The sequence below is a fragment of the Pelecanus crispus genome, chromosome 13, assembly GCF_030463565.1.
Source record: "Pelecanus crispus isolate bPelCri1 chromosome 13, bPelCri1.pri, whole genome shotgun sequence".
Classification (NCBI taxonomy): domain Eukaryota; kingdom Metazoa; phylum Chordata; class Aves; order Pelecaniformes; family Pelecanidae; genus Pelecanus; species Pelecanus crispus.
Window position 1 is genome coordinate 24687023 of NC_134655.1, and position 127066 is coordinate 24814088.

Sequence of the window (127066 nt, forward strand, 5' to 3'; positions counted from 1 at the left end):
ATTCCATGATTCTATGATTCCATGATCCCAGACCCCGTCCGTGTCCCGCGCTGCCCCCGGTCCCCGCTCTGTTCAGCCGCCTCCCTCCCTGCGCTTCCAGACCGGCAGCAGCAACTGCAGGGCCCATCCCGGCCCCGGCTTCACTGCGGGCGTGCCGGAGCGTGGGCCGGGGGCTGGCGGCCCCGGGACAGGGACACGGAACAGCTGCAACCTCCCTGCCGGGCTGAGCACCCGCGAGGGTCCCTCGGGCTGTTCCCGCCCGGAGATGAGCCCCAGCACAGTTTCTGGACAGACACCCAGCTGTCCCTAGCTCTCCCTGCCCATCAAACCAAGCAGGTGACAAAAGCAGGGGTGCGAGCCACAGCAAGGTACCAGAGGAGCGGAGGGGCTGCTCCCGCGCAACTAGTTTCCCAAAAATCCCCCCCACGCTGCAGGGGATTTTCTTGCTCGATAGTTACTCCTCCGACAGCACAGGGCGAGGAAGATCCTTCCTACAGCACACACACGCCTCACAGCCTGGCTTCCGCATCCCAGACCCGTGTCACGTGCGATGGGACCAGCCACAGACTATTTGCAAGAGGGTGAAGAAGAAAATAGGGGATAGGGTCTGGAATAGAGGGGCTAAGAGGAAAAAAATAGTGTTTAAGGTGGACCTCAAGGAGGAATTTGTGGGAAAGAGGAGGCAGAAGGTCTGGAGGTCAGGAAGCACCAGCCTGAGCGTGGAAGGAGGAGAGAGGAGCAGAGGTGCGAGACGGAGACGACGGGACGCTGGGCAAGAGGCTTGGCAGCGAACACAGAGCACAGATGCAACACAAGGAGACAGGCGGTGACGTGATTTGGCGTGGGGATGGCCAGAAAAAGCAGGAGAGAGACCAGCTAGGGATGCCAGAAACCCGCTTTTCTCTTGAAATTACTGGTGGGGGTTGGAGGGTTGCCCAAGCACCCTAAGGTGTGAGGATCAGGGGAAAAAAAAAATCACATTTTTTCCCATTGTTTTCATAGTCTGAGAGGCTTTTGATGCACATCTCCTTCCCTTCTTCCCCAGCCCCAAGCTCCTGACCCTCCCACCACCCTCCAGACCGCCCCAGCCTCTGCTCCCCCGCTGCAGCCCCTCGAGGAGCCGCCCCTATGCCGCAGCCCTCGCCTCTGGAGGGAAGGGGCTCGCAGCAACTGCCCCCTCAATGGGGCTGTTGTTGCCCTGAAAGTCTTCACACAGCTTTGTGCCAGGGAGCCTCCGGCCAGCCAGGACCCGGGGGCGGGCAGGGGGGACCGGGGGCTCCTGCTGCTGAGGGCAAGCAGCCGGTGCCGCCCCCGCCGTCAGCCGCGGCGAAGGGAGCGGCTCTTGATCCACGCTGGTGGATATCGGCGGCAGGTCCCTAAAACCAGGAGTGATGGAGGCTGCGAGCGCCCCGCTGCAGAGCCGCGGGCAGACGACAGGTCAGAAGGGGGGGTCGGGGTAGCAGGAACCCCGCCGAGCCTTGACCCCCAGAAATACCAACATCCGCAGAGCACCGCTCCCCAGCTCCTGGGGAGGGTGACAGGGATGGAAGGGGAGCAAAACCTCCAGAAACACGATGGGTGCAAAGCCTCGGGGTGCCGACCGCCGAGCCAGCGCCCCAGGGGACAGCCGGGATGGATATTTCATTCCAGGCACATAAGCGGGAAAGGGGCAGAGCAGAAAGACGCGGCACTGCTCCCAGCACGGGGAGCACGGCCGGGCAAGGGCAGAGCTCTCAACGCTTTATGCTCGCCTGGGGCTCGCCCCTCGCCCGGCACCGCAGCGGGTCGGAGCCAGGCACCAGCGCCCGGTGACGGCCAGTGGAAAAAGCACTTGGCTCAGCGGAGGATTTCAAGCATTTTCCACTCATTTCCTCACACAAAGCGGGAACGGGGAGGGCGTGGGGACAGAGAGTCAGGAAATCTCCCGGAGACGCTGAGCTTCAAGCAGGCGGCAAAGAGGGCAGGACCGAAGCCGCTGGTCCCACGTGGACCCCGTGGGCGTGCGCTTGCCCCGCTCGCACCGGGAAAGCCGAGGCCGCGCTGCCGGGGCGGATGCCGGGAGGAACAGAAATCGCGCATACCACAAGCTCCCCCCGCGCCGCCCCGTGAATGGGCCGCATTCACGCCCGGCGATATTAATAGTTCCCAGCGTATTGCCGAGGAATGGCGGAGCGCCCGCGGGCTCGCCTTCGGGCCGCCCCGCCGCCGGCACAAGGCGCCCAGTGTGTGCGTGTGCACACGCGTGTGCTCACACCGGGCGCCCAGCAAAAGGGGTTAACGCTTTTTAGGAGCTGCCAAGCAGGGGGCTGAGGGATGGGACAGCCCGGAGCACGCTGCCCTCCCTGGCAGGGCAGGGAACCGGGGCTGCCAGCCAGAGCACAGCCGGGGGGGCCGGAGCGCCCTGCCCAGCCCCGACAGCCGCCACCAGCAAGGGGAGAGGGGCTGTTTGGGGTGGCCCAAAGGGCATCGCGGAGAAGGGAGAGGAAAAAAAATCCAACAAAGGCCCTTTTGGGCTGGCTGAATACTAGGAAAAAAATGTCAGGAAGGGTGAAGAGGCTGGGGAGCTGCCTCCTCCTCCTCCTCCTCCCAGCAGGGAGGGTGGGTGCCAGCCGGCTGCTCAGGACACCGCACCTAAATCCCGGAAAGCTCCAGTGACAGGCTCGAAGGAATAACGCTGGCCTGGCCCTTGCAGGGGACTGTAAACAGGACTTCAGAAGAGCTGCGTGCACCCCAGCTGAGTGGGGCTGAGCCAGCAGAGCCGGGCTGCATCCTGACCCTACCTGTGAAGAGCGGCACGCACGCACGACCCAGCCCAAGCCACAGACCTGAGCTCAAGGCATTTTCGGGTGAGGCGCCCGTGCCGCCCGCACTGCAGCCCGGCTTGTGCCGCCCGCGCTGCCTCCTCGCCTGCCAGCGCCCAAAGCCCTTCCCTCCTCTGGGCAAGGGCCAGCGGGAAAATGGGCTGGGCCGCGCCGCAGCTGCAGCTGGAGGCCCGTTTTGCGGGACAGGTTACAGCGGGAGGCGCGCGCTGAGCCCCCTGCCCGCGCTGGGAAGCACAGAGGGCGGCGGCGGCGCTGAAAAGGCCGATGATTTGGGCGCATCCCCAATCGAACGCGCCCCGGCACCCGAGGACAGAGCTCATCTAGATGTGAAGGGCACACCGACACATCTGGCTGATCCTGCCCAGCCGGGGGGGGGGGGGGGGGCAAGGACGTGCTTAGAATCATAGAATCACAGAATCGTTGAGGTTGGCAAAGCCCTTTAAGATCATCCAGTCCAACCATTAACCTACACTACCAAGCCCACACTAAACCAATCAAGGGTAGACCAGACTGAACCATGTCCCCAGTGCCACCTCTGCCCGTTTTTTGAACACTTCCAGGGATGGGGACTCCCCCACCTCTCTGGGCAGCCTGTTCCAATGCTTGACCACCCTTTCTGTAAAGAAATTTTTCCTAATTTCCAACCTAAACCTCCCCTGGCGCAGCTTGAGCCCATTTCCTCTCGTCCTATCACTAACTACTTGGGAGAAGAGCCCGACCCCCCTCCCTGCCCCTTCCTGCCAGGAGCTGCAGAGCGATCAGGTCTCCCCTCAGCCTCCTCTTCTCCAGACTGAACACTCCCAGCTCCCTCAGCCGCTCCCCACCAGCCCTGTGCTCCAGACCCTTCCCAGCTCCGCTGCCCTTCTCTGGACACGCTCCAGCACCCCAATGTCCTTCTTGTGCTGAGGGGCCCAAAACTGGACACAGCATTCCAGGTGTGGCCTCACCAGCGCCGAGCACAGGGGCACAATCACCTCCCTGCTCCTGCTGGCCACACTATGCCTGACACAAGCCAGGATGCTGTTGGCCGCCTTGGCCACCTGGGCACACTGCTGGCTCATGTTCAGCCGCTGTCGACCAACACCCCCAGGTCCTTTTCGGCCAGGCAGCTTTCCAGCCACTCTTCCCCAAGCCTGCAGCGCTGCATGGGGTTGTTGTGAGCCAAGTGCAGGCCCCGGCACTTGCCCTTGTTGAACCTCACACAGTTGGCCTCGGCCCATGGGTCCAGCCTGTCCAGGTCCCTCTGCAGGGCCATCCCACCCTCCAGCAGATCGACACTCCCACCCAGTTTGGTGTCATCTGCAAACTTACTGAGGGTGCACTCGATCCTCTCGTCCAGATCATCGATAAAGATATTAAGCAAGGCTGGCCCCAAAACAGAGCCCTGGGGAACACCGCTCGTGACCGGTGGTGCTTCCACCCACGGGGGGGCTTCCCCGGGCTCCAGCAGGAAACCCACTCTCCGTGGGGGACCCACTCGCGCAGGGACCCTCCCCACGCCGCGACAGCACCTGACCGGGGCCCGGCAGACCTGCAAACCCTGCCAGGAGCGGGCCCGGGGAGCCGCAGCGGTCGCCACGGAAGCGCCCGCAGTCGCCACGCGTGGCCACCCACGGCGGCGGGGCAGGGCGCCCTCTGCTGGCCTCGCCGCGCAGCACCCCCCGCCGGGAGAAAACGCCCTGGAAAAGACGAGAGACCCACACGGCTTAAAGAAGGGGGAAAAATTAGTAATAATACTAACATGAACCCATGGGAAAAGCATCTTCGCTCCAGCCGACCACCCACCGCGGAAGGAAAACCCACGTGCCACAGCGACGGCATCCTCAGCAGCGCCGACACGGTCATCGTCTGCTCCTCTCTCCAACCACCAAGATGAACGGGGGAGGAGGGGGAAGTGAACTTTTTCTTTCAGGTGTCTAAATAAAAACCGGCCACAGAAATGAACAGACCAGAAGCGGGTGTCCTGGGGTAAATTTATTCACAAGCTCGGGGAACTCTTACTCCGCTAACGCAAGTATTATTCATGTTTCATCATTTTCCACCGCCGCAGACGGAGAACAGGAGAAGCCCGCGAAATTTTCACATGAACCAGCTTCACCCGGGTCCAGCCCCACGCCAGAGCTGGGCCCAGCCTGCACTTGCCACCCTCTCCCACCTCGGGGTGCCCCATTTATTCACCCAGCGCAGAACGCTCGCTGGCTTTTCTCAGTCCCCAGCTACGAAAGCAGCCACCCACACCGCTGCCGCCGCAGCCCCTCAGGCCTCCGGGTCCCCAGTAAAACCCCCCCCGGGAGCCCCAGGCCCAGCAGAGCATCCCCAACACGCCTGCAAGCAGCAGCCCCCCCCGCGGGTCCTGCCGGGGGTCTCGCCGCGGCAGCGCAGGCGCGTTCGTGCCCTTGCAGAGCACACGGATCCGTGCGGGGTACCAGGGCGTTATTCATAAAGAAGGACGGCCAGGAACCCAACCTGGCATCGGGCATCCCGCTCGAGGCCCTAATGACACAAAGTGGGAGAGGAGCCACCTGCTCCTCCCCTCCTGCCCGCTTCAGGACCTCTCTGCAGCGCAGAAAACCCAGAAACCGCCTTGACCCCAGCTCAGCCCCACTGCCCCCCTCCTGCGAGGTCAGACTCAACCGCGGGAGGCCAAGGAGGAGGCAGGGGAGGCACATCCCAAGAGCCGGCACGTCCCAGGAGCCGGCCCTGGCCGCTCGCAGGATGGCTTTCGGGGGCCGCGGCGATGCCCCAGCGCCGGTCTGGGCACGGGGTCAGCACCAGTGTGAAGCGAGCAAGCTGGCTTCCAGCCGAGAGGAGGAGGAGGATGGCTTCAAAATCCTTCTTTATGAGAGGCAAATCAGGGGAAAGAAGTTAACTGGCACACGCGAAATGGCAGATGGAGCCGGTGTCGCCAGCTGCACGAGTACAGCCCGCAGGATTTCACCAATACTGAATTCCCCAGCTTCCAAGGGAGGAGGGCAAGAGGGAGGAAAAGAGGAACTCGGAGACATACGCACAACAGCATCATTCATGGGAGCTGAATTTGTGCAACAAGGGTCCTGTGTCTGGCCCGGAGCTCCAGGCAATTAAAACAGCAGCCACAGATCTCAGAGAAACAGCAGGAATTTATCTGAGGAATCCGGATTATGTGGCCACTGCTGAACCAGAGCAAAAAGCCTCCAGCTCCTGGAAGGTAAACACGTTGGCGAGCGATGAGAAGCAGCGACCAGCTCAATTACCCCGTTTCTGCTTCACCCACCCGTGCCAGAGCCTCCTCCCGTTACACCGAGGTGGGATGACTGCTGCTGGCCCTCCCTCCACGCAAACAGTGCCAGCGAGGGGATGGTGAAGAACCAGGCCCTCCGACCCACCCGTGGACTTTGCCCCAGCAGGCAGACAGAAGAGCAGCCCGGCAGAGGAGATGGCGTTGCGTTTGCAACCCGGGGGTCCCAAGCGACGCCGGCTACTGCAGGTCTGCTACGGGGGGGTGCAACAAACCAGAACGGTTTGCTGTTCCCGAGATAACGGGGGCGGTTTGCAAGTCTAAGACCGCGGTTTTCCATTCTGGTCCAGCCTCAGGAAGCACGTACAGGGTTTACCAAGACAAGTGAAAAGAGACAAGATGCCGATTAATCTCTTGGAAATTTTACTGGCGCGGCTGGCTCCTGGGAGCAACTACAGACCCTCTGGGAAATCCTCGGAGAGGATTTGTGGCTGTGCTCCCAGCTCTTGTGCAGATCATCCCGAAACAACCTCCTGCCCCCTCTGTCCCCTGCCCGGCCGGGCCGACAGCCCCTGGCTACCACTCACCCCAGCGTGCCGGCACCAAGGTGGGCAATGTCACCGCCACGGGCTCTGGCAGCGGGATCTCTTTGGAAAACGCCATTTTCCCCTTGCCTGCGACAAACTAAGCTGACCTCCCCATCCCTGAGCAATAACCCGTGTCCGCCCGGCGCGTTTTGGGCCATTCCCGAAGGGATCGTTTAACAGCAGGAGGAACGAGTCTCCCACACAAGTCTCTTTGCAGGTAGGAGATGTAATTCCTCACTGAGCATCGCAGCTGACCGAGAAACCCAGCCACAGCAGTTCCTCTTTCACACAACCCAAAACAAATCGCTTTCAAGATTGTTATCCACACACCGTCATCAGTCATCTTTAAAAGCCACATCAAACCCGTTTTAGCACCACCGTTCCAAAGAAAAACTCCTTAAGCATTTTAACAGTCTTAATAAAACAACTGATACGAGCACCATGAAGACAGTATCAATTGCAAAATAATGCCTTTTTTGTTTTGATGAAAAGGGTGGGGTGCGTCTCCTGATGGCCCCTCGGGCGGGTGACCTGCTTTACTGGCCAGCGCAGGCCAGACAGCGCTTGGCTTTGGGACCCCCAGCTCCTCACCCACCAGGGGATGGGCTCGACGTGAAGCCCCCCGCCGCTCCCAGCATCTTCATTCTCCCCCGGCGTTTGCAGCAGCGAAGAGAGAGACCGAGGGCTGCAGCAGCCCCGAGACGCCCGGCTCTGTCACACCCCGAACACAGAAAACCAGTCCCCGGTGCAGCTGGCCAGCGGAGCGGGGTTGGTACCCCCAGTATCACAGCGACAAGGCTGAAGGCTCTACCTCACACAAACATCCTCACCAGCCATTACAAACCCATCAAACGGCACCAGCGCTGCAGTTTTCCTCGGGGACATCAGCCAACGCGACCCATCCCTCCCGCCATACCAGCAACACCCTCACCCGCCCGCTCAGGCGCAGCGGGCGGCAGGGACAGCGGGCCGGAACGTCACCAAATTTGCACAATTTTAGATCGAAAGGAAAGGCAAAACCCCGGGCCTCTCTCAGCCCACGTTTTCAGGCCGCGCTCTGCCTTTTGCATGCCACCCGCGCTGACTGCCAAAGCCCACCTTCCACCGGCGGCCCCGTCTCAGAGCCCCCTGCCCTTCCCGATCCCAGCCGCATCCACCCCGACTCCTCTGCCCCCCGCAGCCCCCCAGCAGACAGCGGGGCTGCTCTCTCCCACCCCCTCCCACGGGCTGGGCTGCGGAGCGAGGAAGAGGAAGAGGAGCCGGGCGGGCTGGGGCTGTTTTCGCTAAGGGTGCCCCGGCTTGGCAGCCCCGGGGCTCGGCCGGGGGTCCCACTGCCCGTCCTCGCCCACCACCCGAGCCGGGGCAGAGCCGGGGGGGGCGGCTCAGGGGACCCGGCCCCTGCCCCTGCCTCTGCCCAGCTCCGGCCCCTGCTCGACCCCTGCCTCTGCCTCTGTCCCTGCTCCTGCCCGACCCTGGCCCCTGCCGCTGCCTGGTCCTGGTCCCTGCCCGACCCCGGCCCCTGCCCCTGCCCGGTCCTGGTCCCGGTCCCTGCCCTTGCCCTTGACCCTGCCCCTGCCCGACCCCGGCCCCTGCCCCTGCTCCTGCCCGACCCTGGCCCCTGCCTGGTCCTGGTCCCGGTCTCTGCCCTTGCCCTTGCCCTTGCCCTTGCCCCTGCCCGACCCCTGCCTCTGCCTCTGTCCCTGCTCCTGCCCAACCCCGACCCCTGCCCCTGCCCCTGCCCCTGCCCCAGTCTCGGTCCCTGCCCTGCCCCTGCCCGGCCCCTGCCCCTGCCCCTGCCCCTGCCCCTGCCCCGGTCCCTGCCCCTGCCCCGGTCCCTGCCCCTGCCCCAGTCCCGGCCCCTGCCCCTACCCCTGCCCCTACCCCTGCCCCTACCCCTACCCCTACCCCTACCCCTGCCCCTGCCCCTGCCCCTGCCCCTGCCCCCGCCCCGGCCCCTGCCCCTGCCCCTGCCCCTGCCCCCGCCCCGGCCCCTGCCCCTGCCCCCGCCCCGGCCCCTGCCCCTACCCCTGCCCCTACCCCTACCCCTGCCCCTACCCCTACCCCTGCCCCTGCCCCTGCCCCCGCCCCGGCCCCCGCCCCCGCCCCTGCCCCTGCCCCCGCCCCGGCCCCTGCCCTACCCCTGCCCCTACCCCTACCCCTGCCCCTACCCCTACCCCTACCCCTACCCCTGCCCCTGCCCCTGCCCCCGCCCCGGCCCCTGCCCTACCCCTGCCCCTACCCCTACCCCAGCCCCGCCCCGCCGGCCCCGCCGCTCACCTGCTGGCCCCCGCCGTCTCCCCCCGCAGGGAGCAGCGGCCGCGGCGCGGCGGAGCCTCAGCCCCAGGCACCGCCCGGAGCCCCAGCGCGGCGGCGGCCCGGCCCCGGCCCCGGCCCGGCGGCTGCCCAGCGCGGCGGAACGGGCGGGCGGCGGCGGCTCCTCCCCCGCCGGCGGCCGGGGTGCCCGGGGCCGGGCCCGCTCATCTCCTCCCCCCGCCGCGGCTCCTGCGGCAGAGGAAGCCGCTACCCCCCGGGGCAGGGCCCCCGCTCCCCCTGCCCCCCGCCCCGCTCCCCCTGCCCCCCCCGCTCCCCCTGCCCCCCCCGCCCCGTAGCACCCCCCGGCCCCGCAGCACCCCCCGCACGGAGCCGCTACCCGCGGGGCAGAGCCCCCGCTCCCCCTGCCCCCCCGCTCCCCCTGCCCCCCGGCCCCGCTCCCCCTGCCCCCCGCCCCGCAGCACCCCCCGCACGGAGCCGCTACCCCCCGGGGCAGAGCCCCCGCTCCCCCTGCCCCCCGCCCCGCTCCCCCCGCCCCGCAGCACCCCCCCGCCCCGCAGCACCCCCGCACGGAGCCGCTACCCCCGGGGCAGAGCCCCCGCTCCCCCTGCCCCCCGCCCCGCTCCCCCCGCCCCGCTCCCCCCGCACGGAGCCCGCGGCCGGGGCTGCCCCCGCCCGATCGCTCGCCGGCCAGCTCGGCCCCGGGCACCGCAGGCTGCCCGGCACGCGGGTGGGTGTCAGGGTGGGTGGGTGACGATTCCGGTGGTCTCGGTTCATCCGCATCCACCGCACACGCTCAGCGGCGCTCGGGTCCAGCGCGGCACCGCGTGCCTGGGAACGCTCCCTGCCCCGCTCCGGGGCCAGCCGGCCTCAAAGCGCCGCGGCCGTTCCAGGCAGGATTCGGAGTCTCTTCGTTAAGAGGAGAAGGAATTAACAAGATCAGACTGGCCTGCAAACCCCTCACACCTTTTTTTTTTCTTTTTTTCCATCTGACCTCTCACGCTTTGAAAAGAAAACCACACGAGCGTTACAAAGCACCCACAAAGGCCGTGTTTGCTTGCACGGCCCGGAGCCTCCTCCGTTTACAGCAAAGCTCTCTCCAGAAGCACAGACGGGTTATTTCAGACACAGGAAACATTACCTTTCTTTGCATTCTTAATGCAGCTTACATGTCAAAACTCTTACCAAATAAAAAAACATTGTCCGGCCAAACCTTTCCGTCAGTTTTCAGTGTGCTGTCTCATTTTAATTTCAGGGAAGTAACCACGCTCGAAACTTCCCTCTTGATCCTTTTGGCCTCATGCAAACTACCCAAAGGATGCAGACGGAAATGTACTTTCTTGCCTTGCAAATACACTTTCTTCCCAGTCTGTCTCAATCGCTCCTTGCTGCCACGGGAAAAACTTGGCGACGCGCTGGGCGCGGGGCGGCCCAAGGGGCCTTTTCCCAGCTCGGTCTCGGCGCTTCCCGAGCGCCTGCAGCCCAGGCGACGCGAGGGAAAACCCTCGCTCCAACCGAGGCTCTTCCTTTCTGGCCTTCAAAGAAAATCACCCCATTCGTGATAGGATCCTGCTGCTCAGGAGGGTGAATCTGCATTTTGTTAGCTACAGGAAACAGAAAAACTTCCAGACCCTGAAATTAAAGCCCCAGAAGGATGGAGGAGATGAGCTGGGGGATGGGGATCACTTACTGCAGCGGTCGCTGGGTTTCAGAGTTACAGAAATTTTTATAGGCAGAAAGGGAACAAGGACAAGAAATGGCTTCATTTCGTGGGCTGGAGGGGCCTCTTGCCTCTGACAAATAGTTTCCCCACGATCACTTATTGGAAAAACTGAAGTGTGGCCAAGTTGGTTTTGATTTTCTTTTAAAGTATTTTTTCTCATTTCACGTTTTCGGCTGGTTTCCCAGAGGCAGTCATGGCAGCACGAGCGCTCAGCAGCCTGCTCGTCCTTCTGGGGGGGAGAGGGGGTGGGAAAGGGGGGGCTGAGCCAGCAGCCTTCGCGTTTTTGCCGAAAGAGCAAAAAGGCGACACGAGAACAAACGAAAAGTGTTTAAAATTGCTGTAGGCCAGGATATTAACCCGAGTCCTTTGCATGGCCGTATCACTGCCACGGCGGTTCCTGCTAATTAACAAAAGATGTAATTATATGCACAGCTCCATGGGTTTACTCGGGACCTGCCTTTCCTGCAACCAGCTCTCCGCGGGGCTGCGGAGAAGCAGCGGCGCGAAGCAGCGGCTCCCGGAAAGCGGCTGGCTGTCACGGAGGCACCGACGGCGACGGGCAGCGCTGAGCACGGCACTGAGAGGTGTTTTACCGAAACACCGCGGAAGGCACCCACCCCTAAACATCCCAGCCAGCGACCCACGGGGGACGGGCAGGAAGCGTCAGAGCTCGCAACCCTGGCTCTGCCCAGAGGCTGTAGCACCAGCCTACCTCCCGGGGGAAATTAAACCAATATGGAGAAATGGGTATCAAAGGGCTCAGCGCTTCAAAAATAACCTCCAGGGCTCACTGAGGAGGCTGAAAAGGAAACGCTGGAGATTGTGTCTCAAGCCTCAGGAGACGCTGTCCCCAGCTCCCGAGAAAACATCTGACGGAAAGAAGCATAAACTCTTTATTTGCTCTGAAGCTGCCCTGGCAGGGTGATTTTTAGTGTATAAATTCTTGTGCAGGAATTATCTTTTGACTATTTTGGTTTTTTTAACTTTTTTACTACTTAGAGCTAATCACAAAGCGTTTTACACTAGCCAGGCAGGGGATCAATTCCCAGTGACAGGAGAGTGCCCAGAAGCAAGGCCACGGAGGCCGTAAGAGAAGGAAAATGAGAGCATTTGAGAAACAACTTGCTTCCTTCATGAAAAACAACCAAAGCAGCGGCAGAGCCCGTCCGAGCGCGGGTCGGGGGCCGCTGCTCCCAGGCCAGCACCAGCGGGACTCTGGGACGGGGGCTGCCGCCCGCCCGGCTCCCAGAGGCTCCGGGGAGGGACCCCAGGTTACTTTGGGATGGAGGTCGGCATTTCAGCGTGATTCACCAGCCGAGCCCGACTGACCCCGTGGGCGGGCGGAGAAGAGGAAGGCGCAGCGCAGGCTCCCTTTCATCACGTGTCGCACCAAAATCACTAATAATCACATTCAGTTCAGCTTTTCTACTTCCTACCTCCTCACGCGGGATCCAGACCCGTGACCACATTTTCCACCGCGTAGCAGGCGGCGATTTCTCAGGGAGTTTCAGAAGCCCCCGGGAACGGGTCCCTGCAGCCACGTCTGGCATCCCACCCCACCCCATGCCTTCAAGCCACGGGTCTCCTCCCGCCTCCTCCCTCGCACGGACGCCGCAGCCGGAGCCGGCCCCGGTGCCGAGGGCAGCGGTGCTGGTCCCCGCACGCCCGCGTGTCCCGGCGCAGCCGCACGCCCTCGCAGCAGCCACCCTGCCAGCCTCCCGGCTCTCTCTCCCTTTCAACCCATTCAGGCAACGAGAGAAAACCAGATCTCAATCCCCATCTTCTCCCCCAAAAACCAGGGCACCAAACACGCGGGAACACGCCGGGCGAGGAACGAAGGGCTCGTGCTCAGGCTACAAACCAACAGAACCAGCACAAGAGATTTTCGTGTAAAGAGAGAAGAACGACTCAGCTGTGACAACATATCAACAACAGCTAAATTTAGCAGGTTATTTTTGGAGATCCAGATGCTGGGTAAATACAACCTTATTATTTCACACAGGGCAAAAGTTCAGCAGAGTCGCTCATGCTTCGCTGCTCTATTATTTCACCACGTCCAGCCACAGCAGCCCACTTTTGAAATCCTGTAATATCATCGTTGCCTGGCCGCACTGAAAGAAGCCGAGAGCTCAGTGCCCGTCCCTCGGCAGTGAGAGGCCACTGCTTAATGACATTTGCAGAGCATGCTCCCGAGCCCACTTCTGGAGAGGCCCGATGCTGCTGTCGGCAGGAATTTATTCGGAGGATGCAGTTTTCGCGTGCACGGCCGGTGCGCGAGCCTTTCCTTTCTGCTTTGTCCAGAACAATACATGGGAAGTGAATCTCGGAGAGGAAGCGGAGGGTTAGGAAATCCATGGCTGGGGCTGCTCCAGCGGGACGGCTCGGGGCTGCGCAGCGGGCACTGTGCCCCGCGCAGCCTGGGGGTGCCCACATTTGGGGACCCCCCGGCAGCGCGAGCCAGGGTCCTGCCGCCGGGCAGGGTGGTGGGACGGCGGGGCCACGGGGCCGCCCGCTCACACCACGGGAAGGCAGGGCTCTCCCTCCGGGTTAGCACACTGCACGGTTTTGGCTGGTTTGTCTCAAAAATCAAAGTTGCGGGTTTTTTTCCTTCAATTAAATTGCCTGAGGGACAGGCTGTGACCCTGCCCGTGCAGGACGGGTACCGGCGGTGACCGCTCACCGGCTTCCTCGGCGCTCGCTGCCGGCACAGGCGTCGGGGACGCCCCGCTGGGCTGGCGGCAGCGCCCGGGAGGAGACCGAGTCCCCACGTGCTCCTGCTGCAGCGTTACCTCCAAGCAAGCAGAGGAAATCCAAGCTGTTTTCCAGCGTCAGTGCTGAGGGAGCCGAGCACGGCATACCCCGCTCGTTTAACGACAGCGGGAAGCAGCAGCCACTGCGTGCAGCTGGCGTTCAGGGAAGGGAACGTGGCAGCACAGCCCCTGCTCCTCGCAGGCAGGGACGGGGCCTGGGAGCTGGGAAGGGCTCCAGCTGCGCCCCGGGAAGCGGCTCAGGGAGTTCGCCGGGGGTGGTGGGAGAGGAGCGCTGCTGCGGGGGGGAATCAGGGGCGGGCTCCGGGAAGCGATGGAAGAGCCAGGAGAGGCGCGTTCCCAAGTTACCGGGATAAATGCAGAACCAATTCAAGCCTGCCTCATGCCGTTGTCTCGAGAGCTGACATCCTCTTGGCACCCACCCCAAAGAGCCTAAAAAAATCATCCAGGAAGGGAATGGTGTCTCCTGAGACCACTGTCTGAATGTTTCCTGAAATGACCCCCATTTGTCAGAGCACCTTCTGGGGGCCATCACCTAAAAGCACAGCAAGCAACTGCACCGGCCTCTTCTCAGAGCTTTAAACACCCCCGTGGAGGGTAGGAACCCGACCTTGGCTTGCTCCAAGCCCAGCGTAATTCACATGGAAGGGAGAGCTCCAACCACGCTCCGCCGGGCACCGTGCTGCTGCAGATCGCAGCGACGCCGAGCAGCCCGCTACGGCCCCAGCCGATGCGTCGAAGCACAGGCGACAAATCCGTTGGTGTAAAACCGCGCAGCTGCTCACGTACGCGAGGGCTCCCGCTCCTCCTGCCCTCAGAGCCCTACGCAAGCGTGACGCCGGGGCGGCCAAGCATCCCTCCAGCAGCGCGGAGCTCGTCAGGCGGGGACGAGGACGTGTGGCCGGGAAGGAGCGGGCTGGGATTGTTGTGAGTGTAGCTGAGCCTTCACCAGGAGAAACTTGGGTTTTACAGTTTTAACCAAGGGGGAAAAAAAACCCTATAAACATTCTTTCCCCAAAATCCAAGCCATGGATGTGACCTGTAGGAGTCTTCCCCGCCCCTTCCCTTGCACAGGGTTTTCTATCCCTTTTTAACAAGCTCTCGATATTCATGTTGCTAATCTAGCCCATGAAAGGGCAAGAGGGACCACCCAGGGTTACCTCTGGAGCTCTGTTCACAAAGCACCTTTTGTTGCCCAGAGCTTTCCTGTGCTCCTGGGCTCTTGTGCCGGCCGGGCTCAGAGCTCACCCAGCCCTTAGGTGGATGAAAACCAAGAGGCTGGGTCATTGCCCTCCAGTTAGGGGAACTGCTCGGAGATCCCCGGGCACATCCCGCGGGCACCCTGCAAGGCTCTGGCCGGCAGCGTGGGCAGCCCCGCTCCTCCCCGCCCTTGCTGCCATCATCTGCGGGAGCGGTTTTGACCTCTGCGCCGAAAGCAGAGGAGCCAACGCAGGGCGGAGGAGCGCTCCAGGGTCCCTCTGCCTCGAGCTGCTGAGAGCCAGCGACCACAGGCTGCCTGTAGGACCGGGCCACCTCTACTTCTGGAGGCGTCGCGGAGCACGGAGCCTCGATTAGACCAGCTGGTGAGATTATAAAATGCAGCAGCGCTACCCATCTTCCCCAGCAGGGCCATGCTTGCCCGCAGGGCTGTTTGTCTGGGGTTGCACATGAGGACAAAGCGAGATCCAGAACATTTCTTCCCACCCGGCAGAGCAGCAGCCAGGACCGGCAACGCCGTTTCAGCCAAATTCGTCAGCGGGGCCCTGCAGTGTTCTTAAAGCGAGCAGCTGGCTGCTGTGCCCCATCTGGGACCCCACAAGCCCTGTCGCTATCCCTGGTCCCCAGCCCGGCAGGCGCACACCTCCTTCTCCTCTTCCTCCTCCTCCTCCTCCTCCCACAGACCACCGCCAGCCGCCAGCCCCCCCGGCACCCACGGGCCCCCCGCAGCAGGGCAGCCCTGACCCCCAGCCTCTCCCGCCCAGTGGCAGAGGGATGGTTAAGGCAGAAGCAGCCCACGGACATGCGGACAACGAGCACGGATCAGCCGGGAGCTGCAACGCGCTTCCCTCCTGCCCGGCTGTCGCTGGCGAGACATCTCAATCACGCAAAGCGGAGGGGGCTCCGAGCCGGGGAGACCCTCCTTCCTCCGGCACGGCAGTTTCAAGGCTGTGGAGCTCCTAATGAGCTTATCTGCGGAGCATGAAGCTGTTCACCGCAAAGAAGAGAGGAATTGAAAAGGAAAGAGAAAGGAGCGGAGCCGCTGCTGGGCTGCCCTGGTTGAACGGCTCGGCGTGTCGGCGTGGCTACGGCGGCGCGCGCGTGCCAGCAAGGCGGCCCGCTCCTCTCTGCGGGACGACTCCGCACACGCAGCAGCCGGGGTTTCACACCGCAAGCCGGTGATGGGTGCGACGTGCGGGCAAGCTGCGTTTGCAGCCATGGTGGGGAAAGGATGGGGCGAAAGAGGGGCTGGACACATCTTGGGGTGCTGGCACCGGGGACATCCCTCCCCTTGGGGGGGCTGGCGCTGCCTCACGCTGGCTGCCTTTGCTGCCCCTTTGAAAAATACACAGTTTTGGGGAAAACGCACACTGCTGGCAGAAGAAACCAGAAGCCCAGCAAGAGGACGGTCCTTTTCTTGTAACCCCTGCCCACCCTGCAGCAAGGGCATTCCTGCCCCAAAAAAACATTGTCATAGCTTACCTGCATCTTTTTTATCTTCTAGCGATGTGAAACACTGTGAAAAGAAAGAAAAAAGAACAGAAATCATTTTGTTATCTTTTTGATTTTCACATTCATAGTCTCCTACCACTCGCATTTGGGCTCGGTCCCCGCTCCAGCCCCTTCAGCTGCTGGTGCACGCCTGGGTGCCACTGGAGTTTGGGGCGGGGGAGGCAGGCAATGGCAGGGTCCCCCGGGAAGTCCCACAGGGTTCCCTTGTCTGACTTTTGCTATAGAAAGGAAAAAAACACACACAAAATGCGAGCGCAGCCAGGACACGGCAGCAGGCAGGAGCGGGCGCGGGGCACAGGCAGCCCCAGGAGAGATGTGGGGCCGTGGGCTGGGGACCACCTCCCTCCCTGCTCCCTGGAGAGGAGCTGGGACCAGCAGTGCCTGCTCCGGCTCCGAGGATGAGCAGAGCTCCGGCAAAGGACGTGCCCAGCACGCGCCCACCACTGCGCTCCCTGCCTGCTGGACGCCATCGGAGTAGGAGCAGCAGCCGGGACCAGGGGCTCTGCACCCCTGGGGCAGGGGAGGGAGCCGGGGAGAGAGGGAGGGCTGGAGGGACGGACCTTTCTGCCCGACAGCTTGGAAAGGGCGCTGCAAAATTGCCAGAGAGGGAACAGGTAGGCAGGCAAGGGCCGTCAGATCTGCAGCAAGGAACCAAAACGAAGGTCGGGGGCACGCGGTCTGCTCCCCCGAGCGTGCAGACCGCCGTGCTCTGCTCTGTGCCGCCGTGCTGCAGGTGATGCCCGTGAGCTGCCTGCACACCACGCACCGTGCACTGTGCATCACACCCGGGCCTGCTCCCGCAGCCCCTGCGCAGCCCCCGCGCAGCCCCCTGGAAACAGGGCTCTGCCACAGGAAACCCCTGGGTCGCCTCCCGCTCCTCCTCCTCCTCCTCCTCCTCCTCCTCGCCCTGGGCTTGACAGCCAGGGGCTGGAGCGGGCAGAGCCGAAGGGCACGCTCCCTGCAGGCCAGCGCCCTTGGCTGTCCTGAGCCGTGTCCCGCTGGCCTCTCTCCAGCTCCAGTCCCTCACCCGCGCATCCCTCAGCTCCTCACAGCTGCTGCTCCACCTGCGGCAGGGCTGGCGGCTCCGGTGCCTTTCCACTGGAGAAGCCCCTGGGAGAGCACCCACGGCGGGACGGCAGCCGGAGAAGCCATTCCCAGGCTTTGCAGCCAGACCCCACGGCTGTCCTCCCGCTCCGGGCAGCCCTCCCACCTCACAGGACGCACCAGGACCCCGGTTCCACAATGTCCCAGGGATACGGGTGAAAAGCATTCTCATGGTGCATGAAGCACAACTGCTTTTCCAAGACAAATTTCAGAAGAATCCAGCCTCATCCCCAGGGCTCGGGGAGCATCTGCTTTAGGAGCGGCTGCTTCGGGTGCTTTCTCCAGCAGCAGAATGAAGAGGGAAGGGATGATCGGCCCGGGGGGAGGCTGCAGCAGCTCCTCTGCAGAAGGCCTCTGCTAACGGCATGGGAAACAGCCGGAGCAGAAGGAAGAGAGATCCCAGGACACTCGGACCCTGCCTCGGAGTGAACTGCTGAAGGAGCCCTTTTCCCTTTGAGCCTCCACAAGGGAATTTCAACGCAGGGACTTGCAGCCCAGCAAAGCCCTAACCGAGAGCTTGTGGGGCTTCTCCTCCCTCCTGCATCTATGCTCACTGGCTCTGCACCCCGTCTCCGCCTGCCCTCCAGTTCCCACAAGGAAGGAGAAGGCTGTCGTGCGCCGGCCACCAAGACAGACAAGGCGCAGGGTCGACCCCAAACCGGCACGGTTCTGCCCTCCAACCAGTGCCACGCCGGCCCGCGCTGGAGCTGGGTCTGGCTCTGGACGGCGCTGGGGGAGCCTCGGTGGGGCAGACCCCCTCCAGCGGAGGAAGCACGGCGCCGGGGTCCCCCCGCACGCGGCCCTCGGCACCCATGTGGCTGCACAGACGGCAGTGGAGATGTCCACGTTTTCATCACATTAGCAGGTCTGGGAGTAGAGCGTACAATGGTGACTGCAGGCACGGAAAGCCAACAATAAAGGAAGGAAATTAAAAAAAGAAAAGCTGAAAGCAGGCTGGGCTCCCGCTCCCCGAGCCTCTGCACGGGTGCAGCACCCAGGGTGGGGAAGGGGCCACCAGCACCACGCACAGGGGCTGCCCCTCGCCTGGGGCTGGACTTCTGCAGGGACAAAGCCACGGGAAACGGGATTTGCAGCTGGCAGAGCCTTGCCAGCACATGGGAGATGAGGGTGGTTTGCACGGAGGTGGAAGAGCAGGAGGGTCCCGGTGCTGCCCGGGTCCCGAGGCGAGCGCTGAGCCCTGGACTCTCCCCAGACCCCTCTCCGGGCACAAGCGAGCCCTCTCCAGCGCAGCCACGGCCCCGCCAAGCGAGGCCAGAGGTGCCGGCAGGGCGGCGGGGATCGCTGCCGGAATGCAGCGCACTGCTGAGCCGGCCTTTCCCACGGGCCACCCGGGACCCCTCTTCCTGCCGGGGCAGCAGGGCTGGGGATGACCCGGGGGGAGATGGGCTTAAGCATCGCCTCGCTGCCGGGCTTCTCGTGGCAGTGCCTGCCCGAGGGCTGCGTGCTCGGCTCCGAGCCCCCCCAGGAGACCCTGCGCGGATGCCCGGGCCCCGCTCTGGCAGCGTGCGGGCAACTGGAGAGCATCACCGAAAATGTTTGGACAGGGAGATGATTGCCCTATTGTGCCTGTTATCACAAGGTCTGCAAACATCAGCCTTGCAGCCAGCACGTGCAGTTGAGAGCCACGCAGCGGGGAGAGGTCCGGCGGGCAGCGAGGTCTGGCAGGCAGCGAGGTCCGTAGGGCTGCTCTCCCAGGCCGTAGTGAGGGCAGGGAAAGCCGGTCCCTGTGCTGAGGCAGCTTTGGGGAACCTCCTCTCCCCTGCCATCGTGTCCACGCCCTAACACCTTCTTCTCCCAAGTAGTTAGCGACTTCTCCCAAGTAGTTAGCGATAGGACGAGAGGAAATGGGCTCAAGCTGCACCAGGGGAGGTTTAGGTTGGAAATTAGGAAAAATTTCTTTACAGAAAGGGTGGTCAAGCATTGGAACAGGCTGCCCAGGGAGGTGGGGGAGTCCCCATCCCTGGAAGTGTTCAAAAAACGGGCAGAGGTGGCACTTGGGGACACGGTTCAGTCTGGTCTACCCTTGACTGGTTTAGTGTGGACTTGGTAATGTAGGTTAATGGTTGGACTGGATGATCTTAAAGGGCTTTGCCAACCTAAACGATTCTATGATTCTATGATTCTTCCCACAAAATCTTCCACCAGCTACAGCTCCACCTCACTGAACCGGGAAAGCTTTAATCCCACGAACACAGCCCTTCACGTTTGTTCCCCTTGAAGAAATTCCTCCGCTGTTCATAGCGAGTAGCTGAGCAACACCGGCACAGGGAGGAAAACTGGGAAGCAGGCTGAGGCAGAAGCCTCAGCCCCGCGCAAGGCCATCGGTGCTCGCCGAGGGAAATCAGGAGGGTTTTGTCCTCCGTCCCTTCGGCTTCCCGGGCGCCCGGCTGGCCCCAAAGCCCACCCAGCCACTTGGCCCTGGGAGCAGCTCTCGGCTCCGGCCGGGCAGAGCTGCTCCCCGGCTGCCCCTCTCCCGAAGCCTCGCATTCCGTGGGGACTTGTCCAGCACTTGTGGGACCCACCTGGGGGTCAGCCAGGTCTCGTTTGCTGGTGGCTGCTGTGGAACTGAAGTGGAAATATGGGAACGGCAGTATGCCGATGGAAGAAGAGAGAAACAAAGCGTCCACCAGAATACCTTGTGCTGCTGCAAGCAGAGCAATGGGAAGCTTAAAACCGGCAAAGGAAACTATGAAAAGAGCACAACCGCTCCTGAACTTGGGAACAAGGCACCTGTAGTCCCTGGCAGGGAGACCCTTATCGCCGTTCTGGGGCTTTGCAACGCCAAACTCAGCAAGAGCCTCACGGGCTGAGCTACTGAGGAAGCACCAAATGCAGAAACATCGTTTTGGCCCTCACCTCTGAGCATCGGGGAAGCTCCCATCGAGGCAGAGTCCCCTGCCCTTCGCTGCCGGGCCACCGCTCCGAGGGAAGCACCACTTCGCTTACACCTCCGGAAACCGATTTTCCTTTTCCCCCTGGCAGGTAGCCGGAGGCGGTGAGCCAAGGGATGCTCACCCCTGTTCTCCAGGGCTTGTTCTCCTCGGTCAGAGCCCATCCCTCCTGCGCGCAAAGCCCAGCTCTCTCCTGCCAAATATCTTCCGGAGCCTCCAATTGCCTGGAGCTTCCCTCATCACAGGCCCCTGCGCGGGTCCCTGGCCACGACACCTCAGTGCCCGGGGGTGACGGTGGGGAGGAAGAGCCCCAGAACCAAAGGAAATTTACTCCCAGACCCCCGAATGGCTTTTGCCCACGCTCAGTCCCCGCACGGCTCCAAGCATACTGCAAAAGCCTTCTCTAAGCAAGAAGCAGATACAAATATTGGCTTAATTAGTAAAACCGGAGGGTTCAGATGGGGAGCTATCCGTAGATGGGGGGAGGGGGCCGGGAAAATGGCCGGGGTGGGGAGAAGACCCATGCGCTGCCCGGGGCCGCGGCCAGAGGAGCAGCTGCAGCGGGGGGCCCGGGGATAGCGGGGGCAGGAGCCATCCCGTGGCTCCCAGCCGCTCGCTGCCTCCTCCCTGCCGCCCACGGCAGCTGGGCAACCGGACCCTTCCTCAGGCACGAGGCTACCCGCGGTCTGCCGGTTGCTTTCGACTTCGCTGCAGTGCGCGGGCACCGGGGAGCCCAGCGCGGGCCAGGCTGGAGCCCGCTGGGAGCTGCAGCTCTGCAAGGACCCCGCTCCCTGTCTCCCTGTCGCCACGAGCGCGGTGGCAATGGCACACGCAGCTCCCTGGGACGAGGAGGGTTAACAAGGACTTGCTAAGCTCTCTGGAGACAGCAGGGACAAGACAGCTACTAATATTATTAATGAATTTCACAAATGTCATTTTTAGACTCAACTATTTTAAGCTTTGCATTGAAACCCCGGGGGAACAGAGCGCATTCCACATTCATTTCACCACGGCAGATCCGCTCGCTTGACACAGCCCCGTGAACAGCACTGGCTGGAAAGGGATTTTAAGTGCTTTTTTCCACTCTGAAGCTCCTGAAATCCATACTCGCAATACCTCCAAAATCTACCCAGCACACCTACCACCGCGCCGCACGGGCTGTGACGCAAAAAATCCAACACAACAAACAGGGGCAGTCAGAGAGAGTTGCACGTTATTAAGGCGGCAGATGAGGAATTAAACCCAAATGAAAAATACCAGATGCCACGAGAACCACTGCTGCAGGAAATTAAAAACTCGGGGCCTCCGGTCTCACTGTTCCTTTGTCATCCGGCTCGCAGCCGCCCCGTCCCTCCAGGTCGGCGATGCCAGCCGCGGTCCCGCTGCCGGGAGCGACCCGAGCCTCCGGGCAAGCCCCCGTTTGCAGGGGTGCCCGCAGCCCAGCCCAGCCGCACCGCCCGCGCTGTGCACGGCAGGACCCGGCTCGGCGCGCGCAGACCGCCTCGGGGGGCCGGCAGCGCACACGCACACGCAGAGCCCACCGACGCCTGCGTTACAACCGCGGGCGCCGCATCCCCGGGCCCCGCGGGGCTGCTGGCTCCCAGGCGCGGGTGCCATCGCTGGCGGGCAGCGGGTGAGCGCAGGGCACGCTGACCAACGCATCCAAAATTAACCTTTCACGTGCGCGTGGGGCGCGGGCACGACGTCCCTCGGGGGCAGACGTCAGGCAGCGTGCGCAAACCCCAGCCCCGCTAGCGATGCCTCCCCCACCGTCCCTTCCGGCAGCTTCTGCTGAAATTAGGAGGGTGTCGAAAGACGGGCACCATTAAACAGACCGCTCCTTACCTTGGCTCTTTTGAAGCAAGCCCAGAAAAAATCCAGCAATGGCATGATGGGCCGGGCAGGGGGGCAGGCGCGGAGCCCCCCTAGACCGCGGCGCTGCCCCCGGCCCCGGGGAGAGCCCACCGGGGCACCCCCATGGCTGCTGCCTGCGGCACGCAGAGCCGGGCAGAGCCCCAGTGCGGGCAGCAGCTCGGCGCAGGCAGGAGGGAGGGAGGAGGCAGCGCTGCCTGCGGAGGCGGGCCAGCGATTCAAACCCTGCACCGTTATTCAGTTGGTTGCGAACAGGCTTGGACGGCGATTGAAATTCCCCGAAGACTGCGAGTTTTAAACAACTCCAGGCTTTCCTTCCTGCCTCGAGCGCACCGAGCAGCGCTCCCGTTCCCAGGCAGCGGGAAGGAGCGAGGGAAAAGAAACACCCCCAGAGCAAAAGAAATGGGAGTTTGGCCGTCAAAGGCACATGTAGGACGTTGGAAACCCAAAACCCAGATGGTTTAGGTTTTCACTCCGGCCCCTGCTCCAGCTCACCAGCAGCGGTCACAGATGCACCCGAGAGGGCTCCCGACGCTCTCCTCTCCCAGGGACAAGCCGTACCCACGCGGTCACGTTGTCGTCCCCGGATGCCCCCACCGCAACCTGCAGCCTCCTGCACGCTCCGGTGCGGCCAGGTTCACCGCAGGCACCGCGGGCAGGCAGCCTCACCGCAAGCGCCGCGGGCAGCCTCACCGCAAGCACCGCGGGCAGCCAGCCTCACCGCAAGCACCGCGGGCAGCCTCACCGCAAGCACCGCGGGCAGCTTCACCGCAAGCGCCGCGGGCAGCCTCACCGCAAGCACCGCGGGCAGCCAGCCTCACCGCAGGCACCGCGGGCAGCCAGCCTCACCGCAAGCACCGCGGGCAGCCTCACCGCAAGCACCGCGGGCAGCCAGCCTCACCGCAGGCACTGCGGGCAGCCTCACCGCAAGCACCGCGGGCAGCCAGCCTCACCGCAGGCACCGCGGGCAGCCTCACTGCAAGCACTGCGGGCAGCCTCACCGCAGGCACCGCAGGCAGGCAGCCTCACCGCAGGCACTGTGTGCAGCCTCACCGCAGGCACCGTGGGCAGCCTCACCGCAGGCACCGCAGGCAGCCAGCCTTGCCATGGGGCAGCGGGCACCGCTCGGCAAGCCTGCGGGTGTGACTCCAGCAGGGATTAAAAACGTAGGGGAAAAACCACCCCCAGCCATCCGACGTGGCCTAGCCATTCACTCCAACTCTATTCACAGCTCCTTATCTTCCTTCCGCAAACATTTGTGCAAGCTTCGCATTTGTTCACAAGAAGTACCATAATAAAAGGCAATGCCACAAACTTTTGTGCAAGCCATCCGGTGCACAGGCCCCCAGGCAAGAAGTCTTCTTGCAGGCACGTACGAAAACCTCACCAGCCAGGTGATTTAGGAGCTTATCTCCGAATAAGCAAGGCAAGTTGATCAGCAGCCATGCAGGGGCTGAGCCACGCTCCCACAGGACGCTCGGGGGATGCCCAGCGAGCCGGTGGCACCGCTCCTGCCCACCGCACACCTCCGGCTGGCGCCGGGCTCCACGCACCGCAGGGGATGATACTGCCCGCGCACAGCCCGGGGCCGCGCGCGCTGACGGCAGGCGTGCAGCACATGCCGGCGTGCAGGAGCACGGTGCCTCTCCCGACGGACCAGGCGCCGTTTGTAGCGCGATACGCCAGCAGTTGGTGCATGTGGCAGCTGAGCCCTCTGCCAAATGTCAGCGAGGGCGGACCAGGACCTGGCTCTGGGGCCCCCCGAAGCCGGACTGGCCCCTCGGCAGACGGCTCCTGCCTGTCCTGGGGCCATCTGCACTGCTTTGCCCATGCGGGGGGCACCGAGACAGCCTTGAGATGCTGGCGGAGGGGAAGACCATCAGGGAGAGGAACAGAGGAGCGAGCAAAGCACTAGCAGGCCATGGCTGGCAGGACCCAGGTCGGTGGCAGCAGAAGTGCAGGACATCCCATAGTGTGCAGCAGCTCCTCCCGGCCACGGCCACCGCTGAGAACAGCCACCGGCGGGAACAGTGCCAGCCTCCCCGGTGCTCTCTGCGGTGAAGCGGAGACAGCGGTCGCAGCTCCTGGGAAGCAGGAGCAGGGAGACAAGGCAAGGGCAGGAGCATGGAAGACCGTGATGCAGCGGAGCTGGAGAAGTTGCACCCCCCTGGAGAAGATGGCATCGGGTGCTGCCACCCCTGTAGCATCCCACAGACCTGACCCACACCCAGGCCCCCCGAATCCGCAGTTCTGCCCCCGCGGCACCGGCACGGCACCAGCATGGCCCCGGCGCCAGCACGCGGGTGGTGTCAGTCCCGGCACCGGCTCCAGCTGCCTCCTTCCATCTCCCCCTCGCTCATTCCTCAGCGGCATTTGGGCACCGCTCCCGGGCTTGGCACTGGCCACAGCTCCTCTGCCATGTCCCCTGCGTTACTGGGCCAGCACAGCAGGGCTGGGGGCACCGAGGCACAGCGTAAGCTTTGTGCATCTGCCTCTTTTCTCCTCCTTTAAATGCCTGGGGCTGGGACGACACTCTCACCTCTGTGGGACACCTGTCCAGGGTCACCTTTCCTGGCAAGCATTTTACCCGCAGGAGGGCACACGTAGGAATTAAAGCCAGACGCGCTGCCTGACAGTCAGCTGCCCTCTGTAACTCACTCACCGCTGACTCAAGGGCCACAGTTTTTATTCCGAGGACTTGCAAATACTTCCCTGCGGTGGATGAAGGCAGCTGGCACGAGCACCTGTTTCCAGACGTCCCCACCCAGCTCACCGGGTGCCGTTGCCATCGTGCTGGAGCTGCCAGGGGACCCGCCACCGCGGCAGAGCCGCTGGCATCGCCACCACGGGATCCTGCGGAAGGTGCTCCCGGCCGCGGTCACTCCAGGCAGCCCTGGGAAATGTCTCAACACTATTTACAGGCTTTCCCCTCGGAGCAGGGCAGGGCCGGGGGGCACGGGCAGAGCTGGCCACGGAGCACCGGGCTGTACGGGCAGGGCTCGCTGCCCGCAGAACGCCCTGCCAGCCCGGGGAGCGGGCAGGGGCACGCGCGTGGGCACGGGCCAGCGGGTACCCAGAGCTCCCGCCCTCGGTAAGGTTTCGGTACAGGAGACACGCTCCTGCGCTTCCATCTCTGCCAGGGCTGGGGCAGCTCCCACAGGAGGGACGGTCCCTGCAGCGACAGCCGCGCTGCCGGGCTCTGCCCCGCTGGGCTCCTCTTCCCGTCGGGGGCTCTGCTTCGGGGGGAGGACGGGAGACTGCCCCTTCCAGCCAGCACAGGCAGCACATCGGGCGGCAAATGCATCCGCGAGGCCATCGCGACAGCCCAACGGAGATGGCTCTGTCCTGCCAAAGCCAGGAAAGCCCTTGCGGGGAGCGGGGCGGCCAGGCACCGCTATACCAGCCCACGAGAAAGGCGCTGCCAGAGAAACGACCCCGCCAGCACCTCGCTTCACTGCTTGCTCTGGCGGCATTAAGTCCTTTTCCCACTTCCTCCAAAAGCAAAAAAAAAAACAAATTAGTGCAAACAGAAGAAAGCTGTCTCCTTCCCAGGACCTGGGAGACAAACGACAGAGGCTTCTGCATACTTGTGCAGCTTCTTCCTATCCAGTCATCCCAAAAGCATGCAAGTAATTTTAAATCTAGGAACCTTCTTCAGCATACCAGGACACCATCCTCAGTAGGAACAGGTCCTGGGGACCAGATCCCCTGCAAAGCGACTGAAGCCTGTACACACCAAAGCGGGTATTCCGGCCAGGACACAGGCTCTGCTGCCGCATTTGGCTCTTCCCAACATCTCTAATGTACCTGCTCCACGGACACCTACAGGAAAACAAACGCAATTTCTACTAGTTCTCTCTCTATATATATATTTATGTATCACTATCACCTCCAGACTTACGTGAGAGCCCATTTTAAACTCGAGTTAATTTTAAAAGGCTGATGCCAAGGAAAACTCCACACTGTACAGGCTCGTTAGGAGTTTTCCACCTGGTGAATGCCAGCCCTGCCCCGTCTGCTGCCCGCAGTGCCCAGAGCTGGGACGGGCACCGGGACGCTCACCGACCAGACCCAGCACTGCAGCAAACATCTTGCTTTCTCTGCGCAGTCATGGGACAGGGCCTGTATTCTGGAGGACAGGCACAGCCTCTTCTCACACCAGATCATCTCCCAGAGGATCCCATGTCGCCTCTGAACAGGCCTGCGGCCAGGAGCTATTCCTGTCCCATTGATGAGCTATTGCTGTCCCGGCTGTTGCTCACCAGCACCCAGGCACAGTATCAATATCAGCTGAAGGCTGGCAGCCTGCCGGGCAACGTCCTCGCTGCCGAGAGAAGCCACCATCGCTGCCGGTCCCGCTGCCGAGGGCTGGTCCCAGCTCTGCGGGAGAACGCGGGGCGTCTGAAGAGGTGTGAGCAGGGCAAGCTGCGCCTCGCCAGCGAGCAGCCCCAGCGAGCCGTTCGCATGCAGTGATTTTCCACTTGCTGCCGCGTGCAGGCATTTCCCCGAGGTCAGGAAGGGAGCAGCTACTCGCAGAGCAGGCGTTTGCCCTATTAGCATAGCGGGAACAGTGACTCTTTTCTTTTAATAACGCTGAATTGCTGGGCGGGCGCTGACGGGGCAGGGCTGGCAGGGGCTGCGGCACCGCTCGGGTGGCGAGAGAAGACGGGGTGGAGAAGGTGTAAAACCTGCTGCCCACGGGCAGCGTCACCCAGGAGGCTGCGGAGACCGTGCCCGTCCCAGGATGGGGCCGAAGCCCTCCTGCGCTGGACCAGCCCTCCCGTGCCCCCGGCGAGGGGCTCTGCCCGGGCAGCTCCGGCACACGGCACCCCACGGCCGGGGCTCGGGCCGCGATGCCGTCCCCAGCACGGAGCTCAGTGCCGGGCTCCAGCCGGAGAGGCCAACGCTGCCTGCTCGGCTCGCTGCCCCGCTTCTGAAGGGGCGCGGGCGCCGCAGCGGCTGGACCACGAGAAGCCTGCTGAGCTACGTGAGCGCTGAAGAGCAGCAGAAGATGTTCCCCAGCTTCACGCTGTCCCACGCCGCCGGTGAGGCAGCGAGCTCCCTGCCTGCCCACCACCGCTGCTTTTCCTTTAAAAGCTCCTCATTAAAAATAATCCCAACATGTGCGCTCCAGTCTCCAACAGTGCATTCAGGAACATGAGAAACCTGTTAAGATGCGGGGGTTTTTTAAACAGATGAGAGTCTAAACTGTTTGGTTTTGATTCTGAACACAAACCATTTGAACAGGAGCCATGTCGTCTCTTGGAACTGGTACCCGATTTTGCCGCTCACAACAGGGCTCCTGGCCTTGGCCGCTCCGTCGGACGTTGCCAGGTGTCCCGCCGGCGGCGGCCCCAGCCCAGGCAGGGAACCCCGGCTCTGCCGCCCGCGCACCCCGGGGAGCGGGCCAGCCCCCCGCGCCCGAAAGCAGCGCCTGGAAGGGGCACGCAGCACCAGGAGGGATGCCATGGGACATTTTGACCAAAGCAGGCTTGATTACGAAAGATCACCGTCCAACGTGATCAGCCCTGACACACGCACGCATGCAAAGAGCCCGCAACGATAAAGGCGAGTTATTTCCAGCGGAGCTGTTGCTGCTTCTACTTTGAGGAGCGACAGACAAGCTATGAATATACCGCCTGGGCTGGTGCCGTGACCAGGACAGGGGGAAACACCCCGGTCTTTGCCTGTTGGGCACTTGCCACCCTCCCGGCAAACCAGCCCCTTCTTGTGCTGCAGCTACTGCGCGCACCGCGCGCCCTGTGCCGGGGCTGGAGCAGGGCAAGCAGCCCGCCGGGCTGGGGGGCCACGCACCCAGGTCCCTCCTTGCCCGAGCGCACCGTGCCGGCACCTTTGGGGAGGTTTTCCTGCCCATAAGCGAGCCAGCGGCTGGGGCGTCCCCGGCCGGGGGTCCTGCCGGGACGCGCTGGGGCTGGGCGCTGCCTGCAAGGGACGGTGCATGCAGGCGCTGGGCTGCCGGGGAGCCACGCGCTGCCGCAGGCTGCACCGGAGACCCGGCACTGCGGGAAAGCCTCCCTCTCCGACGGACAATTAGGCAATTACTTAATCCCCACGCGCCAGCTCCTGCGGCAAAAGGAAAGAGTGCGGCGAGCAGGGCAGCACCCCGTCAGCACGGATCCCCATCCCACAACCAGAAAGCAGCTGCCTGGTCCCACGGCGGCCCCTCGGCACGCCCCTTCCCGAAGGCTGAGGCGCGGGAGCGGGACGTCACCCCCTCCCAGCGCTTGTGGCTCTTGCACCCTGCCGATGCTCCACCATCCCATGCCAGGTACGTTTTCCTAGCCCGGACACTTGCTGAACGCCCTCGGAGGATCCAAGGGCCCCTCGCCCTACCCACGGCTGCAAGAAGCCCCCCGCCCTCCCCAGTCCCCTCCAAGGGCCTGGCAAAGGCTGAACCTGTGCATTTCCCCGCAAAGGATGGTCCGGTTTGCAAACACCGGAGAATGTATTTACAAACACCGGAGAATGTATTTACAAACACCGGAGAATGTATTTACAAACACCGGAGAAGGTATTTACAAACACCGATTTATTTCGTATACACATAGAAGCCAAATAAACATTTCAGCTGACTAGGTCCTCCCAGACTCGCAAAACTCAGCAATTGCACTAAACGCGAGATGACGTCACTGAAATACGTAGGCAAGGATGTTTTTGTAGGATTTCTGGTGCACAGCCTGGGGAGCACTCCTGCCCCGATTCACTGGGATTCCATGGATCTGTAAGCCCGCAGCTGCCAGGCAGAAAGCTTGAAGACTTCCACGAGGGGAGGCTTGCAGCAGCAAATGCCATTAACATCAAGACGTTAGCCTTGCCAACAAGCGTCCCGGCTCTCCCCAGAAGCGGGGTGCCCTCCCGCCCCGCGCGCAGCTGCTGCACGCCGGGGGCTCGCCGGGACCCCCCACCTCCACGCTGCCGGGGCTGTGGGCGAGGACGGTGACACCACCAGCGAGAAATAACCTCCACGGCCCCGGCAGGCGAAGCAGAAATAACCCGCGGGCAGCACGGGCGCTGGGCTGGCGGCAGCGCCGGCGGGGGACGGGGCTCTGCCGCGCTCCGCGCAGCCTCGCCGGGGGCCGCGGCCACGGTGGGCGACCCCCGGGACCGTGCCGAGCCGCGTCATCGTGGAGGGTCCGGGCGCCTGGCTCCATCCCTCCTCCCGTCCTCTCCCTTTCCTCCTCCTTTATCCCCCCACGGTAGCTGCTATCCATAGGGGACACTCAGGCTCAGCCTTTATCATTCCCAAATCTGCAGACGAGCGCGGGTCAGCCGTCGCCACGCACCCCTCGCCTGACCCGCATTCCAGGCCGACTGCTTTAAGCTCGCGATGCTGCGGTGCCCGGGGCCTTCGGCCAGCGGGGGGGAAGCGCACTATTTAAATAATTATAATTATTATTATAATATTAATAAAATAAATAATAATTGTTATTATTATTCTATAATTGCAATTATTTAGAAGAGCATGACTGAGATGGTAACATTTTTGAGACACTATAGACAAGCTACACAAATTACAAATAGACCCAAGTGATACAGAAGGAAAATGGCTTTTTTGAGACCTGTACACCTAACCGATTTTAACTCTATTTACATTCAAGCACCTAGGAGTGTCTGGGAAGATTCCCAGGCAAGGCAGAACTCCAGCAAAAACCCGCGGCTATGCCACAGTTTTCATATAGGCATCTTGAAGATAAAAAGAAACATAACACAGGCTGCATTTTTACACACAAAAGAGCGGCATAAGCAGAATGCTCACGAGGCAGCTTTCCCTTCCCCATGGGAATATTTCCGAGCTGCTAGAGCCTGGCTGGGACATTAATCCTGTGCCCCCCAAGGCAGGCGCCAGACCAGCACAAGGAATTGCGAGCATCTCTTATTATTAGCAAGAGCAGGGCGGCTCCTCGGCAGATGTATAGGAAACGCGAAGGGCTGCGCTATTACCAGGCAGAGGACGGCCGGCGCACGGCCCCGCTCTGTCCCGGGAGCCGAGCGGGGAGGGACAGACCCGAGCGCCCGCGCCCCCCGCACGAGCTCGGGCCCAGAAATGCAGCACATTTAGCAGGGGCTGCCTGGGAGCCCTTCCCCGTCGCAGCCAGGCTCTCCCGCCCGCGAGCAGCTCGGGGATGGCTGGCGTCACGCGAGGGGCACCAGCACAGGCGTGCACACACGCGTGCACACACGCGTGCACACGCATGCACGGCCGGCAGCTGGCTGGGTGCAAGGGGCACACTCCTGCCAGCGCCCGGCTACCTGCCTCCGACAGCCAACACGCTCAGCAGCTAAAAAAAAAATAATCACAGGCAACAGAGACACTTCTGTCTTTCAGGCTTGCACAGTTAAATGCCATTTAATAAACTAAATTTGACCCACTTCATAGAATCATCGAATCGTTTAGGTTGGAAAAGCCCTTCGAGATCATCCAGTCCAACCATTAACCTACACTACCAAGCCTACTCTAAGCCAATCAAGGGTAGACCAGACTAAAACTAGACTAGACTTCTATATTTTCGCACATCATTCTAGCAGCAGCTGTTGTCTGGGGAAGATCCCAGCCTATTTCTGGCCGAAGTTTGGGATTAATTAACAAGACGGAGGAATGTGTCAGGCGCAGCCTCTGCTCCCTGCAAGCAGGGCAGGTCTTTGCAAGTTTAACCCCGGGTGACGAATTCACACGCAGCCCCCTCTCGCTTGCGCGGGGTTGGACCGTCCAGGTACCAAGTTTTCCACACCCCGAATTCAGAGGCGAGCCCTGTCCAGCGCAGCCTCTGGTGCGGAGCGCGGTGCCGGGGACACGGCAGTTCCACTCGCGGGATGCCGCTCCCTGGGCGCAGCACCGCTCCTGCCACCCGGCGCGGAGCCAGGAGTGAAATTCCCTGAGGGACCCAAGCATCGGTGTGCGCATCCCCGGGCACAGAAGCACAAAGACAAAATGTTTCTGCAAGCTGGCCCCTGCCCAGTTTGGCTTACTGGGCTCTGCCGTCACGCTCCGGGGTCCCTGGAAGATTGGCACCAGGAGCAAAGGGCTGCCTGGGCAAGCCAGCCTCCTCGCAAAAGCACGGAGGGCCACGGCGCACAGCCCGGAGACCGGGAACACTCACAGGTCGTCCTCAAGAGCCCGGGTTTGCTGCAGCGGCTGCAGTCAAACCCCCCCGCAGCTGAGCCGACCTCGCAGGCACCCCAACAGCAAAACACCCCAAAGCCGAGACGGGGGCCAGCGCAGCGGCAGCCGGGGCCGGCAAGCATGGAGCAGGCGGCAGCGGCAGGGGCACGCCGAACGTGGGGGCGGCTGCACGGCGCTCTTCCCAATTCAGGGGCACGCCGAACGTGCGGGGCGGCTGCACGGTGCTCTTCCCAATTCAGGGGCACGCCGAACGTGCGGGGCGGCTGCACGGTGCTCTTCCCAATTCAGGAGCATCGTGGAAGTCATTTAAAACAAAGCAGTGTCAGGCACAGCTTCTCCTGGCACCCTTTCAGTCAATCGCTACCACGACGCCCTTTATGCCATCGCTGCACGCGTAAGGAGAGATGCTTCTTGCTCCGGGCCAGCACGTACCCGTCCCGCGCCCACGGGCACTGCAGCCCCAGAGCGCGCCCAGGGCTGGATGGGAGCCACGCGCGCTGCTGCGAACATTCTTCGGGGATGCCGGGAAAACTCAGAGGCAGCTTCAGAAAACACTTTGTGTAAGCCCCTCATGCACACAAAAGCATTATTATTTAGCAGCAAATTCTTTTCTTCCCCCGGCCCCCGCGGCCGCAGGGGCTGCCAGGCTCGTCCGGAGGGCTGAGCTGGAGCAACGTGCTCTGGTTCCCCGCTCCAAAGCGAGTCAAGACCGAGAAGAGGAAAAGCGAAGGACGCAAAGATTAAACGAGCAGGATCTCTGTCCTGAGATCTTGCAGACTGAGCCCACCGCGCTGCTCCGGGCGGAAAGCGCCGACCCCGCAGCCAGCACGGCCGCCCGCCCTCCTGCCGGCCAGGGAGTGAGCACAGGGGCCGCGGCAACGCGGGCTTGTTTGCACCGGCTTGGAAACGTCCAAGCCCAAGCCTCCGCAGTCAGGTTCCAAGTCCCTTAACAAAACACAACATCGGAACAAAAGCACCTTTCCTTCCCAAATTACAAAGGCGCCTTGAGCAACCTCCTAGGAGCCAGCAGCCTCTGCCCCATCCCCGCACTCGCCCCGCTCCCCGTCCCAGCGCCCGTTTCTCCGGGACGCGTCCTGGCTGCAGGCTGGGTGCCAGACCACGCTGTCCCCGCGCCGAGTGCGGGGCTGCGCCGCCTCGGGCTTCTGTGAAGAATTCAGAAGCCCAGAGAAAGAAAGAGGCAGCTACCCCATGCCAGCTCTCAGCCACGTTTGTTTTGCTGAAGGAGGACTGAATTACGGGGAGAGGCAGGTTTTAAATAAGTGCATGGTATAAATAATTGCACCATCTGTTTGTGATCCTGAGACAGCAACACAAAACACCAGAATAAGACTTGAAAAGAACCAGAAAACACAATCCAAGTGAAATCCGGCAGTTCTTGCTGAGCTCTGAAATTTGCCCTCTGCCTTTTTCTAAGAGAGTGCGATGAGCCCATCGCAGACTCCTGCCTTGCGTCGCCCAGCATCGGCAGCAGCGGGAAAAGCGCGGAGGTCCTGCGCCCAGCCCGCCCTCCCCCCCAAACGCAGCCATCGACCACGGCGGTGCCAGCGCGCGGCGGGGGACGACGGCAAACTCCAAACCACCTTTGAAGGGAGACAGGACACGTGCTCTTGGCTGCTTCGCTCGATCCAAGCGTTCGGGGTTTGCAGGGAGAGGGCGGGCGGTTCTGCGCAACACGGGCGCACCAGAGCTCGTGGGAACAAGAATGATCGAGGCAGAGCGCTGCTGACAGCCCGGGTGCCTCCCTGAGCACAGCACGGATGCTTTGAGCACAAGGTACAAGCTTTGAGCCAGGAAACGCCAGCAGGAAGGCAACAGCGGTTGCTATATTTTAAGTTTCAGCCTGTGGGGGGGCTTAAGTAGCTTGTAGGGACCCCCGGGACCGTGCAAGGGACCACAGCCGGGGGCCCGTCAGCAGGTAGAGAAGCAGCAGCTCTAGGTAGGGATCTGTTAATTTTAAGTCTCATTGCCCTGTACATTTTCCTTTGCAGCACCTGTCTTGCTTAAGCAGAGAACGAAGCCGGGCATATATATACACACATATATATACACACACACACACTTATTTCAATGGCAGGAAACAGGGCCAGCTGCTAGAGAGGCTCAGCCTGGGTTTGGAAATTACTTTTCTGGAGATGGTTTAAGTCAGCCTAAGGGTGGCTCATACGAAGGCCACCGTATCTGTGCAAACAAAACGATGGAGTGCCACGCTGATCCCGGTGCCCGGTACAGCAGACCCAACACAGGGCAGAGCAGCAGACACCCAGACTCCTTTGGAAAAGCAGGGAAAAGTGGCCCCTGGCCGTATGCAAGGGAGGGGTGAGGCAGGATGCACAGCAGCTGCAGCTGCTGACATAGAATCACAGAATCGTCTACGTTGGAAAAGACCTTTAAGATCATTGAGTCCGACCATTACCCCAACTGCCTGGATAAAACCGCTTGACTCGGCACAGGAGCGGACACCTCTTACCAGAACGACACCAGGGAAGACGTGCTCCTGCCCGACAGTGAACCTGCGCAGGAGCAAAGCTGAAACAAGGCTGAGGCTGGGCAGGAAAACCGCACGGCACTCCAGCATCATCGTAGCCAGGGCAAAAATCTTATTAAGTCCTTCATTACTAGTCATTCTGCACTTGTGTTTAAGTTACACTCTTCTTTTTGCTAAGCGTCCTCCCCCTTGCACCAGTGACAGGAGAGCTCACACAGACTGCCGAGGAGGAGGAAGGAATGACCCATCTCAACAAGCATCAGCAATGGACCATGTGCAAACTGCTGACAAGCCAGGGTGGTCTCAGACCAGTTCTTGCAGATGCAACGATTTTGCTTCCAACAGCAAGGCTAAATAGATTGCAAAACACCGTTTCTGCAAAAAGGTCAAGTTTTTTGACACTTTTGATACCCTTGATAACATCTCTCTTACTAACACGCAAGGCAAGCTACTTGGATTACTCTAGCATGGCTCCAGAAGCAAGACTATCTTAAAATTTGCTATGCACTTATGTAAGACCAATTTTAGTATGTCAAGCATCTAATAAGCTCTGACTCTGACTGTACAAATTAGCGCTAAAATTTGCTCAGTTTTTCACCCACCGATGACTTGGGCAAGGGTAAAAGAAATTGCATTGAGCAATTGCTCTGCGATACGCAGAACTGCAAGAGGATGGTATGCTTTGGAGCATAAACACATTAATTGACTAATAGATGGAAATAATCCAGAAGGTCTTAGTGATTTCCTATGCACAGTTCTAAGCAAAGTTACTTTCATGCATATCTTGTTATTGTCCTGGGGGAAAAAATAGCCATGCTTAATCATCTCCCCACTGCCATAGTAAATGGGCTTTTTAAAAAAATGCCCCTTGTTAAATGAAAGTAATCTTCTTGCTCAAAATTGGATAAGTATTACAGGAAAGGCAGACCAGGCAGAGACGCCGTAGCATGATCGCGTCGGGCACAACAGCAGGAGCCTCTTCACACGCCAGTGACGGCCGAGGTTGGAAGCTCAGAACTCACCTCCCCGAGGCTGCTTGCAAGCAGAACAGAGGGCACGGAAAAATGGGCTGCTGCACCCTAAATCTCCTCTGATGGAACAGAAAAAGCCAAGGGTAGGAGAAAAAAAAAAAAAAAAAAAAGAAGAAAAAAAACAGTGAGAGAAAAAGCCAACCTCTAAGGGACTGCAAGGTCGTGCCGCCCTCTTGTGACCACCGGGACATTTTGGCATTCTCCATGGGAACAGCCGTGTCCCTGCTGCCACCACCTTCACGGGACGGCTCTTCAGCCAGGGTGCCAGGAGAGTCCCCGCTGTCACCCCACAGGCTGCATAAAACGCCTTTCTTTGGACCAAGTGTTGGCAGGATCCCTTTGGAGTGCCTCCGCGCGCCGAGGGTGCTGCCTCCCACCCACGCAGCCGAGCCCGGGATGCTCCTGCGGACAGGAGTACGGCGTACGCAGCGCTTCCAGTCCACACATCAGATTGCTCACGTGCCTTTCAGTGTGTTTTAATTTATAAAGTTAAAACAAACAAATTATTCTCATTGGTATTAAATAGATTCAATTCAGATTCAATTCAGATTCAATTCAGATTCAAACACATACAACAACTTCAGCTGGTAAACAGTATTAAAAAAAATCTTAGTAGGAAAGAAAGCCTGGTTTACGCATCAGAAAATCATCCACTTTCTCTACAGAAAAGTTAAAACACTTCATTAAAGGCAAGACATCTGCTTTTCTCCTTGCTACCTTTCCCTCAGCTGGCTTTAAACAAGAAGGAAGAGACTTTTTCCCCTTGGAAAGCACGACAACTGAGTTATCACATACATTGTCATAACAAATTAAAAATATATGTTGTGGTTATAGTGATTACTTACCCGCGTGCATTTTTGGAGGAATGGGCTCTATAACTGGCTGAACAAGATGAAGCGCCATTCCATGAACAGGTGCTCTCACCTCTCTCATGTAATACCATCATTTTAAAATGAGTATCAACATTAATTCTAGGCAGTCTGCGAATATCAAATAAGCTCGAGGTATTTCGCTTGCCTAAACCTGAAATTTTTCGATCATACTTTAATGTGCCCATATCTACTCCACTTTGGGAACCACCTGTTTGCTGAGGGGCAAGCTGGTTCAATAAAAGCAGTTTGGGTGAGGAACAAATTCCAATTTTGGCTTAATTTTCTGAAGTCACATAAGACTTCTTCAATCAATCAATCTGATGCTCATTTCCACCGGTGCTCATCGCTTGCTCTCTCCGCCCTTCTAAGCTATTCCATTCTTCTAATAAGAAGGGCTACGTTTTTCAATAGATTACCATCTTCAAGTTGAAAGGCCAAGCCACTCTTAGAGAAGCTCTTCCAGAACTGATTTTAACGTTGGGGGGGGGGGAAATTATTTTTGATGAGATACCCTGCGTGCTTTTAAGCATACTGGCATTAAGCACATCTCACACGACAGAAAGCCGAGAGAAGCAAGGCGAATTAGGCAATGAGCTACAGCAGCCAGAGCTCCTGGCCGAGGACATTAACGTCCTCTACTCTCTGCTGGAGGAAATAACGATTAAAAACCAGCATACATAAGACACGTAACTTTATTCAACTCGAGGCATGAAAACTCAGAAAGTCTAGTTTCCTACCTGCATCCTTCCAGCTAAAACCTTAGGGCAAAGTACATCTTTACGGATATAAATCCACTTAAAGATTTTACAGCTTTAGAAGATGATGGCTTCCATACTAAAGGAGGATTGCCACATGTCAAAAAACCAACAACCAAAAAAAAACCCCAAAAAACCCCCATACCTTCACCATATAACCAGTATATTTCTGCCTATTCTTTCCGATTAAAAACACCTCTTGACAAAAAACTTCAGCAATGAGTTGAAAAGTAAATCTAGTTAATATAAAAATAATTTTCTTCTGTCTTGTATAAGCCAAGAGCAATGTTACAGAACAAACCATCGTTAGACTTATGTCTAAGTCAAAAACAAGCAAGGAAAAAGCTGTGATTTTTTAATTCTTCTTAGAAATCATTTTCCTTCTTTTCAAAAAGATCCTGGATCAATTAAGTGTTACTCCAATTATCTTTCAGATCTAATATCAGCTTAAGTCACAAGACACTACAGAGATAGAATTCCAAGGATTTCTCTAAAAGTATGGTTAAATTCTTGTGCTGCAGTAGCAAAGAAAGATTTGGCTCAAAGAATCCCACTGTAGCCTTCAATAGCTTTACTATCTACTTCCCCTGAATATTTCTTTTCAGCTTCATAAAGCTAAACTAACGTTTAAACGAATGGAAAACTGCGCACTTAAAAGAAAAACCACATTCCATCCCAGTAATAATTTAATGGGAGTTTAGAAATTCCCCGTTTCCATTTTCTAGCCACGTATATGAAACGCTATGGCTCCTCTCGCAGCGCCTCGGGACAGCCGCGGCGGAAGGGCTAAGGGACGCAGCAGGAGCAGCCGGCAGCTTCACACGCACTCCCGGTAACAGCGACCGCTCTGCAGCAAAGCGGGCTCCCTGCAGAGAGCAGCAGTTTTCCTTCCCTCTTCTCCACGCTCCCAGAAATGCAAAAGTGTACTTTTAATCTGCACATCTAGAAATTTCCATCCCAACTATCAAATACTTATAGTGTTTATAGCAGAAACTGCGCTTTTATACATAAATATAAATTAGGCATATTTACACCTCAGCAGGACCCACTTACATCAATTTCAGGTCCATCTGCATTACTATAGCAAAAAGGAAACATGACGCTTATTTTCAGGAAAAGTGACATTTTAACAGCAGCTTTTTCACCCCCAGATGTTTCAAAGCTCTCCCTTTGCATTGCTTACTGAAAATAATGGGACAACATAAATAATTTCTGTACAGTTTTCAAAAAGTGATTCTCCAGGTCTCAATCCCTACACTGAAGCATCAATGGCACGCTTGTACACCTGCGTATGGTTCTCCAGGCAAGGTACGTAAGTGCACCTACAGGGAACTGGAGAAGAAAGCCTCCTCCCCTTTTATAAAAAGCATTAAGCAAAAAAAAACCCAACAAAAAACAACAACAAAAACAAACAAACAAAAAAACCCCAAAACCACCCAAACCCAAAAAACCCAAAACCCTATAGAAAAATTTCCTCACATCTCATTATAAGTGCAAAGAAACAATATGCAAATTTGTACACATTTATGTTGAAACGCTGTCCGTGTAAACAACCAAATGAAAAGTCACATACAAGCAGTTAAGACCGGAATTCATATCCTACTTCACAGCAGCCACCACCTTCATCACGATTTAGTCTCCTTCCTCCGACCCATTTTAAAACTTTCAGGCATAAGTCCTGGTGTGGTATGTTAGCACCCAAACATCTTACGTCTAAAAGCCTCGACTTACACCTCTCTTTCCTGACACATGAAGGGATGAAACAAAAATACACAATACAGGAATATGAGCAAAGGCAGTTCCTTTCTGCCCAGCTCCAATTATTTGCAAACATGGACCCAACTTCTTTTTTGCTGAAATCTGATTTCAAAGTGAAAGCTCACAGTCCTACGACGCACTTTATATACATTTCACCACTCTGTAAGTGAATGAAAAAGAACAGGAGTCAAACACATTTCTTCCCTACCCAACACATAACAGCAATGAAGTTCTATTATTTCATAAGGCATATTCATCTTCAGTGAGAATCCAAGCACAAGCAAGAATTCTGCCAAGTCGTGCAATCCTATAACTTCACCTTCATCTACCCAGCGTCCTGAAATTCCAGGATCTGCCACTCTATTCCTCAGGCGGAATAATCCCTGTCACAGTGGGTGGTTTTTATTTAACACAACTAAAGAGCAGGGCTAAATAAAAAAACCCCTCAGCAGTGGACCTCTGTATCTTTCAAAAAGAGGGACACACAAATGACCAATTTTTGCAGTTCTCTGGCTTTATCCCATAACCTGCCTTTTTACAATATCTGTATATATATAAATTAGAAAGAGATAAAGCCAATGATTAACTGCAGCGCTCATGAAAAGACTTCAGTCCGTATTACAGTCTCTTCTCTTCTGATCGAAGATCACTGGGGTGTAAAGGTGAGAATCATCCAGCTGATAACAAAGTAGAAGAGGAAGATGGGGTACACAACGAGAGCTTTGCGGTTTGGAGGCTGACTGTCTGCCAGGAAAGCCGTAGATGCTGGTGAAGAAGAAAAATACTTGAAAAGTGAGCAGCGTAAAACTGAAAGCCTGAGATCTACTGCAGATGTTAACAATTTTGAATTAGGCTCTGCATTACAATTATGTTGAAAGAGAAAAGAGCGTAATCCATGGCTCAATACCAACGACCTATAATCGCCAATTAAAACCTTATCATACAGAAAGATAAATGCTGATTAACATTCTGTAACAACAGCCAGACTCACAGATTAAGAACAGGAGAAATAATGCAAATGCATCTGTATGAAATTAGCATTTTGCAATAGTATTTATAACATAGATCACAGAACACAATACCCAGTAGTGTCACATGGGGTTTAATATTAAACGATCATCCTTCTGCCGAAGGCAACTTGCACGTGACTACGAAAATCAACAGGAGCGTAGGCAGAGGCTGGATCTCTGCCAACACAAGGATTGGAAGAACTGTTTCTACAATACTGAGCAGCCTAGGAAACACCTTAAACTACAACATTCATTGGCTTTACCCAACAGAATGCATGCAGATCTGCCTCCTTACGCATGGCACTACTCAGCGCACAAAACAGCGTTATCATGCGAAAAGATACTCACCTAACGTTGACCAGCCAAACATAGCTATTACTACAATAAGACGTATAATGAAGCTGACAGTCCCAGAACCTGCCAGCAGCATCAGCCTGCACACCAGCATTGCTACTGTCAGGGGCAGGACACAGTAACCCAGAACGCACAGGCTCTGAAAGAAAGATCTGGAAAGGAGAGACAGAAATGGGGAAAAAGTAGTCAAACCAAAGCATTGCAGATACTCCATGCACGGGAGCATTTTAGCTGCTACTGAGTAAACCAGCACTCACATAGTTCCTCCAAGAAGCTTTGAGTTTAGCGTGATGACAACTGCACCAAACCAGATGATGACAAAGACCTCGGCAAACTGGGGCCCTCCGTCGTCTTTACTATCTGCTGATCCACCCTGAAGCATCCTGTTGTAGGTAACAGATAACAGGAGTCATTTGCAATTGATGACTGAGTTTTTGTAGACTTGGAGTAGATGACAGAATAGAAGCCTGAAACATTGATCCCCAGATAGGCTGCAGACCAATTATTTTTCATCTGTCATTTTTAGTAGTATTCTCAGTTTTGTATAGAAAAGGAAAGTGGCTGTGGCTCAATTGAGGGCCTTTCAGTCCGTTTGTTTACTTCTTTTGAGGACTGTGCAAGCATATGGAGGAGAATAAAACCATAGACAGCTGGCTAAAAGATTAAAAGTAGTACCAAAAGTTTGGTAACCTCTCAAAGCAGGCAGTGTAGTGCATAATAGAACAGGAAAGCCTTAAGGAAAGCTCATACTACAGGACACAAACACCACAAAGCCTGGAAAAGCGAGCATGCGCCGATTTGAATATTTAAATTATACCGTGTACTTCTGCTGAAGCGTCACCAACTTTTTACTGAATGGCTTCTGTACACTGAGTACATCGGTGTGCCGCAATTAGTTGACAGACCTGACCAACGTTTCCATCCTACCCCAGGCACACCTGCATACCTATGCTCCAGTGGAGCACCAGAAGCTCCCGGGAGCCGCCATCGTCTCCCATCTATGAACTACTACAATAGCCTCTCTTTTTTGATCGCTTCTCCAGGATATGTGGCACGTACACTGCAGCTCTCAGACAAAGGTTTTGGCCTGCAGGTTAGGGTCAAAGTCAGCCAAACGCATCAGAATCAAGGACAACGTGAATCGGGATACCTTCCAGTGAAAGCATTCTTAAGACGGGACTAGGAAGAGTTCACCCTTAAATCCTAAGTTTAAAGAAGGGAGGTCCTAATGGGCTTGAAGTGTCAGAAATACATTTCATACAAAAGTCTAAACAGGCAAGTGTTTGCAGAAGACCAGAGAAGGATCAGATGATCTCAACACATGTAGTCAGAAATTTTTAACTTCCCATTTCTCCAGTGTAGAAGACTATAAAAACCCAAATCCACCCACTATAAGTACTTACAGTGCAAGTGAGACACAAAGCACCAAAGGGCCCCAAAGATCCCCTGTAGGTCAAGGAAAAAATAAAATCATAAATATCATAGAATGATGCTCAGTTTCCTTTTCCCCGAGAGTAAAAAAAGCACTCCTTTCTAACTCCCAATGTATCATTTTGCATATTATACTTCCTTCTCATTTTCTTATTTAGCATTTCATATGCCACATTCCATAATATAATCTATTCAAAGCCTGCCAACTGTTAAAGCTACCTGTTCAACGTATTCTGGCACGCGTTTCACTTTTAAAGAGCTTTGGTGACATTCTGATTTTTCACGGTTGCTATTCAGCATTCTACAACACCAGAAAGAACACAGAACAGACGCTTCCAAATCCCTGTTCCCCTGAACTCTTCCTTTTCCCATGTAGGCAAAGTCTGTTGGCAAAACATCCTTTCAAGATTTTGAAAATCTTCTTATACGTACAGTCTCTGAGGAGCGCGCTACTCTTTTTCGGATACATGACATGGACAAATTTCTTCCCAACAGCCTTCAGATCTCTCATCTGAAATAAAGAAGCACCACTTTAATTTATCTCTTCATAAGAATTACAGTTCACAGCTAAAAGCAGCAATATAGAAGCAAAGGCGTATTGATGGTAAATCAAGATAGGCCCCAACGCAAAAATCCCTGTAGCATCCTCTGCAACAAAGAACGCCTACTTTTTCTACATTCCTTTAACAATCACAATATCTCATCCTTTACTAACACCCAGCTAAAAGCAGTAATTTGTTTGCTCCTCCAGGAAAAGAAAATTAATGAAAAATCCTATTAGCAGGGACAGTTTTCTTCCAAGCTTCATCTGAGGCCTTTACCCTTGCAAAGATTTTGAGATCACAGAGAAACTTGGGGGCCATAATTCAGACATTTTTTGATCCACAAGAATCCATTTTACACAGCTAGTTCTAAAAAAACCTCCAAACTTACGATGAAGTACAAGTGAAGCAGAGCTATGCAAAAACACAGGTTTTGCATAACAGCTGGCCAAAGGTATCAGCAAAACACGAGTTTTACCACAGATACAGGCACAGACTCACAATGGTATCCCTAACAGGCTCATCCAGCGTGGAGTAGTCTTCATCAGGAGAGCGAGATCCGACAGGAACGGTAATCTCCCCTTCCACTGGAATATCTTCAGATATGGACACATCTGCGAGACCTGCAAACTAAATGTTTTTTAAGACCTTTAGAAAGAAGGAAGCGCAAACCAGCTCATACTCACTTCAGATGTTTTTCAGCTGGGTTTAGGATGAATACTGCTCAGAATTCAAAGGTACAACACTTGGTACCACGGTCAACAGCAGAGCCCAACCCTTGTCTGCTTGATTTAAACAGCTCACAGCCTAAAGAGCTGGCCAGGTATAAGCAAAGCATTTCTCTTTGCTTCAGTACCTCCCAGTACCCTGCTTTTTGTCCTCTATTTAGGCAGCAATAACTAATGTTAGTAAAAGGCCTGTTTGGGGTTTTTTAAGCAATGCAATGCCCGATAGCTGTACAGCTATCGAGTACACTGCCTTTCACAGACTCCGTGGGGAAACAGCTCATGAGAAACGGCAGAGACGCCGGCAGCCCGAGCACAAAGCCGGGCCCGTTAACAGAAGCCACCCGCTCCGCCCCGGCGGAAGGTTAAAGCGCCCGAGCTGCCAGACAGGGAGGCGGGAGAGGGGCAGCCCGGCCAGCCCTGCAGCAAACCCCGCGGCGGGGAGGCAGCGGCGGAGGCCGACGGCCCCGCGTCCCTGCCCTCCGTGCCGGCCGGCCGCCAAGGCCTCCCCGCTCCCCGCTCCGCAGCGGGAGGGCCGAGCGCCCCGGCCCCCGCACCCCCGCCCGCGGCCGCGCTCCGCCGCCCCGCCTGCGGCCCTCGGGGAGGCACCGGCCGGCCCCGCTCACCAGCGGCCCCCCGCCGCCGCCGCCGCCACCGCCGCCGCTCCCCTCCGCCGCCGCCATCTTGGCTGCCGGGGGCGACGTGGAGCCCGTCCCGTGCGTCATCACGGTGCGCGGCGACCGCTGCGCGCGTCACGCGCCGCCGGGGGGCGTCCGTGGCAACGCGGGCGGGACACGCCCCCCTCTCCCCCGCACCGCCCCGCCGGCAGGGGGCGCCCTCGCCCCGCGCGGCGACACCGCCCGCAGCCCCTGGGGCCGGGGCCGGGGCCGGGGCCGGGGCCGGGGGAGGCCTCAGGCCTCCCCCGGCCCCGGCCCCGGCCCCGGCCCCGCCGACCCACGCAGTCCCGGCAGCGGCGGGCAGGCCGCAAGCGGGGCTCGGGCGGGGCGGGGGTCGCCTCAGCCGAGCGGCCGGCGGCGGCGGGGGCCCGCGGGCCGGCGTAGGCCCCGCCCGCCCGAGCCTCCCGGGGCAGGGCAGGGCCGGGCCGGGCCGGGCCGGGGGCGGTGCCCGCCGGGGCGGCGGCATGGCCGCGGCGCGGGGCGCCCGGGGCGGAGGGAGGGCGCCGTAGCCGCGCCCGCCCGCCCCGCAACGCGGCGGTGCCGGCGGCGGGAGGAGCGGCCGCCGCGGAGCCATGGGGCACCCGCCGCTGGAGTTCAGCGACTGCTACCTGGACAGCCCCGACTTCCGAGAGCGGCTGAAGTGCTACGAGCAGGAGCTGGAGCGGACCAACAAGTTCATCAAGGAGGTGATCAAGGACGGCAACGCGCTCATCGCCGCCATACGGGGTGAGCGGGGCCGGGGGCGGCGGGGCCGGGGGCGGTGGGACCGGGGCCGGCGGCGGGGCCCGGCGGCCCGCAGCCCGGTTTCGCCGGGTTTCTCCTCCCGAAACGCGGCCCCGCAGACGCCTCTCCGGCCGCCCGCCTTCGGCTCGGCTCCGCGGAGCCTCCGGCTCCCGCACCCCGGCGCTCGGGGCGGGCTGCAGGCCGCGGGCAGCCGCCGCAGGCCGGGCTTCCCGGCGGAGCTGGCCCTGCCTGGGGCCAGCTTGGCCCCCGCCGCCCGGGCGAGCTGGGCTGGCACCGCCGGCATCGCGGGGCAGCGGCTGCCGAGCCCGCCGAGCTCTCCCCGGGCACCGCCTTCCTTTAGGGAGGACGATCCGGTGCCGGCGGACGAGGCTCCGTTATTCCCCTTCGCCAAGGACGTGCGGAGCGCGGCCGGGGCAGCGCCGGTCACCTCGTCGCCCAGGCCCGCTGCCAGGACGAGAGGGCCCCGTCCAGAAACAGTCTTTAGCCCTTCTTTTGTTGCGGGTGTTTTATTCCCTCTTTTAACGATAACGAGAATTTTCTACAATTAAATGTCCATTTCGGTGTTGACTTCAAAGGAAGTCCCTTGTTCAGAAGGACTCGGAGAGCATCAGAGGTACCTGGACCAGGTTGTGCCATCAGAAACCGCAGTCCTGTGTGTTTAACGCTTTACTGACCTGCCCTTCTGCTTAAATTTTTTTTTTCCCCCTCCAAGAGCTGTAGATACACTCTTCCTTTGTCATCTCCCACATCTTCCCCGCTTTTATAAACGTGCATAAAAATATGGCCACGAGCGTAGGACAGCACAGCAGCTACGAATGCTGCGCTTGCATCAGGCCAAGTGAAGACAAATTAAAAAATCAGCGGGCCAGACTCTGATCATACGCTGTTTTTCTTGCCAGCTGGTTGGCTTTTAGTTGGTATTAATAGGTTTAGCTGCTGCCCTTTTGTTAAGAATAATTCAGAGCTTCCTTGTTATCAGGGCCATGACTGGAATAGCCTGTGTTTGCCCATCTGGAAAACAGTGAAGACAAAAGCTAGTATGACTGAAACAGCAGACGTCACAGGGCTGTGAGATGCTAAAATGTACAGAAAAAACCCAAATCTCTGCTCAGCCCGGGGGAGAAGGGAAGAAAATCAGAGGGATTTTCATAAGCCTGTTGTTGATGTAAATACTTTGCTTTTTCTTGATCGCTTTGGTCAAAACCATTTCCGTTTTTAATGTTTGCGAGCCCTAATGCTGCGCTCGGAGTAGGGATGCGAGGGGATTTTGCTGGGCCAGCAGACCCGTCCCAGTGAGGCTGGCAAAGGAGGAAGGGGAGAAGTAGAAGGAAACTGAGTACACCTGGACAGCACACATACCCCGCCAGGCCCGAGGAAACCCCAGATTTCTTGCCTGAAATGCTATGGGGGTGTTTTTGCGCTGTTCTCTTTTTTTAAGAGTGCAGCTGAACCAGCGGGCAGGGGGGTGGCACGGCCGGGGAGGGTGCTGGGGCCATACCCGCCTGGGCTTCCGTCAGCTCCCGGGGATTCACCCCTTCCTGTTTAGTTAACAGATAACTTTAAAAAAATTCTAGGCCTTCCTCTCTGAATCCTGTCCCTATGGAACTGTGGATAGGATTTGGGGCTACTCGCTGTCCGTTGCCTAGACACCTTGGGCTGATGGCTGGTAAATCCCGCTTGCCGGTCGGCGGCAGCGATGGCTGGCGATTCGTTTCTGCCCTTGGCAGTGCCGTGGGATGGATGTGTCCCTCAGCAGCTGGGAAGCAAAGGTGATGAGAGTCTGACCGGGAGAGCGAGCGAGATTTCTTCATCAAGGGCAGAGGGTTAATTATAATGATTGTTCTGATTGGACCTGTTTTTTGTGCTGAGATCCTGTCCTCCGCCTTACCCTTTTAATGGGCGAGGCACCCTCTTGGTTAAACCTTTGGCCAAACTGTTCCAAGGTACTGACTCACCGCACCAAATACAGACCTGTGGTGACTTCACAGGCATATATATTGTCTGCGTGTTTGCCGATTAATTAATGAATAAACTCCAACCTAAGATTTAAAGCAAATCCATCCCCTGTTTTGCTCAGACTTGTAGAAACGTCAAACACCTGCTGTCTCCAGCTGGCGGGCTCTTCAGCCCGACGCGGTGGTGGAAACTGCCGAACAAAAGGCTCGGGTGCAGCACAGGCTGGATGCAAACACATGCAACCCGCGTGAATTGTGCAAGCACAGCAATGCTCGTGCAGACTACCAGGGAAAGAAATGCAGTTCCCCATCACGGGGAAGCAGGGTCTGCCGGGCTTTACGTGATCTGCCATAAGCACAGTCCACACTTAGACTCAAAATCCTGAGACTGCCCAAAGTTGTCTTTTATTTTCCGTTTGCCATGTAATAGGGGAAAAAAGTGAGCGTGGCTTTACGTGGAGCTCTGCAGGACCTTCCGTACCTGCGCTGGATGGTTTTGAGTTGTCTGCGATAGGAGGAGCGCGTCTGTTGTTCTTTTCTTGGTTGCTGGCAGTGTTCTTGTTGAAAGCATCCAGCCAGTTAAGGTTGCCTCAGCCTACCTGCTGGGTAGGAAAATATTAGGAGTGTTCTAGCAGAGTCTCTAGAAGCTACGAAAGAACAAACCTACTTGGTATCACTTTATTATGTCAGCAGCACAAGCTAGGCATCCACCATCTAATAAGTGCTATTCAGTGGCTTCTATTTGAGATTCTTTGATGTCTTTTGACATTTCTGTAGCCCTTTTACTGGTAGATTAATTCACCATAATCGTATTTGTAGCAAATTGATATGTGAACTTGAGCGCAGATTTTTTAAACAAGTCATTCAAGTACTATGGAATTGTAAATGCGTGATATTAAATGTGGTATATGTCTAGCTGGTAGGTGCGCTGATTTAATTCAATGGATTGCTTGTTTTACAAATGCACATACTCCTTCCATTTCCCGGTTTTAAGCCCGTCCGTGGCGATGGTCAGCGATGGCGAGCGGTGAATCACTGTGAGTGTGACCTAGCTGTGATGCGCCGTGGGGAGCAGTTTTAAGGCAGCCACATCTTTACTCCAGACTTACTTACTGGTGTTTATACTCAGCGGTCTCAAGGCTCGCTGTGATCCAGGCCCTTCCTCAGAGGAGAATTCCTGTTGAACTGGATGAAGTGTTGTTTAATCCCCTTCCCCAAGTCATTCCCACGCGTGGCACGTACGAGCGGTGCAGGCGCCCGGCGCTTTCTCAAGGAGACGAGTAAAGGCTTGGGGGGACCCTGCTCGTGGGTGCCCACCCGCTGTCCTGCAGAGGAGGAGAGGAGAGTCCCTGCTTCCCACAGGAGATGCCACGGCATGGAGATCTGCTGGGGCTTGTCCCTGCCAGGGAGTCCGTCTGTCAACACAGCACGGGAGCATTGCTCCCGCCGGCCACAGAGCCAAAACTGCCGCTCGTGAGCTCCCAGATGGGGAGGCAGGGGCAGCAGGAACCCACGGCGGGGGGATGTGGGCCTTGGTGAAGAAACTCATCCGCTTCCGAGCTGCCGCTCCTCTGCAGCAGTCTGCCGACTTCAGCTTCCCTTCACGTTTCTAATGAAAAGCTGAACTTCCCATTCCCTTCCTCAACCCGAGGAGAGGCTGGAAGCGCAGCCAGGGCCGCGGGGTAAGCGCTTTCCCAGGCAGCAGGGCTTCTCTGCAGGGAGGAGCAGGAGGGAGTGCTCTGCCCGGCGCAGTTGTTGAGGGGCCAGCGCTGGAAACCGTCCCTGGAAAGCCCTGCCTCTGCTGGGTTTGCCGTGGGGCAGAGCCAGGAGCAGCTCCCGCGCTGCTTAGCTCGGGGTGGGGAGCGGGCTGGAGGAGGCCTTGCAGCAGCAGCCATGGCTTGTGCTGCTCCGAAGCACGTGCATTGGAGGGGGCTTGCCTGGGGGCCGCAGAAAGTGCCTCCCCAGCTGCCCCGGCTCGCACGAACGGGAAGGCGTGCGCTCATGGTGGTGGTCGTGCCGTCCTGCTCCGCGGAGGAGGCAGGCAGTAAGGGGGAGAACTTCGGCTCCCCTTGGTCTGCTGCGTGCCTCGCTTTCCCCTTCTGCAGAGCGGGTAGTGCTTCAGGGCTGAAGTGGGGGGCTGTCACCCGAATGAGGGGTGCACTTCAGTGCCTTAAACTCCTCTTGCCTTTTGAGGGGTGAAGAGAAACTGGTTCCACCCCACCCACCCGACTGTGACATGTTACCAGCTGAAATAAATAAAATACTGCAGGTAAAGCCCTCCCGAGCGCCGTGCAGCTCCCCAGGTCCTGCTGTGGGTCCTCGTGCGATTACGGTCGTGCTGCTGCCTCTGTAAGTGGCTGACACTGAAAAGCCCCCGACAAGTTGGCTATACGGGGGGCACCACAAGATGACTAAGTATAAGGTTGAGCCGAATGAGAAATTAAACTGACAAAGCCTCTGCTTTAGTCGGAAAAATACTGTTCGTTTGTAATAATCTTGGGTGTGAAAGCGATAGCAAGCAAGTTACTTTGGGACAGAAATATGAGTTATTTTTGTGGTAACGTTGGCTGCATCCCTTCTTTTTCGCGCCAGGAGCACGCAGAGTCGCTGGCAGTGCCAAGTGCCGGTGCTGGTCCCATACGTTGCGCTGGCAGTGCTGAAGCCCGCCCGTGGCCTGGCCCTGGCCGGCGAGGGAGCGGGGCTGGGAGGTTAGCCTTCCTCCCCGGGGCTGGGGTGGCCGGCCGGCGTCTTCGCCTGCGTCTTCGCCCTCGGTGCTCCCTAGGCCAGGGCTGCGCCGGGGCTGCTTCGCTCGCCCCAAAAGCCGAGCTCGGTGCTCTTCGCTGGCCCCCGCAGAAACCACAAGGTCCACCTTGCTCAGAGCGTTCCGGGCTGGCATCCATCCGTCTGTCCTCTCAGGCTGGCATCCATCTGTCCATCCCCTCGGGCTGGCCAGGGCTCGGCGTGGGTACCGGGGATCCGTCCCCGGCAGCAGCTTGTTTTTGTCCCGGGGCTCGCAGCCCCGTGCCGTGGTGGCCAGCACTGGTGTCGCAGACAAGACTCGCTGCAGGCTGCGTGCTTGAGGCCGCGAGCGAGGATGTCAGGAGTAAGTGACTGTAGCATCGTAGTTGTTTTAAGAATGGTTTCTTTACATCGTTTTCTTTCTGTGGCTCAATACGTTGGTTTTCTTGGAATCCCCTGCTCGCTGCGCTCTGCTGCGTGTGTGGTAATGCAAAACCATCTATTTCCCGCGGTCTTTGATCTTCTCTCACAATTATATATCAAATGGAGTTTGAGAAATGTCAAGTTGAGGCTCTTTTTATTAATGTACGAGTGCTGCAATGGTGTAAACTGTCCTTTGAAGCTCGAAGAGCTTTGAATTCTCATGCAAATTTTGCATACATGGTTTCAAACTTGATTTCTGTACCGCATAAGGCTTTGCAGATTGCTTCTGACTTTGCACCTCAGTTAACCAGCCTCCCCAAGCAGTGCAAGTGTTTTATCCTGGAAGGATAACGTTATAAAGGAATGTGCAGAGGCATCTATGCCTGTGAAGCACACAGTCTGTCACAAAAGGGACCGGCTGGGCTTTTCCCCTAGCACGGGGGACCCGGGGAAGGTCCCACCGTCGTCCTCTTCCCCGCGGGTCTGGCACCGTGGCGCTGTGCGTGGGAACTTGCTTGTCGGCTCGGGGGACTCTGCGGTCTTCAGCGTGGCAGACCTGTTCTCGACAAGTTTCTGTGCTGTAGTTAGAGGTGGTGCTTGAGGGTTTAATGCTTTGGAGCGTAGAAAGCAGAGTGTCGACAGAATGCGGTATTTTAATGAGATTAAAGCAGCCCTGGAGTGGCCTGCCTGCCCGGTTACTGCAGAAACCCCATGTGCTGGTTCCTGCAAAGTCTGTAGAGACAAAGGCTTCAATCTGTTACTACAGTGTGTTAGAGCCAGATACTGGGTTTTGCCTACGTCCGAACAAACCTAAAGCTCCTCTGGAAAAGGGGGAAGAGGAACAAGTCTGTCCCACGCATGCTGTTCTGCTGGCGCAGGAAGGGCTGCAGCTCTCCAGGCAAACATTAGCTCTGCGCTCCTGGCAGGGCTTGGCATCGAGGCGCCTGCATTAAAAATATCCTGTCCCACAAAGGCAGCTTAGTTGTGAGCCAGCATATGGCACATTAATGAAGATGTGCACAGAAATCGTCCGTGTGGATACACAGAGGCCTTCTGTCTCATGGAAAGCCGCTCGTTAAACTGCCCGGTATACCCCGGGGAATCTGGAGTCCGAACAAGACTCGTAGAAGCAGTTTCTCTGATGCCACTGGCTAGGCGAGTGTGAAGGGGCAGCTCCTGAGCCCTGGGTCTGTAATGCAGCTGCTGCTGAGCGGATCTGACTTCTTGAAAATTGGCCTGTCCTCTTCTTTCTCCTCCGGTTGTATCCTTGCACTCTCCTGATGCTGCGCCCCAGCAACAGTCGGTGCCCGAGCCTTGGCTTGAACGATGCAGGATCAGACCCTGTACCAGTAGGCACGGCTCTCAAAACACCAGGCATAATCAGCTGAGTAAGGTCTCGGTGGTCTCGTTAGCTTGGCTGCTCTGCTGTCCCTGCATTTGGATGTGACGTTCGTTGATACACCAGCTTAGGGGTGTGTTAAGCGGGAAAAAATAAAAGTGGCTTCTTGGCTGTTTTCTCGGTATCTTTCTTGGCTGCAGAGCGCTACGGGGAACCCAAGGCCGGAGCTGCAGACGGAGCAAGCGACTGAACGCTCCTGCCCGGAGTGGGGCTGAGTTCAGCCGGGTATCAGCCCCGCTGCCTCCTCGCTCACCTTCCAAATGGAGGACGTTGGCTAAAGCATCGCAGCAGACACAGATCTGTGGCTTGTTCCCTGACGCTTTCCCCCTGAAGCATCCCTGAAGGCTTTTGTTTCACTGTGGACCTGGCTTTCCACCCGTGCTGGTGGCACTGGGAGGAGCTGCCTTGGGCTGACTCTCCGGACAGGGATGGCTCGCTGCTGCAGGGACACCTTCCCCCTTCCTCCCGGACCGCATTACGCCATAGCAGCTAGTGTTAAGCTGTTTCTGGACTTCAGCAGGGGAAAAATGACTTGCTGGAAAATACATCACTCCCCTCTAGCAATAATGTGTTCTCCTTGTACTTGTCCGCTCCTTGCTGGTCTCCTCCATCCTCACTGGGAGTTTCATCCAGTAAGGGCTCCAGTTACTGCTGGAAAATTTGAAAATTTTAAAATTTTCTCCTAACTTCTCAGCTCTAGAGAGGCATCAGACCTATATCCATCTTAAGAACAATCAAGTGCTTTAGGGTGATGTTGTGCGGACCTAGACACCTCCCAGACCTAAACCAATTACACTCAGTGAGTTAAAGACATCGAGGACACGCTAATTTAGCCAGGAACCAGGATCCTCTGCAAAAGAGAAGCGTGCAGTAATAGAATGTCTTCTTGAGGATTTGGAGACCTACGTGCTCCTGAGTATCACTGTGCTGCGGGCTGTGGTTTGCACCACCGCATGGCAAAGGTGACAGTGGGAACAGCTGGAAGCTGTTTGGACAGAGACCCTGGGAGGCCTTGGGTAGATAAACTCTGTGTGTGTGTGTCGGTAGTGGGAGAGACCACAGTATTCTGCAGTGCTGGTAACACACAATACCATTTACAGAAGTGATACTGGAAGTACTCTGGTGTCATTGACCTAACAGGGTGTGCATAAAGATATCCACCAAATGTGATTCCTTCCACTGAAAAAAATCACATCACCTTTTTTTCCTCTATGGGCCTCTGCCTTTGAGTGGAGTGGGAGTTCAAATTCCCCATCCCTTGCAGCAGCTCTGAAGTGGCGCTCAACTTGCAAAAAAGTTCGTGTCTGTACGTCAACGCGGTGGACTTCAGCTCACGTGCTGCTGGCAGCGCTCTCCCTGGCGAGCATCCGTGCTCTGCGGGGCGTCCTCGGGACAGGTAGGAAGAGGGGAGCCTCTCTGCAGCCGGCAGACGATGAAGCAGCTCGTTTTCCTGGGCTGTAGGCACTGTGCGCAGAATCTAGGGCCCCAAGTTGGTGTAAATCTAAACCAGACATGCTTTAACCAGAAACTAAAAAACAATAGCAAAAACAAAAGAACAAGAAAACCCTTCCAAAAAGCCAACCCTCCCCCCAACCGCCGAAGCCATATCTTCAGATGCAGGCAGGAAAGACGAGGAGCACGCACAGTATCTGCCTGTTCCAGTTGCGAGGCGCATCTAACCCCTTGTTTTGGGGCTCGCTGATGTGTGTGCGTTAGATTTTGCTCCAGGCCAGAGCAATTCGCTCGCCGTGCGCGTTGGTGCCGTCGTGTTTGCTTTGCCGCGTGGCTGACGCACCGGGCTCGGCGGCTGCGTGGTGCAGCGGTGGCTCCCACGGGAGCCGCGTGGCGCCGGGCTCCGCAGGGAGCGCCGGGGCGGCCTCGCTCCTCTCCCCGTGCGAGCCAGGTCTGCTCCGAAAGCAGGGACGGTGGCGTCCCCAGCCTCCTCCCCGGGAACTGCTGGGTTCAGCTGATTACAGCTGCTCCGTCCATGTCCTTGTCGCCCGCAGGAGGGGTGCCCAGGGCTTGGTTTGCTGATAGGAGGAAGCCCAGGGCAGGAATATCGGCTGGGGTCGCTTCCCTCCCCTCCCCAGCCCCTGCTGTGGCAGCACCACGCGCCAGCCCTCTCCTGCCAGCGCAGGGGCTGGTGAACGGGCTGTGGACCAGCCCTGGTCCGGCTGAAAACAAACCACTGAGCAGTATTTTGTGATGGCTTTTTCCAGCTCGATCAGCACCCCGATACGTTTCCCGAGAACTCGCCTGCATACGTTGGCACGAAGGGCCGGGACAAGAGGTTAAGTCGTTTTCACATGTTTTTTCACATGAAAAAAGTACATTTTTTTTTCTTCTGCCACGCATGAGACATGCAGAGAGCTTTTCATCCATCCTCTGTTGCCTTTCCTGGCTCCTTCCCTGGGAGGATGTGGGTGTTACCCATGTTTTGTAATGTGTCTGACAGCCCACGGGCTCGCAGCAGCGCTGATGCTGACCAAAGAGTTTCCTCTTGAGTCACCATGTGAAGACTCAGCTTTTCTGGCTTCTTTTCTTGAGAAATTTTTGGAATATTTTATTTATTAATTCTGTTGGTGGCACGCTGGTAACTACAGATGTGGCATCCTGCGTTCACCCACAAGCTTTTCATGGGTGGCTTCTGTCCTGCTGTGTGCCAGCCTGCCTTCGTGGAACGGCAACGGCAGCCCCAGTCGTTCCGCAGCCAGAAACCGTCCCACGGCACCGTGATGGCCGCGCGGCTCCTCGGCCCCGTGCCGCGTTGTGCCTGCCTAGACAACGTGGCTCTAGCACCTATCTCTGGCTGCCCAGCTGTGGATCTGGTCTGCAAGGAGGAGCCGAAGTGCCAAGATGGCCCGTTCCCCGCGGGGGAAAGGGGCGAGAGCGTGCTGTGGACACTGGGCTGCAGCGCCGGGCACTGCCGAAAGCGGTGCCTTTGCTGCCGAAAGCGGTGCCTTTGCTGCCGAAAGCGGTGCCTTTGCTGCCGAAAGTGGCGCCTTTGCTGCCGAAGCGGTACCTTTGCTTCTCACTGCCAGGTGCTGGCTGTCAGAAATACAGAGTTTCTGTGCAGTTTGAAGAACTGTGAGGTTTGTAGGAAAAAAAAAGACAAACTTCTTTCCTGCAAACAAGCGGTGGTATTTTACAGACATCGAACATGCCGGAATGAAAGCACCTTTGAAACTGCTGGTGAAATTCAGCAGGCAGCAATTGTTTTTCTTTGCATTGAACCAATGTTTCAAACTGCGTGAACCACCTTCTATTTGAGTTTCTGATAGGTGTGAAGAAAAAAGTGTTCAGAAACTTCTCATTTTTGTTTTGGTGATCACGTTTGCTTTTGTTTTGCCTTGCAGACCCCTCACCGCTGTCGGCCGAGCTGCTTCGGGAGCGGTGATCCCCAGGTCGTGCTGGCTGTTCCTTTTTGGGGCACGTTCAAACGCTGCCTTTGTGGCTGGTGTCCTTTTTTGTCCCCGAATTCTCCCTGCAGGTGAACGTGCAGTCACGAGTTGTTCAGATGATGATAAGAGCAGCTGAATAGCCTTCGATAAGCTTATAAATATAAGCAAAGCCCAGAATTCAGGTTGCTCTCTGCAGTCTGTTCTGCCTCCTTTTTTTTTATCCTGTTCCTCCAACCAAGACTGATTATGAGTACTGAGGCTAGATACTTTTAAAACAAAAGTAATTTTATTAATCTTACTAAACCTCGTGGCTGTGAATATGGAGAACAAGGAGCGTGGCCTGTTCCTGTGCCATCAAACGATGAACTGGGGACCTGCAGGGTATCGGGGGACCCTCTGTGGCGGAGGCACAGAGCCAGATTCCGAGTCCTCGTGGGATGCGGGGCTTGCAGAGGTGCCCAGAGGTGGGGTAGCTCTCGGCGAAGCCCACCTAATGGCGGTCCGCAGGGCGGGTGGGTCCGGGCCGTCCCGGAGCTGGCCGGGGGAAGGTGCCCGGGAATGCTCCCGGGTCGTGCCGGCTGGTGTGGGACGGGCCGTGGCCACGCTGGCAGCGGCTCCCGGCCCTGGAGCAGGAGGGATGCGCGTTCCTCCCCGCGCTGAACCGCTTCGGATCGCTCGTAAGCTGCTCGCGAGTCTTCCCCTCGCGCCGCGTGTGACTCATCTGGCCTCCTGCCTGGCCTTCTCTGCGCCCTTATCGAAGGAAACTCTGAAATCATCGCGTGCCGGGGGAGCGAGCCGCTGGCTCCGCTCGCTGGCTGAAGCTGCCTGCAAAAGTGCTTGGGTTTCGCTCGCCTTGCCCCTGCCTGGGAAGGGTGGCTGCTGGAAAGCTGAAATGAGATGCATCTGATGGCTCTGCAGATCATAAGATATCTCTGTGGGGATTGCTAATGCTCTGCCCCGGATAAGAGTCTGTTGTTTTCGTGTTTGTTTTCCCTGTGTTCGTACTGCTTGTACAGCAGGGAGCCGCGGCTCTTGGAGCACACCCTCTCCTGCCGCTTGTGCCAAAGCAGCCCTGCCAAAAGCTTGCTCGGCTGCTTTCGGAGTCGGGGAGCTCCGGGTGGCCTGAAGCGCCGCGAGGGTTTGTGCAGCTCTGCCCTGTCATTGCTGACCAGCCGCTTTGCTCGAGCTTCTCCTGATGCCCCTGGGAGGTGGGCTGCTCAGCCCCTCCTCGACAGCTCCCTCCTCCCAAGGGAGGAGGAAACGCATTTGCTTTCCATGGCTCAGCCTTTCGGTTTTTTTATTTTTCAAAGACTCTGTCCTTTATTCAACAGCCCTAAGCTCAGCCCGCAGGGTTAGGGGAAGCGGTTAGAAAAGGCAACTGGCCTCCGTGGGATGGTGATGTACATAGGTCCATAAGTAGGTGCAGCAGACACAGCCACCTGCTAGCCTCACCGAACTTCCCTCTAGCCACCTGCTTGAATTACGGCCCCGGTCCCCGCAGAGACGCCCAGCTCCGCAGCCACGGCTCACCCGGCACCGCCATCCCTGTGCCCATCGGCAGGTGTCCGGCAGCCTCTGCATTTGAGGTTTGCAAGGAAAGCAGCCATGCGCTGCCGCCCTTGGAGCCCTCCCCTAAGAGGTTTGGGAGCTGCTGACCGGCATCACGTTCGCCTGCGGCGCTGGTGCCTGCGGCGCTTTGCAGCGTTCCCCTCGCGCTATGGCTCTCAGCAAGCTCTCCTTCCTTCGCTCGAGTTTAGTATGCTCCAGGGCAGTGCTGAGCAATTTGCTGTGGCGGTGACAGCTGGATTTGGACACCAGGTAGTCTGAAATTCATGCAGGTGTGGCAGCAGCAGCCCCCGTGGTTGGGTTTTGGTCCATGGTGGACCAAAGGGTTGCAGCAGCGTTTCCTCCTTGGTGAATCTTCTCTGCATCTGCGACCCTTTGAGCATTTGCTCAAGAAATAGTTACTCCTGTTGGAGCTTGTCCGAGTGGTTAAACTGGGTCTTACATCGGCAACGTGCTGTGTGGCGCTCGCTTGTATCAGCGAGGCGCGGAGCTCGGCCGCGGTCTGCATCACCCCTGTCCGAGCGCTGTGCCGAGCCCGCTGCCCGCAGGCGCTGCTTCCCGGCACCCTCGGGTGCGGTGGTCAGGTGGTCTTCGTGAAGCACATTTTCCTCTGCATCACCTTAACTCAACTGAAATACAAAAAAAGAGTAATTTCCCGAAATGGTCAGGCTTCGCCAGGAGCTGAATCGCAAACGAAGGAATTCCTCTTGTGGAGTTGGGGTGAAATACCGTCTGGGACGGGCTGACTGCAGCTGCGCTGCCGGCACAGGGGTGCTTGCCAGCCCCTTTGGCATTCTGGGGCGGCGGGAGCTCTTCGTAATGCAACTTGTCTGTAAACCTGGGGTTAAAATTAATGGAGAAATGTCCATTAAATGGACATTAAATGGTCCATTAAAGTCTGTAAACCTGGGGTTAAAATTAATGGAGAACACTTGGTCGTTTCCCCTCTGACATACTGGATGGGTGTCATGGCATATATGATTGAGATAAATTATAGTTGTAGTATTTCTTAATGCGCATTTCAACACTTTTGCTGATTTCTAAAGCTGCGAATCTTTTTTTAACTTGCATTTCAGTTAGCCACGTGTTCTGGGCTGTCTGCCTCGTTTCTTTTTCCAGTTTCGCTGAAGGAACTTTGCAGGGCTGCGAGATCCGTTTGAAAGGCCAGAAAAATGCCAGGGGTGAAAAATTGTCCTTTGAGGAGTTCTGGCATTCAAAGTGTAGTTTTGCCTCTCGCTCATCGTGAGGAGCATGAAGCGAAGTGCTGATGCCCGTGGTGGTTTTGTCGTACTGCTGTCGCGGGGAGAGTGCGGGTATCCGTGCGTGTGCGGTCCCTGCCTGGCTTCATGGGAACTGAAGATCATGGCTGCCCTGGTATTTCAGAAGCAAAAAAAACATTAAAAAATGAGTCTGTACGCTGTCCTTTATAGAAACATTACAGCCTCAAGCGCCGCTCTCCGGGAAACCGCTGCAAGCCAGTGGGTGTCACTGGGAGAACGGTCTGCTCCTTGGCTTGGCTTTAAAATGGGGCTTTGCTGCGTGCTTGCCTTCTGCACCAACAGTGTCTATCGCTGTGAAGGTCTGGGGAAGAAAAGTTACGCTGGATAATTAGCGTTCACTTAATCAGAGGTGGGGGAAGAGTGCAGCACACAGGCATCGTCTCCCCAGAAGGTGTAACCCACCTCACTCACTCCCAGTTTTCTCTGAAACAGACCAGCATACCCAAAAACTTTGTTGTCCTTCCAACCCTGCTTGCTTGGGTTTTATTTTTTGAGCCGATCCGTTGCCTAACTTCTGAGCTGTCGACAAGGAGACCCGCGGTCTCCTGCTGCTTGTGGCAGCCAGAAAAGCCTCTCCTTGCGTTGAACTTCCTTGATCTTCGGTCCAGCGTGGTGAGGCTTGCCGGCTTTTCTGAAGTGTCACACGTACGGTGTAGCAGGTTTCCGTCAGTCGGTAAGGGAGATAAGACAAGTATAAGGAATATATGATAAATGTGAAGAATTGCTGTGTCGGTCTTTTTTTTTTAATTCAACAGTAAATAAAGAAAATAAGCCTGTCGAGCAAGTTTGTGCGCTTACCGCAAGGTTGCCTGGGCAAGGAGGAAAATTTACGAGGATGAAAAATTAGGTTTAGGACAGGAAACAGAAACTAGGCGGGGGGGAAAGTGGGAGGGTGATGTGTAATTTTAGGTAATGGTACAGAGGGCAGATAACCACCCTGCAAAGCAAAAGGCCACTCGGTAGGGAGAGTTACTGAAAAAGGTGTTTGTACTTGAACCAGAGCCCTGCTCTTCTCCCTGGAGCCTGTGCTAGATCGACTGCTGTAGTGAAATGGCAGTTTATAAAAGACTCCGTCAATAAAGGCCTGATTAGAAGAGATGAATATTTAACAGAAGCATTAGATTCAGCGGATACGTTCAGTAAATTCCTTTGCAAGAGATTTGTAAAGCACAGCTAAATAGAGCGAGTTATTTTTAGAAGTTCATGCTAGCCGCTTGCTGCTGGCAAGTGGAAAACCTGTGTCGGTGTGTGAAAAATGGCCTTTGTAAAACGTGTCAGTATTTCTGAATCCCCACAGCATCCAGGAAGCCTTCCGGGGCGCTCGCAAACAACCTGCCGTGGGTTAATGCAGAGCACTGTCTCCGCTGTGCTGGGCCGGTTTTTAACTACCTAAGGGTAAGCATCTCTCGTTTATGGAGTAACAGAAGTGCCGCTTTCCTCGCAAGATGCTTGTGTAGATTTGGGACTACCTAGGAGGCTGACCGGAAGATTATTTTTTTTTCCCTCATCTGAAAAAATCAACATGTTTTTGTGTTTGAGCAGCTGTAGAGTATTTAGGAGTGTTCTGTGAGTCAGGACTCATTACTCACGTTCCTAATGGCACATCTGTGCTCAGTCGGAGTAACTTCATTGATTTCAGAGTTGAGGTATTTTGGTGGGACAATGTTTCGGGACTTCATGCAGTTAGTACACGCTGCGTAAATACAACAGCTTGGAGCAGAATCCAGCCCCGTGTGTTGGCTCCTAAAGCTTTGCTGCAAGTACAGAGAACCCTCTGGAAGCATGGGTCGGGTACCACATCCAGAACCTCATCTCCGGGGTGGCGGCGTGGATGAACTCCGTCTCCTTGATGCAACTCCCTGGGAAATTCTTCAGTGGGAGTCGGTAACAATGGGCACATTCTTTTCCCTTCAGGGATCTCAGCCCTCTCTTTTGCATGCTGGAGGAAAAATGGTATTTCTCATGTTCTGCATGTCCCCTTGCTCAGCTCTCCACGAGGAAGCAGAAAATGTTCCATAGTGACCAAGCACTGGGCAGAGATTTAGGTGCATCCTCAGCCGCTGTGCATCAGGGTCTTGCAACATTCCCTTGAAAAGCTGGATTTTTAGAGTACAGTTCCTAACCCTAAAATCTGTCCTTGGCTTAAATTGCTCTTACTTAAGTACAGAATGAACTTTTATTGTCTTTTGTTTGTTTGCTTATTTGAAAGAAAAAAAAAAGTGTGTGGTTGGTTTTGATATTTCTGTTTTTAAGTTGGAGAAGAGGAAAGCAAAATACAAAAATGGAGCTCCTCCTTACGTTTGATCTATTTATTTGCATTGCCATAGCTCAAAATCATTCTGGGTTCTCCTTACGGATTGTTGAAGCTGTTGGTAAGTTGCTCCGTGCAGGACACCTCCGCGCTGCGCTCTGTCGCTCTGGCTGGTGCAGAAGCTTCGGAGCGGCTTGTTCCCCCGCCGCAGTCTCTGCTGGCTGCTCCTCCCCTCGCTGCCCGTGCCTCGGCGCAGGCAGGGAGACCAATTAAAGTTGCTTCTTGCCTTCCAGGGTGGGCAGAGGCATCCTGTCCCCTTCCCAGGGACAGGACGGGGACGCTGTAGCCCCAGCTCGGTTCAGCTGTCCATGCCTCACTGTACCTACCCTCGCCTGGCGTCAAATTAAGGACTGCATTTGCTCTAGTAATGCCCCTGGCCCATGATTGCTATGGTGATGAGTTGTGGGGGTTTTGTTTTATTTTATTTTATTTTAATTTTTCTCCTTAATTTGCAGTGCAATATTCAGGGAGCAGTGTGGGACTGAGGATTAGCCAAAAACCTGCTGAACCCGCTGCCCGTTTGGCCCCTGAGCTCCTGGAGGAGCAGTGGTTCTCGCCTGGCAGCTTCCTAGGGATAAGCAGAGGTAGTCTTCGCTTCACCAACTGCTGCACAGCTAACAAATGTAAAATAATTGGGTCATTTAGGTATGAATTAACCTGTGTGAGGGTGCTGGCAGTCTGGTCCTGGCAGATGTGAAGTGCATGCTCTGCGACTGCTCTTCTACACAGTAGGAGGCTTTTTGTTGTTTTTTAAAGTATTTATTTCTAAAATTCTTGCTGCTTTCTCTCTGCACCTCCGTTACACCCGCCATGACGCTGCGTCCCTGTGGTGTTAGATGAGGCAGGCCGAGCACGGCCCTCCCTTTTTGGTGCACAGGGATCCTGGCGGTCCCCGTAGCCGTCGCCAGCGGCTTGTCACTGCCACTTCTCTTCCCAGGTGCTCAGGGACGCGGTTTCCTCTCTTGGCCGGAGGGGACCGTTGCAATCACACAGACAGAAGCTTAGATCAGTGCGACCCTCCTCTGAGGAGTGCAGAGCTAATTAAAGATGTGCATCTGTGGCACCTCGAGCAGCGCAGACCCTCGAGCAGCGCCTCTGTGCCCCGGTCTGCGGCTGCATCCGCGCGTCCCCGTGGCGGCGTGAGGCGGTGCACGGGGCTGCATCCCCCGCGGGGCCTGTCCTGCGGCGGTGGTTTCCTTCTGGTTTAAATTCTAAGCGTTGGGGGGGGAAAAGCAGAACCGCAACCTGTCCTAGGGCTCCTGGTTGTAATCTGTGCTTTTCAGAGGCCCGTGGCTTTTGCAAAGATAGCAAATTTTTTTGGTTTCAGTCTTTGGTTACCTAAGGTTGCTGTGAAAGGTTGAAATGAGAATTCCTGCTAGGTCTTTGCTGAGCAGGCTGTGGGGCACGTCCTTCAATAGCTGCAATCTCTGGAGGTGTGTTTATATATCCATAAATGCAACCAGAAAGTTCTCTGTGTACCTCCTAAGACTAGCGCGGCTGTAGCTGGCACTCCTTCCCTCCTGCCTGCCAGGCGCAGCTTGGCTGGGCTTATTCTCTGCAGAGAGATGGGACTTTATTTCTACTAGAAGAGTAAATTATTGTGACCGCAAATTGTGAAAGTTGGCATGGCTTACTGCACGCTGCAAGGAATAAGAGTCCTAGAGGACTCCTGATCGAATTCATTTTGGTAGATTTCCACGGAAACGGGCTGAGCTGTACCAAGAGCAGGCAGGGTCCTCTGGGGCTGTCGGGCGGTGGCGAGGCTTTGCGTGCTGTTTGCAGCGATGGCCCTGGCTTGGAAGCACAGCGTTATCCCTTGGCGACGGTCCGGCTCCCCGCACGCGATCCTGGTGCTGCGTGAGCAGGGCAGAGCCTGCAGCCGCCTCTCTCCAGCCCGCACCCTCTCCCCGCTGCCGGCCTTCGGCTGTGCAAAGCGGGGGGCATTTGGCAGCTGTGTGTTTGTGTTGGGGGGGGACCTTTCGAGGGTCTGTTAAAGTGAGGGAGAATACGTGCTTATCTCTGGACGTAGCCCCGTTTCTCCATGCAGCTGATCTCCTCCTGCCCAGCTCCAGCTGCTGAGCGTGGTGGCTCCTTCCTGCTGTCGAGCCGCTTGCCGTGGCCGTGGCTCGTCCCCGGCTCCCCCCGCCCCTGGTGTCACCGCGCCAGCGTTCGGGTGCCACCGAGGGAAGGGGCGACGTCCCGCCAGGCGTCCCTGGGTGGGGATGCTCTGCCTCGGGCCCGGGTGCTGTCCTGGCTGCTGGACCCCGCAGGGACGGAGCCCCCAGGCATGGGCATCTTCTGTTCCCTCGGGGGCAGTGGTGCCAGCGGGCAGCGCTGCGGCGGGGTCAGCTGCCACTCATCCCTGTGTTCATTTCCCAGGAAACACCCCATCGTTGTAACAACACCCGTAACACCGTGGCAGCGCCCGCTGCTTTCCCTGTGTTCATTTCCCAGGAAACACCCCATCGTTGTAGCAACACCCGTAACACCGTAGCAGTGCCTGATGCTGTCCCTGTGTTCATTTCCCAGGAAACACCCCATCGTTGTAACAACACCCGTAACACCGTGGCAGCGCCCGCTGCTTTCCCTGTGTTCATTTCCCAGGAAACACCCCATCGTTGTAGCAACACCCGTAACACCGTAGCAGTGCCTGATGCTGTCCCTGTGTTCATTTCCCAGGAAACACCCCATCGTTGTAACACCACCCGTAACACCATCGCAGCGCCCGATGCTGTCTGTCCTGCGTGTATATATAGGATTTGTCAGAAGCCGGTGTTCAGCCAAGGCTCTGTACGTGTACGAGGACGAGTCACGTTGATCCGTAGGAGTCTGGTTTCCATTAAACGCTCCTCAGGAGCCACGCCAGGCGTTCGCGGCGCTGGCTCTCCCTCCAGCCTGTCCACTCCTTTCCTAACCCTAAATCTTCCGCAGTTGTTTTCCCTGCTGGGGTCTGTGCATGGCTCAGGGCAGCTGCCCCAGGGGCGTCCTCGGTGGCTGCCAGCGCGGCGGGGACCGGGGGCCGGCCGGCCGCCTTCGGCCGCCGTGAGCTCCGGGCAGCGGCTGGCGCGTCGGGGCGCATGCGCGCTGTCATTGCTCGCGGCCAGAGCTTCCTACGCTTGACTTTGCTGAAGGTGAGGATGAGGATGGCTCCCCGAAATGAAAAAAATTCCTTGTCCCGGTGAAACCAAACAGCGCTGAACTAATTAAGGGGCGCTTTTCTTTTCCCCCTGCCGTTAAGCTAATGTGAAATGCAGTTTATAGCACGTCCACCTGGATCTCCTTCAGCTAGGAAATTGGCACTTAAATATTCAGGCCAGAACCACGTTTTGAAAGGAAAATGTAATTTAAATCATCTATACCGTTTCTTTTTTTTTTTTCCTGGTTAAAATATATTGTGTTTGGCTTTTTTAAACCCTTCTCTGCTATTGCCCTACCCCTTGTTTCTATAAAAACCGAAAAGGCCAGCAGCTCGCCAGGGACCATTTCTCCAATGCTGGGGCTAAACGCCGTGCCGACACATGCGACGGAAAAGCGGTGCGTGCAAATCCTCCGTCCCCACAGGCGCTGTGAGGGGATTTGCGTGCACGGCCATGCTCGTGGCTCGCCGGGACGCGCGCAGCGGAGCTGGCTGGGGGCGCGGGAGGCTGGGATGAGATGAGCCGCCGCGGGCGCCGCTGGCTTTCGGAGGGGCTGCTCAGGGACCCGGCGCTGGGTCGGGATGGGCGTTCAGACGGAGTCACCGAGTTCACCCGCTAATAGACGCAGGCGAGGAGCGAGGAGGGGCTGAGCGGGGGCCGTCAGCCGCGTCCAGGGAAGACGACGAGGGTTTGCAGGGGGACGAACAAAGATTCCCCTGAGCGACAACTGAATGAGAGCCTGAAGCGAACGCTGCAGGGACTGAGAGTGAATTATTTGCTGGGGTTTTCCATCAAATCAATGACATCATTCTGTGCTGGAGTTCACCCATTTACGCGCTCTCAGCCCCCCGGCAGCTGTGCTTAAATAGCGACATTCAGGCCTGAATCTGCCCATTCAGGAGCAAAGGTTTGACCCGTCGGAGGAAAGTGCTGAACGACGCTTTTGAGGGGAAAGCAGGGACTGCGTGCGCTTCGAGGCTGCGCTCCTCCCGGGCAGGGACCCGGCTGTCCCCGCGTGCCGCGGTTGCTCGGGGAGGACCGGGGGGTCCCAGGGTGCTCCTGGCCTGGGGACAGGGAAAGCAGAGCAGTCTGGGGACCTGCCAGGTTCCCATGAGGGCCACTCGATTTCTTTTCCCGTCGTCCAATTCAGTGTTGTCCAATTTTTTTCTCCCCTTTGTAGCAGTGTTTCAGAAAACCCCATGTTTGCCACCGTGGTGATAAGTTCTTTTGTCACAGAGTCTGCAAGGAAAAAGAACAAGCAAAAATACACCCAGATCACCGTCCTCCTGAGGCTAGAAGCACAGGGGGTAGCCTATAGTGTGCAGATACAATTCCTCACTAATTCACACCTCATTTTTGGCCACTATTTCCCCCCAGATTTTAACAACTGATGCCAAAAGTGCTTGTGCTTGTCTTTTTTTTTTTTTTTTAAACGAACAGACAAATTAAAGAACCCACCCCTGTACACAGCGATGCTCTGTTACAGCAGTCTTTCCCCTGGTTTGGCAAAGCAGGGGTGCGTGAGCTGGTTGCACGTTAACGTCTGTGCCGTCACATCTTCCACACTTGCAGCTTCCTGAATTTCAGAAAGCGCTGTCTCCGGTGCACCCCCCCCAGAGGAATCCAGCCTGGGACTGTGCCTATAGCTGGAGTCCAAAATTAGGGAAAATAGCAACATAAATCAAAGTATAAAATTATTCCTTTGCTTTTGTTTTATTGTCTACATCCTATTCCCTGAGGTCAGGGAAGTTCAGCCTCCTCCTGTTTGTATCTCTGGGATTTGCCGTTGGGGAAAGCCTAACCCCCCAAAAAAGCGTGTAACTTTGTGCAGGAAGATGGGGTTGGTGTGAGGCCGTCAAATCCATCACGTGTTCCTCTTGTGCTCTGCCAGCGGGAGGAGGGCTTGGTTTCTCCCGCGGTGAAGTGTTACCTGCGGCTGTCACTGGGTGCGGGATTTTGGCACCGGGGGCTGCTGCGTTGGCGCTGCCCCGTCCCAGCTCCTCTGCCAACGTCAGCAGACGCCTTCACGACAACAGGGCTGCTGACGAAGCCGTGAAGCAGCCGCACAGGATGCAAAGACACAAAGGATCCTTTTGGCTAGAAATTTCTCTGGGAAGCCCAACAATAATTTGGGCTGAGCTACCAACCACCATCAGGAAGTGTCTTTGCTTCAAGACTGAGCGTTTCTTCACCAGCGGGCGGGGAGCAGGGGCTCTGAGGAGCACAGCTCGAGCCCTCCAGCTCGCCGCGCTCAGCCGCGGCACTGTCGTACTTCTCTTAGGGCCTGTTTGTGTCTGTGACCCCCTGGAGAGGGGCAGTTATTTTGAGTCCTATCTTTTTCCCCATGTTTATTTCCTGACTCTACAGATTTTCCTCCCACGTAATGAAAAAATGACTTTGAACAGCGAGAAGCCTGTCTGACAGCCTCCGTGCTCCGAGGAGCTGTGCTGATGCATGCGTGGCACCGGCAATACCTGCTCCTCTGAAAACGTTCCTGCGGCGGTGGGGGATGCTGCATTTGGAGCTGCGTGCTTTCCTGCGGGGAAGATGCGTCTGCATCTCTTCCTGTACGCAGCAGGACATGTGGCTGTCGACTGGCTGTTTGTACAACTCGGTGCATCCACTCGTACTGCAGAAGCATTTTCAACAATGCTGAGAAAGAGAAAGAAAACAAAACAAATGCTCTCTGCAGCCTCTAATGGTTATTAACATTGCAACATTTTCTAACATGCTTTAAACTCATGATGACTATGGATTTTTTCTAACCACCTCACTACAGTTTTGTTCCATTCAGGCTGAATTTCTAAGGTTTGCCACTTCTGTATAACAGTTGCAAAAATACACATCCTCATTGCTCTGTCCTTTTCCAGGTTACTCATCGGCAGTACAGAAGTTCTCCCAGACTTTGCAGTCCTTTCAGTTCGACTTTATTGGTGACACACTAACAGATGATGAGATTAATATTGGTAAGTTTTCTTCTTTTTGATGTAAACTTTCAGTCGCTGAGAGAGTCTCTCCTTCTCTAGGAATTTGCCTGTGCTGATGCTTTTTAAACAGCGTGAGGAGTCGGGTTCCTCAGATGCCAGTCAGCTGTTCCAGAGCGTGTTTTACAAAGTTGAACTTTCATGGGTAGAGTTTCACGTTCCCAATTCAGCAGATAATTTGCAGAGGTTTTCCACGGCTCCCGCCCTGTTCCGTGCTGCCAGGCGCTGGGGAGGATGGTGGCGTGGTGCTGGCCTCCCAGCAAGTCCCGCTTCCCAGTGCCGCAGGTAGACTGGGAGCACACGTGGCCCAGAGCAGTGGTGTATCTCCCGATCCCAGCGGGCGCTGCTCCGAAAGCTGCCTTTGCTCGGCAGAGAAGGCATTACAAAAACAAAGATGCCCTGCGCTGCCCTGAAAAAGGAACCGGGCTGCAAACTGCTGGGAAAAATGAATTGCTGGATGTGTCACTGTATGGCAAATAATTGCCAGTCTCTGCCTGTGTGGAAGGGAAGCCTGTGGCATGTACGCCGTACTAGTCCCCGCACATCAGTTTCAGGATTAGCAATCCTGAAGCCATTTTACGTCCCTGCCAGCCCGCCTCAACTGTGCAGGTTGCACAGCTGCCAGCTGCACCCAGGGAGCTAAAACAAATGGCCTAAATGCCCTAAACCCAACGCTTTTCAAATGAATCCTGCTCTTGGCTTAGCCAGCGTTGTTGAATAGCCGGTGCAGGGGCATGGGTGCTGTGATGATGGCAGGGGTGGCCGGAGGTCCTCCAGCCCCCGAGGGCCTGACCCTGGCCCCGGGGGCAAAACCCTCGGGGCACCTGCCTGGGCTGAGGGCATGGAGCTGCCTGTGGCGGGGGGCACAGGGCATTAGCCAGGCTGCTCCGGGGGGCTGAACCTAGGAAAAAAGAATTAAAAAAAAAAAAAACAAACCGAAAAAAAAGCTTTTGTCAGGCTGTTGTGGAAGAGTGGCTGAGCGGCTGCAAGGGTGATATTGCTGATGTCAGGTCTCTTGGCCGTTGCTGAAAGGGGAAGGAATTAAAGCCTGTTCTTTTGGTCGTTTTATTTAAAGCAATTTAAAGCAGATTGCAGCTTGCCCTTCAAAATCTGATTTCCTTTATGGAAAGTCTCTCGGTGACACCCACTGGAAATTAGTCAGCCTCCAAATCTAATGGCAGTAGAGGTGCTGAATTTCCAAACCCATCTGGTATAAGGAAGGGTAAAACGTTGCCTTCTAAATGCCCGTCCTGGGAGCAGAGGGATCTGAAACAAACAGCCGCCCAAGGCACGGAGCGTCCCTCCTCTCGGCTCGCAGGGACATGGCTCCGGCATCCCGCGCCCCTGCGCTGCCGCTCCGCCTGCCTCCCTGCGCCGGCTGCGGGAGGGGAGCGGAGCCCGCCGGCGGGGCTGCGGTGAGCCGGTGCGGTGAGCCGGTGCGGTGAGCCGGTGCGGGGCTGCGGTGAGCCGGTGCAGGGCTGCGGTGAGCCGGTGCGGGGCTGCAGTGAGCCAGTGCGGCGGGGCCGCGGCGCTTGTTGGGCGAGGAAGACTGCTGGAAATGGCAGCAGTTGAATGGGGATTCGTGGGCGGAGGAGAACAAAAAGAGATTGCAGGAAAAGTAAAACACTCTGTGGTGAGAGGAGCACGTTTCCCTCCTCCTGTTTTTGTTGGGGCGTATTTGTTTTGCTTTTTCAAGAAGAGGTCCCTGGTTTCCCCGTATGAAAAAGCCTGCGCTGTGTTCCTCTTCCTGCACCAAACCCTGCAGTGCCTGCTGGGGCTGAGCCGCTTTGCGAGGCTCCCTGATTCCTGAAACGGCAGCAGGGCGTTGACATCTCCGAGGCAGCTTCCATCTCCTGCAAGGGTGCCAAGAGATCTGCGTGGGAGCGTAGGAGCTCATTTGATGCGCAGGATATGGGAATGAAGCAAAGCGTTCACAAGTTCTTCTTGTCGTACTTCAGGGAACGTGTTTGATTTGTAAATATAGCTAATGGCGCACTTCTTTCTTTTTCTGTAGGCAGAGAGCCGGCTGACACCCCTGCGTGTCAGGTGGTGGCTTTGAACACTGCAAGTGTGAGTCAGGGCACAGACACTGCGTTGATGTTGTCTGTCGTGAGCAGCGCTTTGCCCAGGAATTAAAGCCTGTTCTTAAGGCGTTAATTGTTACAGACGCACCCACGTTACGCAGCGGCTGCAGTCCTTCCACCAGTCACCTGCATGGGACCCGAATCAGCAGCTCCCTTGGAGATGAGCGGAGCAATGAAATCGGACAGTGTGTTCCTCCCTCCCAGGCGCAGGAACCTGAAATCCTCTGGTTTTAAGCAGCTGACGTTCCTGGCATGCTTCTGGCGCAGGCCAGCTCAGTCACTCCCAGTTCCCAGCTGGCTGGGCAGGCAGCGGTTGCAGGCAGCGGTTGCAGGCAGCCTCCCTGCTCGGCTCGGCTCTGCTCTGCGAGGGTTTGCAAGCGTCGAGCCAGGCCCGTAGCGCAGGTCCACCCCGGTGCGCCTGGGCACTGCTGCTCTGGCAGCTGGGTGTAGCCTGAGCCGGGTGTTTGTGGTGCAAGGACAGATTCAGCGGGTTGCTCTGTGACTGCAGCCAGGAAACGTGTGCCTGGACTCTTCCTGTAGAGCAAGATAAAAAGACATCTAGTGAAAATTTTAGGCACTGACATTTTCCCTGTAAGTTCAGGGCTGGATTCTCTTTCTGCCTGTGATAATTCCTTTCCTGGCTCGGGCTCCCAGTGTCTGTGCACACTTCAGGTTTCACATCATCCTGAAAAACCACAGTGAAAGTCAGCGTGTAGGCCCTGTGGTCGAGCGTAATAAACTATTAGGACATTGCATGTGCCGGGCTCTGAAGCCCTTGCTCTGGAAGAGAACTCAGAAGTTACTGACTCATCAAGAAGGTTATGTTTTGATGATGCCAGCTGAGGGAATGTGTCACGAGGCTGTGTTTTTTTCCCTTTTCTGTCTGTCTCAGCAACTGCAGAGTGAATCCTGTAACACTGGAAGCTCGTACTCGCTGGCTGTGCAGCAGCGTTACGGCTGGTTTTTAGCAGAAGGACAGGTACTTCTCCTAAGGTACCGCCTGCGGATGTGGGGAGAGGGCCCTCAGCTTGCAGATGGAGCGCAAATGCATCCTCTCCCCTTAGCTGTGGGATGAGCTTTTGCTGTACGTGCCTCGCTGCGCGCCTGGTTTGTTCCCTCGTGTATTACCCTGCCAAGCCAGGCTTGCCGGAGCTCTGGATGCCGCCCTGCTCAGGGGCTGTGGTGTCAGCCAGGCGCTTCTGAGGTTCTGTGGTTCATTCTCAGTCGTTAAATTGCTCAGCAGTGGTCAGGCACCTCTGTGTGCTTCGCAGCGAGCGCAGGGTCCGAACTGCAAGCGCAAGAACTGCCGTAGGTTTTGCAAAGCCGATCCGTACTTTACACACGGCGACGAAAGCGCGAGGCCCGCAGGACCCGTCCCCAGCACCGCTCTGAGCAGGGCGGCTGCGAGCCGAGCAGGGTGCTGCTCCCGCAGCTGGAAGGCCATGAGTGGCTCCGTGGGAACCCTTCCCAGCGAACTCCCGGGTAGTTCCCAGGCGCGCTGGGGCAATCAGATTATTCCCCGCAGGCATTCAGCATGCAGCCACGCTCTATGCATAAGCAGATGTTTGCCCAGCCTTGTCTTACAGCCTCCCGGAGAACCCAGCCCTTTGCAGTGCCCCTCGTTCCAGTGCCATTAGTGCTCTTCTGGGGAGAGGTTTTCTCCCCTGCTACAAACTCCGGCCCTTCCCGCGTTCTCCTTCGGTGGGCAGAGAAGGGCTCAGCGTTCTTCCTTGGCGGTGATAACCCTGTTGGTGTGGGGACAGTCCACTGCTCCTACCTAGTTTCTTTTTCCCCAAGGCTAAACAAACCTTATTGTTTCGGTCTGTTAAAGGAAAGGTTTCATATTATTTTTGTTATAGTTGGACTCCAAGAAAAGTGCTGATCAAGGAGATCTTTTTGTTTAATTTTTAACATTTTGGGGAGTGGTGTCAATGTCTGTGACCGTTTCTACACCCGCTGCCTTTCCTTCATAGAGACGTGGACTTCGTCCTTGTCGCTGAATGTAATTTTTGTCATTCCAGGCTGTTTTTGTTTGACAGACTTGTCTTGGTCCTAGAAAGCACCTGCAGCTCTCCCCAGCTTGGGCGGAGGTGCCGGGCCCGTTCCGGCGCTGCCGGCAGCCGTCCGGGCAGGACAGGCAGCCCCATCCTGCCCGCAGCCGCCCGCTGTGGCAGAGCCCGTCCTGCCGCGGTCCCTGGTGCCAGCGCCTGCCCCTTCCCCTCGCCTGCCCCTTCCCTGCCGCCTGCCTTACCAGCTTTGCACTACAATTCCTAATGAAAGCTAATTAACGTCGTCTTCCCTTCCCAGGGCGTTCCCTCCCACGTTGCTCCGGGCAGGAGCCCTCCTCTCCAGTGCATGAATAAATACCCCTCGTGGCCAGCCTTTACCGATGGCCTTGCCTCGCTCAGTTTCTGCCAAAAGGAGCCACCTCTTCTCTGGTTTTTGGCAAGCCTTTCAATGGCGATGCTGGGGGTGCAGCCAGATTTGGGTACCCTGGCGTGTGTCCCACGCTCCGGTGCCGCATCCCAGCCCCACTGACCAGCCTCTTCTTTTCTTTCCAGCCGAGTCCTTTAAGGAGTTTGCAGAGCTGCTCCACGAGGTAGAGCTGGAGAGGTCCATGATGGTAAGATGATCTGAACTGTGCGCTGGTAATTACTTCCTCGTCGTAGCGTTCAAATGCTAAATCACGGCCAAACGGCACCACGTACCTTGCTGTGAAGCTTCCCATCGGAGGGAAGCTGGGAGCACCGGGAACGTTGTGCTTTGTACCACGTCTGGTCCACAGTGCCATCGCCGCAGGCCCCGAGCAGCAAAGGGGAGGTGCTGGGCGAGGGGCAGAGGTTGTCTCACGCAGTGTCCGAAACCTCTCCTGCATGCCAGGCTGCCATGGAGCCCCAGGACCCTGCCACAGGCAGCAGGTTTGCTCTGCAGAGCCAGGTGTGTCTGAGCTGGTAACAAGCCGGTTTTGTGGCGAAACAAAGTGTTAATAAGAAGCGAGGTGTATTTGTAGCTTTGTTTCTGCCGGGTGCGAGCGCGCGGGTCCCCTGTGCCCCTGCCCTTGCTGGCACAGCTCCCGCAGGGCGATGCGCTGCCTTCGGTCTCCCGCTGCGTTGTGCCCTCGGCCTCTCCAGAGCTCCTCCAGAGCGAGCGTTGGCTTCCCGTTTCACTCCTAATTCCAGGAAAAACACGAAGGTTAGGCTTGGTGGAGAGCTTTTACAGCATGCCAGGAATGTGCTGCTTGGCTCTGCTTTCCTCTGCCTCGTGCAGCAGCGAGAGCTCGTGCCAGGCTGCTGGCTGGGCCAGCGCCGCAGGGGTGGCTGCACCGGCGGGACACCACCGCCCGCTCCGCGGGTCCGCAGGCAGGCAGGGAGCGGGAGGAAACCAGTAAGAGGCTGGAGGACAGCAGTAAGATAGTTATTAATTACATCCCAGGTACAGTGGCTCCTCTGGCAGTGGGTAAGCGGGTGGAAGGGATCATTTCAGGGATCATGGATGCTTTTAGGGATGCTGTCCAACTTTTCTAAATCTTTTTTTTGCCCTCCACTTGTAGGACCGGTCTTTTACAGTAGCTCACTCAGAAGGTTTCACACTCTCACCATGCTGATCATCTTTAAACTACCCAGAAGGGCTGTGGCAGTGTAGGGTCGTATCCCCTTCTCTCCCTTCTCCCTTCTCTCCCCTTCTCCCTTCTCTGGAGCTCAGGAGACAGCCTGTCGCAGTGAACGTGGGGACGGGAAGAGATGGCAGGTCACGTCCCAGTGCCAGGGTGGAGCTGGAGCCAGTGATGCAAACTGGGATGCGTTTGCCTGTGGATTCATGGAGAGGGAGCGCAGACCGTGTCCCAGGAAAGCGTCTTTCAGACATCTGGCAGGACTGGAGGAGGCACAGGCAGGCTTTCCTTTCTCCCTAGCTGCTATTGTTACTGCTATTCTCTCGCTGTGACAGATAACCTGCTGTCATTCCTCTTCTGGCTGGATCTCAGGAGAAGGAAAGCCCATCATTTATTTGAGAGCCGTGTTGTTAGAGCCATCAGGCCCCGCGCTGTCTGTGGTGAGAAATGCCAGACCATGAGAAAGCCACGGCAGGGAGCCAGCCCCGGCTCTGCCTTGTGCTCGCATGCGCTTGGGGCCTTCATCTCGCCTTCTCCGAGAAGCAGCTCCTGCCCGTCACGGCCTTGCTGAGCTCTTACGGGTTGGTTAGCGGTGGAAAACAGCTCGTTTCAGGAGTGCGGCAGCCGCTTTCTGGCAGTGCACTCACCAGCATGAGCATCTGCTGTGTTCGCTGGGAGATGCTGGCAGCTCGACATGTCCCTGCCTCGGGATTTTACTCGCCCATCTCGGCTTTGCATTGAAGACAAGGGTGGATGCTGTCGTGGAAGTGGGGCTAGTGCAGTGGCGTGCCTGGGTGGCCGGAGGGAGTGCGGCCGGGTTGTCCGGAGCAGAGGAGCCATCGGCAGCGGCAGAGGGCAAGCGGCTGCAGCAGCACATCTTCTCTGCTCCCTTCCCTCCCGTTAGAGCAGGCAGGGCAGCTCGCTGTGGGTAGGGACCCAGCTGAGCTGACAAGTAAGTAGCAGCCTGCAGTGCGCTTTGAGAATATATTTGTTCTGTTTTGTGCTTCTCGGAGAGACAAACAGCCAGCCTTGCCTCCTGGGGCTGCTCCTAGTGAGGGCTCACCCGGCAGCCAGCGTACTTTGAACATCAGTTCTCTCAGCCCTTGCCATGTCCGAGAGGGACAGCGGTTCTCTTAAAACAGGGTGGGTGGCAGGTGCTGTCACCGATGGGATTGGATTGTCCTGCGGAGCGCAGCCTGTGGCACAGGGCTGGTGGCAGGCTGGCGGAAACCTGTCATTTACAGAACGTCCCCGAAGCCTCGCGTGCCGTGATTGGGGTTTTCTGTGTATTGCAGGTGGGGAAACGTGGGTACGGATGGGTTAAGTGACTTCACCTACAGACAGAGAACAAGTTTGCAAGTCAGACACATTAAAGTCTGAGAGTTCTTGGCTCGTAGCCCTGCTCAGCCTCTATTTAGGAGAAAAAATCTGTGTCCTGTAATTAAACTGTTTCTTTCTTTATGCTGTAGGTACAAAACGCTAGTGATTTGCTGATCAAACCTTTGGAAAACTTTCGGAAGGAGCAAATAGGGTTCACCAAGGTAAGGCTTGATTGTTTGTTTGTTTTAAATTTAAACAGATTTGTTTTCTATTATTATGTTTGAATTCAGTTTTTTCTCCTGTTTTGGGGGGTTTTTTTTTGGTTGTTTTTAAAAAGTAGACAATTGTTGTAATACGTTTCAACTTCGTGCTTTCAGAAACTTCCCCATCTAATGCTGGCTTTCAGCTGCTGGCATGAGGTAGTCTGTGCTGTGACTTTTAGTCTGATTTTTCAATCATAAGAGGCTCCAAAACCTTTTCCTGAATTCTTTGGGTTCTCTTCTGGCCTGATTCCAGCACTGTCTCCGTCCTGAGTGAGGAGTGCTTGTTTTGACCGGTGATCAGGAGATACTCCTTGCTTCTTTCTCTCTTCTCCCCTTTGTTCATTCAGTGCTACTGAGAACAAAATACTTTCCATTGATAAGCGTGTGTTAGAGTGGGAGGGAGGAAGAGCAGCAGAGGCCGGCAGTCCAAACTTGATTATAGTCATAGGGCTTTTGTTATGAAATATTTAAATAAAGCATCTAATGAGTCTTTCAGATGGACCAAACTTTTAAAGAAATAAACTATAAAAAGCAAATTCTGCACATGTTGAGCAGAAAAGATTATTTTTCCCTTGTCTGCTATCAAGAAGTCCAGGTTCCACATTACTCAGCGGCAGCTTGAAATGGGGCTGGCTCAGAACCAGCTCAGAAATGGAGATGTTTTGGAGAACACTTAGGGCTTGGATTCAGCCCAGCCCATCTGGAGTCTTTGACGTTTAATAAATACAGGATTTGAGAAACGATACTTGATCACCATCCTGCCCTTCAGAATCGCCCCGTAGAACCGTGCGTGTAGAACGCCTCTCTGAGAAGCCGCAGCAGTGTGAGCGTGGCAAAGGCGGCGGCCGCGGCCGTCGCTCTCGTGCTGGTGAAGCTGCCTGCACTTCCCCGCCGGGCGCAGGGGGAAAGAAAGCCTCCTCGCCTCCTTGCTGGCAGGTTTTGCAGCAGGCCGCCGTGTTACAAGCACGTGGACTGAGGGAAAACTCCCTCCTGATTGATCTGTCTGCATTAACAATAGGGCCAGCACATATTTAGAAGAGAGTCATGGGGAAGGAGTCATGGGGACAAGGTCAAGCTTATTTTCCCCTCTGTGTTTATGGAACACTTAAGTCAAGAGGGCAACGGTCTGCAAATGTTAAGATGACAGTATTAAAGTGTCTTTCAGGCTGTTTTCTTCTCGGGTAGCCCTTAAGGTATGTAAGGATCGCTTTGTCGACAGCCCGGAGCGCGCTCTGCTCCGAGCGCCGTGCCGCCTCCCGCCCACGGGTCGCGTACCCTGCCTCCTGCTCCGGAGCTGGCCGGTGCCCGGCTGGCAGGCACATGTCTCGGCACGGTTGGTGCCGTAGCCCCAGCAGCGGGGGTTCCAAGCGCTGGCATGGATTCACCCGGCAGCTTACAGCCCTTCCTCGGTCCCTGCTGACGGGGCAGGGTACTCCGGGTGGAGGCGTCGGGCAGTGACCGTAGCAGGAGGCTGTTCAGAAGCAGTTAGGAGAGATGGCGGAGGTAGGGATTTGTTGCAGGCGGCTTGGAGGGCTTTGTGGCTTGGCTTTGGTTTTTGTTTCTTGTGAGGAACACGAAGTGCAAAGGTGTTGGGGCACCTCGGTGAGAAAGGGCTCTGCCGTGGCTCAGCAGAAGCACTCGTGCGCAGGAGCTGGCGGGGGAGTGCTTCACACCCCCCGCGTTTGCAGGTGCGCCCATGCTGGCAAGGGATGCACGGGGAGCTAACGCCTTCTCCAACACCACCCTGCAGCCTGGAGTGGGTGCGAGTTTCGGAGTGAGCCCCAGCCGCTCCAGACCCTTGCCCTCCCTTCCGATGCTTTCCTGACAGGAGCCCGCGCTACACCGCTGGCCCAGGTCCCGCTGGGCTGCGTCCTCGGGGTATCGCCTCGGGCACAAAGCCTTCCTTCACTTGCCAGCCTGCAGAGCTCCTCCGGGTCATTCGCACCCCTCAGCAGAAGGCGTGAAATACAAATGAGGACTCCTCACAATGGCGCTCTGTCAGCGAGGGCTCCCGCTCCGTTTCTGCTGTGCTTCCACTGACTGGCATCAGCTGAGTGGATCCTTCCTGATTTACACCAGGGGGAGAGAGGCCAGGGCCGGGCTGTGGAGCAGACCAGAGACATGACACAGAGAGTTTGTGCCCTCTGCTTTCGTTTCCCATATTTTGGCAGAGTCGCTTTCTGTGAGATGTTTTCTGTTCTCGTTGCAAGATGCTGAAGCCAGATAGGAAGAGCCTTTGAATTGGGTCTTTGTGATGACTCTGGCTGGAGAGCAGCCAGTCGGTCTGACTAAGACATCTGAGTCTGCATTAACCCGTTTTCCCGGGGATGAATGGAGTCTCCTCGGTCAGATGGTGTGCTCCCCCGCAGGGGAGCCCCCGGGGTGTCACCAGGACCCGCCGCGGCCGCCCCCCTCCAGCCACCTTCCCCTGCTAGCCGCAGGCCGTGGCACTGTCGCTTTTCCCGTGACTTGTTGGTCAAGGTTTGTACGTGTAGACATCAGGAATAAAAGCGGAGGATCCGGGATCCCGAGCTGACCCGTTTCTCGGCCCTGGCCACGGAACCTTACTCTGTTCGAAAGCTAAAGAGCCAGTGAGGGTTCAGGGTGGAGGGTGCAGCACTGATTTGGTGAGCGTGTAAAGCAACCGGCGTAACCGAGGCTGCTGCGAGCGCTGGGAAGGGCACAGGTGGGATCGGGGAGGCGCAGGCATCGCTTCAGGGAGAGAGCACGTGGGGTGGTCCGCGGTTTCATTTCACGTTAGGTCACGGCGTGGAGGCTAGACTGCATGCTCAGCCCGCGCAGGCCATGAGCCCGGTGGAGTTTGTGCCATGTGCCCTCTCTGCTCGGCAGAAGCTCTTTGAGTCCCAGGCGTGGCTGGTGAAGCCGTGCCGGACCGCGAGGTTTGAAAATGAGCAGCGTAGCGTGTGGAGTGGTGGAGTTCTTGATTAGCAGGGTAATTAGAGATGTGCTCGCTGCAAACGGGAACGCGAAGCGGGATGGTAGGACTGGTTGTGGCCCGAAGCCCCAGACGAGCACGGTGTTGCTTCGCGCACGTTCCTCATGATCTGCAGAGCCGCGCGGCAGAGCGATGCCAGCGTTTTGCAGCAGACGCAGCTCTGCAGCAGCCCGAGGAGAGCCCGTCCTCAGCCTCCCGCAGGACAGACCGCGGCGGGGCCGGGGCCGAGCTCGGGGCGCTGCCGCGGGGTCCGGCACAGGGACGGTGCCCGCCCGCAGCCTCCCGGCAAAGCCCTGGGCTGTCAGCTCGCGTGCCGCGGGCCAGCTCTCTTCTGGCGTTGGGGTACCTTCATTAAATTCCACCTGGAAGGAGACAGGGTTTTGGTTTTCATTTTTGTTTGTTTTTTTAAAAGCAAAACAAAAACGAAAACACAAAACAAAGTCAAAGGGGAAAAACTTGTTTGGACTCATTGTAAGGTGCGGGGGGGGGAATGTTTACTACGCTCTGGGATGCTGAATAAATGCAGTGGTTTTCAAAAAGTTCTTACATAGGAGATAACACGTATTCCTAAAAGCACTTAGTTGGTTCTGTTACTAATATTTCTTTAATAATAATTTTAAAAGAAAGGGAGGATAGTAACTTCTCCTTGCTTTCATCTCTGTGGGAGCGAGATCTAAGGAGCGTTTGAGAGAACGCAGTGGGGAAAAAGACCGGGTTAAATTGAGTGTGGTTTTATAGAAATGCTCTTTCTACACCCCTCAACAGCATTTTGCTTTTTAGAAATTACCTTTTTTTTGTATTAACTGCTGACATAGCATAAAAATTAAACTCAGGCATGAAGTATTTTTTTCCGTATGAACATACTTCTCTTTTTCCCGTTTCTTCCCTCTGCCGTTTGCCAGATGAGGCTGCAAGCGGAAGCAGAACCTGCTGCCCAACTCGTGCCTTCATCTCCTCTCCAGCCACAGCTTGTGGTTTCCCCAAACTGATTTGGGCTTTGAATTTATTCAGTGCTGTCATCTTTATCGAGTGATGGTGAACACATCACCGTGTGCGGTCATTACTCGGTGTCCGTGTCGTGAGCGCGGTAGCTCTGCTGCGATTTCAGCAGGATTATTGTTGCTTTCATCAAAACGGGGCATGCTGGGGCGGGAAATGCAGCAGAAGTGGATTCGTTTAATATTTACAGGCTTTCAGCCTGCGGTGTTTCCCAGGCTCTGCTCAGAGGCAGCAGGGACGGAGGCGTGCGGGCAGGGGGGAGCCCAGGAGCACCCGGCGCCGGCTGCGCGCCCGTCTCCCGTTCACGGCCAGCTGCATGTCCTGCTGGGCGCTGATCCTCCACCCGAACCCCTGCACGTGTGTTCCAAGGTGGAGGCTCCCAGCAGGCAAAGTGCGTTTCATTTTGTTTCGTTTTGTTTTTCTTTAAGAAGAAGAGAAGTAGCCACGTGAGCTGGGTTCCTCGCTCGCAGCTCACTGCCTCTTCTAGGATGGGAAGTTCAGAGGATCCTAATTAGCAACTAATGGTTAAGGGAGAGTTTTGGCAAGACCCTTTCCCCCTTTATCCCCTAGTCCCCGGCTGCTCCATCTCTTGCTCAGGCTGGAACTGAGCGGCTGCCGAGGGGCTCTGGCTTTGCCAAGCTCCCGGCAGCAGCCGCCGGTGAGCAGGGCAGGACCCCGCAGACGCGCAGCTAGCCGAAGCTGCTGCTGGACTGACCGCTGGACTGGGCAGCCCCTGCTTTTCCGAGGACTCTGGCTCATTTCTGGTTAAAGCAGCATCTGCTGAAGCTCAGAGAGCGAAGCTTTCGAAGAGCACCCTGCTTGGCTGCTGGGTGACTCTGCCTGCGTTCAGGTGAAATCGGCTCGGTTTCTCTTGGTGAGCAAATAAATGAAAGTTGGGTGGCTCCTTGGAGTTGGCAAATCCTAATGGGAAGGTAATGCTGTCCGTCGCTGAATATTCATGAGGAACTAATTTGTGCTCATGTTTCCAGATTGTGCTTCAGTCCGGGTGGGTTTTTTGTGTTATTTTTTGTCTTGGCTTGCTCTGTTCAGCAGCCAACAAGCTGTTAGAAGCCTTGGCTTGACAATCAGGAGGGATTTGTAGTTCACCCTTTTGCTTTTCAGTTATATGTTAATTAACCAGAGTGGGAAATGATTGGCAAGCCCCCTTTTAGTGGCCAAAAATGCCGTTTTGCGCTGCACCCCTTTCCGCACAGCAGCAGTTCTCCTGCGGGAGAGAGCCGTGCCCCACACACTGGTGTCCCTCTCGGCTGTCATTCCCGATTCCCTCGATCCCCAGGGAGAGCTCGGCGCTCCGCAGCCCCGGCACAGCTGTGTGCCCCTGCCTGCCCGTAGGCGCTGGCAGAGGAGGAGCACTCCCTGAAGGAGTTGCTGTCTGGCCTCCAAGCTCCTGCTGCAGAAAAAGCTCTTCCATTGCTCCCCCAGGCTTTTTCTTTCTTTTCAGCTATCTTTTCCACTGCATGATGACCCTCTGCTGCAGGGCGGGCTGCGTCTTCCCGCCCGTGCGAGCTGGTGGCAGAGCTGCTGCATGGGTCCTGGTTTGTGGTCTCCCTGCAGCTGCAGGCTCGTGTTCTTGTAGCCGTCTGCACGGGCACCATGGCCACCCACAGCTCGTGGTCTCCCTCGTGGGCTTGTGTTCTTGTAGCCATGTGCATGGGCACCACGGCCACCCACAGCTCGTGGTCTCCCTCGTGGGCTTGTGTTCTTGTAGCCATCTGCATGGGCACCACGGCCACCCACAGCTCGTGGTCTCCCTTGTGGTCTCCCTCGTGGGCTTGTGTTCTTGTAGCCATCTGCACGGGCACCACGGCCACCCACAGCTTGTGGTCTCCCTCGTGGGCTTGTATTCTTGTAGCCATCTGCATGGGCACCACGGCCACCCACAGCTCGTGGTCTCTCCTGTGGCTTCGTGGTCCTGTGGCCATCTGCACGGGCACCACGGCCACCCGCAGTGATGTCACCTCTCCTGAGGACAAGATGCTCATCTCGCTGGGAGCCACGCGCTGCCAGGCTGCTGCATCCAGAAGCACGTTCCCCCTGCCCTGCCCGGCACCGCTCCCCTGCCTGCGGGCTCTGCCGTGCCCGGCCACAGCAGCACCAGGCTGCGGTGGGCGGCTGCTCCCTCGCCCTGCGCTTCTCCACAGCTCGCGGGGCAGCTGAGCAGCCGCCCAGCCGGAGGGTGGGAGAGGTTGCTCCCTGCTCTGGGCTGGAGCGTGGCTGCTGTCCCTCGTGGCCGCTCCACAGGGACGGCTCGGGCACCCTACGCGTGCTGCTCGCCGGCGTCGAGAGGCAGGACGGGGCACCCGGAGCGGCACCTCGAGCGCGGGAGCGTGCCTCGGCCCCTCTCCTGCTGCGCCTTCAGCTGCTGGCCCGCGGGTCCCCTGAGGAGCAGGGCTGGCACCGTCCCTTGCTGTGTTGAGAGACCACCCCTGCGGGATTAGCTGGGCTCGTTGGCTGGGTTCGGAGCTAGCTTTCCATCACCAGGGGATTTCGGGACCTGCTGCCGCATAGCCATCCTCTCTGAGATGCGAGAAGCTGGCAGCAGGAGAGGTGTGAGCTGCAGACCCGCAGCGCTGCGTCGGCCGCCGGTGCTCTCGGTGCAGCTGTGTTTCACCGCACTTCTGTGGCCTTGGGGTTTGGTGATGCCTCGTTACAGAAATGAAAACAAGCCTAGGTTCCTGGCTGCGTTAGACGTGGCATCTACTGGCACAGACAGACAATCCAGAAGTGTGACCTTACAGACGTGGTAATTGCTGCTTCGCAGACACTTTTGCTTCTCTGGGTTTGGATTTACTTATCAGGGATGTTAGTCACGAGGGTGGTGTTTTGTTTTGACAGTCCTTCCTGGCATTGGTTCTGCAGCTGTAGCGCTGCTTAAATTAGGTTTCACCCTCAGAGGACTCTCTGCTCCTCTGGATTTGATATGGATCTCTATTCTGAGGCATGAATTTGCTAACGCGGAGTTCAGTATCCCTGATATTGCAGAGGATGACACCAGAAGATATACTTCCCTTCAGGGGGCTTGTAATTACAGGGTCTCTGTAGGGCAGTAGATGTAATTACCGGGGCAAAAAGGTTTGCTGGCCTAAGCCTGCCCTACTCCAGACAGTTAAATATAGGCAGGGATATTCAAGTTGGCGCCTCTGCATTTTTCCATAGTAATTGTGCTTTCACAATAGCAATGTGCAAGGATTAGAGAAACAGGACTGTCTTGTGGAGTGAGAAATCCTTTTTGCAGGAAGGCAGCTGGCAGTAACGCTTGTCTGCCCTTTGAGGCGCCTCCAAGGAACCCGTGCCCACCAACACGAGCCTGGGTGCTGACAGCAAGCTGTTCCTCCAGCAAAGGCCGAGATGGCTACTGCCAGGGGCTCCGCCCCAGCTGTGAGCGCCTTTGCCCTCTGACAGGTGCTGCCCGCGATGGGTAACATGGGGAGCTGTGCAAGCTTCACGTGCTCCAGTAAACAGCCTACGAGCATCTCCGGGTGTGTGCCCACCTGCCCACCACAAAACAACCTTTCCTCTTGCAGAGGCAACACAGCAGGAGCCGCTGTGAGCAGGGGGCTGAGAAGAAAGCAGCTGGTTCGGCAGGGGCCAACCATGCTGAGCCAAAGTACCAGTTTTGGGAGACCCCAGACGTCCCGCTGAGGGGGGACACCCATTAGGCAGATGGACATCCCGTTAGGCAGACTGAACAGTCCATGCAAGTGGAATGGGGAAGCAAAACTTCATGGCATGAGAACTGACTAAAAAAAGAGAAAGGATTTTATTTAGGAAATGCAGCTTCAAACTTTGTGGTCACTGCTGAATTTGTGAGGAAAATAACTAATATCAACCAGTCTGGCAGAGCCCATCTGCTCTGTTTCGTGGTGGCATTGGTGTGCGTTTGCTTATTTGTGAATTTCTGAACGGGGGCAAGAAAACAGCATTTCAGAACTTCTAGGAGATCAGTGTTGAAAGATACCAGTAATTCTACAGGAGGTTGGGATGACCCTGCTTTCCAATTTCTTGAGCTTTCAAAAGCTAGACAGAATTTGGGCATCCTAGACGTACCCTGTAGTATGTATACACTGGTCCTCAGCTACTTGGACCTGGCGCTGAGGCTGCTGCCTGGCTGGAATTTCCTTATTTTAGCAATTTAACTGCCTCTGAGCAATCACTGATGGCTCAGTTACCATCTGATGTGGGTATTTGTCAACCTGGCTTCTACTCATGGTTGTTTCTTGATTGCCAGAGTCCTCTGTGGTTTCACAGTCGTAAGGCATAAGCAAACGACCAGCTCCTCAGCTCAGCTTCTCTATTTTTGCTCTCGTTCTGGACATTTACCCTTCCAGGTTTGTCAGTGCAAACAACTCTTTGTTATAGTGATTCCTTCACAAAGTCTTTCTTAACGAATCAGTCCACGCTTCGTGTTTGCGTGCCCGTGGTAGGCATGTTTGAGATGTACAGTAGGTCAGTGAGAACCAGACCATCTGCATGGGACCTCCAGGAGGTGAAGTCTTCACGTTGTGTATTGTAAAACAGCTATGCCTGAGGCAGCATTCCCCGGGGCTGTATTCCGGGTGGGCGCTACACAGTAAAACTTGTGTAAGCTTTGACTGCAAGGTTAGTGATCTCTCTTTCCGCCACCACTAATAAAGAGACTGTGACTTCCCTCCCACGTACTGCCCTTCTTGTCTTCTGCTTTCGTTCTGATATTTTTCAGAAAAACATAATAAAAGCTTCGAAACAGAAAATTGCCAAACTCCTAACAAATCTCTTTGTATCCCAGACATATCTTTGACATTAAACTATTTGCCCAGTTGTTTCTGAACTACGTGAACAGCACAGTAGCAAATGGTGAATAGGTTTTTGATGTATTAGTATGTCTCAAGTTTACTTGCATTGAAGAGATTGAGAGGGGAACGATACCTTGGCAGTGGGGCTTTTGCCACCATACTAACATGACAAAATACTTCAAGTGCCTGTGCCACGAAGTATTGCCAGAGGTTGGTCTTGAGCCATAACTAAATGCAGTGTAGGCAACAGACTGTGAAAGCAGAGCAAAAGGAAAGCGGTCTCCTGTTCTGGTTGGGTCAACCAGAATTTTTTTGTGGGAATACTGAATTGCACAAAGTATCTTGGCATTGTTGCATGTTCTTATCTGGAAAATGCCAATAACTGGTTCTGCTTCAACTCTTGCATCTACAGGAAAGAAAGAAAAAGTTTGAGAAGGATGGTGAGAAGTTTTATTCCATGCTGGATCGCCATTTGCATTTGTCTTCCAAGAAGAAGGAATCCCAATTACAGGAGGTGTGTATGGAGTTTTCTTCAGAGCTGGGTCCAGAAGCAACACCACCAGATGCTCTAGATCTTAAAAAAGGGGGAAAAAATCATCCCTTTCAGTAGCCAGTTGAAACTGATAAGCAAGTAAATCTACCTAAGGCCTAGATTCTCTGGATGAGACCAGGGAAATGGAGATTGTAGTTCTCCTTAGTGTATTGAACGGTAGTAGTGGCTTTAAGCATTGTCATCGCTTGCTCTCGTACGGTGTAGAGCAATGACCAGTTACACGGGCACAGCTGGGGATTGGCCACCCTTTCACCTGGCTCAGGGAACTGAACTGGCTGAAAAATAACTGGTTGTTATTATTTTTGCCAGCATAGTTTCCTGCCTAGCTCCTGGTGTTTGCAGGGGTGGCTGCGGCAGCAGGCCCACGGTGGCAGTGAGACGCAGGCAGAGGAGGGGGGCTGCCCCTTCCAGCTGCTGCTGCTGCCAAACGTGTTGCAACAAGAAGGGAAAGCCCCAGCTGCTCCAGCCCACATCAGAGTAGCTGGCTCAAATCACATCTGTCAAACCAGCTGTCAGATCAACCTACAAGCATCTTTGCAAGGCAAAATTTGTGTAAGCTGTGGTAACGTGGCGTGCCACGTTGTCCTACCTGGTGCTGCAGCTCTGGAATTGCTGGTTTCAGGTCACAGCTGGAGTCAGGTGAGAGGATTGTGGCAGTGGCCTTCTCACCAGTGCAGGGCTGCGGGTGGAGAAGGAGCTTATGCTAAAATAACAAATACGCTTCAGGAAAGCCTTGTCCTTGCAGAGTGGGGTGAGGTTCTGGATCCATAAATGAAAGGCAACCAGAAAAGGGCAGACCTGAGAAGAACGGCCAATGCTCCAGTCTTCCGGTTCTGTGCAAAGTGTTCAAAACCTGGGCCAGACACCTTTGGCAGGCTTTTTCTTAAGTGAGGAGAGAACTATTTATGGGCTGACAGACAAAAGCTAGTCAAATATTGTCAAGCTAGATGTGATGTATTTTCTTTTTTCACCTCTCCCTCTCTCTTCCAGGCTGACCTTCAGGTTGACAAAGAGAGACACAATTTCTTTGAGTCCTCCCTCGAGTATGTGTACCAGATCCAGGAAGTACAGGAAAGCAAGAAATTCAGTATTGTTGAACCGGTAGGAGCTTCCTTTTCTTTCAGGCCTTCTTGTTTGATGCTCGCATATGCTGACTTGCTGACAGTTGCGGGAGGGGATGAGTTACCAGGTTGGATTTGGTCCTCGGGAGTCTTCTGATGGAGCAGGAGTTAATCTTGCACACTTGGATTGCTGCAGCTTAACAGCCGTAGTGGTGTTTGCTGGAGCACCGTGAAGCCACAGACTTGTTTCTCATGTCTCTAAGTCGATCCTGAGGAACAGGCTGGACGCTGTAGGTAGCTAGAGGTCTTGTTACGAATTGTCTTGGACACCTTGTGTTTGGTAAGCATTAGCTATATTCAGAGGGAGAGAGTTGTTGCCTGGTCTGCTTACCTGTCACGGCACAGGCTGCAGCGGTACCAGCTCGTGGCTGTGTACAGGGAGCCTGCCCTGGGGGGGTGGCTCTGCCCTGGCACTGGACGCAGCTGAGCGTGGGATCGTGTAGGTCTCACAGACGAGCAGTCTGCAGATCTGCTCTTGTTCTCCCAGCAGGGTCTTTCATTTCGGGTGTGTTTTATTAAGACAGATGTGTGGGTGGTAGACCTGGGCTTTAGGGACATTGTGGTGGATAAGTCATACTAAGACTGGCATCACTCCAAAACTGGAAGAAAAAAATTTGTATATATAATTTCTGAAACCCCGCTTCCTGTCTATCTTTCCTCTGATTAGAAATATAGAAGAGAAGTTTAATCTGTGTCCTTTCCCTCCTTTGCAGGTGCTGGCTTTTCTCCACAGCCTCTTTACTTACAACAACCTGACAGTAGAGCTCACGCAGGATTTCCTCCCTTATAAGCAGCAGCTTCAGCTCAGCCTGCAGAATGTGAGTTCCTGCCCAGCTGAAGTATTTTTTGCATGTGACATCTACTGTTATTTGTATTGAAATGCCTCTGGTGGCAAGGCTTTTCCATGCAAAACAGACTGTCCATGTTTGCATTGTGGGAGGTGCAGATAAAGTTATTTCCTTCTCAGTTCTCGTGCATTTTCTCCTCTCCTGCACGAGAGAGTCTTCAGGTGCTATTACAGTGTTTTTCCTCTGTCTAGAAGGGGCTATTGCAATTGTGTCATTTAACCTTGTGCATAAACAAGCCTGAGAATTTCTTCCAATTTCATGAGATCGACATTGTACACATCTTCTAGAAAGGCCTCTAATCTTGATCTTAACGGTATCGGCTTACTAAATGCTTTGGTAAGCTCCTCCGCTGTCTAAGTATACTCATGGGGTAAAATATCTGTGTCCTGTTTTTTTATCCACAGTCTTTCATAGCTGGCCCTCGTTCCTGTGGAACAACAGCCATAAATCTGTGCCAAGCTGAGTTTGCTGCTGGCTCATTAATTGATCTAAGTGGTGTTCCATAAAAATGCCTTGATTTTGTATCCCATGTTGATGTGACTCTTTAAAAACGATTTCATGCCAGGCAGCGTAGCATGATCTTTTGAGGAGTCAACACCTGTGTTTGTAGGAGAATACGCCTGTTACCTAAACAAGGGTGCGAGCTTCCTTGTGCTCTACCTAGCCTTAAAATGTGCTAAGTTTCTTTTATTGAAAGAGCAAGTGTCCTCCCAGTCATGATTCAACACCATTTCCACGCATGGTATGTTAAACCTTGTCTCTTCAATCATCTTTTAAGAGCCCAGTGTTCTTATAGTTGGAGCGTTCATGCGAATTTGTGGAGTGGCTTCCACATTTTCTACATTGGGAACTGATTCATTTCTGCCAGAGCACCTCAAATTCGACCGGGGATACCTGAAACTCGCTCTTTGCTCATGTTCAAATGTGCTTCTTTTTGTTTCTCTTAACAGACAAGGAATCATTTCTCCAGCACACGGGAGGAGCTGGAAGACCTGAAGAAGAGGATGAAGGAAGCCCCCCTAACCTGCAAGCTACCTGGGCAGCCGACCATTGAGGGCTATCTGTACACTCAGGAGAAATGTAATGGCTTTTCTATGCACCTGAATACGTTACAGAACATGTAAGCCTGGGCTGCCCTGCTCGTAGCCCTGCTGCGCGTGGCTCCCGTGCCCAGGCCAGCTTTAGCCATGGCGTCACCATGAGCCGTGCTGCACGGGGTGTCACCGCCTGCCCGTGCACAGGGTGCCTGGGGAATCACCGGCAACTTTAGCTGCCAGCTTTCTCAGCAGTGGTACAGAGCTTTCTCCGGGTTACATGAGCCATGTAAGCAAGGAGCTAATTGCCCTGCGCTCAAATTAGATGAGATTTATTACTCCGTTGTAGCACTGGAGAGGCCAGAGCTCTGGCAGATTGCACCTTGGCTGCATTTTATCAGAAGGAATCTGGTGTCCTGCCCAGCTTCCCTCTTACAGCGTCTCTGAGGGCACCTGAGCACAGCTGAAGTGTTAACTGGCGATGAGGGTTAAGCTGCTGAGGGCAAAACTTGTGATTCTGTGCAGAATCAAATCAAACCAAATTCAGTCTTTTACAAATACTCACTGTAGCTCTCCCTGGCCATGCAAGCATGAACACTCAGGGGACAAAAGCCTGTGTGCAGAGCTGTGGCCTCTGAGTCTACAGACAACTTACTTTGTGAGCAGTTATTTTCTGGATTATATATACAAATGTATTTATACATATATTTGTATGTATGCTTATCCTGCTTTTAAAAGAAAGCACATAGGCAGGGATTTTAGACCACAAACGAACGTTGCATGTTCGTGCATGCCAATGACTGTTTGCTGCCTCTATGTTTCCCCTATAAATTGAGTATGAAGAGAGTTGTTCTTCCTGACAACTGCAATTTAAAAAAAAAAAAATACAGAAAAAATATCAGTTGAAGTATTTCATATAAAGGGTTGGTCTTCACGTAAGACAACAAAGAAAAATGACAATAAATCTAGTGTGATATAAATAGGAACTTTAGAGTGGTTTAAAGATGCTGTTGTCTTTACTGCCAAGTTTTCATCAACAGGAAAAAATAGTGGTGTCTATGTGAAACAAGCATTCAAGACACGTAGGATCCTGCCAGTGTAGCTCTTGGCTGGACTTGGCCAAACCAGCCTGGCTCGCGACCAGAGTCCCACAAACGCCCTTTCACCGGCAGCGTTGGGAGGGCACTGGAGGCAGCTGCCGCCCCACGCACCTCTCCTCCTCTCGCTCCTCCTGGCTCTTGCCAGTGGAGACGCTGGCAGGGGAGGTGTCCCCATGGCCATCCCCAGAAAAGCGCAGACGTGCGGGACACGCCGGCCATGCCCTGCCAGCTGTGTCTAGCTAAGGTGCCGTCTCTGACTTCAGCTTCCCGTCTGTTTCTGCAGGGGCGCTGGGCATCTCCTGGGTGAAATATTATTGCCAGTACGAAAAAGAAGCAAAAACCTTACGGATGACGCCCATAGACCAGAAGCCTGGAGCTAAGCAAGTGAGTTGTTTTCTTGGACGAATGTCTGCAAACATTGACCCAACTATCGGGTCTCACCTTCCATCCGCCCGCGTCCTCTCTTTCCGTAAGCAAACAGACATAGAAATGCCCTGTCCAGGGCAGCAGAGGCCAGCCCCGCTCTCGGGAGCAGTCGTCTGGCAGTGCCAGTCCTCAAGGCATGCTGACAGTGGGCTGCGGAAGGGCTCCTGGCCGCAGAGCAGAGGCGTGGGCTTCGTGTCCCCTCCCTGCCTGGCCGCACAGGCGGGTGGTTTGGTGCGAACTGAAGGAAGCACCTCTGCGAAGAGAAGTTTCACCTCCCGCTGTCCCAAATGACCCAAAGCCCTGCAGGGTTTGGCAGCAAAGGCGCAGGTTCACATAACGTGAGTGTTATTTGGGCAGCGGTGACTTGCAACTTTGGTCTAGTGTGAAATTTCTGCCTTTCTAGACCAGCTAATTTTTAAATATACCCATGCAAATTGGTGGTGAACCTGCAGCCTGATTTGCACATAGCCCTCTGGCAGTGATTGCAAGTACCTGAATTACTCAAGTTATTAGATGAATGCTTCCAAAAGCAGTATTTCTCTGCCTTTGCATGTTCGCACAGTCACTGCTTTGTGATTTTGATTTCTGTTCTCAGAACTGGTTACGTGTGAGCAGGACCGGTGTTAGGAGAGGAGGATAGGGCAGCAGTTGCAGCTCTAAACTGTGCAATAAGACAACGATTCGGGGAACTGCTTCTTTCACAAAATGCTTTGGTTTTTACCAGTGAGTGATGTGTCTGGGAGTTCCCTGCAGTTCCTTGGCGTGACAGAGGAGGGGTAGAATGCAGGCGTGGATGATGGAGCATGGCTCAGAGTACAGCAAGTGCATCCAGCTGAGTCTACCCGCCCTCCTCTGCCATGGAGCGACGTCCCCCAGGGACTTCCCAGTCAGGCATGCTGTTCTCTGGTTCATGATCTCATGGTCTGTTCTTTGGCAAACCTCTGCACGCTACAGCAATAAAATAATTTTTTTTTTTTTGGAAACCCTTGGTAGAGACCTTGGTAAAGAAACGTCCAAAACATTGACTGGAGAGATTTATTGCCTTCTCTGCCGTAAAGGTGTCTAGTAAGACCAATTAATGCAGGCAGGACCTTGTAAAAATGTAGATACGTCCCCTTCGCAAACTCTTGCAGCCTGGTAATCTGCACCTCTGGGTCACAGCTAGCCACACAACTTCAAATGCCACAATTACAAGAGGTGCTCTTAAAAGCCCCAGACGACCAGCACACGCACAAAACACAGCCAGGAGATTATCATCACGGCGTGTAAGCCGGACGTAACATTGGAGGAGGTCGTCCTTGCCGCTGGGCTGTCCTGGATCTGCTTGATCCACTTCTGCCAGAGGTCTTGCAGGCGCAGCAGCAGTGACAGCCGGGTGATGAACACGTTCCAGGTTTGCAGACTCAGCCCTGGGGTCTGGTTGGTTGGGTCTCCTGGGTGTCTCTTCAGCATTCCTGCAAAGCTGTGGAGATCTCACGATCACGTTACAAATTGCCTCTGCTGCAGAGTCCATTAATGCCCCTTTATTAAGGGTCATGAACGCAAAGGGCCAGAGCTCAGCCTCGCTGTGCTGGCCTTTCATCAGAGCGCATCTACTCTAGGTTTGGTCAGTTGATGTTCTTCTACAAGGTGTTTTGTGTAAAGCTGTTTGGCCCATGAATGCTATGGATAATTGGTAGCGCTGATCAGCCCTGATAAAAATTAGGACCCAACAGTGTCAGACGACAGACAAGCATGGTCCTGGCCTCAAAGCCCAAGCAGCTGCCTCGTGAGGTTTGTTTGTAGCAGTGTTCCTGCCCCGTGGAGGCACCTTGCTTGTTGCTGAGATATTTAGCGCTTGCTTGCAGGGTAATGCCGTGAAGTCCACAACGTTCTGTGGCTGAGGAGAGGAAGCCTGGCTCACAAAGCCTTCGCTCTCTGCCTTTGTTGATGGTGGGAAGACCCGCCGGTGCTGCTGGTACCAATGCCGTCGGACTGGCAGGGCACCCGCTGGCAGCCTGCTGCTCTGCGGGCAGTGCTGTGCTAGGCTGCAGCCAAAGGGTGCCAAGGAACCCAAAATCTTCTCCCGTATTTCTTGAATGTAATCTTGCCTTTCATTTTCTCTCCTAGGGCACCTTAGACCTGACACTGAAATCCTGCGTGAGGAGAAAGACCGACTCGATAGACAAAAGATTTTGTTTTGACATTGAAACTAATGAAAGGTGAGATGCTTAGTATTCAAACGGCCTCCAAACAGATAAACCCTGCAAACCTGGATGAAATCGCATTCTGCTGTTCATTAAAACCAACTTCTGCTTCATTTTCCTGCCTGTCCCCGGGTGAACTCTGCGCAGGTCTGGGACCATCACGCTGCAAGCGCTCTCGGAGGCCAATCGAAGGCTGTGGATGGAAGCCATGGACGGGAAGGAGCCGGTAAGTGTTCAGGGCGGTGAATGCGCTGCCGAGCACTGTCCTCTGCCGGCGGCTCCAGGGGAGGAGCAGTGGCACAGCCACTGGCAGGCTCCTTGTTGCAGCAGTCGCTTCGCTGCTGTTGCTCACCCCGTCACTCAGGCATCAGTTCAGCCACTGCACAGCCAAAACGGGGTTTTGCGCTGTTCGGCTCGCGGCACAGCTTGCAGCGGGGATTTTGGTTTTCCCCCTTTAAAGCTCTTGTACGTTCCCTACTTGTGCCAGACTGCCTTACTGCGGTCTTACTGGGTCTGGAGCGCTCAATGTTTCTGTCGCTCATGACTCGCTCTCCACAGCCCGCGGGAGGTGGTTTTTTTCTCTGTCCCTGCTCTGAGCAGCATTTGGAAAGTCTGGCCCATGGGAGCAGCCCCCCTGCACCAGTGTTCGCCCGCCTTTCTGTGCCTGCTGCCGTTTCCTTCCTTTGGGCTGAACAAAGCACAGGCTCCTGCATTCTACCACGCTTCCTCTAAATGGACAGCATGATGTGCAGTGCGGGAAAACCCATTTCTGGCAGCTCCCCTTGCCTTTGGAGAGCTGCCGTTCCCTCGGTGGGCTCGGTGAAGAGCGCTGGCAGTGCGTGCGCTTGCTGAGCTGCTCGGGGCTGTGTGGCCGCTGATGCGGAGGTGGGACGTGGGGTCAGGGAGGTGGGACACGGGACACGGGCACCCTCCGCAGCACTCTTCTCCTACTCGTTTAAAAAGGAAAGGACGCGGGATAGCGGAGGGTCAGCGTGCTCGTGCTGGGCAGCCAGGCACTGCGGGGATGTCTGGGGCTCATTTGGTTTGCGTGACATGTTATTATGTGTAAAGGATTTTTTGTTTTCTATCAAGAACGGCACCCGCTGTTTATTAGTAGTAAAAAAATAGAAAATTTATTTTTATATGGGCTGAAGGAATGTCTTGACGCTTGAATTTTTTAAAAGCCAGCAAACCAGCCAACCACAGCCCCTGCGTGCCAGACCGTCCAGTTGCCGTTTTTACAGGGCGTCTAAAGGACAAAGTTTCCTGTTCATTTTTGGGAGACCTCTTACCTAGAAATAGGTGCTCCAGTGAAATGTAGGAAGTCAGCAAAAACTTATTTATTGTGTAGATAATGGTATCTTGCTTAATTATAAAATGACATTTCTTTGGGAGATTGTCTGACTGCTTGTGATTGGCTTTGGGTGATTTATGGGGTGCTGCATTTTCTCTTGAAAATAAATACTGAATCACGTTGCATTATGTTTTTGTTTCTTCCTCCTCCATTCCCTTCCCTTTTTCAGATCTACCACAGTCCCATCACAAAACAGGAAGAGAGTGAGTCATTTCTGTTGCTGTTCTCTGAGCTGTCGAAGCTGTCCGGAGGCCGGGCAGTGTATTTCCTTGCAGATACACTCGTCCTTGATTTCTGCTGAACAGGCTGTGTTTTCCCTACATGGCAGCAGTGTAACTTCTTTCCCTTCCATCACAGTGGCTGATACTGAGGCCAGATAAGAATGAGTTGCAAATGGTAAAAGTTATTGATTGCAATGTGCAGTTGTTATTTAGCAAGAACTAGCGGGATGCGGCGTTCAGTTTGCACCTCTAAACCCCAAAATAACGGGGGGGGGGGGAAAGATCAGTGAGACATTTTGAGGACATTTAGCAAAGGTTGTAATAGGAAAATTAGTGGCATTTAGTTCCCCGGAGCTCCCATCCCACCACCTTGTCCCGTGTCTCCGCTCTGACAGGCGGGGGTGCCCTGCCCACCGCCCTGCAGCCCCCGGCGCAGGCTGCTGCCCCTTCGCCCTTCCCCGTTTCCAGCCCCTCGTGCTGCCCTGCAAAACACTGGGGCTGCATTAGCGGCGCGAAAACTTGCATTCTGTGTCTTAGAGCTTGCTGTTACCAGCACTTTAATTAGCTGACTTTAATGAGCACAGAGGTAGCGTTATCAGAGGCATAAGCGTGAAACCTGTTGTTTGGCTGTGTTTGCATTACGCGCCTGGAAAGAACGCGACGCAGTGTTTCGCAAAAGCAAATACACTCTATTTTTAATAGATTAGAGCTAGAAAGACTTCGAGTCATATTGTACCACTCAGTACCAAGTGGATCTGTGCTTAACGGTGTCTTTACTCATTCCTATGTTAGAGCTAAGATACGTCTGAGCTTTTCATTGCTCTTGCTCAGAGAAGAGAGAATCATTACAAACAACTTGCTGAAAATACAGTGATATCGTAGGATTCGCCAACACAGCCTGTGCTGTGACGGGAGTTGGTCCAGATGTGTCTTGTGGCTGTTTTTTCAAGTAGAGTGGTGTTTTACGGTTAAAAAAAAAAACCAAAACCAAGCCAACCACCCCCGCCCAAAAACCCTATAATTCACCACCCCAACCCCCCAAAAAAAACCCCAAAACAAAACCAACAACAGCATGGTCATTTAGGAGAAACTCAATATAAATGTTTGCACTGAACAGAAGGATATTTCACACTATAACTTGGACAATCCTTCCATATATCCCAGAAAAAACAGCAGAAGTAGTAGTGTGATTACAGAAGTTGAAATATGTGTATAAAAAAAAAATCCTGACTGTCTGCCTGCTTCATGATGCCTGCAAAACAGGCACAGAGATAGCCTGTGGTTAATGGGCTGGAGCAAAAGCCTGTGTTCTGCTTTACTCAGTGTATCAAGCTGTGTTGTTTTTGCTTTTTAATCTAGTTAAGTAGATAAGCAGAAATTACATGATCCTGTGATGTGGAAGAGCTTTAACTGCAAATTTTGCAGTGCTCTGGAAATTATTAATCAACTCCTTATCAGACACAAATTCACGTGTAGCGGGACTCTGATTTACGCTTTTATTATTAAAGACAGAAAGGCAGTAGGGAGTAATGCTGTAACTCAGAATAGACTCAAGGAAAAATGGGGAACGTATGGAACCAGTAATTCTTTGTCAGGATTTAAAGAATGCCTACGTTTTCATGGAGGGATGTACACGATGCAGATGCACGTGTGAACCCGGCTGTGCGCTGAGGCGCTGCAGCGTTGTGTGCCGAGCCCTTCCCAGAAGTTTTCCCCGGGGATCCGCGTGCCAGTGCTCAGGCAGCTAACCCTGCTTCTCTTCTTTGAAACAGTGGAGCTGAATGAGGTCGGCTTCAAGTTTGTAAGGAAGTGCATCAACGCAGTGGAAACGAAAGGTAAGGTGCCCGTCGTGGCATCGGGAGGTGCCGCTGTCCCGGCACGCGTTGCTCCCGCCGCCCAGAACTGAATTGCATTTTCTGCAGCACAGCACTGTTAGTTAAAAGTCGAAGTCTGTGTCATTGACTGAAGAATGCATGTCAGAGGAGTAGAAATCCTGCACGGTCGGGAATGTTGTACCAAATTCTGGTTAGGATTTAATTTCCGCCTTTATGCTGTTTTCATTCACTGGTTTCTCATCTTTGGCTCTGAGCAGACTCGTTGTTAGGCAGAAGGAGAGCAGCTCTGGAAGTCCCTCTGTACCGGGGGGACAGGCAGGGGTTAACTGGGGTACGGGGTTATTCAGACCCATTTTGTTAAAAGCAGCAGGACAGCAGCAGGCTGAGGGATGATAGCTCACCCTCTGGTCTTCCGTGAAACACCCGGCCTGTGCCGGCGTACATCGCTGGCGTGGGCTGTGGGACGAAGATAAATCACTCCGTAGGAGCCGGCCCCCCGGACTGCGGCAGGGGAAGGTGTTTGGTTCATTTCCAGAGCTTTTGGGGGATGTGGCCAGCCGAGCCCCGCTGCAGCCGGGAGGAGCAGGTGATGAGACCCTCCTCGCAGAGCCGGGCAAATACAGCAGTTCTGTCTTCCCTAACATTGGCTAATATTTTCAAAGAATCTGCTTAAACGCGTTTGCCTTCCGTGCCAATTTATTTGTGTTTTTATAAAAAAAACGCAATGTTTTTGCCTCCTGTGACCCTCCCCAGGGTGCAGGGGGACAGAGGCCGGGTGGTTCTGGGGGCAGCAGCGTTTCTGCGGAGCCAGCGCCCCGACAGCTGGGCGCGGAGTCCCGCTAGATGGGGCTTTGGGACTTCCCAGCAGCGGGGGAAGAGCCTTGGCTGACGCTCTGTGGCTTTCTCCTGCTTAGGGATTACTACGGAGGGCATCTACCGGACTGTTGGCAGCAATATTCAGGTGCAGAAGTTGCTGAATGCCTTTTTTGGTAAGAATTAATTTTTCCGTGCAACTAGATTGTCCTGTTTCTGTACTGTTTAAGAGGGACAGGGAGGATTGGGTTTCACAGTGAGAAATGTCCAGTGCGGCTGTGAATCCCCGTGGCCCCTCCGAGGCACATCTTCCCCTTCTTTTCTGCGCTTTTTTCTGCAACCCACTCTATTGCCTCTCCCTTTAAACTGCATTTATCTGTTTGTAGTGCAACCTGTATTTTAAGTTAAGCGAGCAGCAGTGAGATAAAGCGAGGCGGTGACCCTGGAGCAGTGGGAACGAGCCTGCTCCCATCACGTGCAAAAAATTGCTTAGGCATTTTGGAGTCATGTGCTGGGGACACATTCCTGCCGCAGGCCCGGGATGCGGGACGTCAGCCAAAGAGAGCTGAGCTCTCGCCCTCTCCTCCGTCGCCTGCACGGCCGGCAGCTCCCAGTCTGGGGCTGCAGGAGCTCCCGGTCGAGCTGCGGCAGCAGCGGAGGGGCCGTGGACAGCGGGGCTGCTCGCGCGGCCGGGCACGCATGGCGCAAGTTTGCCAGCATCGCCCGACAGTCGAGCCACAGCAAGAATCGTTGCTCGCCCAGCCATCACGGCTCCCTTCTCTCGGTAACAGCCTGCATCCCCACTCTTATTTAGGCAGCGGGAATGAGAACCAGAGCTGAAGGTCAGCACGCGTTAATGAGCGTGCGGGATGCTGAGGGCCTCAGCATTTGGGCAGCCCCTCCTGCAGCGCTGCTGCCAGGGAACTCGCCCGGCCGATGCTCTTCATGGCGAGGTGCCTTGTCCCACGGGTCCAGCACGGCCACCTCCCGTACCGGCCACGCAGACGAGTGCAGGGGACCCTTTTCCTCAGTGGGGTATCACGGAGAGCTGTACTGGGAAGGTGGCCTCCATAGGGAGGCTGTTAGCCTGGTTTAAGGTTTTCACCTGGAAGAACTGGGATGCCTCACTGTAGGCAAAGTATACATTAATAAGTCAGCGTATGCATTTCTGCTGTAAGCCTTTCTGTGCCCTGAACCTCGTATTTCGTACAAGCCTGTAAATTGGTGGGTAGTCTTTATATGAGAAACGGTTAACCCCCCTGCAGCAGGTTGTGGGGCTCAGCAGCGCTGCTCGGTGCTGGGACCTGGCCGAGGGCGCCGTGCCCCTGCCCCGTGGGACGTGGGGGCCAGGGCAGGCGCTGCGCCCGGCGGGTGAGCCCCGAGGGTCGCTCTCACGGGCGCCCGAAGGCTGAGCCATTCTTGCCGTCCCTGCCCGAGGGGCTGGACCTCAGGGCAGAAAGTACTCGGGCTCGCACCAGCTCCCTGCGCAGGCGTTAATGCAGTATTCAAAGGCTTTTGCTATTGTTTTTTACTATTGTTTAGTATTGCCTTTGCTATTGTTGTTGTTTATTAAAACAGCTGGTTTGCGCTGACATATAGCCGTACCCAGTTCCCATGGAGCCATGACTTCAGACAGCTCTCTGGTTACGCTTGCCTGATGATTAATGACTTAGCCTCAGGTTTTTTTGCTTCTTGATTCTCACCCTCCCTGTGAGTAGTTCTGTGGTTTTCTCCTCTGAACCCCACCAGTGCGTGGCTTTTCATTTCATTTATATGCATCGGTCTGGTTGACCACTTGCCACCCCACTGTGTACAAACTCGCGATGGAAAGTCCAACAACACAGAAATAATCGCTGCAGAAGGATTTAATCCTGAACTTCAGTAAGGAGACACGTTTTTTTGTACGCGTGTCTCTAGTCCTATTTCTTTTTTTAAAATAAATCATGCAGTTTATTTCTTTAGTCCAGCTGCCCCCTATCCTCCAACCACGTCCTTTACTTCATCGTACCGCAGAAACGATGTGGTTGTTCGGTGAGGGTAGGCAGGAGCAAAGCCTACTTCCATGTGCTGTGCCTCCTCCTCTCAGCTCCCTCCTCTCCACGCAGTGAGAGGAATGTTTCCAGAACAGCCTTCAGGGGAGTAGCTGCGAAGGAGGGATTGGAGCTGGACACATAGATTACTTTGGATATCAGAAAGCTTGTCTTGGATCTGTTGAAATGTGTTGTTTCTGCCAGTCTTGGCTGTGCTGGGAAAAAACAAACTATAGAGAATATGCCCTCACTAACTTCACCACTGCTTAAATGTTACCTTCTGCTCTTCCTTCGTCCCTAGTTAGCACTGCTCCTCAGCCTTTCCAAAATACAGACACTGGTACTGTTGTTCCGCTTTTCCCCACTGTGAGAATCAGCAGTTTGCTTCATGTGCTGCTGCAGCTTCACTTGTCTCGAGAGCATACCCTCCCTGAGGGTGTGCTATTTATTAACAAGCTCAAAACAGACCTTATTTTAAAGCCATTTTGTTCTTCCTTCAGATCCAAAATGTCCAGGGGACGTGGATCTCCAAAGCGGCGATTGGGACATCAAGACAATTACCAGCTCACTGAAGTTTTACCTCAGGTAGCACTGCAGGTCACACCTGCCCCGAGTGGGCAAGGGAGCTTGGGGCTGGTCCAGGTGAAATGCGGAGTGAGCTGCCAGATGGAAACGTCTGGCTGTTGGAAAGGGCAAAGGAGTGACAAAGGCTTTGGGGAGACAAATGGCTTTGGCTTTGGGGAGACGAATGGGTTTGGCTTTGGGGAGACAAATGGCTTTGGCTTTGGGGAGACGAATGGGTTTGGCTTTTGGTTTGGTTTGGGGGTTTTTGTGAGAAGTATGCCTGTTGTGGAAACCCCGCATCCTATGGGGAATGTTGTTTAAATAACACTGGCTGGTGGGGAGATGCCACCGGCAACCGCTGGTGCTGGAGGGCGAGCAGGTTTGCCCGTCGGTCCTACGAGATCCGTCACGAGCGGGTCGCGCTGCCCTGCCAGAGCTCAGTTTTCTTTCTGGTTATTGCAGGAACCTGTCTGAACCCGTCATGACATACAAGCTCCACAAAGAGTTGGTCCTGGCTGCCAGTAAGTCCTGCAGCTGCCCTGCCGACGGTCCCTAGCCCTGCCCTCCCCAACCAGTGCACGTCAAAACCACTTGACAGAGCTCCGCCAGCCCGACACCGGGGTGCCTGGCCGCTTTCCCCTATAGAAGGAGGAGTGACCCTCTCTTCTGGGTGCTTATTTGTGCAAGGGAGGTGGTGGTATTTCTTCCCTTCTTTCCTTTGCTATTGCAGTGCTCTTCCCTCTAACAGGGCTTCATGCTCACGGAGGGTCTGGAGAGCCAGGGGACGTCAACTAACCTGAAATCAGGTTGGAGCTCTGGAGAATTAATAACACTTGTTCTTTCTTGGAAAGGAAAATTTTCCACCACCTCCTGATTGTGCTTAAGCCCAAGATTTATTAGTTTCAGAACGGGTTAAACCAATGGTGGCTGAGTATGTGCAAAACGATAATCCCTTCCCTGCCCTCTGTCAGAAACTTGCACCATTAAGCTTCCCAGCTACCAAGATCCCACACTATTCTTTCCACACTGAGTATTTTATTGTTTCTTGATTATTTATGCTTCTAAGGGTGACCTCTTTGGGTCAGGGACTCAATTTTTTTTCCCTGCAGGGCATTTTACCGCGTTGTTCAGTGTTACAGCTACCAGGGCTGATAAGATACCCAGCAGAGAGGCCGTGTGCTCCCCAGGTGTGCTGGTGTGCGGCTGCGAAGGGGAGGACCCGGCCATGCCCAGCCTGTTTCCCAAGCCGAGCTCAGAGGCAGAGTGCGATCCTGAGCTCCCTTTCAAGCTTCATTTCTCCCTCTTTCCACTTCATTTTGTTTCTCACAATGATTACCCTGTTGCTACGTAATCTCACTTTCCTTCTGCTTCCCGTCACCGGGTTTGGCCAGCCAGCCCTACGCTGCAGAAGGAACAGCTCCCAGAGATTTTCTTTGGCTTTGTCTTTCTCTTATGTATGTACTTTGAAAGTGGTGGGCACAAACTTCTCTTTGTGTTACTTCTTTCCAGAATCTGAGAACCTGGATTACAGGCTGGGAGCCATTCATGCGCTGGTCTATAAACTACCTGACAAGAACAGAGAGATGTTAGAGCTCCTCATACAACACCTCGTCAAGTAAGCAGATGTTTTTCTCTAAAGCCAAAGTAAGGAGAATAATGGAATCAGCAGAACAAGCCCTTTTTTGTGGCAGGTTTGCAAAATTGTATCCACCACAGTTCCCCCAGGAATTTATGTTTGGACTGCACAAATGGTATGATTGTCCTTGCTACCCACAGCATTAAGTGATGTTTCTCTTTCTAATTGCCACTTTCATCCCCTTTCTGACAAGCACCAAGCAGGAAATAATGTTGAAACAAAAACACCCTCTGACAGCAGAGCTGTAAGTTGTCACCTCTCACTCCAGTTAATAAGAACATTAGGTCTAGCCTTTGGGAAGGGCTGTAGGACCTGTGCCCGCCCATGGGCTGGACATGAAGCATGCTTTGGTTTTATCTCCAGCTCTATGGATTCAATGTCTTGAGCCCTTAGAGCGGCACAAAGGCTTGAGTGTGTCAGTCTCTGCTCTCGTGCAGGCGTGTTGGATGCTTGGTGGCACTGAGCAGCGCTGCTTCCATGTGCTTCCACCAGTGAGCCACTGAAAAATTCTGTTACTTGATAATGGCAGCAGCACTGCCTGGGGCAATGGGTGTTATCCTGCCTCCTCATCACAGTGAATGCGAAGGCTCAGTGTGGAAGCTCTGCCCTCTCCACCCGAGGGCGGAGCAGGGGCGCAGCAGGGAGAGAGGCTTGTTGCAAGCCGTGCTGAAGCTCAAAAGCAAGGGTCAGGAAGGACCAGGGCCTGCAGAAGCAATGGCTTTTGTATGACAGGGCTTGCTTTGGACCTTTGGAGAAGTCATTTTCAGGACTGGACTGTTTCAGAAATAATCAGGGCTGATCTGGGATTGTCACACCCTGACGCTCGAAGGCGAGTGCTACGCCCTCAGTGCCATGCCCCCTCTTTGGGGCAAGGAGGGCTGGCTGGGGGACCCTGCCTGCCACCCGGTTCCAGCCTTTCATGCGCACGTTTGTGTGGTTTTTAGAAACCTTTCTGCGTAAGTGGCAGAGCTGAGAGTGTCTGGTGTGCAGTCCGATGAAGCTAGCGCTGTACTTGTGGTCACTGTGTTTATTCCTTAAAGTGTTTACGCTTAAATTCCATTCCCTCTCCCCTTTGTGCTGACAGAAACTTCTTTAACACTGGAGCTACAGGACAAACCCAGAATTCATTACATATCAGCATCAGTCTCTCTCCTCTGGTCCACTTCTGGAAATAGGTGGTGCCCACCTAGGTGGTTAGTACTTCAGTCAGCAATTGCTGCTGCTCCCCAGGCTTGCGTGTTCTCCGAAGCTTGAAGGCTGCTGGACAGAGAGAGCTCTGTTCTGGGAAAACAGTGGTTCTTTCAGAAAAAAGATGCTGTGTCGAGATTTATTGAAAACCTCCAAAGTGTCCTCCCTACATTCAGTCCTCCTCCTTCGGAGAGAGGAAAAATTAAAGCCAAAAGTCGGTTCTGGATAAATAGGATATTCCAATTTAAATTATTACTTCTGTGTATGTCTTGCGCAAATGACTTTTGATTGCGGAGTTAAAAGATGAGCTAGGAGTGGGAAGGGATCAAGTAAAAATGCTGTCAGCATGCTGCTCTCCCAAGCAGTTGTCCTAGCCAAGCTTGTGTGTCATAGCTAGAGACATGTTTTGTCTCTGGTAGGGCTGGGAAACAAATTCTGCTGAAACAAAATGAAGAAAATCGAACGACTGATTCTTATGGTATCCTTTTTTTATTGCTTGGAATAAGATCTTTTGGAAAAAAAACCCAAAGCAAACCAAAACCTATTCCTTCTTTCCCTCCTCTCCGCAGCATATGTGAGCACAGCCGAGAGAATCTGATGTCACCGTCTAACATGGGGGTGATATTTGGACCTACCCTCATGCGAGCACAGGAGGACACCGTGGCAGCGATGATGAACATCAAGTTCCAGAACATCGTAGTTGAGATCCTCATCGAGCACTTTGGGAAGGTACGGTGGCAGCCCCGGGAGTGCCTCCGCGCAGCCCCTGGCTGCTCCATCGTGTTCGTGCAAACTGTTGCTGTGGCAACGATGTAGAGCTCTGGCTCCTTTTTCTGGAGTCTCCTTAGGGGCTGGGAATTTTTTTATATAATCTACTGTTCTGAAATGCTTCAGAAGGAAACAAAAGCATAGCAGATATGTTCCTCACTGTTGCCTTTAGCTAGTTCCAAAGGAAACCCTGAGTCTAGAGATGTTTGCTTTTCTTTTTAGATAAGAGGAATCTTTATTGAAAAAAAACCAACCCTGTTCTGTGCCTGGACATTACAGGACTTTACACTTTCCTTTGCTGAAGACAGAGCATAACTGGTTTCAGCGGGCACGGGCCAAGACGAGACGCTGTACAACTATTAATACAGGGGAAAAAAGCCCAAAGCAGACAAGTATTGAAAGGTTGATGAAAATAATTCAGCTGTGCGTACGATCTGTTCAGATCCAGGTGTAGGGCTGGCGTGGGCGAGTCTGGGGAGGGGAGCTGCTGCCTGGGGTTGAGCAGTCAGAGAAGACTTCAGCGAGCGGCCGATGCCCGTTGTGTTGGAGCAGTGCTCTGCACGGGGCAGCGCACCCTGGCGAGGGCTCCAGCAGCGTTTGCCTTTCATGGGATCTTTGCTGAACAGTTTTGTCTGAGAGCATTGCCTAAATGCGGTCTGGATTAGTCTGCTGTGGGGCGTGCTGAGGATTCACATGTAGGCAACAGCTTTTTGTCGTGTGATGTTTTATCTCCTGATGGAAAGTAGAATATTCCACTGTCTTCTGTATTAGCGCTTTCTCCTCGTGATATCTGATATAGTGGCTTAGGGTTTTCAGGGTGGCTGGAGGATGATAGAGCTGTATGTTAATATTTAAAAACTTGAGCAGCGTTTGCATTGAGGTCAGCGTACCAGGGACCAGGTTGCTTTCCTGATAACAGCTCTGGGTTCGGAGGAGTGAGTTTGGTCCTTCAGCTTTTCATAATACTTTTTGTTGCAGAGTGTCCAAACAATCTCTTGTGTCTCAGAGGTAGGGGAAGTTTGAAGCCATCCTTTAAAGGATTACGTTTGCTGTGGGGAGGATGGAGTGGTGCTCCCAGCAGGCAGGGCAGCACACGTGCAGAAGTGAAGCTCCCTTTTTGGGAAAGGAAGAGGAGGCCGAAGCTGAAAGAGCAGGATTCTTGGAAAAGTGGATGTGGAGTCTGAGGAACCAAACAGGGGCCAGACAGGTGGCGTGGGAGCCGGTTATGGTGCTGAGGGTTGAAACCAGAGAAATGGGATGAAAGAGCTCGGAGAGGCGTTTGAGTATCCACACAAGAAGCTTATGAAAATCACAAGCCAGTTTCTTTAGGTCTCTGCAAACACTTTAAATAAGTTCCCACAGCAAAATAGGGAATCGTTTGTGTGCTGGCTTCCTTGTACAACTTGCTACAGAACTGAGCCTCTGTCCTCCGCTCTTGTACAGCCTGCGGTGCGGGCTGAGTCAACACATGATTTACACTGCCACCTCTAAGAGCTGGAATTAAATCTTTAATTAAGCCAGACGTGTCTTTGCTTGCTTTTAATTTCTTCAGTGATAAGGTTAAGTTAGTAACATTTATTAGATTGAGCTTGTAAGTTCGGCGTCAGCGCTGAAAGTGTCTTCAGCTCACACATGAGCAAACACTCTAAATGAGTCTGGAGGAAGAGAGGGATATGGTTTATATAGTGCAATATGAAGACTCTAAGGACAAAGTAACTGTTCATGAAATCTTTGTGGATAATTACTGTTTCCACAGCTTATATTTCAGTGCCATGGTTAAATTAATTGAGTTGATCGCTCTGGAAATACATTCTTCACTGTACAAACCTTCTGAATACGAGGGTCTGTCAATATCTTCGTACCTTCGAGTTGTTTAACTTGGATTTTCATTTAGAAGGCAGAAGTAAAGAAGAGGCTGCACCCACATCTTAAAAGGAGTAGTTTGTGGCAGGTTTTAGCATGGTTTTCAGATTTTGAAAAGCATCTTATGAAAACAGCATTCTGTGGTACCTGTATAAGCATCCATGGGGAACTTGACACTTTTTTTCTTTAAAAAACAATGTTGGGCACGTATCAATATATAGGAATGAGGTTGATGTTTCAAAAAAATTGCCTGCTGCAGGTAAACCTTTGCTATTTAATAATACATGAGCTGCTGCTTTCAAATCACAGGCTGTTAATGTCACAGCAAATTCCTCCAAACCCAGACAGGGGGAATGCACCGGACCTTGTGTTCTGGAGTGGAGAAAATGTACTGCCCCTGCAAAGGGCAGAGCCTTGTTGGCATTGAGCATCAGCAGCCACGCCGTGCCACCGAATCAGGAAAGAAAAGCAGCCGAAATGATGAGATCGGGGTTTGGAGCTCGTTTGGGTCTTTGCCCTAAGTGCCCCAAGAGCAGCCGCACGGGCAGCTGCAGAGCGTGTCGTTCCTCCTCCCTTCATGCAGAGTAGGGCAGGCGAAGCCAGGAGCAAAGCCCGAGTACCGGCGCACCATACTTAGACGGAGCCTGCTGAGTGCAAGCCTGGGCCGTCTTGGCCAGGCACAGCTGGGGTCCGACCTCGCCCCTGCGCTGGCCGGGTCAGACGTGTGGGGAGCCCGGCTGCAGAGACGGCCGGCGCCCACCCTCACCGTGCTACACGCTACCTGGTCTTTGGGATCGAGAAGGTTGAAGTGGGACCGTGTTTTTCTCTCTCATTCCCCATCTTGGTTTCCCAGAACTGCTCTTCGGCTGGGAGAAGAAAGAACGTGCTTTTGGTTTAAATGACAAAAACGGTATGCTTAATCAAATCAGAATGTTAATTTCTTCACGTAAAAATTTTTCTGGGTGACACGATAAAACTGTTCTTCCATAACAAAGCGTTCACCAAGGGAGCAGTGACCCTGCTCGTCGGTTGGGTCTGGTGGGAGCTCTCGTCCTCTTGAGCCGTCTCCTTCCGACAGCCGGGAAGGGACCAGCTCCGCCTTCTCCCAGGACGGGCAGCACAGCCTTGAGTCTTGGCAGCCCGTGCCACACCGTTCGTACTAACTCACAGATATAAATTCCATTTATGTCCATGGGAAGAACACAAGAGCAGTTGGTTTTGGTCCTTGATGTGGTGTTTCAAGAGGCAGAGGCTTAATCCCTTCAGCTCTTAAAAAAACCGCTGACATAAATAAGAACCTCTAAATGAAACCCAACCAAATAGATGCCACATGACCAGTGAGAAAAGGAGGTAAAACTCCTTAGCAGCATTGTTTTTATGCCAGTATTTCACTGAAGATAATTTCTTAGTGCCACACACTTCATTGTAAGTCAAGAGCTGAAGGGTTAGCATTAAATCTAAAACAATGCAGTGGTTTGTTTGGGTGCTTTCTGGAGATTGTATCGCCTCGCTGGTGTTGAAATCTTGATGTTTCTCAGAAGCCCTCAGCTTCAAAGCTTCCTTCAGCTGCTCCAGGATAATTTGCTTCTGCACATTCTCTCTGTATCTGTGATTTTGCTGCGTTAATTAGTTTAGCGCTGCAGTTGCTGCAGTGGGTGTGCAAGGCGCAGAGCAGGCAGCCTGTGCGTTGGAAAGCCCATGGCAGGACGTGTCTGTAGAGCCAGAACGAAAGCATCGGCCCTGCTCCAGCCCCTCTCTAGCCCCGGCAGCCGGGGCTTTCCCGGGTGCAGCCGACCCTTGTGAGCGGCTGGTGCGTGCTGTCGGTCCGACTCCGGAGAGGCTGGAGGAGCTGGGGTCGCAGGGCTGCAGCGAAGGGCTGCAAGGGCCCTGCCAGGCTCTCGTGGGCTGCGGCTCGTCGGGGTGCTTTGGAGCAGCCCTGGCTTTTCCAGCCCTCCTGGGTCAGTCAGAGGTGACTCAGGCCACGGACCCCTTCCGTGCGTGCTGGAGAGCCGGGAGGAGCGGGGCAGCCCTTGGCAAAGGCAGCGGGTGGCCGCTTGCCGCGCAGGGGCTGGGTCTTTGCTCCTGGCGTGGCTCAGCTGCCAAACTCCTTCCCAGAGCCGAGGGGCCCGACAGCTCGAGCGCGGCTGTGACGTGCGGTGCTCGGAGGGCTGCCCGACGCGCCGGCGCGGCGCCTGGCCCGGGGGGCTCTGCACCACGCGCTGCCGGAGGCCGGGCAGAGCCGCGGGGAAGGTGTCGGTGGTGGCCGTCACCCACCTCTGCGCTGGGCGGGTGGGCCTGCGGCTGCAGGTGAGGCAGCAGCCCCTTCCTGTCGGCTGGGTCATCTGAACGTGTCTGCCTTTGCAGATCTACTCCGGCCCCCCAGAAGACACCACCGCACCCCCGGTGCCTCCTCCCAGGGTGGCTGCCCGGCGGCACAAGCCCATCACCATTTCCAAACGTCCTCTGAGGGAAAGACCCGTCTTCTTCGGTGCTTCTGTGGAAGAAAGCGGAGGTCAGTCCGGCTGTTCGCTGATGCCTTACCTGCCTCTCACCCCTCCTGTTTCTTTTAACACCTTTCCAGGAGCTAGGGAGATAACAGTAGCAGGACTGCGCTTCCCAGGCCGTGAACACGGCAGACAGCGAGGTCTGGTGCTGGTGAGAAAGGCAGGCAAAAAAATACTCACACGTAGGTTGCATCATCTCACAGCTCAAACTCCACGGGGATTTTTTTTTTCTGTTACTCGCCACATTCTCCATTAGCTAAACTAAGACTGCTTCTTGCCTTTGAGAAGCCCAGTGCAGAGGTTTTGTAGCTTCAGAGGCAAAAACGCCAAGTGAATGCAAATGCAGCTGAGGAGCAGAGTTGGTGGGACGGGAGCGAGCGTGGCGGGGCTGGCGCTGGGCTGTGCTGCTGGAGTCTTGTCCTCCCGGAGCACATCAGCCCCGAGAGGGTCTGCGGGGCTGGCTCAGCCGCTGGCGATTTTACATCCAGAGCAGTAATACTGAGGCGCTTTTTCAGGACCCAGCGATAGTATTTCCTAAACCAAGTACAACTCTGCTGTTAAATTCATTTGACTGTAAGGAAATGGTGAGGCCCTTATTATCAGGTCGAAGGGCACACCAATTTAAAGTCGTGTTTCTCTCTGCACCCAATTTGCTCTAATTGTGGTTGCAAGCTGTGCCCTGGATCACATCATCAGCAAAGAGATGAAAAGTCCTTTTCTCTGTTACAGTTTCCAGAGCTTTGATGATGTTTTAAACTTAACACTAGACGTGTACTTTTTGGCACTGGCAAAACATGATTGATTCAAATTGCTCTTTGAAATCACAAGACTGCTCGTGGAAGCAGATGGCCTTGCATTTAACTGTTTCTCCGAACTGGGAGCAGAAGCCTTAGCGTTTGACGGCACCAGGGCTGCAGGGCGCAGTCAGTTTCATGGCGGCGCTTCTGCACCCCGTGCCTGGGTCTCTACCCCAGCAAGAGCGATGAGACGAATGATTTTGGGAGGGACATAAAAGCATGGCATGCAACTTCTCATAAGCAAGAGTACTGGAAATTTAAGAAACCCTTAAGTATATTGTGTTACATTCAGCATTGTTTCAGTTTTCTTTATTCCTCAGCATTTGTGTGAGCCACTTGCTGTTTGCGTTTTGCTCGGTGAGGAACCGTTGCTGCCAAAGCAGCGTCTCCTCCGGGCTCCCGCCGCAGGCGTGCTTGTCCCGCCGTGCTGCAGGAGCTGTGCAGCTCTGGGGCAGAGCTCTGCGCTCCCGCGGGGCAGAGCCCACGATGCCTCCGTGCTGCTTCCTAACCCCGTGGCTGGCTGTCCCCTTGGCTCCGCAGCAGACCGGCACGGCCAGACCCCCAACGGCAGCAGCAGCAGCGTCGGCACGGAGGCCCCCAAGCCGCTGCACCGCAGCCGCCTGCCCGCACCCCGGCCGGGGGGGGACGAGCCGGGGCGTCCCCCCATCGAGGGCCGGCCCGACCCGCGCGCCGAGGCGGAGGTGGGGAAGCTGGTGGCCAGGCTGCAGGACGGAGGAGCGAAGCCGGCCAGCAAGGCTGCCAACGGGGTGGTGACCAGCCCTGCCCTGAGGACCTCCACGCTGCAGGCCAGGAGACCGGCTCCCCGGCCGGGGATCTACGGCAGAGAGGGTGAGCATGCACTGGGGTCCCAGCCGAAGCGAGGCCGAAGGACTGCCGTTCTCCCGAGGGAAGCTCGAGGCGCCCGAGCCAGCCCTCCCCGCTGTGCCTCGTGCGCCGGGACGGCCGGAGCGGGTGGTGGGCTTCGCGCCTCGAGTCCCCTTGCTGTAGCTCAGCAAGAGGGGTTGGGAGACCAGAACAGCTTGAGATGTGGGCACGGGCCCGCAGCCCGAGGGTTTGATCAGGCCTTGGCCTCCTGAGTTGTCCCATTTTGTTTCGGACGGTGGGTGCTTTTGGTCTGTTGCTTACTGGGGGTGCGGCTGCTGCGGGGTTTCGGAGCAGCCTGCGGAGGCCGGTGCCGGTGCTGGTGCCGGTGCCGGTGCTGCCCCTCCTCTGCCGAGCCGGGCAGATGCCACCAGCGTCAGGTGAAGCAGGCTTTCCGTGCGGTAGCTGAGCCTCTGCTTGTGCTGAGCTCACCCTAGCTCAGCGGACGCTTAAAATTCAGGCTTGAGTAGCGATATAAAGACCATTAAACTCAAAGCAATTTGTACCCAGCCTAAGCAGCCGTAAGCACTCTGGATTGTCAGCGCTCTCCTCAGCGGAGACAAGGAAAATGGCAAAAGTCACTTTCACATTTTAACTTGTGATGGTTTTATCTGTCAGGCCCCCTGTGATGCAGCTTCTGGCTTACTCAGGCTTTACTGGGAAAGTTTATTTCAACAGTTCATCCGTTGGTGTTAAATATAAATAACGATTATTATTTGTATTCTAATAAGCTTTATACAGAAATTTATTACGGGTAGAAATAATTAGTTTGAGGCCAGATCTGAGCTGGTGTTGTCTGTTTCAGTGGAGGAAGCAGGCGGGTATGTGTGTATCTGCATGTCTGCAGACATTCTCCCCTGCAACACCAGGCAGCCATTTGCAGGACGGTACGCGTTGCTGTAACAGCAGCTATTTGGTGCTGAGTTTTATAAAATACTCAGGACGATGGTCATAATGAAAGTTGTATTGCTTTCTGCAATTTGCCAGCTTTTCCTGTGCACTTTCCAGTGCTTTTCAGATGCTGTTGTACCCTGACAGCTTCACAGTCCTGTATTTAGAAAATAAAAACCAGGCTGCATTCTTGACAAATGACTCCTGTGTGCAATGGAGAGAAAGAAGAAAGGCCCAGCTGGGTAGCACAAACATCAAATTCATCTGCCCCACACTACTGGGTTGGTTTGAATTTGTCGCATAAATGGTAGGTGGAAATCTGCTTTTGGAAGAGTAAGATAGCTTTTAAAGTTGGCTTATACATCAACTGCATTTAGTGCTTCCAAGTTTTACGGTTTTGCATGATCACACATAGCGTGCTGACAGCATGTCCTGGAGCCACAGCATAATAAAACTGGCTGTGTTGATCCTTGAACATCTATACAGAAGAACACTGAGGTAGTAATAAAGTTATATTACATCTGTGTTGATACTTGCAAATCAGTGCTAGAACGCTGTATTGAGCTTTTAATGTGCACAGTTTGGGAATAATTTTGAAAAACTGGAGAAGCCAAGAAGTATAGGCTGAAGGATTAGAAAACAGGCCTTTTTGGCCTTTCTCAGTAAGACAAAAAACGGGCCTTTTCTCAGTAAGAGAAATGCAAGTTATACAGCTTACCAAGGAGAAAATTTAGGGTCGGAATTTACAAATGCAAGTACAGAAGAAAGTTGGTTGAAGACTGGTGTTTGAGCTAGCACACCAGGATATAATGAGGCTCAGTAACTAAGGGGTTGGCAAAGCCTTGTTTAAATACTTGCAGCAATTATCTTACCAAATAGAAAAACATCTTTGGCTTACTTCTAAACAGAAACAGGACTCTCTAGCAGTGGAAGCGTCTAAATCAGAAGGGCAGGAACCCAGCCCTTAAGGTGCTTTTGAGCCATATAAATGGCCAGACGAGAAGACAGCAAGGATTGCTGTGCTGTGGAGCTGCGCCCTGGAGATCTGGGTGCTGGAGGGAAGCTGTGGGGTCCCCAGGGGTGTCCGGTAAAGTCTGACACTTATTCCTCATTCAGTTAACCCTTGGAAGTCTTCAAGGGTTAAGTGAATAATGAGGTTGGCTGGATCTTGGGGAAGAAAAGCAGCCGAGGCAGGAACTCCTGCGAGCAGAGCAGAAAGCCAGGGGAGAGGACAGGTAGAGCCACTGTCCAAGATAAAAGCTCAGAGAAGCAGCTGCCCCAGACTGCAGGAATCACCAATTTGGGCTATTCCTCTTGCTTTTGAAGAGTGGCACTGCACAGGTTTTGTTTAAGAAAACTTGTCGTTCCCAGGCAATATCATCTTTGCAGCCAGCAACTACATCGAGTTTGTCATCACAGGGTGCAGCATCAGCCCCTCTTTCTAGTGCCGGGAAGGCTGTGCTGGGGCAGGCAGAATGGGAATTGCCTTTTCCTGCGACTCTTTCCCTAAATTCTGGCTATTGGCCACTGTCAAAGAGAGGATGTCAGGGCAGACAGACAGAACTAAGCCCACTAACTTGTTTAATGCCTCCTCATAAACATCTAGCCCTCCACCAAAGCTTCGTACTCAGTGTTTGTAATTCTCAACCCTGCAGGCGAGTGCGACGGTGTCCCGAAGCCACGATCCCATGGCGATAAGCCTGTGATAACACGTCCCCCTGTGAGACCTCCAGACCCACCATGCAGGACTCCTGTCCCTCCGAGACTGGAGCAGAGGCCAGATCTGATAGCAGGAACAGCAGAAGAGATGCCTTCATCCGTGTAAGTCAGCAGCCCTCGGCAGGCGCGTGGTACCCAGGGTGGGCAGCTCGGCCCGAGGAGCTGCTGGCACCCAGGGGCTTGGGGAGGGTGTGGGGGGACGAGGTCAGCCAGGGTGGCAGGAGTAGGAGCTGGTGTCACCTACCGGGAATTTTGGAAGAGGAGGAGGAGGAGGAGAAATACCACGTTGGTTTCCAGCACCAGTGGTGTACAGTGGCTGGGGCCGCGTGGACGTCCCCTTCGACGCCGGTGCAAGCATGGGTTTGAACGTCACGTTGGAAAGCTCTGCAGAGGGCACAGCCTGGGACGGGAGCGTGGCAATAGCGAAGGCAAACGCGCACAGGAAAAACCAAGCTCTGAACCTTCTCGAGTACAGCCTGGGGCTGAGCTTTGTCCCATCACTTCTCTGCTATTTCTCGTGTCAGTGAAGCTGGAGAGCCCCTTCCTGCCTGGCTCTGAGCAAGCCTCTCAAATGAGACACTTCCCGGGGAAGGACAAGACCCAGCTTGAATATCTTTCCTGAAGGAAACTGGATGGAGTTCAGCTTCATCATCAGATTTCTTTCAGATTTTAGAGAGACCTGCCCATAGTGACACAAGGTGCAAAAACGTTTGTCGTGAACTGGAGTGCCTCTGTAGCGTGGAAGCCACACAGCCCACGAGCGACGATCTCCAGCAGTGGTCCTGGGGGAAGTGCCTGCTGTGGGAGAGCTCCCGAGCTCGCTCTGCACTGGCCCCCGCTCTCTGCGTGAGCCCGCAGTAAAGCCACGCTGGGCGGCTGATCCAAGCCCTGCCTGTTCACTCTTGGTCCAGCAAAGGCACCGAGAGGTTCAGCTCCGCACCTGCGGGGCAGGAACAGGCCTTGCCTTCGCTCTCCTGAATCGCTTGTTAGAACTTTTCTTTCTATGAGGACAGTTGGGAGCTAAATATGAAGCACGTAAAAACTGAAGGAGAGGCCAGAAAAAGTGACAGATGCAGGTTTGTAAACCAGCATGTAGGATTACAAGCAAGAGCACAGAAATAAGCGGTCTAGCCAAAAGCGATCAAGGGCTGCCTGGCCAGGGCGGTGTGAAGGCAGAGGGGAATGGAGCTGGCAGCATGAGCAGCGCAGTTGCTGCCTCGGCAGAGAAGAGACATCGTTTGAAGGTGATCGTCTTTGGTGTCTGCTAATGCTCCTGCTCTTTTCCCTGGCACAGATGAGACCTAATTAGCAAATTGCCATATCGGATAACTGGAGTGACCTCTCTTGTTCTCTTTGCAGGGTGGCCTCTAGGACAAAGTTCTTTGAGACAGCTTCCCGAAGAACAAGCAGGTAAGCCTGGCACTGAGAAGCTGGCACGTAAATAAAAGCAGCCCTGCTGCGTCGGGCGCTCCCTCTGAGGCAGAGCGAGTCCGCTCGGGAAGCCCCAGCCCCGACCTTTCTCGCCTCGTGCCCGTGGGCAGAAAATGGCTCTCAGCTAAAATGCTGGAACTAAACAAAGAGCACAAAGTGTAAAATGTGAATCCAGATACAGACTTGGTAGGTTAAATGTAAATCTGCTAAGTAATAAACATATCTGTGGATTCCTTTGATCATGTGTGTGGATCTAAGTCAGCGTAGTGCACGTTGTACTTGCTTCTCAGCCTTTGCGAAGAGCAGAGATAAGATCATGGGAGAGATGAGGAGGGCTGGTTAGATCGCAGCAGCTGATCAGAGATGCGAGACCAGAGAGTGGATGGTCCTACACACAATGTATGTGCAGGCGTAGCTCCACCGCAGAGAGGTACGGTGTGATGGAGTGACAGCTTGGGCTCCGAAGCCTTCGGGCTAGGCTGGGATGGCAGGGCTTTGAATTGCAAGCATTGTGGTTTGTGGCAGCGGATTTCATTTGTCATAATACCTGCTCAAATAAGCTTCAGCTTCCTGCTTTTAAAGATCACCAACCTCTGCTAAAAGTGTGAGCAGGTTTGCATGTAAGTGATAAACGTCTGTTAGTGTTGACAGTGAGTTCGCTAGTTGTATTGAAAAATATATCCCTGACCTGACTGTTACGCAGCCTTCTAGGTTTGTGGATCTGAGTTCGAGCTTGCTTACTGCATTAATTTTTTTCCTGTATTCTTCTACTTTCTTATATACAGTTCTTCATCACCACAAGGCAGGATCCCAGGTGATGAGAGCTGAGGTTAAAGGTACGTGTTTATGACAATAAATCAAATAATAAACCAAAAGCACACATCTAACACAAATTCAGCAGTTTTGGGGTGGTAGGAGTCCAGTGGGGGCAGTGGGAATCTCAAAGATCAGGAGAAATGTCCTTCCTGTAGGAGACCCTTGCAGAAGGAAAGATGATGACTGGAGGTGGTCCACGCTCTTGGTTGGGGTGGTGTGGCAGGGTGGAGTAAATCAGCCTGCGCTGCCTTTCCTGAGCCTCCTCACTGCAGCGCCCAGGGTAAACGTGAGCGCTGTGCCAGCGGCGTTGCCAAGGTCTGGCCTTGCTCCGGTTGTGGTTTTGCCGTCGCTGATGAATTTACACTGCTGCATAGAGCGTGCTTGTTTTCTTCTTCCAGACTTTGTAACCACCTCAGCCCAGCTAGACCCAGGAGGATTTTCTGTGCTTGTGAAACAGATGTGTCACAGCTAAGACTTTTCCAGTTCCAGTGCCCCTGGAGAGCAGCTATCTTACCGGACGATAATTTCAGAGCGTGCTGTCGTAAGTGGCTCAAGAAATTAGAAGAGAGAGAGATAACGATGGAGAGAAGACCCTACCCAGACATTTGTGTTGAACTGTTCCCAGTCCTTCCGCCACCCCTCTCTGCGCAGGCTGCGAAGGACGCTCGTGTGTGCCCTTGCAGGCGACCAGCAGCGTTTGCAGGGCTGGGTGAGTGCCGGCAGCGCTGGGCAGAGCCATCCAGCCGACGGGCTGCGGAAGGGACAGCGGAGGGCGGGAGTGGCCGTTTACCGGCTCACTTTTTGGGAAATGCACCTTGGCAAGGGTGACCTTGGACAGACGTTGGAGTCGAAACGCGAGGGGTTGACTCCCCATGCTTGGATGCAAGGGTAGAATGACTGGAGTTTGGGTTGGCCCCCCTTGCCATGAGAAGCTCCTTCCTTTATGTTACATTTTCCTCGCTCAGTAAGCTATACTGTGTTTTTCAGTGTGTAGGAGAGCAGTGTATGTTGCTGGAAACACTGCTTGCGCTACGGCAGGCAGGACAGGAATTGCTGGGACCATCGTGCTTAGCTCTGCGGGACCTTTCTTCATCTCCTCCCTGGTGTTGGCATGCCCCTGTCCTGGGGAAGCACGCCGGCAGACGCGGCTGTGCCGGGGGGCTCTGCCCGAGCGGGGCCGCATCCCCTGCCTGCGGGTCGGCTTTCCGGGCAGCGCCGGTCGGGTCAGCAGCCTCCCAGAGCGCGGCTGGGAGAAGGAGGCGGCAGGTGCTCCTGCTCCTCTTCCTCCACCTCCTCCTCCTCCTCCTCCTCATGCTCCTCCTCCTCCGGCGTGAGCCACTCTCCCACCAGACCCACTTCCCACAGGCCCACCAAGAAGTCTCCGTCCTGGGGTTATTCTGGTGGGCCGGCACAGAGGTGGCGAAGAACTGAAACTCGCTGAATATAGGTCAAAGCCACCCGTTTTCTAAAAGGCACCCAGTTTCTTGTTTGCTTCTTACATTAATTTCCAATCCAAGAGATGTCCAGTCTCTTCTCCTCGGCAGCGGCCGTGTACATGCTGCCCTTTGGTCTGGAGGGTTCCTCCTAGCCAGGAGCACCCCTAGCACCCCTGTTAACAGTAGAGGCTTATTCGTGGTTCCAGCTGACACCAGGGCTCAGCTCTGAGCTGTAGCATTTACCTGTAAATAGGCAACGAGCAGCTTCCCTGCTTCCTCCCACTAGCCCAAAGGCAGCTTTCCTGTTTTGAATGATTTTCCTTGGGTGCTGGGAGCATTCCCAAACCAGTGGCCAAACATCCCCGTTAGCTGCTTCCCGGGTGCCCCATCCTCTCGAGCGCGCTTCGTGTCCTGCCTGGCGCAGGTTTGCCGGCGGGACGCTGCCGCGGTCCTTCCCGTGCTGTCTCCTGACGCTTGCCTTGTGTGTGCATCTAGCGCCTGTCTGCTTTATTGCTGAATGTAATTCTGGCGTTCACTGGACGCGCACGTGTCGTGTCAATGGTGCTTCCGCTCCTTCGGGCTTTGGCGGTGCCCCAGCTGCTCGCTCCTGTACTCCTGCTTTCAACAGTGGCACATAAAAGTGGCTTTAAGGAAAAACAAAAACAAACAAACAAAAAAACCAACAAAAGAGTGATAGCAACGCCTAGACTGTATTACGCACACCGGCATCTCAGGGCTTTTCAAAGCTACGGTGAGCCCTTTCTGCTGCACCCTCTCGCGAGCGGCCAGGTGTGAGCAGCACCAAGACCGAGCGCATCGGGTTGTTCTGATCAGGTAGCTAAGAGAGCAGGTAAGACGGAGCTGTGAGCCAGCGAGACTGAAGGAGGGAGAGAGGTGCCCTGCCCAGCCCAGAGTGGCTCTGGTTGCTGGGGAAGCCTCTCCCGCAGCGCCCGGTCAGCCCCCGGCCTCCTGCTGCGGGCAAGCGCTGGGGCTCGAGCTTGCCCTTCGGTGGCTTCGTCGCCTCCCGGGGTGGCTGTCCCCGAGGCGTCAGGCCAGTGCTTCCTCCACAGAAGGCCAGCGTTTCCCAAAACGCCTTCCCCTCTCAGGGCTGTGCTTTGAGGACCCCTCGAGGCTGTCGGTTTGGGAAGCACCCGGGCTTCTGCGGACACAGGTGGCTCTGGCGGTGGCACCCCCAACGCTGAGGTGGCCGCTGCGCAGCGCTGGCGCCCACGGTACCCATCCCATTGGAAACGGCGGCTGTCGCGTCCCCCGCGCTGCTCGTGCACGGGCAGCCTCGCGCTCGCTCCCCGGCACGGACGCTGCGGGACACCGTTGGGGTCCGTGGGAAGAAAGAAATCCCGAGGGAGTTTGGGTTTCAGTCTGACGTTGTGAACAATGGAGGGAAGCGGCTTATTAGAAATGTATTTCATTGTGTCCTTTTAAAATAATTTGTCACACGTGTGTCTGTGCTGGTTTTTCCTCCTCCGTGCGCGCAGCTGAACGCTGGGGACCAGCGGTGGAGCGGCTGTAGGGCGTTCGGTTGCGCTGGTGGAGGGCCGTGGGGCACAATCCCTGCTGCCGGTGCCACGGGAGCGGCAGGAACGCGGGATTCGCCCCGTGCCGCACGGCAGGACCCCCGGACATCAGCCATCGGAGCCGTTTTGTCATGTAAAAGCATAGATTACTTCCAGTGTTTATAAAGTTTCCACGAAGTAAAAAAAGAAGAGTCTAAGCGTGCTTTTTTCCTACTTTAAGCCATGTCCCAGCATTGCACGTGCTGCAGCCGTCCTCGGCTGCGCGGACCCCGCTGCTCGGCTCCCGCGGGCAGCGCAGGACCTGTCCCAGCACCCCCGGGACGCGGCCAACCCTCCCTGCGTGGCCAGGGCGCGCGAGCGCGGCTGGGGCCAGGGGGTTTGCGCGGGGGGGGTGGTTCTGCCTCTTACGGAGAGCCACGTTTGATAGTTTGTGTTATTTAAATGTTTTCTCATTTTTAACTCCAGCTCACTGATCCTTGTTCAGCTGCCTCTGTCAGCATAAGCACCTTTCTACTTGCTTATGATCACTGCAGACACAGCACCGGCTTCTTTCCGTCTGTCCGTCTTTCCGTCTCTTTCCCCTCCTCGCATCTGTTTGCCCATTCCTCCCAGCTCTGACGTTGTGATGTTGTGGACGAGCATTTGGTTCGCAGGCTGCTTTCTTCCCTTTAACAAAAAGACCTCTCGCAGGAGAGAGCAGCTTTCTCTCTGAAGTGGGAGTCTTGCAACCTGCTCTTGAGCCTGGATTTATGGACAAGTGCCCGAGCGAGGCGACCACACAGGAGCTCGTGGGAGGGGGAGGGTGTTCCTGGGGGAGCCGGGGTGGCCGAGCCGCCCTCTGCCCCCGCGCTCAGCAGCCTGCGTGCTTTGCTTCCCTCCCCGAAGAGGAGGTGCAGCCTCTCTCCACGAGATTTCCTAAATATGCCGCTTGCTGCTTTGTTGAGGGTGTTTTTTTTGTTTTGTTTTGTTTTTTTTTAACCTAATAATGTGGATGGAAAAGGCTGCAGCTCAGGAACCGCTCCGGCAGTTTGAGATGAATGAATTCAGCTCTGGTGTCTCTGAGGGTCTTCAGCTGAACAACGGGGAGTGTTCTCACCCACCCCCTTTTTAGGCTGCCCACTGCCCTATCCTCGGTATCCTTGCTGCGATTATTTTGTACCATCCCAGCCCTAGCCCAAGGGTGCTGAGCTTTGCAGCATGCGCTCCAGGTTTGCAGGCTCGGAGCAGGTCTGTGCCTTGCCCCGCCGAGCACAGTCCTGCCTTCCCGTCCCCGTTCGGCATCGTGGCGCTGGGGCTCAGACCCCGCTTACAGCGGCAGGAGTGGTCCCCGGCAGCAGCACGGAGTATCCGCGGCTCCCCTGAGGGGCAGCTGGACAGGGAGTGCCTGCCCCCTCCAGCACCCCCAAACCACCCCACCTCTCTTCCAGCCACGGGAATCGCCGCTGCCCGTTGCCCCCTGCACCATCCACCGTCGGGAGCAGGAGCAGGAGTCCCTGAAGCACCTTCCCCACGGCAGGTTTTACTGCAGCTCCATGCATTTTGGCAGTCTTGGCCTTTCTTCTCTTACCAAAGACGAAAATCGCTCTCCTGGCAGGGAGCACGAGTGAAATGCCGATTTCCTCATAGCTGTGCTCTGCCATGAGCTGTGGGCGAGCGCTGGCTGAACTGCAGAGTTCATGCGTGAGGCTCACGGCACGTAATGTGCAATGCTTCCTTTGCTCCCTTTTTGCTTTTCCCTGTTTCTTCAGCTGGAAAAACTAATCCTAATAATATAAGCTGGCCAGAGCCCACAGTCCCAATGAAATCACTACAGCACGCAACAGGCCGGGGAGCCTCGCACAGAGCTCTCCCTCAGCTCCTCCAGCCTCATGTGCTGCGCGAGTGCTCGCAGGGCTCAGATGGTGAAACCTCTCGTGAGGGCTTGGCTCAAATCCGGAATCAGGAGCGCTCAGCACGTAGGCGGGCGCTCAAGCCAGAGGCCGCCGGCTCGGCCGCGGGGTGCAGCCGCCGGCAGCGGGGCAGGAGAGGGGCCGGGAGGGCAGGAGCGGGCAGCTGGCTCCGGCGGGCACAGGACACGGCCTGGAGATGCTCCATGGCCCAGGGGTCCTGGAGATGCTCCATGGCCCAGGGGTCCTGCGCGCCACTGGCGCAGGCAGTGGCATGACTGTGTGTGTTATAAATGAACCTAATTCCATCTTAACCACAGCTAGGTTCTGATTAACCGCCCGAGCAAGAATACGGACTGCAAAACCTCATTTCTCTTGTGATTAGAAACCTTCTCCCGATTTTCATCCTAGGAGTATTTGCAGCTGGTTTGCCAAGTTACCTTCGGGGTGCAGAAGGACAGGGTGAAGGCTTGTCAGCAATAATTTGGGGGAGGGAAATGGCGATAGCAAGATGGGAACTGCTTACCAGGGCTGCAGTTACAGGGTGCTGCTGCAGCCAGGAGCAGGAGACGAAGAGCGCGGCCGGGGCCGTGTGCTGGGAGCGGTGTGGGATGCGGGTAAAGGCTGGATGAAGCATGTAGGGATGGGGGGGCTTGGGAGCAGCCCCCGTCTGCCCTCCCACCACCAGACGAGCCGCTTGTCCGGGTCTCGCTGCAGCTGCGGGCCCGACCTGCGCCCAAAGGGTCCGTTGCACCGCGGGGCTGGCACAAAACCTCGCTGCATGATTCATCCGGAGTCGCTCGGGCTTGCTGGTTAAGCGTAAAGTGCTTCAAATGCAGAACTAACCAAAGCTCCTAGTTAAAGCTGGAAAAAACAAACGGCAGCGTCGTGGAGCCGCAGCCGCCCCTCGGCCCCCTCCGCTCCTGCACCCCGGCTGTCCCCCGCCTGGGACGCACACAGGGCCCCGTGCCCAGGTAGCACAAGCTGAAGCAGCAGCTTGAGGGTTTGGGGTTTTGGTTTGGTTTTTTTTTTTTTCCTTTTTTTCCTGGCTCCTTGTTTCTCTGAAGGCTCCTTTTGGGGCCGTAATTTTTCCAGGGATGGATGCCTTCAAAACAACAGTGTTTCAGGGAAAGAACCTGTTTTCTTTTTCTATTAGCCCTTGTAGTAAATGATTACAGATTGGAATGAGCGCTGAGGCGCTATCCCAACAATTCTGGTGTCCCAACCCACAGGTGCTGGTTTGCTTTCTTAAGGAAAACGTTTTGATTTCATCTGAGCAAGAAAAATGTTTTCCAGCGCAAGTAAAACCTTGTATGTTTTTCTACAGAGAAAAGATATCAAAACAAGAAGTTCCAAAGCTTGAGACTGGGCCTCAGTGAGGACTTCCCAGGGGAAGAATTTGGAGAGGTTAAAGGCATCCTTCAGTAGACACATCTATATGATAAATTTAGAATTGAAATGTGCTTAGTGGAGCACTGACATCTTAAATTTATGGGCTGCACAGAGACCCATAAAGGTGCAGGAATCCATCCACGCAGGGCTTCTTGCAAGATCAGAGTCTTAATTGTAAGCTCCGTAATTCTCTCTGGCCCAACTCGCTGCACAATTAACCAGCTGAATGCTCTGATTTAAGACCAGCTTTCTACACCAGACGTTTTCTTGGCAACCGGCAGGAGCACTACTCAGCCTTTACATCCATAAATCAAGAGTCAGGCCACCAAAAGAAAAAAACCAGGAGATGCTTTGAACCAGTAAAAGCTGCAATGTTTTTTATTTTCCTTATATTTTCTGAAGTTTATGGAAGAAGCGCTTTCACAGCCTCTATCAGGGCTGAGAACGCTCCTAAAAGCAGACGTTCTGAAGATTCTTGAACTCATATGTAAAACGTTGCCTTTCCCATGGAGGCTCAGAGAAGTACATCCCCTCAGCCCCCCAGCGCGTTGCCCCCAGGACCTCCGTCCCCTCACGGGGCCGGCACCCTTTGCTCCTTGTCCTGCGCACCCTGGTCCCGCCCCGGTGCCTCGGCCCCGCGGGCGCATCCCGCTGCCGCGCCGTGCCCCTGCGGTCGCTCTGCTCCGGCGGGGACGGGACACGCAGGGCCCTGCGCGCCCTCTCCTTGGCGTCTGCCCACCGGTGGTGGTGGGAGGCAGCAGCAATTTTGGATAAGGCGCAAACCCCAGAGCTGGCTGCCGTCCCTCGTGTCAAGAGCACACGAGTCGGCGTGACCCCGCTGAGGTCTGCGGCTGCCGCGCGAGCCGCGGGGGCCTGGCGCACGCGGAGGGCAGAGGAGCTCCTGGTGCCTCTCCCAGATGTGCACAGCGCTGTTTGCTCAATTCAGGCGGGACGCAGGAGGTGCCAAGTGTGCCGAGACACAAACTTTAACAGTAGCAAGAAACACGCAGCCCCTGTCATCGAACAGCCCGGTTTCTGGCAGCTCTAGCACCCCTGCAGTGAAGCAGCAATGCCTTCTCCGTGCCGGGTGCTCCTCACCCGGTGCATCGCGGACTTGTGCTACGGACGGGCTCTCCGGAGGGGCAACGCGCGAGCAGCCCCTGCCGCCTTCCCTGCTGCTGCCCGGGCAGCGATGGGGTGAGCTGCGGCGTGGCCAGGAGCTGCCGCGCCGAAGGGGCAGGTACAAAAGCGGGGCTGGGGGCCGGGGCGCAGGCGTCCCCCCCGAGCAGCCAGCCTGGGGCTGCGGCAGCCGGGCTGGGCAGGTCCCGCATCTCCTCCGCAGGGAGACGTGGGCGAACCCGACGGCTTCGCCCCAGCTCAGCAACGCACACTGGCAGTGCAGGCTGCCAGCCTCGTTCCTCGGCTCCGTGCTTTTCCTGACAGTAAGGCTTGTTTCTGTGTGAAGCTGCTATGTCCACACATGGTAAAAAACAAACAACAAAAAACCCCACCCCAAAAGCCTCGTACCAGAGGCTTGGCATGGACGGCGTATTGCTGCACTCCCGCTCCCGTGCCGGCTGTAAGCTGCCCTCCTGCTAAAGCTGCACCTCCAAGCGCTCACGGTGCTCCCGCAGGGATTTGGGCTGGGCTGAGCAAACTGCTGAGCTGGGCGAGAGAGGAGCGGGGAGCTGCAGGAGCCCACCGCCACCTTCGCCGGGGCCCTGGGCGCTCCCGGGGGGCTCTGCCGCGGCGCTGACCAGCCGGGCACCGGGGGGTCCGGGGGACAGCGGCAGCCAAGCTCTCTCTGCCGGCTCCGGGTGAAGCCGGGAGCTTTAATTAGCCTGGCCCAGAAGACGTGTTATGCAAATTGGAGAAACTAAAGTAAATTTACGGGGCTTCCATAATAAGCAATCAATTTGCTCATTACCAGGCCGGTGGCCCCAGGCGCACCATCCCACTCAGCCTCTCACAGCTGGGAGTCCTCCACCAGCCGGGCTTTGTACAAACGGCAGCCTCGAGCCGTTGTCTGCAATTGCTTTGTTTAAATATTCCATAGGCAGTTTTAGACCCACGGAAAGCAGCGTCCTGGTGGCTCCTGGTTCTATTTCTGTTCTTTGACTGGCAAAAATAAGCGCTGTAAGGTATCGTCAGTCGCCGGCCAGCGCGCTGGCCGGGCTCTGAACCCTCAGCGCGATGCAGACGCCCGACGCGTGTGTGGCCCGGGCTGCGACCCGCCTGCCAGCGCAGCTCAGCACCCGCGTCGTTCGCCCCGCGCGCGTCCGGCCGCGGAGCTGAGCCCGGCTGGGCGAGGGGGACGGAGGAGCTGCCCCAGCCTCCGGGGAGAGGGGACCGTGACCGCGGCTGGAGGCGGAGTGGGGCTTCGGCAGCAGGTGGGTGTCCCGCGGGCGACGCTGGCCAAGCGGCGCGCTGGGGGTCCCCGCGGTTGGGATGGGTTCGGGCCGTGCTGCTGACTGAGGTCCATCCGCATCTCCTGAAATAATGCAGCGTGCCGAGCGCTGCCCTCCACCGGCTCATTCTGCTGCAGCCCAAACCCCGATACAACTGGAAGGCACACAGGGAGACGGCTGCCAGTGCAGCTGTGTCAGGGTGTGCAGTGCTCCCAGGGCCCCTGGGGAGGCAAACCACTGTTGAAATGTGTGTTTAAAGCAGCTCGTTATTGTTTTAGGAAATTGGACAATTCTTCTGTTTTAAAAATTTCCCACTGGCTGTTCTAAGGACAAAGGCAAGCTGCTTTAAAGCACGGAGCCATTTTAGGGCTGATTGACGTGAGATGTTTTCAGAAAAAAAGGAAAAAAAAAAAAAAAAAGCAAGGTTGATTCCTCACTTGGCTTCTGCTGTTAGAGCCCATCCTGCAGCAGCCGGGCCCCCTGCCAGGCACAGCCCGCTGCTCCCCGCTGCTTCAGCGGGAGAGCTGCCGTGACCCCGCACAGCCCCGCTGACGGACTCTTGCAGAAAAGGTCCCGCTGCGTCTGTTATCCCAAAGGTCCAGAAAGGGCAGCGGGCAGCCTGCCTGGGACACGGGCGGTTTGCCAACTGGGCCAGGGGGGTTAGGGCCAGGAGCCTGCAGAGACCTACAGAAAAATGTACCTGGCAGCGTGAAGGGGAGCTCTGCAGCCCTCTTAGACCTCCCAGCAAGTCCTCCTCCCTGCTGAAAAGCGTTGCTTTTCCTGAATTGAATGGTTATCGTGGATATTAAGTGGGTTTCTGCTCCAGAGCAAGAGCATCGCCAAGGACAGAGCCCTTGGCTCGAGTGTTTCTCCCTTCCCTCTGAGGCTGGGCTGCACTGAGCCCCCCGAGCCCCCGTCTCCTGCTGGGATGGAGGGCTGGGGCAGCTCTGCCGGGTCAGGGGAGCACGGCTTTGCCTGGCAGAACCCGCACATCCCGTGTCCCTTTGGGCTGCCCAAGCCCTGGCTCTGCCTGCACAGCGGCTTCGGCAGCTTGGACTTTGCTCTCCTGCAGTCCCAGCGGCGATGGAGATGCCCGAGCGCCAGCCACAGCCCTGAGGACAGCTGGGAGAGCCCAGCGTGGCCCCCGGCCCCTGCTCGGCGGGCACAGAGTGTCCTGGCCTCGGCTAGAGGCGATGCCGTGGGGCAGAGACGGGGCAGCCCTGCCAGCACCGGCGGCGGAGAGCTCGCAGCCTCCCGACCGAGGTGCCGGGTGCTCAGCAGCCGCCCCGGCAGCCCAGCTGGGAACGGGGCTGTGCCGCAAGCAGCAAAGAGGGGAAAAGTGGTGGGGTGTTCTTTTTGCATGACCACCTTCATGAGGTTCCACGTGTGTCTCCTCCCTCTGTTTCTCCCTGTGTAGAAACATGTCACCCCAAGACACCCCCTTGCCAATGGAAGCATCAGGCCTGGTTCCCCGGGCTCTTCACTCGCCCACCCTGGCGCCCTTCCATGCCTGCAACCATCATGTCTCCCGTGCCCGGTCTCCTTCCTCTGGGCCCGGGATGATGAACGACCGTCAGAGCAATGGGGCAGCCGTCGGTGCAGCATGGCACAGGCAGCTCTGCGGCGTGGTGAAGAGGCACCCGCGCCCTGGAGCCCGTGTGTGTGTGTGAGCAATCACAAGGACTTCCCAAAAGACAGACCAAAGCGACACTGGCAGCTGTAGCTGGAGACCTTGCGCTCTGAATTCAGAGCCGGGCAGAGTTGACCAACTCTACAGTTATTAGCACCAGAAAGTGTCCTTGCCAGGCATTCACTGGTTGTGTCTTACCTGGGCATGCTTGGCTTTTGGCAGAGAGTAGGAGGTAAGAAAGAAGATGTTGTCTGAACCCGTCCTGGACTTGCTCACCACGATTACCTTCTTCCTCACGGTAACTGCACTTTGGAGAGCTCGGTGCCGTTCAGTTGGAGAGCAGAGGCTTCTCCAAGGGCTGCTCTGGAGCACTCGTGCCAGCACCGTGCTGGCAAGGCGGCAGCTCTGCCAGACTGCACGGCTGGCGCGCTGCTGGAAACGGTCAGGGTATCGGCAATTTCGATGCAATTTGTAGGTCACGGCGACCATCGTGGTGGATGGATGCGTGCTGCGTAGCAGAAATGGCTGGAGCGTAAGAGCAAAACTAGTTCAGATGAAGTGAATTTGCTTTTGGCCAGCCCCAATCCTCGGCAGGCACTCAGACTAATTTCCTTACTGTTCTCACACAGGGAAATAGTGTGCAAGCCACACGAGGCTGGAGCCCGTTAAGAGGACAGAGGCCAGTGTAAGACCAGGAGGTGCGCAGCCACATGAAGGACTGGGTCCGTCACCCCATCATGCGTTGGACCAGCGGCTCCTGAATGTCCCGGGGGACGTTGGTGGCAAGGAAAAGTTTGACGGGGGGGACACTGGGGTCTAAAAATGTTGACAGGTATCTGAGAGCACCGCAGCCTGTGCATGGCAGTGGGTTTTTCAATGTTAAGGGCGAATTTTGAAAATAACGCATCCATTTTGAACTGTGACTCAAATAGAGGGCCGGGACCAGATGCTCTGCAGATGACTAAACACGACGCTGCTCCACATGGGCAAGGTTTTTTGCACTGCTAAGTACATCGTGCTTTCAGCTTGTGGGGTATTGGTACATGTACCGCTGCTGTGCAATTATACCCTAGACATTGCCAGCTATTTGTGGGCTGATGAGGTATTTATTTTTTTCCCAAGCTCTTTGGTTTGTCTCACAGTGAACAAAATCTTGACCCTGTGCAGAATTCGCATCTGTGCTTTGAATTAAAAAAGTGGGCTGATAAGCAGTTGTCTTCCTTACTTGGAGAGCACAGGTCAATTTTATAACCAAGTTCCAGCAGAATGGATTTACAGCTGCTCATAAAGATACTGAAAACAACAACAAAAGGAGGAGGACACTGGCCTTTATTAGCTCCTTGCTTTGAGGAATACATTAATCAAATGAAATTCAATTTAAAAGGCCCAAAGAGGCATATATGAAAGGATTAGTCAATTGATGTGTAAATGAATTAACAGCTCAGGTGATTAATAGCAAAATCTGACTGTGAAAAATAGCCTATGAATAACCCAACATACAGCCTCGTCCACTGAAAAATGACCCGCTTGTTCCTGGCATCTTCAATAGCTAATATTCATCACACCAGATAATGTTTTTCATGCACATAACTGAAACAAAAGCCAAATACGCATGTAGAGCAGTGTTCCAACAAACGACGTTTTGCCTTTATTGTACTTAGAAAAAACCAACAGCTTTGAAGATTACAAAAAGAGCTGAACACCAAGCGTGAAGGTCTGCCCTGTGGCACAGCACAGGCCGAGTGCTTGCATGGGACCCAAGCATGGACTAAAACAGTCAAGAAATGAGTATTTTGATTTCCCCTAGCATCGTGTAATTGATTTTTTCTTTATCCTGGAAGCCAGACAGGCCCCTCTTTTTGGTTATGAGAATCAATGTCCTTCAGTCCCGTACGGTGACTTCTGCATCACGGCCGTCTCCTGGGCATCCTCCACCGCATCTCGCTGGCCACGGCAGCGGGCATCCCCGCTCTCCAGTCTTGACGCTGTCGTAACATTTTCCTTATTCAATGTATTCAGGGCCAGATCATAGTTCCAATTAAAAAAACAGAGCGGTGGCAACAATCCAACTAACGTCCTTTTCTAGAAGCAGAATTTGGCCTCAAATGCTATTAATTTAGGCAAAACGCTGCTGTCGTGGTTTAGCCCCAGCCAGCCCAGCCGAAACCAGGACAGCTGCCATTTCTGAAAGGTGACTGAAATAGCCTACGGTGTTGCAACCATAACACAATGGCAACCGTAGTAAGATGGTACGTGTACGCTTCGACCTCCCTGCACATCTCGCAGACAATCAAGGTTTGCAACGCGGCAGCAGAGTCCCACCGAGACAGGGCAAAGGCTTTTTCCATGTCACGTGCAGGAAGCTGAAAGCTTCGCGCTCGCCCTGGCACCGCTCGCCTTGGAACCAGGCCGAGGGAAATAACCCCACTGCTGTACCTGGCACTCCGGCCGCCCGTTCTGCGGGCTACTTGTTCTTTTGCTTTTGGTAAGCCCGCGGTGTTTGCTTCACGACTTTAGTCAGCTATGGGGTTTTTTTTTTTTGCAGAGACATTATGCTTTGTTACTTTCATGAATATAGATGGGTGTCCTCCCCAGGCAAAAAGGCACCAGCAATGAGCTTTTAAGCTTATTACAAAGAAAATAAAATATATCAATATAGAGAACTCTTTATTACAGAGACATGTTAACAAATAAAACAAGCATTAAATTGCCACAGAACACAAAATACCCGGCACAGAGAGCAGCTTATAAATTCGCTGTGTTTTTACGCGTGGCGCAGATGTTTACTTTTCAAATCACAAGCGCAGGTTCCCCTGCCATTTCAAAGGCAATCAGCAGAAGCCCCTCCGTGCCGCCCGGGAGCGGGCGAGCGAGCGCAGGCGGGCGCGGGAAGGCTGCAGCCGGCCCCGCGCTCCCCCAGCCCCGCGCCGTCCCCCCACGAACAAGCCCGAGCACCGCGCCTGCAGCCGGGCTGCCCGGCCGTGCCCAGCGCCCGCCGCCCGCTGCCCGTCCCCCCGCCGCACGGGCGCCTCGCCCCGCCGGCAGCTTCCCGGGACGCCGTCCTTCGGTAGCGGGCGCTGGCACGTGGCGGTGCGGAGCTCGGCGCGGCCAGTCGTTATGGTACAAGGAAGGATTTCTGTGCCTCTAAAAGCCTACTTTGAAACAGTTAAGAAAACAGCTACCGCTCCACAATTCCAGGATTCTGCCCGAAAGTGCAAGGACACTTTGTGCAGTCAAAGAGGGCAGAAAGAAAGGACACTCCGTTGTCCCCCAAGTGCAAATACTACCCCTGTCTAACCAGAATCAGCTACAAGAAAGCCAGAGAAGCAGCTAACCCACACCAGCCTACGCCAGTGTATGCTCCCTTCATGCGATGAAAGGATGGACCTTTGAAAACTGCGCAGTACCCAACCAGAAAAAAAACGATTAAATTAGAAGTTTCCATTGATACAGGCACATACTGACTCATCTCCTGAAGAATATTTAGTTGCAATCAGTGTGCAATCAGAAAAGAAACTCTCATAGAGCACTGCATTAAATAGATATCTTTAGCAATATAAAACAGGGCATGCAGCTTTTTTTATATATATATATATATATGTTTAACCTATGTTACTGAAACACCTAGGGAGAGAGCTCAGCAAGCGGCGCGCAGGAGGCAGGGAGCCGCGGCCAGCCCGCGTTGGCGGGCGACGGCGAGGGAGGCCAGCTCTGCCCAGCGGCGCGGCAGGGAGGCAGCGGCACCGCGGGTACCACCTCAGCGTCCCCACGGCAGCCACCCCACTGGCACCGCACGGGCCAGGGCGACAAGCCGAGACCGGCGCGCGGCAGCGAGTGTCCTGCCTTCCCCCCCGAGGGCTGACTCGCTATTTACCTTGCTGTACACCGTGTGCGACGCTCATTGCTCTGGCTTCACTCTGTTTTTTCCTGAAGCCGAGCACAAAGGGCCTTTTGACGCCTACGGGAAGAGCGTTTGGATACCGCCAGGCTCTCCAGAACCGCTCACAGAGTGTCGCCAAGTGCAGAGCCTGCTGGGCAAAGGTGGGTGAAGGTCTGCGGCCGCTGGTCCAGGAACGCTGCCTGCCCGGGCGTGCAACTGCACCACATCATCTGGCTCGCTGCTTCTAGCATTACCAAGGACTGAGGAAGAGCTCCTCCTGCGCTAGCTAAAGGCAGCCTCATCTCGCACCCTTTATCTCATGAAGTTGTACCCTACCGTGCAAACTGCTGCTCCCGGGCCGACGCCAGCATGTGTGTTCCTTGTCTTCCATCTGCTGCCTTCGGCGGGAGCCGATGGTCCGAGCCGTGACCCAGATTAAGCCAGCACAAAAGCCCACACATCCTAGATAAACCAAAGGGGGACTTGGAGGTGCTCTGCTCCCTGGCTGTGCGAGTCAGCCATGCCAAGGGGGTCCCCTCTCCTGGGGCTCGGGCGTCCCCAGGGAAGCCTCAGGGACAGCTTCTACGTGATTGTGAAGATGGTGAAACTCTCTTTGCTTTATTAAAGCAAAAGCAGACAAGAAAATGCAGAAGAAAACACAAAGTACAAAGATATATGGCAGGATCTGGACTTTGGTATATCTTAAGCGGTTTTTTTCCCCAGTTCCTGCAGCAGCCCGTGAAAATAAACAAGGAAACAGTGTTAACTCTCCCCAGCAAATGCACATGCAGGTGCATTTGTGACTTAAAGCTGTACTGGTGAAATGTGATGGGATCCTGGCTCCCACATCCCCCAGTCATCCCTCTAATAATAGCATAAAAAGTCAACTTTTGAATAAAAAGTTGCAGTAGTTTACTTTGATGCTGAAGAGACGCAGAACATCACCCCATGCCCCGCTCAAGTGCACGGGGGCACAGGGTACTCATCGACAAAGGCGGCCGGGCCGCTCCCCTGCCCCACCGGCCGGAGCCTTCACGTGAGCTCCTGCTCCCTTCTTACAGCGTACGCGGTTGGAGAGGCATCATACACGAGTGGCATACATCTGGCAGATGATACATAGGCAATATCCCCTTCTAAAGCATTTTTCATTCGCGCTATGCTTCCACCAGCAAACCAGTGTATGCAAATCCCTACTAAGTTTGATTTCTTCCCAATCTCCCAGCAGAAAAAGTACCCAGCGGGATACCTCCACTCTCATTAACTAATGAAAACTTTACTGACGTGAGCTTGTGCAAAATAGAAAGCTCTCCAAAGGAGCTATTCAGATTGCTCGTAAACATCCTCCTGTTGATGACAGAGATCAGGGCATTACGAACCCAGTTATTCATTGGATTCTTCTGCTAAGAGCCAGAAAACGTTCAAGAGAGAAACGCACCAGCGGGGTTTTTTTACCATTCGCAAATACTAGTAGATCATAGCAACATCTAAAGTGTTTGCAGCCCTCTAAAATAGAACACCGTCCTGTTGGCTGGCTCTCAGGAAGGTTATCTACGGATTCTGCTGCCGCCTACATGAAGGGATTTCAGGAGGAAGAGCATGATCAGAGCCATATCTAGCAGGGGACGAAAACTCGTTACAAATAACTGTAAAGAGAGATCCTCCCCTTCGACAGTTTTGGGGTGTTTCTTCCCCTACCCCTTCCCTTAATGCAAATCCCATAGCATGATTGAAAAGTATCAGGAAAAGTGTTTGTTCTTGCTGAGTTGCAAAGAACCCAGACGTACCGGGAGGGCATTTGCCTGAAGAGCTGACGGTGACGCTCAGCTCACGAACGGTCCAAGCAGCAGAAACATTAGCAGTTTTCTGCATAACACGCACGTGGCAATCAACTGGCCTAAACCTCGTTCCCTTCACTTTTAAAGGCATCTGACCAACAGAAGCAGCTGGTGTTACGCAGGGGGAACACAGCGCGATGTGCGAGGCAGAGGGCGAGGCACGGACTCGCTGTTTGCCTGCGCCAGCACGAAGACGTCTGTGTCAGTAAAGCCAGACCGCGCCGCAGCCCCCGATGAGTACTGCCCTGGCAAGAGCCTGCACGCGCCATGCTCGCCGATACCCCCGGCCAGGTCCGACCAGGCGGTTTTGGTGGGCTCAGGGCTGTGCGGGAAGCAAGGGACTGAAATACCGCAGGGAACGCAGGCTTGGCCACTTTGTGGGAAGCAGAGCCCACCAAATAAACCAATCTGAATACAGGCGTCGGGTGGGCCTGCGTTTCCTTCTGAACTTGAGGTATGAAATGCAGTCAAGACAACGCTTACGCCTGAAAAAAACAACCTGCTTTTCGCAGATGTTCCTGGCTGCTGGCAGTCACCGGCAGCTGCAGACCGATCAGCCTCTGCTGTTTGCTGGCTGTGGACCGAGTGCCTCTGCCAGCCAGGGCACGTTTATCCGTCCTCAGAGCGGAGCCGCAGCCTGCGCCGCGTCAGCCTGGGCGCAGGCTGTGCCCCCACCGTGCCACGGGGAGCTGCTGGGGACAGGCGGGCGTGCAGGATGGTGCGTGCGGGACGGTGTCGCCCCGGGCCGCAATCAACCGCCGCAATTAGCAGGAGCCGTGCACGCCGCTCGGAAGGGCAGGAGGTCTCTTCGGCGTTTCCTTTACAACCCCCTGAAGTGCTGTGGCAGCACCAGCCAGTTGCCGCAGCCACCTCCCGAAGGACAGGAATAACAGCAGGAGATCCGTGGCCTCGCAGGTCCCACAGATCCCGGCCCCGCTGCTTTGCTCCCGGGACGCTCATCTGCTGGCATCAGAAAGAAGTTGGGACAAACGGAAAATGAGTAGTGTGGCTGGAAACCCGGGCTCTGCAGAGAGCCAGCGGGAGCAGAGCTGGTGAGGGGCTGGGCAGGGGGCTTCGGTGCCCACGGGAGGAGGGGAGAGCGTGAGGTCTGAGGACGTCAGGCACTTGCGGAGGTGGGTACGGCTGTGTCGGAGGAGCAGCAGCTGTGGAGGACGGGAATGCGACTGCTGAGTGCCTGGGCGTCTGCGGGGCAGACACAGATCCAGCTTGACTGGCCGTAGGAAAAACATCCCAGGCGGAAAACAGTAGCCATCCACCTTGGGGACTTCCAAAGATCACCGTCCTCTCCAGCCCTTTTGCTGACAACTCTGTAACTCTCCATCAGCTAAGATCAACGCTCGTCTGCGCTGCTGCGCAGGCGGGGCTGCGGACGGCATCGGCGTGCTGTCCGGAGCAGACCCCGCAACGGCTGCACGGCGGCTTTCTGACCCAGCAGCAGGTCCTGTACATTCATCAGGCTGCAAATTCATCTCATCCCCCCAACTCTTCTCTGTTTCTCTACTGCAATATTTTAACTCATCTGCTTCCCAGCGCCACAATGCAAATAAAAAGTCCCGAAGGAGGCCAGTAAAGTAACCCACACCCACACTTATAGGTTCAACCTGCTTCTTGTTCTGTTTTTTAAAAAGAACCCCAAACTCAGCAACTCGTGGCATTTCTCCCAGTCTCCCGTGAGATTGGCCCCGCCACC

The 127066-nt window shown here is 55.4% G+C and overlaps 2 protein-coding genes across 4 annotated transcripts; one reads left to right on the forward strand and one right to left on the reverse strand.

The window, feature by feature from the left end:
• Nucleotides 1-37821: 37821 nt before the first annotated feature.
• YIPF6 (Yip1 domain family member 6) lies at nt 37822-43444 on the reverse strand. 3 transcript variants are annotated; one of them, XM_075720362.1, is made up of 7 exons: nt 43418-43444; nt 41909-42037; nt 41298-41376; nt 40838-40880; nt 39692-39817; nt 39429-39586; nt 37822-38835 (listed from the first exon to the last, which is right to left on the reverse strand). In XM_075720362.1, exons 3-7 carry the CDS (start codon nt 41374-41376, stop codon nt 38717-38719), a joined length of 525 nt encoding a protein of 174 aa, XP_075576477.1. In that variant the 5' UTR covers nt 41909-42037; nt 43418-43444; the 3' UTR covers nt 37822-38716. The 3 variants fall into 3 exon arrangements, with proteins under 3 accessions (XP_075576477.1, XP_075576475.1, XP_075576476.1); XM_075720360.1 differs by lacking the exon at nt 43418-43444 and adding an exon at nt 42759-42815; XM_075720361.1 differs by lacking the exons at nt 41909-42037; nt 43418-43444 and adding an exon at nt 41799-41870.
• OPHN1 (oligophrenin 1) lies at nt 43382-110500 on the forward strand. The gene is made up of 24 exons (XM_075720359.1): nt 43382-43535; nt 64635-64730; nt 69394-69455; nt 71912-71983; nt 81186-81287; nt 82317-82427; nt 83161-83265; nt 84246-84375; nt 85713-85813; nt 87965-88056; nt 88189-88267; nt 89565-89598; nt 91389-91451; nt 92366-92440; nt 94795-94879; nt 95321-95379; nt 96368-96473; nt 98252-98411; nt 102678-102825; nt 104155-104463; nt 107043-107208; nt 108466-108516; nt 109323-109373; nt 109752-110500. The coding sequence occupies exons 1-23, from the start codon at nt 43382-43384 to the stop codon at nt 109363-109365; spliced, it is 2403 nt and encodes an 800-aa protein (XP_075576474.1). The 3' UTR covers nt 109366-109373; nt 109752-110500.
• The last annotated feature ends 16566 nt before the right edge of the window (nt 110501-127066 follow it).

Bases quoted from the DNA above. Each gene is read 5' to 3' on its own strand.
- YIPF6 (XM_075720360.1), bottom strand. From the start codon at position 42,815: ATGGCGGCGGCGGAGGGGAGCGGCGGCGGTGGCGGCGGCGGCGGCGGG. The intron at 42,038-42,758 runs GTGAGCGGGGCC...AAAAACATTTAG, and splicing joins GCGGCGGCGGGGGGCCGCTG to TTTGCAGGTCTCGCAGATGT. The intron at 41,377-41,908 runs GTGAGTCTGTGC...TCTTTATTTCAG, and splicing joins AGCCTGTTAGGGATACCATT to ATGAGAGATCTGAAGGCTGT.
- OPHN1 (XM_075720359.1), top strand. From the start codon at position 43,382: ATGGGGCACCCGCCGCTGGAGTTCAGCGACTGCTACCTGGACAGCCCC. The intron at 82,428-83,160 runs GTAGGAGCTTCC...CCTCCTTTGCAG, and splicing joins AATTCAGTATTGTTGAACCG to GTGCTGGCTTTTCTCCACAG. The intron at 85,814-87,964 runs GTGAGTTGTTTT...TTTCTCTCCTAG, and splicing joins AGAAGCCTGGAGCTAAGCAA to GGCACCTTAGACCTGACACT.